This window comes from Dama dama, chromosome 6, assembly GCF_033118175.1.
Source record: "Dama dama isolate Ldn47 chromosome 6, ASM3311817v1, whole genome shotgun sequence".
Classification (NCBI taxonomy): domain Eukaryota; kingdom Metazoa; phylum Chordata; class Mammalia; order Artiodactyla; family Cervidae; genus Dama; species Dama dama.
In genome coordinates this window covers 32,055,917-32,185,063 of record NC_083686.1, presented here as the reverse complement: position 1 = coordinate 32,185,063, position 129,147 = coordinate 32,055,917, and the positions used below count along the sequence as shown (strand labels likewise).

The following is a 129,147-nucleotide window of genomic DNA, read 5'->3' as shown; positions in this document are numbered from 1 at the left end:
TGGAGATGTTTACCCAAGGATCTAAGAGGTCTGTTTGTCCAAAGCACAATGAATCTCATTCTTTATCATCTGTGATGGATTGCGATTTAATACTTCTAGAACAGAACTTTTTCTCTGTTCACACTTGATATCTGGTATGTAAGTCCATATTTTTTTCTTTCCTCAAAATGGTCTTGGCTATTTCAGTCCATTATAGTTCCTTATAAATTTTAACATTGATTGATCAATTTCCAAAAAGAAATCTCTAGACTTTTGTTGGTATAGTATTGAATCTATAGATCAAATGGGGAAGAATTAACTTCTTAATATACTGAAGCTTCCAATCCATGAACTTGGTGATTTCTTCAGTTTATCTTGATTTTTAAAAAATTTCTCTCAATAGTGTTTTATAAGTATCTGAATAGAAGGCTTATACATGTTTCCCTAGGTTCAGTCTCATGTATTTGTTTTTTTCTACTCCAGTGTAAATCGTTGTTGATGGTGGTATTGTTCAGTCACTAAGTCATGTCCTACTCTTTGAGATGCCATGGACTGCTGCACGCAGGACTTCCCTGTCTTTCACTGTCTCCCAGAGTTTGTTCAAACTCATGCCCATTGAGTCAGTGATGCCATCCAACCATCTCATCCTCTGTCATCCCCTTCTCCTTCTGCCCTCAATCTTTCCCAGCATCAGCTTCTTTTCCAATGAGTCAGTTCTTCACATCATGTGGCCAAAGGATTGGAGCTTCAGTCTCAGCATCAATCCTTCCAATGAGCATTCAGGACTGATTTCCTTTAGGATTGACTAGTTTGATTTCCTTGCTGTTCAAGGGACTCTCAAGAGTCTTCTCCAGCACAACAGTTCAAAATCATCAATTCTTTGGCGCTAAGCCTTCTTTATGGTCCAACTCTCATATCCGTACATGACCACTGGAAAATGATACTATTTGTAAATGGTCAGTCAGTTAGTTCAGTTCAGTTGCTCAGTCGTGTCTGACTCTTTGAGACCCCATGAATCGCAGCACGCCAGGCCTCCTTGTCCATCACCAACTCCTGGAGTTTACTCAAACCCATGTCCATTGAGTCGGTGATGCCATCCAGCCATCTCATCCTCTGTCGTCACCTTCTCTTCCTGCCCCCAATCCCTCCCAGCATCAGGGTCTTTTCCAACGAGTCAACTCTTTGCATGAGGTGGCCAAAGTACTGGAGTTTCAGCTTCAGCATCAGTCCTTCCAATGAACACCCAGGACTGATCTTTAGGATGGACTGGTTGGATCTTCTTGCAGTCCAAGGGACTCTCAAGAGTCTTCTCCAACACCACTGTTCAAAAGCATCAATTCTTCGGCGCTCAGCTTTCTTCACAGTCCAACTCTCACATCCATACATGACCACTGGAAAAACCATAACCTTGACTAGATGGACCTTTATTGGCAAAGTAATGTCTCTGCTTTTTAATATGCTATCTAGGTTGGTCATAACTTTCCTTTCAAAGAGTAAGCATCTTTTAATTTCATGACTGCAGTCACCATCTGCAGTGATTTTGGAGCCCAAAAAAATAAAGTCTGACATTGCTTCTACTGTTTCCCCATCTATTTCCCATGAAGTGATAGGACCATGATCTTAGTTGTAAATGGTACTATTCTTTAAATTTTATGCTATATTTATTGTTGACATATATAAGTACAATTGATTAGTATATTGACTTCATATTGAGAAACTTCATTTATCAATTTTATTTTTCTATTTGTATAGTATTTTGGATTTTTAGCATACACCTATATCAGCAAATAAGTGCAATATTATTATTTCCTTTTGATTGCTTATACTTTTATTTTCTTTTAGCTGATTGGTTGATTGATTGCTTTTGCCATACATCATAGAATTCTAGTTACTGTTGAATAGAATGGGTGATAGCTGGCATCCTTCTCTTATTCCTACTTTTAGGGAATGTTTTTGGTATTTTACCATTGAATAGGATATTTACTATCATTTAATCAGATTAAAGAAGTTTCTTTTTGCTTTTAGTTTGCTAATTTTTATAATAAATTAATTTTGAATTTTTTTCCATTTCCATTTCCAAATGCTTTTTTCCATTTATTGAGATAATCATTTTTCTATTTTTGTTTGATCAATATTGTGAATTAAATTGATTGATATTTAAATGTCAAATCACACTTGTATTTCTATTAGAATGACCCCCACTGTATTGCAAATAAAATGTGATATTTTATATTTTACTAGGTTTGATATCTTATTTTCTTTAGGAGTTTTGTATTCATGCTCCTGAGAGAGAATGACATAATTTTATTGTCTTTTAATGTCACTGTTAAGCTTTGTAATCAAGGTAATGTTGCTCTTATAAAACAAGTTGGAAAGCAATTATTTTATTGAAAATAAAATTTTAAATTTATATCAGGTGGAAAAATTCCTAAAAAAAAAATTCAAGTCTCCAAAACTGACATAATCACCACTGTAAGAATTGCTACCTATCCTTCAGGAAAACCACATTTTGGACTTTGCACAAACTTAAACTTTCTCTCTACATACTCACTGAGGTATAGAAAATTATCTGTTGAAACTGCTATTAGAAATATAATCCATAAGTCATATGTATGTTATATGACATTTACTGTCAGATACCTTCTTAAAATAAGACAAAGATTTGAAGCTAATGTATATTATGTATTTATGTTAGATATCAATCATCTCATGTGCAGGCATACATGTCAGTCACTTCAGTCATATTTTACTCTCTACAACTCTATGGACCATAGCCCGACAGGCTCATCTGTTCATGGGATTCTCCAGGCAAGAATGCTTGAGTGGTTTGCCATTTTCTCCTCCAGGGTATCTTCCCAAGCCAGGGATCAAACCCATGTCTCCTGGGTCTCCTGCATTACAGGAGGATTTTTTACCCACTGAGCCACCTGGGAAGCCCCAATCATCTCATATGCATCTCTTTTTTCTTTTGATTTGCTTCTAATATCAAAAATAGCAACTTCAGATGTGTTCCTTCAACTTTCCTTGGATAAACAAGGTTGTTTATGAAACAGTATGAACCTTTCTTCCATCTTAAACAAAGCCTAAAATTTCAGTATTTATGCTCTTTTTCTCCCTTTGGTCCCATAACTACAAAGGGCCTCTCCACTGTAAAGGAAAAATATGTCATATTATATTAATGGCTTTGTTGAATCACCATTCTTTAAATGAGTACATTATAGAATGTGCATGTGTTCCAAAACATTCCCATAGACTGCATGTTCCGGTTTCAATTCAGCTATGAGATCTCAGAGTTTTTAACAAACTCACATAAAAATTAATCAAGTGCTCCATAGCAGCTGGAATTATCCATCTTATGAGAGCACTTTCTCTCCCTGGGTTTATATTTTCCCCAAGTTGTATCATGACATTTGTATCCAAACACATTTCTTTTCAAAATTTTCAAAATCCTTCAAACCCACCTTAAGGTTTTCTATTCTACTGAATCTTCTGAAGATACTCTGGTCCACATTAATTTTATTATTTGCTGTCATAATATTGCACATACCTCAAAACAATTAATTATTATTTATTGTTCTATTTGTGCCATATTTATTTCCCCAAGAAGATGAGAAGATCTTAAAGTGCAGGGTTTACACCTTATACTAATTTTTCATACACTCCAGTTTCTCAATAGGCACTTACAGTCTCATTGTCAGGAACAGGAAGCAAGCACCTCTTCCCCTTTCTTTTTATTGCTTGTTTATTCTTACATAGTGCTCTGCTGTGCCTAGTTGCTCAGTCATCTCTAACTATTTGCGAACCAATGGACTGCAGGCTCCTCTGTTCATGGGGATTCTCCAAGCAAGAATACTGGAGTGGGTTGCTATGCCTTCCTCCAGGGGATCGTCCCAACCTAGAAATCAAACCAGGGTCTCCTGCATTGCAGGCAGATTCTTTATCAGCTGAGCCACCAGGGAATTCCTACATGGTATTTGGCTCTTATTTGTACTATTTTTTTATTTTGCATTTGTAATATTTTGGTTTAGCTTGTCTGGAGAGCTACTAGCAGCCTCTTACATGGCACTGTTTCTTAATAAGCATACTTCTCACAGGACCTAGTTCTCAAAATAGCAAAGCTAGAAGCTCAGTTTTACCAATAGTTCATCATGATCAAGCTCTAGGAATTATTTGATATTTATCAAACTCATGATATTGTTTTTGACCAAGGTGTCATGTAGGGAACTTAGAATGAGAGCTACAATATTCTCTATCTCTAGAATGCATGGTTCCATAACTAGGATATTACTTTCATATTCTCAAGGAATCTGGATAACTTAGTTTATAGGACTGTTACTCAAATGATGTGTGTGTACCAAATCCAAATATTCTGTTACGAGATTGCCTGCCCACTTCCTATAAATTCTCCGGATTAAAACACCATTTTTTTGTGCACTGGTAATTTTTGTTGCTAAAAATATAACTTCATTATATAATCTATCCCTGCTAAAGAAAGGCTGAAGGAAGATTGCCATTCTTTGCCAACCCTTGTAACATAGTGAACTGAAGTCTAGTACTCAATAAAAAAGATGGATTATAAGAGACCAAATTGCTGTTTGATGAGTTTCGGTCTTTTGTAGGATGAATTACATTCCTAAGTACTAAGAGTACTTACAAATGAAACTGTGTGTAGTGTTATAGCTGATGTTTACGAAATTTTGATGAATCATAAAATGAGAGGAGTCCAAGAGTGGAGATAACATAGTTTATTTTTTAACTGAGAAAAGTTATCAGTGAAAATCATTTTCCACTAAATCTGAAAAAAATTTGGGTTAAAAGAAGTGGAGAAGTTACTAAAAGTATGGCTTGGGCAAATCTAAAATTGGAAGCAGTCATTACTTGAAGCCTATGTTGATTCACTTAAAATAAATATTGTCAGATTAACTTTATACCACTTTTAGATTAGGGGATTAGGGCAATGTGGTAGACAGAGTTACTTAGAATTCTTACTGTCTTCATCATCACCTTAAGAATTATTATCATTATTAATATAGCAAAAATAATAGCTATCATTCATTGAAGATACAGTAGGAGCCTTACTTTTTTATTTTCCAATGTCTCTATATCCAGGAAAAGGCAATGGCACCCCACTCCAATACTCTTGCCTGGTAAATCCCATGGACAGAGGAGCCTGGTAGGCTGCAGTCCATGGGGTCACTAAGAGTCAGACACGACTGAGCGACTTCACTTTCATTTTTCACTTTCATGAATTGGAGAAGGAAATGGCAACCCACTCCAGCATTCTTGCCTGGAGAATCCCAGGGATGGGGGAGCCTGGTGGGCTGCTGTCTATGGGGTCGCATAGAGTCGGACATGACTGAAGCGACTTAGCAGCAGCAGCAGTCTCTATATACCTCTTTCATATTAATTTTTTCAACAATTCTATGAGATAAATGGGCTACCTTGGTGGCTCAGTGGTAAAGAATCCACCTGCCAATGCAGGAGACATAGGTTTGATCCCTGGGTTGAGAAGATCCCCTGGAGGAAATGGCAACTCATTCCAGTATTCTTGCCTGGGAAATCCCAAGGACAGAGGAACCTGGGGGGCAGACCATGGTGTCGCAAGAGTTGGACACAATTTAGTGATTAAACATGAGATAAATATTGTCACTCCCGCTTTACAAATAAGGAAATTGAACTTCAAAGAGTTTGCAACTTATCAAGAGACACCTAGATAGTGAGTAGTAAAAAACAAGATTAATTTTTTTTTAAATGCATGGGACTGGTATTTCCTAAGATGATGGACTAAGGAAATGAGACCAACATTCCTGAAAATTATAGTAGGAAAAATGGGTAAAATAGTTAAGAACTCTGTTGACGATATCATAAAGCTAACAAAATAAAAATTCCAGGGCCAAGATCTTGGTGAAGATAAACTCAAAGAAGTTAATTAGCCTGCCATTTGGAGCTGCTATTTCTGAAAAAGGATGCTAAAGCTGAGAAGAGCATCTAATAGTATCAGGGTAACAGCGTCAAAAATTGGAATCCAGGGTCTGCACTGAATAAGGGTGGTTGTTAAACCCACCACGCTTTGAGTTGGGCTCCTGAAAGGCAATTTGTTAAGTGTGACTATATGCCCAATATCTGGATTGGATATCTCTATGAAAGAAAACCAATGAAACTTGATCCCTACATGGCATTCTACTATGGAGGATCATAAATCTTAATGCAAAATAATAAAACTTTTAGAAAATAATTTAGGAAATAATCTTCATGATTGTGAAGATAGCAAAATCTTCACACAATAAAAAGGTATTACCATAGAAGCCATACTTTGTCGTATTCTCATGTAATAAAATATTCTACAGCACTTTAAGTAAAAGAACTTCAGATACATGCATCAACATAAATGATTTTCACAAATGAGAGTCACAATATATACTATACAGTTTCACTTCTGTAATATTCAAACACTGTTAGATGTAGGGTGTTGAGTTATAAGTCCAGGATACTGTTCTCTGGGATGCTGGCAGTGTACTATTTCTTGTCTAGGTGGTAATTACATGGCTGTTTACCTCGTGACAATTTATTGATCTGTATATTTGTCTTCTGTATTCTTTTCTTCACCACAAAACTTCTGAAAAATTAATATATAAGCTATTAGAGAGGGAATTATTTCTGTATGAAAGCAAAATAAAGAGCCTGCCAACAACATGTACAGAAAAGTTACTGCAAGGTGTTGTGAAAGTAGATATAAAAGATATAGAAAAGAATGCATCTGCGATCTATAGAGATTACACATATAAGAGAAATTAAATATATGTGAACCAATACCAGAATATTGTTATAATAACTACATGACTTTTTCCAAGAAAGCTGATGTGTCCAAGAGATACACATTTCAGTGCACTCCATTTTCATAAAAAGAAAGTGAGTACTAATTATTTATGTAGCTAAATGTGTAATCCCCTGGAGTAGCGAATGGCAGCCCGCCCCAGTATTCTTGCCTAGAAAATTCCATGGACAGATGAGCGAGCCTGGTGGGCTATAGTCCACGGGGTTGCAAAGAGCTGGACACAACTGAACATGCATGCACAAACATGTAAAATTTTAAATACATATCTGGTTGTCAAACATCTACTCTCAAATCTTTATAGCCATAAATGTAAATATATTTATTCGATAAATGAGATTTTCAAATTTAGCATTAGCAAATACTTCCTAAATTCTGGGGCAAGAACCGCTAAACTCATAGATACTACATATTTTATTATGGTTTGCAAAATATTTTCAGCTTCCTGAAGATACTAATATTTTTACCACTTCACATGAGGTTTTTGGGAGGGGAGTGCAATCACAAATAGAATAGAATTCTCTTCAGTTATCATGTTTGTTAAATACAAATATCCTAACTGTCCTGGCTGAATTCCTCTACCTGAACCAGCAGATTTTCTCTCCTGACTGAAATTCTGATTTACAGATTAGTAACACCATCTGGAGTTCTATCTACATATGTTTCTGTGGGAAGAAAAGTCCATTCTAAAAATATTTCTATTTTATATTGTACTATAGCTGATTTGCAATGTTGTGTTAGCTTCAGGTGTAGAGAAAAGTGATTCAGCTATACATACACATATATCTATTCCTTTCCCATTTAGATTATTACAGAATACAGAGTTCCCTGTGCTGTATAGTAGGTCCTTGTTGGTTATCTATTTTCAGTATAATAGAGCATATATGCCAATTCCGAACTTCCAGTTTATCCCTCCGCCCCACCTTTCCCCTTTGGTAACCATAAGTTTATTTTCTTAGTCTGTGAGTATGCTTCTGTGTTGAAAATAAGTTCATTTGTATCTTTTTTTTTTTTTTTTTAGATTCTCCATGTACGCAATATCATATGATATTTGTCTTTTTCTGTCTGACTGACTTCCCTTAGTATAATAATTTCCAGGTCCATTCATGTTGCTGCAAATGGCATTATTTGATTCTTTTGAATGGCTGGGTGTCCATTGTATATATGTACATCTTCTTTACCATCATTTGTCTGTGGACATTTAGGTTGCTTCCATGTCTTGGCTATTGTAAACAGTGCTGCAATGAACAGTGTGATGCATACATCCTTTCAAACCATAGTTTTTGTCTGACCATATGCCCAGGAGTGCGATTGCTGGATCATATTGTGGTTCTATTTTTAGTTTTTTAAGGAAGCTTCATACTATTCTCCATAGTGGCTGTACTAATTTACCTTCCACCAACAGTACTTTCAATAGCTTAGGAGTTTCCCTTTTCTCCACACACTCTCCAGCATTTATTGTTTGTTGACATTTTGATGATAGCCATTCTGACTGGTGTGAGGTGCCTCATTGTAGTTTTAATTTGCATTTTTCTAATAATTAGCTATGTTGAGCAACTTTTCACGTGCCTCTTGGCTCTCTGTACGTCTTCTTTGGAGAAATGCCTATTTTGGTCCAAAAGGCCATTTGTAATGGGACATTGCATGCAATTTATTTAATAATGTCTTCACATTTATTTTCAAATATATAATTACTTTTTAGTGTTAATTGTATAGATAATGTTGTACGTTAAACCTAGTACTTATTTATTTTATAACTGGCACTTTGATCTTGTATTTCCCAGCCTTCAGAACCACAAGAAACAAATTTCTGTTATTTTTAAGTCAGCCAATCCATGATATGACTGCTTCTTTTTGCAGAAAGAAATCTGAACATCACCAATATTTGTCAATTTACACCACCAGAAGTGCTAGCACTAATAAGAGAAATATTCTAGACTTACTAAACATCATTGCTGCACTTGCCTTCTGCTAAAATCTATTTCTTTGAAAACATTTTGTGAATTTATTGAAAGTCACAAAATTTGATTATTAAATTCCCTATGTTTACATAAAAGGATATTAACATAATAACCCCATTAAGATATAACCTTATTGTATTTGAATATATTCTTGGCCCAGCAAAGTTTCTAAGTGGCCAGTAAGTGCATAGGATGGTAGAGCAGGAACAGTGGTAAATGTAAAGCTTGTACACAAAGGAAGTTAGGGTTGACAACTGATGTGCGTCTGCATAATACTTTAAGATTGAGAAAAAAATGGAATGGTGCAAACAATGAACAATTATGTTCACACAAAGACCTACACATCCACATACAAATATTGTAGTAGCTTTATTCATAGTAGCCAAAAACTATAAACAATTCAAATGCCCCTCAATGTATGAATGGTTAAACAAATTGCAGTGCACCCATGCTGTGAAACACACACAGCAATAGAGTAAGAATGAACTGTCATGTGTGGGCACAAAACAAGCACTTTGGATTGATCTTAAAGGAATTGTGCTGAGTCAAGAGGCCAACCTCCCAAGTAGACATATTGTATGATCCCAGTTATTAATATATACCATTCTTAGACAAAATTATATAGATGGAGAACAGATTAATGTTTTTCAGGGATTACAGACCGGGAATGGGGATGGGGATGATGCCAGACGGCTGTGCATAGCATGAGGGATCCTTTGACCAAACTATTCTGCATTGTGACTTGGTGATGGCACACAAATCCACACGTGAGATAAAATTACATGGAACTAAATACACACACACAAATAATTGCATGTTTTAAAAACATAAACTCTCATAAGGTTGATCGATTGTCTCATGGTCAACTTCCTGGTTATGATATTGTACTACAGCTAATCAAGATGTTACCATTTTCATGAACTGGATAAAGAATACGTAGGATCTCTCTGTATTATATTTCCGGTCTTCCCAGGTGGCGCTAGTGATAAAGGACACAACTGCCAGTGTAGGAGATATAAAAGATGTGGGTTCCATCCCTGGGTTAGGAAGATCCAGGAAGATCCCCTGGAGAAGGGCATGGCAATCCACTCCAGTATTCTTGCCTGGAGAATCCCACGGACAGAGGAGCCTGGCAGGATACCATCCATGGGATCGCACAGAGTCAGACTGAAGCAACTTAGCATGCATATATTATATTTTACAGCTCTGTGTGAGTCTATGATTATCTGATTATAAAAAATTATTTTAAGTGGTCAGAAATTTCAGGAAAAAGAATGTCTCCACTCGAGAGAGTCGAGGAAGGCCTCATGGAGGAAGCATCATTTGAACTAGACTGTAGATCTTCATATGGTCCAGTAGCTCTATAGTTAAAAAGGTTTATCATTTTAAAAGTTGAAATGAAACATTAGAATAACAAACAACTTGATAATATGTTTTGGAATGATCTCAATAAAAGTTCTTTTGTAGAATTAGAATTAAACAAGAAACCAGCCTATTCTGTTGATCTAATCATCTTTTTATTTTAAAAATACTTATTCAATCTATTAGTAATCAAGTAGCAATCATATAACACTGTAGTTTACAGCAACAGTTATAATAGCATAATTTCTTTAGCACCTGCTATGTTCTAAGAACTTTGTTAAGCACTTTTAAATATCTCATTTTAATCTCTACAGCATTCATTTGAGGTGAATATTATTATCCCTGTTTTATAAGTGAGTATATTGAGGCTTAGTGTGTTTAAATAACTGGTTTATATCACACAGTGTAAAATCTGGGATTACTTCTTAAAATCGATGTGTAAATAGTAACAAAGCTACACGTTCTGCATAATACAAAAACAAAAGGTCAGTTCAACAACATTTCTTGAAAGACTATTATATGCAGAGCACTTTACTAGGTAATGTGGGAAGAGAGAAAATATGGCTGAGAAATGCCTGCCCTCTTGCACAGTTAATAAATATTATTTCAGTCATAACTTCTTAACTTTCTCCAATGAAATGGCTAAAAAAGACAAGTTCAGGAATGCTGAAACCCTTTGTTGTGTTAGTCACTCGGTCATGTCTGACTCTTTGCCACCCGATGGACTGTACTCCAGGCTCCTCTGTCCGTGGGATTCTCCAGGCAGGAATACTAGAGTCGGTTGTCATTTCCTTCTCCGGCAGATCTTCCCGACCCAGGGATTGAACGCTGGTCTCCTGCACTGCAGGCAGTTCCTTTGCCAGTTAGCTACCAGGGAAGGTCTGAAATCCTTTAGAAGTTAACTTTTAAAGAAAATTGTCATTTAAAAATATGATACTATTTTATTTATTTCTCTGTGCACATTAAGTTTGAACTAGCACTTATATATTTGCTATGGCCAAACCTCTAAGATCTTTTGAGAAACATTTCTCTGAGATATATGATGTGACTGTGAATTTAAACTTCTAAAATTTCTTAATTTAAATCTCTTCAAGTTTGCCAAAGAAATTCCTATCACATTGTAGATTTTACTTTAATTTGGAAACTACCTCCAGAAATGTGGAAAATACTAACCTGCTGTCAATTTATATGGATTAATTTTTAAACACCTTCTTAAAGATGAATTGTATTCTTTTGGTTTTACAAGACCCTGACACAGAATGCCTACTACAGCTTTCATCATTACTTGAACACCCTAAGAGCATGTTTACCTTTATTTACCTACAGCCTACTAGAGGCCTAACTGTGATGTATACTCAAACAAGACGAACACTGAGAGAAATGGTAGGAAATGTACTTAAGTCTTCCTTTAAAATTCGTTTTCCTCAATTTTTTCAAAAGAATTCAATACATTAAATATATTTCTACAAAATATTTAACACTGTAAATTCATGTCAGATTTCATATCATATTTTAGCCAAGTGCCTAAATTGTATCAGCTCATATGCCAATGTTACTTAGGTGGATTTTTTTTTCTACTAATGTTTCTTTCAAAGTGGTTATGGTACAATACCGAACTCATATGAGTAGTTATACACAATGAGGAAAGGGTAATGCAAAGATTTAGTGAAATCTCACCACTAACATGAAACCAATCCTAACTTCATAGTGCCTACATCACTTGAATGCTCTATGTCTAACAACTTAATAGTAATTTATCAAAGCTGAAATCAGGAAAGTGGTTGACATTAGGCTTTTTCCATCAATTTTCTATCCAGGCGGTGAGCAATTAAGTGTCATGCCAGATGTAACAGGGAGGCATCTTCCAGGATAAAGTCCCCATAATATCCTCTCATCTGAGCCCAGAGGAGAGTCTGAGACACATGGTGTAAGAACGGACTGGAAATGAAGGCAAGGAGGTGGAGTGGTGAGGCCGGAATCCGCAGTCATCTCAAAATAGAGGTCTGAGCTGTAGCTGCATTTATAGAACTATACACGCTCACAGCTGGACCTTATTTCCCTTCACAGCTATGCAATGTGGAAAAACTTTAAATACAAACACACAAGCTCTTGGTGATAATACCATTTCATTCAATAGTTCATACAGATTCTATTTTTATTTCCTCCCACCCAACCATACAAAAACCTTACCACATAATGTATGCTGCTTGTTCTTAGGTAAAGTTCCACTCTAGCCTCAGATTTGAAAGGAATTCGCAGTAAATTGATGAGTAACGTTTTCTCCATCTTCCGCTTCTTTGTGGATTATCATAATGTCAAGCAAATTGATGATATTTATTTTTTATTATGATATGTTGACATTCTCAGTAGTCCCATGTTAAATAAATGCTATTTGCTTTAACTTAAAACAAATACATTATATAGAGTTTGTATACTTATTATAGGCCACAAAAAAATAGAATCTTCCTCACATTTATCTCTGTCAGTTTGCTGGAAATGCAAATAAATTATATCTTGGTTTCTCTTTATTTCCTTAACTTAGTTCCCATTCTTTCACCATCATGAAGTATTTGGTTTTCTGCTGTCTCTTTACCTGAACTTTCATAATGATTATGATCATTTTCTTCACTGCATTAAGAAAAAACACCTAATGCTTTTCTGTATGTAAAAATGTAGTTTTTTTCTTTTCATATTTTGTTTTACTTTTTGTCCCGCACCTTGAAAGTGGAAATTTACCGAGTTGAGAAAAGCCAGGAAAATGAAGGAAGGGATCACTTCAAACTGCGTACATGCATGAGAGAGATTTATGTCAACAAGTCAAAATTTGATGACAGAAAACTTCTAGAAAAACAAGTGACTGCAAGTTGAGACAGAATCCATCTGGTAGAAGCAAGATGGTGTGTGGAGCAGAGCTAGGAAGGAAATAGCAGGTGGTTTAGTTCAATTGGTCAGATCTAGGTGACCTGCATGATGACTTCTGCAATTCTGTACCTCTAAGAATGACCTGTACACAAAAGTGTGTTCCATCCTGCTAGGCTGTTCTCTCTTAGACACCAGTTTTGGAAGTGATCCAGTCTCGGAAGGCAGTCACTTTAGTATAAACACCAGGCTTATTGGGTTGTCCACATTCATCTCCCCAGCTCACGATTCCAGCAAGGTACCAGATATCTCTAGCATCTGGACTAACCAGAGGTCCTCCAGAGTCGCCCTAAAGGAGAAGGGAGAGATTAGTATTTAATAATGCAGCTTATTATAGAGAAATGTGCTATTTTCTAAAGTGAGTTTAATGAAAGGGGCAGTTTTAAAAAATCTTCAGTGTGTTCAAATGAGAAGTGATGTCCTTTATCCATGCCAGGAATTCACATCAAGGAGGAGCTCCCCTGCTTGGAGAGCTGGTTAGACTCAGGGCTCAGTACTCTGGGATGAAAGACTGCATCTCTTGGCAGAACAGCCCCAAGCTGATACATCTGACAAATAACCGCCCACACTCTATCAGTATGACACATCTCCTAAAAGAAGGGTGAGGAGTTTACTACTGATAAAAGCATGGCCATCAGAGACAGACACCTGGGTTTAAAGCTCAATTCTGGCCCCTCCAAGCTGGCTAAGACCTTTAATTTACTTATTGCTAATGCTCCTAATAATACCTACCTGCAATGATAATTTTGAAGATTATGTAAGACAGTGTACATAACGTGCTTAGCATAGAGCCTGGCACAAAACAGAACTTAGTGAATATGTATATATAACCTCAAAGTCCGATTGCTTATGCCTTGTGAAAACCAGTAGGCTATTTCTTTTATATGGGTCATAAAAACAAGGTGCTGACTGATCTTCCCCCAAAATCCTGGGATCTCTAGTTACTGACCACTCATTACATGTTCAATACTATATGAAGTGCTTAAATAATTAATATATTATTTTATTAACTCGCGTAATTCTGGCAACAAAGCACGGAGTTAGGTTTCATTTTCTCTGTTTTAGCAATGAAGAAGCTGAAACTAACAGAGTTTAGTAATTTTCCTGATATCACATGCTATTCAATATCCAGAGTGATTTCACTAAGTCCATGCTTTTTTTCCCTTACTTTATACTAATTTCTTTCATCTATATAAAAGTATTAACTAATACTAATAATAACTCAATTAGATATAATGTGTTTGTAATTTTTAAATCAATTAACCGATAAGTATATTTCCTTATACTCTCATATGTGGTAGGAGATGTAAAAAGAGTCTGAACACATGAGTGCTCCCCTCAAGGAGTGTACAATCTACTGATAGAAGCAAAGTATACTGTATGAAGCTATCGGATAACAAATCATTTAGATAATTGGCACCCAGGCCTATGTGAAGACATAGCAGATTAGGAAAAAGCAATGGAATATGCCAGAAACTACAAAGCTTAAATCTGTTTAAGAGACAGGAGTGAATGAGTCTGATAATAAAGTAATTAAGGAAAAAAGACGGCAGTGAGTCTAACAGCAATACAAGCTGAAAACTAAGGTGATGTCCAGCAAGTATCAAATGGAGAGATAGTTGGTTCTGTTAACACTAGTTAGCTCACATGTGATTGGTGAATAGGGGAGTTACATCAGTACAAAGTGGAAGTTGTGATGGCTTATAGGTGTTTTGACTTAGGCAAGGGAACCAGAATAATGGGAGTAGAACTGCAATTTCCAGGAAAAAAAGGTCTCAGCTCAGTTACTGCACAGGCAGAAGCCTTGGAGGCTCTAGTTTAAGAAAATGTTGAGTGTCCATGCCCAGGAACCCTTCTCCCTACCCAGAGAGGCACACCCCATCCTCGCTTAATTCTCGGGTCCTGCCAGGCTGTACTTCCTCCTCTGCCCAGAGCTACACTCCCATATGCATTGTCTCACCCTCAACAAGCCAGTATTTCTTTTTGTTTTCAGTATTTCTATTGTTTTTGTGCATTTTTAACTTTTCCCTCAGTCAGCCACCAGCCACCCTGGGCAATCTGCCTACCTACACTGTTATTTTTCAAGGTACAATTATTTTTGCTGTTGATGATGTTGTTAATTCTCTGGTTACAAAGTTGCATAACTTTTGAGGGGTGAGTTGGTCTGTATCTCCTGCTATTTCCCCCTTAAATGCAGTTATTTTTAGTGAGTGGTTTAATGAGAAACAGAACAGGAAGTTTACTCAAGAATATGGGTATGTATAGCTGTTTCACTTTGATGTATAGCAGAAACTAGCACAACATTGTAAATCAACTACTCCACTAAATTTTTTTACAAAAGAATGTACATATCATAACAGAAACTTAAAGCCAGAAGCTAAACAAGAAACCAGTTTTAGTGATTAAGATATGAAGCAATGAAGCAATAGATTAAGTTCTTAACAGAAAGAATGGAGACAAGGAGATAAATATGGTGGAAATAGTAAGGCGAAAATATTCTATGATTTAATTGATTACATGTGAAAGAGATTTAAAACTAAAAGATTTCAAGAATAATGAAAGCCAACCACATAAATGAGAAACTTGAAATGAAAAAAGCACTTCATGGACAGGGAAGCCTGGTATGCTGCAGTCCATGGGGTAGCAAACAGTCAGACATGGCTGAGCGACTGACTGAATGCCTGTTGAGCCTAAGATGGAACATATATAAAAGTTAGTCTTATACTAACAACTTAAAACATATAGATAGAAATGGTTTGGGAGTATGTGGAAATGTGAGACTGAATTTGGGCAAGAGATTAATTTTGGAGATGTGGATTTGGAAGACATTAAAGTGACAGCTAACTTAAAGAAAAGGTCATTTCTTTGAAGGTATATGTAGAGAAAAAATAGATGAGTCTTAAGGAACAACAAGGCTTAGAGACAGGCAGAGAGGGAAATAAAGAGAAACCAAAATAAGGAACCAGAAATGAGTTGTTGGAAAAGGGGGGAGGAAATCAGCATATTTCAGGATTATAGAACCCAAAACAAGATCATATTTTAAGAGGAGGTAGCCACATGCCACTGAGGGGAGGGAGTAAGAGACCCAAGTAAAGGTTTCTGCATATAAAGTTATTCATGATTTTTGAGAGGGGGAAGTTCCAGATTCCTCCTGAAACAGAAAAGCAGCCAAACTTGGTTTCTTGTCTTTAGTTCCCCAAATTTATGAGACATTCACATCTAATACTATCATTAAAAAGGCATTGTATTAATAGAAGAGGTAACATATTTTCAAATGAAATTATAAACAACTGTGATTTACTTCAAAATAGATCTGGAGTTGAGGATGGGAAGAAGAAGGTTGGGGTTAAAATATGGAGGAATGAAATGATTGGTCATGAGTTGATAATGTATAAACTGGGTGCTCTGTACACACTGTGAGTCAGTCACAGAAAAAAAGTGTGGTCCCATCCCAACCCCATCAGCAAGGGCCAAGTGGGGAGACTGGACTTCAACCATTACAGAATATAAGGATTCTGTAAGGCAATCCCCACCTGACTGGTGTCAGAGAGGCTGAGTGGGGAGCCTCTCTTTCATCCCTGCCAGGTGATGATGAAGCCTTCCTATTCCTCCCCTGTGGTAACCAGCTGGGGAGCATGAACTACCCCCCAGTGCCGATGAAGCAGAACTCTCTCCCTCTAGGTTGATGTCAGAACAGACCTAGTGGAGAGCCAAGCGGTGATAAGGGCATTATCCCATGATGTCAGTGGAGGCCACAAGGTGAGCAGTAACAAGTTGCCACCATCCAGAATGGTATTTTTTTTACTTCATCCTCACCATCCCAGACTTTATATGTGAAATCCCCTAAATGGAGGGTGTGAGGGGATTTTCTGTTCCTTCATCAAGAAGGGTGAGGAGGAAAATGGTATATACTTTTTAAAATGGTATATTTTTTTAAAAACTTAAATTTAATAAGTTTCAGGGCTTTTCTGGCAGTCCAGTGCAGGGAGCGCAGGTTGGATCACTGGTCGGGGAACTAAGATCCTGTATACCGGGCACCACATGGCCAAAAAATAAAATAAATTTAATAATTTTCTCCCATCTTAAAAAAAAAAGAAACCCACACTTAGTGAAAGTGGCTCAGTCGTGTCCGACTCTTTATGACTCCATGGACTGTACAGTCCATGGAATTCTCCAGGCCAGAGTACTGGAATGGGTAGCCTTTCCCTTCTCCAGGGGATCTTCTCAACTGAGGGATCAAATCCAGGTCTCCAGCATTGAAGGTGGATTCTTTACCAGCTGAGTCACAAAGGAAACCCTAGTGAAAAGCCTGCAATTCCACCTCCATCCATCAATAACAGAGGTCTCTTTCCCCACCTTGGTGTCAGGGGACAATGAGTGGGGGAAGTGCTACCTCATTCCCCTACCCCCTCCACTGGCATGTCAGAGGAGTCCTGTAAAAACAGAAGATTTAAATAAGATGCCGAAACTCATAACATAATATCCAAAACGTCCAGGATATATCTGAAAATCACCCAATACCAAGAACCAGGAAAATTTTGACTCGAATAAGAAAAGGCAATCAATCAGACACTGACACTGAGATGACAGATGTTGGAATTATCTGACAAAGATTTTAAAGCAGTCATCACAAAAATGTCTTAATGGGCAATTTCCATCATGAAACAAACAAAAAATACAATAATCAAAAAAAAAAGCTCACTAGAAATGTTTAACAGAAAAATGAAGGAGATGATGGAAGTAAAAACAAAATCAATGAAACTGAAGATAGAATGATAGAAATTGCTCAATCTTAACACACAGAAAGAGAAGTGGGAAAAAAATGAACAGATGCTCAGAGATCTCTGAGAGTATAATGAAAGAGCTAACATACCTATTATTGGATTCCAAAATGAAGCTGAAAATTTTTCAAAGAAATAAAGGCTGAAACTTTCCCAAGTTTGTCAAAGGGCATAAACTTGCAGATTAAAAAGCTGAGCAAGCCCTAAGCAGTATAATCAAGAGAAATCCCTGCCAAGATACAAACTCAAACTTCTGAAAACTAAAGACAAAGAAAAAACCTTAACACAGCAAGTTAAAAATGACACTTCATCTACAAGAGAAAAACAATTCTAATAACAGCAAGTTCCTATTATAAATTACAGAGGCCATGATTTAAGCACTAAAAAAAAAAACCAAAACTGTCAAGCATAAATTATATACCTGGCAAAATTATGCTTTACAAATAAATAGGAAATAAAGAATTTTACAAAGAAAATCTAAGGGAATTTGACACTAGCAGACCTACACTAAAAAAAAAATGGCGAAAGGAAGTTTCTGAAACAGAAATGATATAAAAAGAATTTTAAACATACACATTGCCATATGTAAAACAGATAGCTAGTAGGAATTTGCTGTATAATGCAGGGAGGGTGGGAGGTGAGAGGGAGGTTCAAGAAAGAGGGGATATATGTATACCTGTGGTTGATTCATGTTGACATATGGCAGAAACCAACACAATATTGTAAAGCAATTGTCTTCCAATTAAAAATAATTTTTAAAAAATTTTAGAAAACCAGAAGGGAAGAAAGAACAGACGATGAGTAAATAGACTTCCCTTCTCCTCTTAAGTTTTCTAAGTTACATCTGGCACTTGAAGCAAAAACATGTCTGATGTGGCTCTCAGTATTTATAGAGAGGAAATATTTAATATTTATATTTATTAATATTTAATATTATGAATGATGAAAGGTTAAAGAGGCTTAAGGGAAAGTATGCTTTCAATTTCAATCCAACTCAAACTAGTAAAATCTCAACACCAGTAAACTATGGTAAGTCATGTGTATTTAACTTAGAGGAACCACACAATTTTCCTACAAAGAGAGAGTATGGTTAAAAACACTAATAGATAAATCATGGTGCTTTTCAGGTCTACCATATTGCTCTACCTTTCTATTTACTTATTCTATGAATTTTTGAGAGTTTGATATCGAAACTCCAACTAGAAATCTTAATTTATCCACTTAAAAATAGTTGTAATATATAGCAGAACTACAAAAAAATCAAAATGGAATTCTGAAAAAAGGCTACTGTATGATTCTACTCATACAACATTCTTGAAATCACAAAATTATAGAGATGGCAAACAGATTGGTGATTGCCAGGTGTTAGTGATGATAAAGTGATGGGAGAAGGAAATGGATGTTTTTATAAAGGGAGAAAGATCTCTGTGGTGATGGAAGAGTTCCTAACTGCAGTGATGATGACACAAATTTGCACATGTGATAAAAAGCAAGAAGTACACCTTGTACCAAGATCAATTCCTAGCTTTTATATTCTACTCTAGTTATATGAGATGTAACCACTGGAGAATACTTGGTGAAGGTTATAGGGGACCCCTCTGTACTATCTTTGCAACTTCTTGTAGAGCTGTAATTATTTCAAAATAAAAGGTGAACAAAAATTATTCAGCCAATCACTTACCTGGCAAGCATCTCTATTTCCTTTCAAGGAGCCAGCACATAACATTGCAGGAGTTATAGCATTATTGTAAGCTTGGGGTGCATTGCAGCTTTTAGTGTCTATAAGATCTACCTGTACTTGCCGAAGATGATTTTGACTGCTACCTAAAAGGAAAAAAATAGACTTCATATTTATGTATATACATATATTCTATAAACCTGAAGAAAGTCTTTTATAATTAGTTATTGATGAGCTGGCACATAGAATCTTAGAGATGTATTTTTTTCAGATACAGTGGTATTTGGGAAATGAAGTATAACTATTTTAAATGAAGTTAGGTGCCTAGAAAAGAACCCCAAGTTGCTTAAATAATTTCTATGTCATTATTAAGCTTAGAAGTTAATTTCAGTAGGGAAAGATGGTAGTTTTATGATTCTCTGATCTTCACAATTAGGCGTAAGTATTAATGATCCCTAATCTCTTATGTGGTTAATACCCTGGCGGCTCATATAGTAAAGAATCTGCCTGCAATGTGGCAGATCCAGGTTTGACCCCTGGGTGAGGAAGATCCCCTGGAGAAGGGAATGGCAAACCACTCCACTATTCCTGCCTAGAGAATTCCATGGACAGAGAAGCATGGCAGGTTACAGTCCATGGAGTCACAAAGAGTATCAGACACAGGTAAGCAACTAACACTCCCACTTCACAATCTTATGTGGTTATTACCCTACTAAAAATTTCAGACATATTCACTCTTTCAGCCATCTTACCAAGCACCATTACTATAGTTGTAGCGATGTACTTGAAAGTAACTTAAAGCATGAAGAAATTTACATATCTTCTAAATCACTTAGTTCCCAAGTAGGACCTGATTGGCCCAGGTCCATATGACCAAACCACCAACATATTTTGGCATAATGGCGTTCCACTCTTTAAATGCCTTAGCATACCAAATTAGGTTACTATGATTTGACTTTCTCCTCAGATGCTCACCATCATTTTGCAGTGCTCCAAATCCTGTCACAAACATCTCATCACCAGGGCGGAACTCGTGGGATGCATCGGGGAGACAAATTTTGTGTACTGCATTTGTGTAAGGAACAGGCCTGGAAAGCTCTAAGACTGAAATATCATAGTCATGCGATGGATATTTGTATTTTTCATGCACAATTATCCTCCGGAGGGATTGTTTCATTTTTGGAGGATATATTGTGACTCCAAAAGAAGCAGTCCACCTGGCTGGGTCCTTATACCTGAGGATAAAGTATGAGGAACAAATCCCACTTTACTAATATAACTATTTATATTAAATAATTTAGCACACACTTGTCAAAGTAAGTTTTCCCTTTAAAATTATAGTTTCTATGCATAGACACAAATGCTTTCCAATCTAAGGGTCAGTGGTCATATAAGGTGGAAAGGTCACTGTGTCAGGTTTCTTAGGGTTTCCCAGGTGACTCAGTGGTAGAGGCCACTTGTCAATGCAGGGAGACACAGGAGATGCAGGTTCAGTCCCTTGGTCAGGAAGATTCCCTGGAGAGGGAAATGGCAACCCATTCCAGTATTCTTGCCTGGAGAATCCTAAGGACAGAGGATCCTGGAGGACTAAAGTCCACAGGGTTGCAAAGACTTGGACATGATTGAGCAACTGAGCAAACATACATATTTTCTTGGGATGTGCCCTTCATTCTGCATACTGAGTCACCTACTCCAGATCCTAGGGCCTTTTGATATTTCTGGGCATCAGTGACTCCAAGGGACATATGGAAAGCATATCTTGTACAGAATGAAAGAACTATATGCAGTTGTGTGCACCATATTGCCTATCCACAAATTTCTCTGAAAATCAAAACTGCTACACAATAGTTTAACAGAGCATTACTTATCCTGTATACCTCCAGCATTTTGCAATGGGTTAGAAGATTGAAGCAAAATTCCTTGAAATATAACTGATCAATCTATTCAGTTGTATCAATATAATTTGTTACTACCAAATTTCTTCATATTTAATTTTTTCTTAGAATTTCTCCATCAGGATCAAAACTACAATTCACTTAGCATCTATCTCTGGTAGATATGTAGAATCTACGTGAGAAACAGCTCTTGATTTTCACACCAAGCTCAATGTCCAGAGATAATTCTCAAAGTCCTGCTTCCTTTGATAAATTACTGTGTAATTGTCAATGGATAATTTATCTACATGTTCTTTGGTACCATTTCCATTTCTAGACTATAAAACCTCTTACTAACATTTATGTGTTTCCTACTTTCTTGTGTCCGACTCTTTGTGACCCCATGGACCATACAGTCCATGGAATACTTCAGGCCAGAATACTGGAGTGGGTAACCTTTCCTTTCTCCAGGGGATCTTCCCAACCCAGGGACTGAACCCAACTCTCCCTCACTGCAAGCTGATTCTTTTCCAACTAAGCCACCAGGGAAGCCCTTTGTGATAAAACATGCATATACATACATATGTATGTATATAATCTTTAATTTATATTAAACTCATCTCTCATGAGGCATTTCCATCCTACTAAGCACAATGCACTTTGCTTACCCTTAGTCATTCTCATGGAGAAGGAAATAGAAACCCACTCCAGTATTCTTGCCTGGGGAATCTCATGGATAGAGGACCCTGGGAGGGCTAGAGTCCATGGGGTCACAAGAGTCAGACAGGATTTAGCGACTAAACCACCACCACCATCCAATCATTTTCAAGGTTCAATACTTACGTTCTGAAGCAGTGGGCAGCACTCACAAGCCATGTGTCATTAATTAAAGTTGCTCCACAGCGATGGATCCCATCCCATTGCAGACTACTTTGCCATGGCCATTCACCCTCTTGTACCTCTGTTCCACCAACTATCCTGAGACTCTGTCCTGAGGTTTTGTTCCTTCGTGTCCCACAACCTGCAGAAGAGAGGATGCATTTGTTAGCAATTGTTTTTATGTATCAAACTGTGTTGTGCATGCTCAGTCGTGTCCTACTCTTTGCAACCCCATGGGCTGTAGCTCACCAGGCTCCTCTGTCCATGGGGTTTCTTAGGCAAGAATACTGGAGTGGGTTGCCATTTCCTTCTCCAGAGGATCTTCCTGACATGGGAATCAAATCCAAGTCTCCTGAATCTCCTGCATTGGCAGGCGGGTTCTTTATCCCTAAGGCAACTGTGAAGCCTGTGTATGTATATACATATGTATATATTTATCTCTATATACAACAGATTAATATATATTAGTACATATATTATTATATGTATATATATCTAATATTAGTAGTAGAATATTGTTTATAACAAGAGTTTCTCAATCTTGGCATTATTGACATTTTCAGATGGATAATTCTTTGTTGTGGGGGTCCGTCTTGTGCATCACAGGATGTGTAAAAGGATCCTTGGCCTATACATATTAGATACCAGCAGCATCCCTGCCCCCCAACCATCATGATAACCCAAATGCCACAATAGGACATAGTCACTTGGGGGGGTCAAAATTGCCCTTGTTTGAGAACTGCTGCTGCTGCTGCTTCTAAGTCGCTTCAGTTGTGTCTGACTCTCTGCGAGCCCCTGGACAGCAGCCCACTGGGCTCCTCTGTCCACAGGATTCTCTAGGCAAGAATACTGAAGTGGGTTGCCATTTTCTTCTCCACGTTTGAGAACTACTGTCTAGTAATTCTGTGTTCGTGTGTTAGTCTCATATATCTAGTCTCATTGAAGTGTAAGCTGCTTTAAGCAAGGATTAAATCATCAATTTTATGTCCCTATTGACTAACACAGCACTAGTACATAGCTAGTTCCCAGTAAATACTAGTAGTGAAAAGATATGCCATGTAATGGGATTATTCTTTGGTTTTACATTTAGTTAAGCCTGTGAATTAACCAGCATTCTGAGCTGGTGAGTAGTGCATTTCCTTTCATCTTTTAATATAAAGGTTTTGTGTAATTCTGTTAAATATCAAATATATTCTCTAAATCATGGTAGGGTATTCTGCCTTAGGAGGAAGAAACACTGTGCCTTGAGTCAGTACCTTTAAAATACCTTTAAAATATCATTTGGGCCTTCAGTAATTTCATCCACCTATATACCAGTCCCATCACTTCAGTTCAATTCAGTCGCTAGTCATGTCCAACTCTTTGCAATCCCATGGACTGAAGCATGCTAGGCCTCCCTGTCCATCACCAACTCCCGGAGTTTACCCAAACTCATGTCCAACAAGTCAGTGATGCCATCCAACCATATATTCTTCTGTCGACCCCTTCCCCTCCCTCCTTCAATCTTTCCCAGCATTAGGGTCTTTTCAAATGAGTCATCTCTTTCCATCAGGTGGCCAAAGTATTGGAGTTTCAGCTTCAACATCAGTCCTTCCAATGAACATTCAGGACTGATTTCCTTTAGGATGGACTGGTTGGATCTCCTTGCAGTCCAAGAGACTCTCAAGACTCCTCTCCAATACCACTGTTCAAAGCACCAATTCTTCAGCGCTCAGCTTTCTTTATAGTCCAACTCTCACATCCATACATGACTACTGGAAAAACCATAACCTCGACTAGATGGACCTTTGTTGGCAAAGTAATGTCTCTGCTTTTTAATATGCTGTCTAGGTGGGTCATAACTTTCCTTCCAAGGAGTAAGCGTCTTTTAATTTCATGGCTGCAGTCATCATCTACAGTGATTTTGGAGCCCAAAAAAATAAAGTCTGCCCCTGTTTTCCCATCTATTTGCCATGAAGTGATGGGACCAGATGCCGTGATCTTCGTTTTCTGAATGTTGAGCTTTAAGCCAACTTTTTTGCTCTCCTCTTTCACTTTCATCAAGAGGCTCTTTAGTTCTTCTTTGCTTTCTGCCAGAAGGGTGGTGTACCTGCATATCTGAGGTTATTGATATTTCTTCCAGATATCTTGATTCCAGCTTGTGCTTCATCCAGCCCAATGTTTCTCACGTTGTACTCTACATATAAGTTAAATAAGCAGGGTGATAATATATGGTCTTGATGTACTCCTTTTCCTATTTGGAATCAGTCTGTTGTTCCATGTCCAGTTCTAACTGTTGCTTCCTGACTGGCATACAGATTTCTCAAGAGACAGGTCAGGTGATCTGATGTTCCCATTTCTTTCAGAATTTTCCACAGTTTATGGTGATCCACACAGTCAAAGGCTTTGGCATAGTCAATAAACAGAAACAGATGTTTTTCTGAAACTCTCTTGCTTTTTTGATGATCTAGTGGATGTTGGCAATTTGATCTCTGGTTCCTCTGCCTTTTCTAAAACCGGCTAGCTTGAACATCTGGAAGTTCACGGTTCATGTATTGTTGAAGCCTGGCTTGGAGAACCCCAGTCCCATAATTGTCAGCAATTCTTATAATATGAGATTAATAACATCAAGACTTTATTTAGTGTGGAGTAGCACTAAGTTTCTGCCTTTAGCTGAAAAATATCAATATACAAATTACTTTTATACAATCTTTAGAAAATTTTCATGAGGATATATTATAGATATCTGCAATCAGAATGTTAAGAAATATTTTTGCTTTTTCTTTAACAACTGTACCACTCACTTCTACTACAAATCTGCCACAGGCCCCATACATCCATTTCAAAATTCTCCCAGTTTTTATCCTTTTTCAATAAAAGGTAAGATAAACCTTACCTTCAGAGGTAAGATAAATACCATGAGATGTGCACAAATCAAGCTTTATTCTGACCCCATAATACTGATAAAATAAACTTAAATAATCTAAAGTTAACTTTTTTCATTCAGGTAATGCAATTTTAATAAGTGTGTTAAACTTACAATTGTTCAGGAAGTTGTCTGTTTCTGTCTTGTTGATTTCTGAAACACACAGAAATGGTCAATAGAACAGGGTCTGCACATGAGAATTTCATAATGCCTCTGAGTACCTAAAATACTAAAGGTTGCTCAATTCCATTAAAAGATAGTATCTGTATGATGTAAAACTTTCAAAAAGCAACACAGTTTATCATAGACATAGTATATTCATTTTCTTGGGGAGAAGGGAGATTTGAACAGTTTCTTAAACTTTAGTGTGGCTAAAAGTCACCTAAAGAGCATCTTTATACTGTAAATTCCTTTTTCTTTTCCCGGTAATTCTGAGTTTGTCCTGAATCCCAGGAATCTGAGTTTTATAGCAGGAAATAGGATGCAGCTAGTCCATAGCTTTTAGGGGGAAATCCTATTCTAAATCGCAGTATTGATTCCCCAAATGCAATCATATTTTTATTGACCATTATTTTTGTATTATTTGTTTTACCAAACTCATTAGCATAGTTCCATCTGTACAACACACCCTAGTGCATGTTCATAAATTAGTTCTCACTCCCACTGAAAACCAATGCTGTCCATTTCTTGGTCTTCTTTTTGCTAAAGTTTTAGCAAGACAATTTGCCCTCAAATTGTCATTCAACTCTAGCCAGGGGCTCCTTAGCTCAACAATCAGGCCCTAATCTTATCCAAATGCTAAACCAACCAATAGTTACATAAAATTCTCAATACTCAAATTTCCTGATTCAGTAGATTTCTAATGAATGAACCTATTTTTCTTTGAACATGGCAAGATAGGATTTCTAAATGTAAAAAAAAAAAAATGTTAATTTCTTTAGTATTTAACAGTTTTGATTCACAAAAAATCTATTTTCTAGAAAGACTTTTCTGACTTTATTCTGGCTACATTTGGGGAAAATGAAAAAATGAGGAAGAAGTGGCCATTTATTCTCAGTAAATATTTAAAAACACCACCACAAGTCTCCCTATTTCAATATTCTATTCTTTATTTCAAGCTTTTCCTAGAGAAAATCTGGGCTTTGCATGTTGATACTATTAAAAAGATAAATAAAAGACTCAAAATGGAGTCATTGTGCTAAGTCCCACATCAGTAAGCCAAACTTAACATCTAGCCTAATTGCAGTTTCAACCTATTTCAGGAAGGCGACCTTTAATTAGTGAACCTGGAATTACCTAGTCAGCGCTAGTGAAGTAATCTGTCTGCTGACCCCCATTGTTTCCCAAATGAAGTTGCCCTTTCCTGACACAATCCACTTTGCCAGAAAACTTCTTTGTCTTGTCTCCTTCTGGCCATAAAAGTCTTCTATTTTGTACAGCTCCTCAGAGTTCCCATCTGTCCACTAAGGCAGAGTGCTGCCCAATCCATGAATCATTAAATAAAGTCAATTAGATCTTTAAATTTACTTTGTTGAATTTCTTTCTTTCTTTCTTTTTACGTACCACCAACAGAGTTGACTTCATGGATGCATGATTTATGTATCTGCACCAAGTCCTATACTCAGCATGACCTTGCACTTGGTTTAATGCTCACTGTGTTGAAATTTGTAATAATTATATCTCATAATTTGTGTTTGGAAGTGAAGTTTGACAGGATAATTGAGTATGGCATGAGCAGAGGAGATATATGCCATGTGTACATGGATTCATGCTACCCCTTTTGCATGTGTTATTCATGATATTCTTTGAAATAAGAATTCCAATGGCCCCACAATGTTCAGCAAACTCAAAATGAGTACAAGATAGTGTGTGATGTCTACCGCTATATAAACAGAGGTTACTGACAGCCCCAGGAAGCCAAGTTTTCTGTTTGAACCAGAACTTGCTTAGAACACTAAAGAAGTAATGGCATTCAAATAAACATAAATGACTAAGGGACTACCATACCCTTTCTTCTGCCCATTACTTCTTTGTATTAGCCAAAAGCTTTAGCTGAAAATAATGATATAGAAGGTTGTTTTGGTCCTTCCTCACATAAGCTGAAGGTAGAGAGCACTGGTAAAATGTGCCTGTATCTAGAAGGGAAATAAACAATGTTGAGCTAGACCTCTCTAGTGTTTCTTTTGATCTGGTAACCAAGATGTAGGCATGGATAAGCTATGAAATACAGTTGCATAGTTTTCATGATTCCAAATAAAAATTAAATGCTTTCATATTTGCATTTGAAATTGACATTTCACAATATAAAGGTGAACAGCAAGTCTCATGCTACTAATTTAAAATTTTGACTTTTTCACTTACTGCTGCTGCTGATGCTAAGTTGCTTCAGTCGTGTCTGACTCTTTGCGACCCCATAGACGGCAGCCCACCAGCTCCCCCATCCCTGGAATTCTCCAGGCAAGAACACTGGAGTGGGTTGCCACTTCCTTCTCCAATGCATGAAAGTGAAAAGTGAAAGTGAAATCGCTCAGTCATTTCCGACTATTCACGACCCCATGGACTGCAGACTACCAGGCTCCTCCATCCATGGGATTTCCCAGGCAAGAGTACTGGAGTGGGTTGCCATTTCCTTCTCCACTTTTTCATTTAGACCATCATTAATTAATAAATAAAAATACCATGACAAATCAAGAAAAATCATGAAAGAAAAATCATATATCTTAGTACCTTTAATAGCACTGTCTAATTGCTTTTTCAGAGTCTCAGACTTTCACTTCACACTGGCCCCACAAATTACATACTAATAGCTGGCCATGACTAGTGGGCTGCCGTTTCTAAGCAAGTAGAGGGACTAACCACCAGGTTTGGTCTCTAGTTACATTAGGACTTTTATTCCTTCTTTCTACTTGTGCTTTATTCTGTAGTTTCTAGTGCTGCCATATCCAATACTTTATTCACCAGCCACATGTGCCTAGTAAGCTCTTAAAATGTGGCTAAACTGACGTGCATTATAAATATAAACTATACAATCAATTTCAAATCTCATGAAAAATATTTACATGGACTATTTGTCAATATGAATTACATTGTGAATACAATGTATTATAAATTGCATTATTATTTCAACTAGTAGACAGTTAAATGAACTACTCATTGAAATAGTACTACTTTGGATATATTGGGTTAAATGCATAAATTAATTAAACACATTTCACATGTTTACTTTTACTTTTTTAATGTGGCTACCAGAAACTTTAAGAATATACATGTGGCTGGTACACAGTTTCTAGAGACTAACACTGTTCTATAGCATATGACTGAGCTTTTAACCAATTTTATATTTCTCCTGAGGGTCTTGTATGCTTTTCACTTTCTAGTTATGAGGGCCTATCACAGTTTATCTTGTTCCCTTGCCCTGACAAAAACAAAAAATTTAGATTTTTCAAGTTAGTTATAAAATATACCAAAAATAATTTTTCCCAAAAGATACATGATATACATTTCATCAGAAAAGGGCCTAAGAGAAGAAGCTAATAAGGTTTATTAATGACATTTGAATGAAAATAGGTAGATAGCATGAATCTTTCACAAAATCTAAAAATCAGTAGCATATAAGCCATTACACTCAGAACATAAAAAGTAAGCAACAGGAAGAGGGATAAATACACAGAGCCACTTTTTCCATTCATCATTGGATTCTATAGCTAAAGTATAAGGCCCAATATAGAAAAAGAATCCTGTCTCACAAGAAAATGACAGACTTGCAGGGGAGATGTAAGTTAAAGTAGTATTAAAATTTTAAAAACTTCATTTGGATAAATTTAGTCCCAAAGAAGTATTCTGTTGGTGGCAAGACCCCATAATGAAAAACATCCAAAAACTTTTAAAGATTAGTGCCCAAAACCAGTTATTCCATGTAAGAGAATTGAATTAGAAGAAATAAACTTACTTTTAATTTCAACTGATTCAGGATCTAATTTAGGGGGTCCTACAGCATCTTGCAGTTTTTCATGTAGGACATGTTGTATTATTTTATTGATGGTTTCAGGGTCCTCAGTAGAAGGAAATCTAAAAATCAGCAGCATATGAGCCAACACTCTATGTTCCTCTTTACTGTGGACCAAAAAAAGAAAAAAGAAAAAAGAGAGAGAAATACAATTTTAAAAGGTTAATATACAAATAAGATTTATGGCAATATCATACTCTATTTTTTCTTTATAACTCATTTGAAACACAAACACACACAAAAAAATATGTAAATGCAATTTTAAAAGATCTAATTTGTTTTCTTCTATATTCCTGATGCTGGGAAAGACAGAGGGCAGGAGGAGAAAGGGGTGACAGAGGATGAGATGGTTGGATGGCATCATGACTCAGCAGACATGAGTCTAAGCAAACTGTAGGAGATAGTGAAGGACAGGAAAGCCTGGCATGCTACAGTCCATGGAGTCACAAAGAGTCAGATATGATTTAGGAACTGAACAACAACAACAATACTCCTACTGTTTGCCACATTCAAAACTCTCATCTCAGCCTTTCTGACAGTCAACTAGTAGCCTATGATCTTCCTTACCACCACAGGTTCTAGTTAAATACTTGGGTTATTAACATCAAAAGACAATTTTCTTGTCAACCATTCAAAATTATCAAATAGGATTAATTAAATCCAGTGATTTCTCCTAAGTAATCTTCAGGTTCTTCTAAACAACTCCTAATCCTGAAAACATTAGAAAGTTTGACCAAGTTGTCTTGACTTCATGTGATTTTATTTCCACAACAAAGTGTTAATGAGCCTTAGCATTATTTGAATGAATTACCACTTTGGAACCACCCTTGACTACTCTTTCTCATTCTCAGTCTATACTCTACCCCTTCTTTCACAATCACAACCAGTTCCCTTTCAGTCTGGGTGCAATAGGCTGCCACTGTGCTGGGCCCTGAGGAGGGTGAGTCCAAGTGCATGGGCGCTCTAAGAGCCATCTCCTAGATAGATACAATTTTGTAGCTCTCAGCACTTGCGGCTGCTGCTGCTAAGTCGCTTCAGCCGTGTCCGACTCTGTGCGACCCCGTAGACGGCAGCTCACCAGGCTCCCCCGTCCCTGGGATTCTCCAGGCAAGAACACTGGAGTGGGTTGCCATTTCCTTCTCCAATGCATGAAAGTGAAAAGTGAAAGTGAAGTCGCTCAGTCGTGTCCGACTCTTCACAACCACATGGACTGCAGCCTACCAGGCTCCTCCGTCCATGGGATTTCCCAGCAAGAGTACTGGAGTGGGTTGCCATTTTTGTCTCCACTCAGCACTTGACTCCTGTTCATTTTCAGAGTTAGATGTTTTGGAGGCTTGTCTCTAGGTACAGGTCTTAAAAGTTGAGGTGCCTGATTTGGGGTTCAAACTTTTCACTCATCAGGGAGAATCTCTGGGTTTGAGATTTTTTTCCTGGTGTGGCAGAAAAGGATTTATGGCAGGATTGTGTCCCAGCCTCTCCAACCTGCTTCAATGTGACTTTCTTCTCATTTGCCCAATGTGCAGTAGTTACTCAGTCAACCTTTGGGTTTTGTTTTTTTTTTTTTTAAGAGAAAATTGTTTCTTCTGTATCTGTAGATTCAGTGAGTCCATGGGAGGAGGTGATTTTTTCTTCCTGCTTCACCATCTTAAACCAGAACCCCAAAGAATCTTACTTCTCACCCGTATGCTGCATCAACTCCTGTGCTCCTAAATTGTAGATAGGAATACCAACTAGACTCTCATTTTTGCAAGGCGGTTTATCTGTTATAAATTTGATTATCCATCCTCTCTGATGCAGCATTTCTACTTTTAGAAGTTTAATCTTCAAAATACACTCTTTCAGTGCAAGGAGATATGTATACATACAGCATCTTAACTTTATCTTTAAATCAAAAAATATTGTTAACAACCCAAGGGTCCATCAAAAAGGCAATGGCTAAATCAATCTTGACATACACTTGTAGTGAAAAACTATATAGCCAGCTAAATCTATATGCAGTCATTGGGAAAATATTAAAAATAAATTACTAATAAGATGTGTTGGGCGGCTGTGTGCCAGCCAAAGCAGTCCTTCCTCCTGCTGGGAATCTTGGCATCACTGTGACCAGCGAGCTGGACATCTTCATGGGGAACATGACCCTCATCAACGAGGAGAGTATCACCTCTGGCTGGATGGTGATTTGGTGAGTACTTGGTGGCCCTGAGGGTGCGCTTGCTGGGGGATCCTGAAGCAGCCTGGCACCACAGCAGCGATGCTCCAGAGCGACACCATGGACCACTATGGTAATTTCCATGTGCTTGAGCACCTGCTCCACGCACCACCAAAACTGCGGCGCCAGCTCATCTTCCAGATCCTGCCCTCTCAACAGGCACTGTTCATCTAGAGGGACTCTGCCTCTGATCAGGCCTTCGTGCGGGAGGCGCTGGGCAAGAATCTGTCCAAGGGCACCAAGAAAGACCTGGATGACATAGGAACCAAAACCGGCATCACCCTCAAGAGCTACTGGAGACAGTCTGACAACTTTAAGTGAGTCTTAAAGGTGGTAGAGGAAATGAAGGGCTCCCTGGTCGACAACACCCAGCAGCACTTCCTCCTGTTCGAGCGACTGGCCAGGGACTATGCAGCCATTGTCTTCTTCGCCAACAATCGTTTTGAGACAGAGAAGGAAAAAACTGCAGTCTCTGAGCTTCTGGGATTTTGCCTTCTGTGCTGAGTTCATGAGGGTCCCAAACTGGACCCTCAGAGTTGCGGACTCCTAGGTGGATGACATGGATGTTAACTTAGAGGAGGAGAGTCTCCAGGACTTGAAGGAGACCAAACTACCCTCTGGGGAAAGTTCCATGTCTTCTCGAAGATGGAAGCCAGATCCTGGGGGCTGGAGAATGTGGCTTCCAAGCTGACACACAATAAGGATGTCCGAGACCTATTTATGGGCCTTGTGGAGAAGTTCATGGAACCCTGTGGCCCAGACCACCGGCCACTGAATGATTAATCAGTATTGGGCACTGGTCCACTCCCTGGATGACTCCTGGCACCAGGCCCTCTTGGAGGGCTACATGGATACCCTCCCACCCTCCTTGGCTGCCTCCTGTGTCTCTATCATGACTGAGGCCCCTGCCACACACTGACAATAAAGTGGCCATGACTTTGAAAAAAAAAAAAAGATGTGTTATTTCTGGGCATGAAACTATTAAAGAGGGGACTTTTGCTTTCTGTTTTTTGTAATATTATGTTATTTGAATTTTACACAATTTCGTATTGCTTTTGTAATCTGGAAAAATAGAGCTTTAAAGGGATCATTGTTATATATCTCATCCCCCTTTTCATTGCCACAGCACCCCATACTTCCATTACTTACTCTTTTCTTCTTTTCCATAAACTATTCATCTACTGGCTGGCTGATAGACACAAAAACAAAACCTCCCACTACCCCAGCTATATGATTTACCTCACACCTTCATATCACAGAAAACCTTCTTGAATGGGTAAATTACATTCTACCTCACATTTACTTCACTGCAGTCTACTTCCTCCCCTTCTGTTCAACTGAGTCATTTCTCTACTTGAACACTAATGACTTCCTCCTTGACATTTCCCATGGATTCTTTCTAGTCATATTACTTGGTCTCTCAGGAATCTTGTCAATGTTGACCACTCCCTCACTAAAACTTCCTGTTACTAGTTTCAGTGGTGCCTCTCTCGATTCTTTGCTTTACCTGCTCCTTTCCTGTCTATTTCCTAGTTTGCTATTTTTCTTCTGTTTCCTCAAATATGTCATTCCTCAAGTTTTCTTCACCATCCTTTTTTTCTTGCATTACCCCTTTTTTGAGAAATTCTGTTGACACCCACACTTTCTAATACTCTGAGCTGATGTTGAGCAAATTTATGTCTTCAACTCAGTTCCCATTTCCTCCCTTATGTCAGACTCATATTTCAGGCTCATAGGATCACTTAGTATCTCAAATCAATATCTCTAAGGCTGACTTTATCTTTCCAACAAATTTGCACATCTTCATATTATGATAATAGAAGAAAGAATAATGAATAGCAAGATTTCTGGGATGAAGGGGTAAACAAATTAGAAAGTGATTCAGAAGATAGAATTGGTTGTTGTTTTTCAGTTGCTCAGTCATGTCTGACTCTTTGCAACCCCATGGACTGCATCATGCCTGGTTTCCCTGTCCTTCACCAACTCTCAAAGTCTGCTTAAACTTATGTCCATTGAGTTGGTGATGTTATCCAACCATCTCATCCTCTGTCATCCCCTTCTCCTCCTGCCTTCAAGCTTGCCCAGCATCAGAGTCTTTTCCAGTGAGTTGGCTCTTCGCATCAAGTGGCCAAAGTATTGGAGCTTTGGCTTCAGCATCAGTCTTTCCACTGAATAATCAGGGTTGATTTCCTTTAGGATTGGCTGATTTGATCTCCTTGCTGTCCAAAGGGAATCTCAAGATTCTTCTCTACCGCCACAGTTCAAAGGCATCAATTCTTCAGCGCTCAACCTTTTTTATTGTCCAGCTGTCACATCCATACATGACTACTGGAAAAACCATAACATTGACTATATGGACCTTTGTAGGAAAAGTAAGGTCTCTTCTTTTTAATACACTGTCTAGGTTTGTCTTTGCTTTAGTTGCAAGGAGCAATAGTTCTTCTCTGGTAGCATATTGGACACCTACTGACCTGAGGGCTTCATCTTTCACTGTCATGTCTTTTTGCCTATTCATACTGTTCATGGGGTTCTCAAGGTAAAAATGCTGATGTGGTTTGCCATTCCCTTCTCCAGTAGGCCACATTTTATCAGAACTCTCCACCATGACCCATCTGTCTTGGGTGGCCCTACACATCATGACTCATGGTTTCATTGAGTTAGGCAAGGTTGTGATCCATGATTGAGGTCTTCATTCTGTCTTCCCTCTGATGGACAAGATGCTTGTGCAAACTTCCTGGTGGGAGGGACTGGCTGTGGGGAAAACTGGGTCTTGTTCTGGTGGGCAAGGCTATGCTCAGTAAGCCTTTAATCCAAATTTCTGCTGATGGTTGAGGCTGTGTAATGGCAGAAATGAAATTGAAAGAATCTTACACCTTGGAAGAAAAGCTATGACAAACCTAGACAGCATATTAAAAAGCAAAGATATTACCTTGCCGACAAAAGTCTGTAAGGTCAAAGCTATGGTTTTCCCAGTAATCATGTATGGATATGAGAATTGGACAATAAAGAATACTGAGCATCAAAGAATTGATGCTTTTGAACTGTGGTGTTGGAGAAGACTCTTGAGAGTCCCTTGGACTGCAAGGAGATCTAATCAGTCCATCCTAAAGGAAATCAGTCCTGAATATTCATTGGAAGGACTGATTCTGAAGCTGAAACTCCAATCCTTTGGTCACCTGACACAAAGAGCTGATTCTTTGGAAAAGACCCTGATGCTGGGAAAGATTAAAGGTAGGAGGAGAAGTGGACAACAGAGGATGAGATGGTTGGATGGCATCACCGACTCGATGGATGTGAATTTGAGCAAGCTCCAGGAGTGGGTGAAGGACAGGGAAGCCAGGTGTGCTGCAGTCTATGGGGACACAAAGAGTTGAACACAACTGAGCGACTGAACTGAACTGTACAGAATGGCAGTAAGGGTGACCTCCTTCAAAATGACTTACGCCAGCATGCCAGGCCTCCCAGGACTGTTCCCCTGACCCCAGGACAGGCCACTGTTGACCCACACCTTCCCTGCAGACTCCCAAGCATACACAGGCAAGTCTGACTCATTCTCTTATGGTGTCACTGCTCCTTTCTCCTGGGTCCTGGTGCACACAAGGTTTTATTTGTGTTCTCCAAGAGTCTCTGTTTCCCCAGTCCTGTAGAATTGGTAGAACTTAGTTATTTACGAAGTTCAAGGGGCCCAGGAAAGGGAGGAGCATGGATGACTTCCAGGTTTCTTATTAGCATAATTAGGTTTTCCTGAGTTTGAAAATTTTCTGTGAAACACCCACATGAAAGTGTGCATGGGCAAGCATATAGTTCTAGAACCAGGACAAAAATTTAGACTGGAAATAGAAACTTGGATTTCCATAGCATAGAAAACCATAATGTGGGTGAATGAAGTCCCCTTGAAAGATTGAAAATTTGATAACTGGAGAAGCAGATACATATCCAAGAAAAAGTAATATTTTGAACATCAAAGAGTATGGAATTTTCAAGAGAAAGTGGGCAACTAAGTAACAGGCTGATGAGCAACTGGGAGCTTTTTTCATTGAAAAAATGCTGGAAATAGCAGCTATTTTGTTCTGGAAATTACAAATAATTTGTATGAAGATAATACATTATTTTAAGATACTCATATAGTATTTTGCTTTAAATGTTATGCCTTGGATTCTATTTACTGATGGTTGATGAAATTTAAGAAAGTGGAGAAAACTACTAGACTATTCAGGTATGACCTAAATCAAATCTCTTATGACTATACAGCAGAAGTGAGAGATATATTTAAGGGACTAGATCTGATAGACAGAGTGCCTGATTAACTATGGAGGGAGGTTCTTGACATTATACAGGAGATAGGAATCAAGATCTTCCCCAAGAAAAAGAAATGCAAAAAGCAAAATGGCTGTCTGAGGAGGCCTTACAAAGAGCTGTGAAAAGAAGGGAAGTGAAAAGCAAAGGAGAAAATGAAAGATATTCCCATTTGAATGCAGAGTTCCAAAGAATAGCACAGAGAGATAAGAAAGCCTTCCTCAGCCATCAGTGCAAAGAAATAGAGGAAGACAATAGAATAGGAAAGACTAGAGATATCTTCAAGAAAATTAGAGATACCAAGGGAACATTTCATGCAAAGATGGGCTCAATAAAGGACAGAAATGGTATGGCCCTAACAGAACCAGAAGATATTAAGAAGGGGTGGCAAGAATACACAGAAGAACTGTACAAAAAAGATCTTCATGACCCAGATAATCACAATGATGTGATCACTCACCTATGGCCAGACATCCTGAATGTGAATTCAAGTGGGCCTTAGGAAGCATCACTATGAACAAAGCTAGTGGAGGTGATGAAATTCCAGTTGAGCTATTTCAAATCCTGAAAGATGATGCTGTGAAAGTGCTGCACTCAATATGCCAGCAAATTTGGAAAACTCAGCAGTGGCCAAGGGACTGGAAAAGGTCAGTTATCATTCCAATCCCAAAGAAAGGCAATGCCAAAGAATGCTCAAACTACCGCACAATTGCACTCATCTCACACAGTAGTAAAGTGATGCTTAAAATTCTCCAAGCCAGGCTTCAGCAATACGTGAACCGTGAACTTACAGATGTTCAAGCTGGTTTTAGAAAAGGCAGAGGAACCAGAGATCAAATTGCCAACATCCGCTGGATCTTCAAAAAAGCAAGAAAGTTTCAGAAAACATCTATTTCTGCTTTATTGACTATGCCAAACCTTTGACTGTGTGGATCACAATAAACTGTGGAAAATTCTGAAGGAGATGGGAATACCAGACCGCCTGACCTGCCTCCTGAGAAACTTATATGCAGGTCAGGAAGCAACAGTTAGAACTGGACATGGAACAACAGACTGGTTCCAAATAGGAAAAGGAGTATGTCAAGGCTGTATATTGTCACCTTGCTAATTTAACTTATATGCAGAGTACATCATGAGAAATGGTGAGCTGGAGGAAGCACAAGCTGGAATTAAGATTGCCGGGAGAAATATCAATAACCTCAGATATGCAGATGATACCACCCTTATGGTAGAAAGTGAAGAAGAACTAAAGAGCCTCTTGATGAAAGTGAAAGAGGAGAGTGAAAAAGTTGGCTTAAAGCTCAACATTCAGAAAACGAAGATCATATCATCTGGTCCCATCACTTCATGGCAAATGGATGGAGAAACTGTGGAAACAGTGGCTGACTTTATTTTTCTGGGCTCCCAAATCACTGCAGATGGTGATTGCAGCCATGAAATTAAAAGACGCCTATTCCTTGCAAGGAAAGTTATGACCAACCTAGGTAGCATATTAAAAAGCAGAGACACTCCTTTGCCAACAAAGTTCCATCTAGTCAAGGCTATGGTTTTTCCAGTGATCATGTATGGATGTGAGTTGGACTGTGAAGAAAGCTGGGTGCCGAAGAATTGATACTTTTGAACTGTTGTGTTGGAGAAGACTCTTAAGAGCCCCTTGGACTGCAAGGAGATCCAACCAGTCCATCGTAAAGGAGATCAGTCCTGGATATTCATTGGAAGGCCTGATGTTGAAGCTGAAACTCCAATACTTTGGCCACCTGGTGTGAAAAGCTGACTCATTGGAAAAGACCCTGATGCTGGGAAAGATTGAGGGCGGGAGGAAAAGGGGATGACAGAGGATGAGATGGTTGGATGGCATCACCCACTCAATGGACATGGGTTTGGGTGAACTCTGGGAATTGGTGATGGACAGGGAGACCTGGTGTGCTGTGGTATATGGGGTCACAAGGAGTCGGACATGACTGAGTGACTGAATTGAACTAAACTGATGAACAGATCTGAGATCTTAAATCTTATAGCAAAAAAAAGAAAAAAAAAGAAAAAAAAGAAAAAGATGAGTGAAATGAAAGAAAGGAGAGAAAAATGGTAGGAAGGAGAACCAAGAAGAGAAAAAAAAAACCCTGATCTACTACACTATTTTACATAGGACACTTATTTGTTATTAAACCAAGAGGTGTGGCTTAGGTCCCTATTTGTTCTAACTAGTTTCCAAAAAACAAACAAGTCAAAAAACCCAATTCTATAATATAGCCACCGATAACACTTAGAATCTGCCTGCAGTGCAGGAGACCTGGGTTTGATCCCTGGTTTGGGAAGATCCCCTGGAGACAGGAAAGGCTACCCACTCCAGTATTCTGGCCTGGAGAATTCCATGAACTGTACAATCCATGGCGTTGCAGAGTCAGACACGACTGAGAGACTTTCACTTTTATTTTTCCCTCAAAATCATCTTGCAAGTTCTTTCTTTTGGATTTAAAGAATAAGTAAGGTACATTGTAACACACAACTTAACACAGAAGAGATACAAAATTAATCTGTTAAATTATATCACATATGAACAATTCAAACTATTTATTACTGACCAGGCTAACAGCTTTAGCTTCAAATTATAATCAGAAGTCAGTATTTTAGATATACATACCTGAACTTGATAATGTGAGACTTGACAAATTTTCCCCTCAATGAAGATTTATGAAATGCAGTTTTCACCTGTTCCAAAAATATTCAAAATATGTCAGCAAGGATAATTTTCTAAAATTCTGCAAGTTGATTCAAAGCTTAAAACATTTTTTAAAAACTTAAAAGCAAAACACATTGACTGACATTTCACAATTGCTGAACTTGAGGAGTCTCTTTGTACTCTGTTCAGTGATTTCAGCTGAACTCTGCCTTAGGAATGATATGAGCTGGGGAACCATAGGAGGGGGGCTAGGAGTGATGTCTGCTGTGTTACACTCGGAAAGAGATAAAAGAGAGGAAACAGACTGGGTTCTGAAAAGTAAGAGAAGTATTCACTATGAGATGGAGACTTTTACTGTAGGTACACCAAGGAAATGAAAAGAACTCTGGCAGGTGGTAGGTCATAAATTCAGTCCATGGCCACACCATCCTGAACTTGCTGGGTCTCATCTGATCTCAGAAGCAGAGTCAGGCTTGGTTAGTACTTGGAAGAGATAATGAATGTGAGAATGAATGCATAGTGGTGTCACATGGTTCTCAAACCTGGAGAAAAATATTACCAAATATCCTGTCATAACCTACACCCAATTCAGCACTCAAGATGCTCTTAGGAAGGCTCAGATGGACTGGGACACATAGCCTATGGGTGTATGTGTGTTAGTTGCTCAGTTGTGTCCGATTCTTTGCAACACCATAGACTGTAGCCTGCCAGGCTCCTCTGTCCATGGGATTTTCCAGACAAGAATACTGGAATGGGTTGCCATTTCCTTCTCCAGAGGATCTTCCCAATCCAGGGATCAAACCTGGGTCTCCTGTGTTGGCACACAGATTCTTTACCACTAAGCCACCTGGGAACCAAACACAGATACTACAAGCTGGTGACTAATTGACAAACAATGAGCCTTTTTATTCTTTCTTATATTTTGTTTGACCTCTGAGTCTTTGTTCCCAAGGACAATTACTTCAATTATGAACAAATCAGCACAATTCAAATGAGCCCTCTAATGACAGCATTCATTTGGAAATAAATTTAAAGGTTTTTTTTTTTATTGAATAACTTCAAAATTACTTGTTTTAAAGAGTACTAGAGTCCTATATATATTCCTTTATGTTTAAGTCAGTCTGAATCTTATACAAAATTTAGTGACTGGCACAGAAAACAAGAAAAATAGTTGCATTTTTACTTAATATATTTACTTCCATTTCCTTTCCTTTACAATGTATTACATTTTAAGGATATATGTATACACATACATATCTTTAAGCAGATATATATCCTTAAAAAAAAGTTTATTTAATATTTCCCTGATTTGGTGTTTACAAATACAAATTCAACCAGGATTTGATTTTCTCCTCAGCAAAGTATCCAAATCCTTAGGCTTCTAATTTACCAGACAGATTCCAGGTGGACCACTGCCATTCTGTTCTCTCTCAAGATATTGGAAAGCAGTTTGGGAATTTTCTAGTCTAGTGCCTTAATTTTCACATAAGGGAATTTTTCCAGAATGACAAAGAGATGTGCCAAATGGCACATCACTGGCTAATAGATGGTCCTAGAAGTAGGTGTCCCAGCTCCTAGTTTAAGGTAATTTCCATCACTTCATTTCACTAATTACCTCACAGACTATCAGAAAACTTCCAAATTATTCTCTAAGTAGTCTGACAATGATAAGTCTTCACCCAGGTTCTTGCTCTTTTGGCCTATACTGCTAAGGTTTCCCAGGTCGTGCTAGTGGTAAAGAACACGTCTGCCAATGCAGGAGACGTAGGAGATGCAGATTTGATCCCTAGGTTGGGAAGATGCCCTGGAGGGGGTCACAGCAACCCACTCCACTATTCTTGCCTGGAGAATCCCACAGACAATGGGGCCTAGTAGGCTGTGGTCTGCAAGCATCACTAAGAGTCAGACATGACTGAATCAACTTAGTATGCATACTTAGTTTTCCACTATTTAAACTATTTCTTTTATTCCTTAGGATACATGTTGATGACCTAAGGATAAAGATGAATATCCAAGGATTTCCTATAGATTTATGTACTAAAAACTTGTCCAAGGTTGGATACTTTTTAGTACTAAAATACTACTCAAGTATGTGTCTGAATAGTTTCAATCTTGTGTCTTTTGCTAAAGGTCTCTTCTTGAGGAAATCAGTGACACAACCACCATATTTTGGGTCACCCTCACATTCTCAGAATTTCTGGACTCTGCTGATCAATAGTGTATCACTAGCTAAAGAAGTGTAAGTAAGAGGGACAAAAAGAAAATACTAAAGGTCACTAGGTTTAGTCTCGTAAGGAATATTCCTCCAAGTCACGTGTTGTCAATTTTGTTTTATGTCTCTCAGGTAGGGTCTCTCCCCATTTTGCAATGATATACCAGATCAGTTAAATGGATATTTGAGAAGCTAGGATACTAAAAATTTTGGTAAAAAGTGATAGCAAATGCCCTAGAAATGGGGAAAAATGCTTACCATTGATTCAATTTTCTGGCTCATTTCTGTGAAATTTTCAGAAGCCTCTCTTCCAAACTCACCATATACTTTGTTACTTGTAAATGACAATGTGCTGTAGTAATTGTAGGTCTTCTTTTGATCTATAAGAAAAGAGGCAAAAATGTATCATACTTTTTATCTGATGTGTGTAAAGCATCAGGCATTTTCTTGTTTGGTAGTTGAACATTCAGAAAACTAAGATCATGGCTTCTGGTCCCATCACTTCATGGGAAATAGATGGGGAGACAGTGGAAACAGTGTCAGACTTTATTTTTTGGGGCTCCAAAATCACTGCAGATGGTGACTGCAGCCATGAAATTAAAAGATGCTTACTCCTTGGAAGGAAAGTTATGACTAACCTAGATAGCATATTAAAAAGCAAAGACATTATTTTTCCAACAAAGGTCCGTCTGGTCAAGGCTATGGTTTTTCCAGTGGTCATATATGGATGTGACAGTTGGACTGTGAAGAAAGCTGAGTGCTGAAAAATTGATGCTTTTGAACTGTGGTGTTGGAGAAGACTCTTGAGAGTCCCTTGGACTGCAAGGAGATCTAACCAGTCCATCCTAAAGTCGTGGGTGTTCATTGGAGGGACTGATGCTGAGGCTGAAACTCCAATACTTTGGCCACCTGATGTGAAGAGTTGACTCATTGGAAAAGACCCTGATGCTGGGAAGGATTGGGGGCAGGAGGAGAAGGGGATGACAGAGGATGAGATGGCTGGATGGCATCACCGACTTGATAGGCATGAGTTTGAGTAAACTCCGGGAGTTGGTGATGGACAGGGAGGCCAAGCGTGCTGCAATTCATGGGGTCGCAAAGAGTCGGACATGACTGAGCGACTGAACTGACTGAACTGAGACAGACTGAGACAGGAGAAAATGTCCCACCCAAATTATCTCCATCATCCTGCTCTGAGCTTCATAATAAAAGACAACAACATTCATCATTAGAAGATTTACAGTATAAAATCATTATAAGATTTAGAATGTAAAATCCATACAAAATGCTCGGTGTTCCTGTAGGCTAATTAGTTACATGGATATTTCTGAATAAACCACAAGAAGCAGCTAGTCAGGCCATCTGAACACACCAACAGGAATAGATTCAGAAGCTTCCCAAGAGCAAACACATTTTTATATTTTAAAAGTAGATTTCTCTCAATTCCGTAAACTATCCATCAATTCTGGCTGCAAGGATCTAGAATAAGAAAATTTATTCTGGCTAAAGAAGGAGGTGAGGGTAGGGATTAAAATACCAGGAGTTTAGTGTATAGAATTTTAAGGAGCTAGAGTTGCCACCTTGGTAACCCTCCAGGGACAGTACATAGTTTCACCTGGTTCTCTTGGCTCTCCATTTATTTTCTCCCTCCAGCCAGAGGCATTGGCTTTTTTTGTTTCTTTAGCCAATGTCTCCACTCTCTGCATCCAGTTCAAGCAGCCCAAGTTTTTGGTCTGCTGAAGAGTTAATGCAGCATAGCTTTTCTTCTACTCTCCTTTACATGAAGCAGGCACAGAGCTCAGAAGATTCTTTCAATGAAATAATGCTGACTATGTTTTGTGTGAGAGACTGTGCCAAGCATTAGGAATACAATGGTGACCAAGACTGTTGTGTATGGTTATAATAGGAAAATGGAGTGTGCCTCATTCAACCTCAGTTTCTCTCTTGCTTCTCATTCTTTCTCTCACTTAAACACCAGAGGGAAAGGAAATTTACATTAGACACCTATATCCCTAGCATATTCACATGTCTCACCCAGTTTAAAATAACCCTCCTAAGAAAGCAATGTTATCCACATCTAACAATAAGGACTGTAGTCTCAGAAACATACATGTATTTGTCCAACCTCAACATAAGATGGCCAGAAAAGATTAAATTGGGTTTCAAGTTAACGTCTAACTCCCAAAGCACACATTTTCATGATACACTGCTTCTTGGAATGGAAAAAAACAAACTCACTCACTGAAGCTATAGGAGAAATCTCTAGTCATGCATGAGAGCTATCAAAAAAAAAAAAAAAAAAGATTCTACCAGATCATTCTGGTCATCCTGAGGATTTGTTGGGATAGAAAGGGAAGCCAGTGTTGACTTGGACAAGACCTGGGGAGGGAGTAGTGATTTGTAAAGGAGAGTTAGGGTTAGGGTTAGGGTTAGGGTTAGGGTTAGGGTTAGGGTTAGGGTTATGGATGGCGCTGAACGTTCCAGCTCTCCTGAGCATTTGCCGCCTAAGTGAGGGTCTAGGGAGGATTTTCCTTCCTCCTTTCCTGGCCCTGAATGGCCTGTGTGACCTGAAATGCAAACAGACCACAATATACACAATTTGAAGTATGAGTTTTAATGTATTGAAATAGTGACCAATAGTTTACCTTCAGTCTAAGGCTGGGTCCAATACTCTGCATTTCTAACAAGCCCCTAGGTTCTGCTGATGCTGCTGGTACCAAATCACACATTGAATAGTAAGGTTCTAAGGAAGAGGTGAACATTCTCTTCTATATCCTTAGACTTTTTTTTAAAATTATTAGATTGAATTATTTGAAATTGCCATTTATATAGGTTAAAAATGGTCAAATATCAGCAATTTCATATGCTACAACTAAATAAATTACTGTAATCAATATTTTAATTTGCCTGTTAGAGTCAAATAGGTTGCTAGGTGTCAAAACACATTTCCAGTTGACAAAATTATATGGCATGTGTAGTTGATGAAAAATACCATAGAGAGTGTTAACAGAAAAGTAAGAAAAATAAGGATGAACATGAGTTTGCTGATAATTCATTGTAGGTGATTCTATAACCCACAATGATGTTCATAGGAGACATACTGCTGTTATTCAAGTTACTGAAGAGATAGAAACATAGTCCCAAAGGCCACCGGACACAAACTGCACACACAGTTCTTTGTTGCCTGGGTTTTATGCCAAAATGGTGCTTTTCCAAGCCTGATCATCTCCATCTTAATCTGCTTGTTTCTACAATAGATTTGTTTGGCTCACTTTGGTTCTCTAAGCATGACAGCTCGTAAATGCTCATGTGCTTTATCTACTCTGTTTTTATGTTACATCTGTAAACAGAAGATAGGTGACAAATATGACAGCAACACATATCATAACAATCACTATTTATTCAGGTGAATTGTGTGGGCAGTGGAAGTTGTGTTCCATATTACTCAGATGATCATCCCAACAATAGGATATATGGGAACAGGGTACTGAAGAAATATTACCAGGTTTTTATTGTATTATGCATATGAGTAAACTTTGTAAGCTTTATAATACATGACTTGGAAAGAGGCAAAGGAGAAGTACTAAGGAAAATTTTCTCCCACTGAAGTAATGAGATCCCTAACATTATTGGGAATTCCTCATTAAGTCAGACAAGCCTAAATATTTTCAAAGAAAATATCGTAGGTATGATTCATTCATTTTCATCATTCAGCATTCAATAGATGTTAATTATCTAACTTGTGCCAGGAACTTGCTAAGTTCTAGAAATAAAAAAGTGCTTAAAACATAGTCTTAGACATCCATGGAGAGGAATAATGATGCTTGTAGCATAATGAGACTTAGTATATTCAGAACAGAGCTATAGAATTATAAAAATCATTTTAGCTATTCTTTTTATATTAAAAACATGTTTCAGAGAAATTATTGAAACGCAGATACTACAAATTCAAAGATCTGCATGTAGGCAAATTCTATCCCCCCTTCAAAAAAAAATCTTTAAATACTTTTTCTTTAAATTTCCGATAAATAATCCACCTTGTTTAGGAAATTAAGATTGGATTTGTGTCTGTTAGCAGAATATAACCAATTTACAGATCACCATCTTTCTTCACAGGAAAGCAACTTCTGCAAATTCCCAATTAAATTAGAATCAAGTGATTAGCTTTTTTGGTTACAGGGTCTTAAATATCAAAGCATTATCTAGTCACTAAGGGAGATATTAAACCAACAGGTCAAAGTGGAGTCAACTAATTAAAACCTGAGACAGAGTAAGAAGGAAACTTCAGAAGGGTTGTTATGCCCTGGAAAAACAGTTCTGAAGTACCCTGGGGACCTTTCTAATAACAGAGCAGCATTCATGCTTCATCTAACAGGGAGGTACCTGAATACCACAGAGTGAACCTCTTTATAATTAACCTTCTCAGCATATCCTATTTTCTTTAATCACTTGCAATATATCCCAAGATGATTAAAATAATGACAATAGACATTTATTCAACGTATACTGCTATAAGCATTTTTCCAACTTACTAGTACAGAATAGAGCCTACCAGTCTATAATCTCTGATTGTATAGTTTATTGAGCTGTCAGGATTTCAATGAGTTGGAGTTATTTTAAATCAAGATGATTTAAAATCCTATGACTTCAAACCTCTCCAAACATTGGACTCTACCTTTCCTATGGTTTTCCCATAATTAAGACTTGATTATTGCTTGTCAATGAATATGAAAACTAGCATGATATTCCCAGCAGGAAGCATTGCTACATCAAAGATAGAAGAAAGAATCTTCCTTGGCTTGTGCAGATTAAATGAGTAACAAGGCAGGTAAAGATCCTTTTGAACTATCCATGTGAATAAATTATGGTAATGAGTAAGCCTGAGGCAAATCAAAACAGAAATGTAGATCAGGAAATATTTGAGGTAAATCACATGATGCCAGGGCAACCCATACTTACTGTATCTTGCATAATGAACGATGAGTCCAATGCACACTGCCAGGACAATTAAGGAAATAAAGGTGATGAGGCCAATAACCCAGGGCTCCAGACAAGCCCTCTTCCTGGCTCTCACCACAGATGACCTGAAAAAGAAAGCAAACGGGTGGATTATATTATAGTATACACCACACCCACTCCTTAGGTGAAACAGATATTCCTGGGGAATTAATTCAGGACACTCAGAAGGAAGAGCACTGTATTGGTTTAAAACATACCCCAATCCCTGCTGAAGCCATTCCTGGCTCTGGTTGCCTGACCTTAGGCACATAATTTGATTTCTCTGTGCCTCAGTTTCCTTGCTCAAAAAATGAAGATGATAATGATAGCACCAGTCTCAGAGGATTATCATTAAGGATTAAATGAATTACTGTAGGTCAAGTGCCTACAACAGTGCCTAGCATGTAGCAAGTGCAATGTAAGAGTTCGCTATGATTTACTGAGTGGTCACATGCAAGCTACTTTCAGGCACTGTACAAGCTATGAAATGTTTAAAGCCTGTTTCCATCATAGAGTTTTAAATGGCCTATGATACTTATTAGGGCTTCCTTGATGGCTCAGTGAAGTAAAAAATCTGCCTGCAATGCAACAGACACAGGGGATGCAGGTTGAAGCCCTAGGACTGGAAGAGCTGGAGAAGGAAAAGGCAACCCACTCCAGTATTCTCGCCTGGAAAAGAATTCCTCCCATGGACAGAGGAGTCTTGGTGGGCTACAGGCCAAAGGGCTGCAAAGAGTTGGATTCAACTGAGTGACTAAACACACAGACCAGCAGGGAACTCCCTAAATCCTAAACTTTTGGGCTTCACAAGTGGCACTAGTGGTAAAGAACCTCCTTGCCAATACAGGAGACACTCAATCTCTGGGTCAGGAAGATCCCATAGAGTCAAACGCGACTGAAGTGACTTAGCATGCACATGATATATGTTACAGCTTGAACCGTATCAGGTTCCAGGTGAAGCTACTAATTCTATTCTCGTAATATTTTTCTGAAACAAACTTCAAGGATACACATAACTCTGGAGAAGAACCAGAGTTCTTTTCTACAGAGCCAGAGTGTTTGAACTGATGTTTCCTCTAAACTTTAGCAATGCTGCAGGAAATCCCCTCTGCATAAAAGTTTCTCAACCGCTCCCATTTGTTCTGCTTTCAAAAATAAGTTACTGAGAAATGCTGATCAACCTGCTTTTTGTTTGATTAGTGAAGTTAGCATTCCCTTGTGTTACAATAGCTTCTAAACAAACTCAAAAGTTAGAGAAAATGAAAAATGGGGCAAAGAACTAAACAGACATTTCTCCAAAGAAGACATACAGATGGCTAACAAACACATGAAAAGATGCTCAACATCACTCATTATTAGAGAAATGCAAATCAAAACCACAATGAGGTACCATTACACGCCAGTCAGGATGGCTGCTATCCAAAAGTCTACAAGCAATAAATGCTGGAGAGGGTGTGGAGAAAAGGGAACCCTCTTACACTGTTGGTGGGAATGCAAACTAGTACAGCCGCTATGGAAAACAGTGTGGAGATTTCTTAAAAAACTGGAAATAGAACTGCCATATGACCCAGCAATCCCACTTCTGGGCATACACACTGAGGAAACCAGATCTGAAAGAGACACGTGCACCCCAATGTTCATCGCAGCACTGTTTATAATAGCCAGGACATGGAAGCAACCTAGATGCCCATCAGCAGATGAATGGATAAGGAAGCTGTGGTACATATACACCATGGAATATTACTCAGCCATTAAAAAGAATTCATTTGAACCAGTCCTAATGAGATGGATGAAGCTGGAGCCCATTATACAGAGTGAAGTAAGCCAGAAAGATAAAGAACATTACAGCATACTGACACATATATGTGGAATTTAGAAAGGTGATAACGATAACCCTATATGCAAAACAGAAAAAGAGACACAGAAATACAGAACAGACTTTTGAACTTTGTGGGAGAATGTGAGGGTGGGATATTTCAAAAGAACAGCATGTATACTATCTATGGTGAAACAGATCACCAGCCCAGGTGGGATGCATGAGAGAAGTGCTCTGGCCTGGTGCACTGGGAGGACCCAGAGGAATTGGGTGGAGAGGGAGGTGGGAGGGGGGATCGGGATTGAGAATACATGTAAATCCATGGCTGATTCATATCAATGTATGACAAAACCCACTGGAAAAAAAAAAAAAGATATAAATATAAAAAACAACCAAAAAAAAAAAAAAAAAAGATTAAAGTTGAAAGAGGAAAAAAAAAAAAAGAAAAGTCAGAGTGGGCCCAGTTGTTGAATCACGATGCTGTTATTTTCCATTTCTAGGGGTATTTATCATGCTGGTAGAAACAAGGCATGTGTTCTTATCTCCACAAAAGTCTGGTACATGAGAACTGGGGGAAAGAACAGGGTTATCCTGGAGGACCACGTGGGGTGGATTCAGAATAAAGAGAATTCCAAGTCCAACCCTTTCCTTACCATCTTGGACAAGTTATTTAGACCCTGAACTAAGTTCCGCCATCTGGCAATAAGTGACGGGCCACCCACTGTCTAAAGCACATGGTTGATTCTAGGACCCTGAATGAAATCATGAATGTGAAAACTTCTTGAAAATTGTGAAGAATTTTACAGTAAATAATTGTTGCTTACAGAAATCAAGGGGACTCCATTTCCTGGTGATCCAAGACTTGTTGTTTAGTCACTAAGTCATATCCAATTCTTTTGTGACCCCATGGACTGTAGCCTGCCAGGCTCCTCTGTCCATGGGATTTCCCAGGCAAGAATACTGGAATGGGTTGCCTCCTCCAGGGGATCTTCTGGACCCAAGGATTAAACCCACTTCTCTGCTTTAGCAGGTGGATTCTTTACCACTGGGCCACCAGGGAAGCTTGGTACAGGACTAGGAAGTGGTCTGATCATTTTGGTCGCTGGCACACCTTCATCCCATCTTGACTCTGTCTCAATGTCCTGTTCAGTGGGAACACTGTCACAGAAGTCAACAGTGTCATCACTACAGACCTCTGCCCCTGCTGAAGTCACTGGGATGTAGTGAAGCCTCCAGGGATCTACTTGGTCTCCTCCCTTGGTTCTGTGATTTCCCCATGGGGCTATAGCCAAGGAAACTTTATCTTCCTCTCCCCAGTCTCTTCCATCTCCAGTTCTCCTTTAAGTGGGATTCCAAACACCTGTTCCTAGAATGACAATTACTGAAGTATAAAAAGACTTCTCCACTTCTGCATATTTCTTATGTGAAGACGTGCCTGAGACGCTTATAAACTGATTCCTGTCCCTCCATCCCTGAATGCTTGCTATTCACTTGCAGAAGAAAGGAGATGTGCACAGCAGACATAAGCAAAATGTTAGAGGGAATGTGGGGAGGGAAAGGCTTCTTAACTAATTTCAACACATGCCAGATGAAGAATATAATTTGTAATTGTAGGAAACAATTGATATAATCATCAAATGAAAGTATAAAATTGTGAAATATAAGACAGAAGTTATATTCATTCTACAACAACTTTTCATTGAGATAGAAAATTTAAAATTGCAGCCACTAAATTTATGAGGTAGTATTTACCTGTATCAGCATACAAAAGGCCAATAAACTATTTTAATGAAAAAAATGTTGCAGAATAATATGCATCCTATGTTTGGCTTTTGTAAACGTTAATAATAAAAATACATGTGTGTGTGCAGAGAAAAGTATATTAGAAAAACACAAAATTTTTAATAGTAAGAAGTGAAATAAAAGTAAGTGAGCAACTTTTAACTTATATATTTTTTATGTTATGATGGATTCTTTTTAAAAGGAGATATCATGGCTTTCAAATAAATGAGAGAGAGAGAAACTAAGGAGGACAGTTATACATGTCTTTTTAAAAAAATTTGATTATAGTTGCTTTATAATGTGTTAGTTTCTGCTGTATAGCAAAGTGAATCAGCTATATGTGTACACGTATCCCCTCCCTCTTGAACTTTCCTCCCATCTTCCCCACCCAATCCTCTCTGGGTCCTAGCACTGAACTGAGCTTCCTGTGCTATACACCAGCTTCCCATTAGCTAACTATTTTACACGTGATAGTGTATATATATCAATGCTACTCTCTCCATTTGTCCTACCCTTTCCTTCCCCCACCCATGTCTACATGTCCATTCTCTACATCTGCATCTCTATTTATGCCCTGCAAATAGATTCAGCTGTACCCTTTTTCTAGATTCCATATATATGCTTTAATATACGTGTCTTTTCGTGGAATTCCTATCACTAACCTGTTTGAGATACTACTGCATTTTCTGTTCCTCTCTTCCACCTTTCAAAACTATTTTAGAGATGCTCTGTCTTTGGTGGCTTTGAGGGAAATAATAGGGATAACATAGAATAAACCAAGAGAATCCATAAAAAACACTCTGAATAAACAATTAAGAGAGTATGTTTTTTATTCTGACCACCAGCTTATTTATTGTACAGTGTGATACCAGAAGATTCCATTCTCCCCCTTATTTTCTGCATATGAAAGACAAGGATAAGAACTACAGTCCCTTCCTAACTTGATAAGCTCTTAGAGAGAGAAATGATGAAGTATTTTATTACTTTGAGCTGTCAAGCAGAAAATCGTTGTACCAATAGTAAGAATTACTCTTATCATTATTTTAATTATTAATAATAATGGCAGTGGCCATATTCCAGATTTTTTGTCATTGGAAACATCTCTTCCCTTCCCTTCCCATCTTGATTGCCAAGGAGAAAATCATTGTACAAATAGTAAGAATTATTATTATCATTATTTTAATTATTAATAATAGTGGCAGTGACCATATTACTGAGATTTTGTCATTGGAAACGTCTCTTCCTTTCCCTGTATGGCATTGCTTTTCAAACTGATTCACCCTGTTTCTTAATTACTGTTCCGTTTGTTCTCTCAGCAAGTGATTCAGTGTTGAATTGCTCCAAATTAGATGTAGTGGGAATGTGTTCCCAAAAAATGGAGGAATAAATCTATTTTGCGTATCAACAGACATTTGTGTAATTAACCCCTTCCTGCACATAAACCCTTGTCCAATTATGATTGGGATCTGTTGAAAATAATCTGAACCTCCTCGTGTAAAACCACCTTCAGATAGACTAGATAAATTCCAATAACTTCAGTGGTATCAAATTTCTTTCTTTCTAAGATTTTTCTTTTCAACTGAGGACATGTTTAACTAGACAGTGAATGTAACAGGTGAATATAGCAGTTAAAATATACATGTGGCAAAAAAATATGGTTATGTATAGTGGTAAAAAACCCCACCTGCCAATGCAGGAGACTTGAGATTTGGGTTCGATCCCTTGGTCAGGAAGAGACCCTGGAGGAGGAAATGGCAACCCATTCCAGTGATCTTGGAGAATCCCATGGACAGAGGAACCTGGTGGCCTACAGTCCATAGGGTCGCACAGAGTTGGACACGACTGAAGAGACTTAGCCCAGCACGGCATATTTTTATAAGTCCCAAAGTGCCAGAAAACAAGTCCAGAGTTGCATTATCATGATCACTTCTTAATGTGTCATTTTCTAGAATAGTATAAAAAGAAAAGCAGGAGCATTAACAAAAAATGTGAGGGGGAAAAAAGCATTTATAATACTGCAAATAAACCTCATGGCAAGCATTGGAGACCCATACGACAAGTCTCACAGTGCTTCAGAGGAAAGTTTACCAAAACAAATGCCAATGTAAAACTACCACAATGGACTGATTAATAACGGACATTGAACTCGCTCTCCAGTCTCTGTAAGGGTGGTGGTGGTTTAGTCGCTAAGTTGTGTCCGACTCTTGCGACCCCATGGACTGTAGCCTGCCAGGCTCCTCTGTCCATGGGATTTTTCAGGCAAGTGGGTTGCCATTTCCTTCTCCAGGGGATCTTCCTGACCCAGGAATTGAACCTGGATCTCCTGCATTGCAGGCAGATTCTTTACTGACTGAGCTATGAGGGAAGCCCCTTCTGTAAGGGTAAGCAGTGCTAATATTCTTAGCTGGAATGTTTCATCTGCTCAGTCCAGTTGAGCTGTTTTGAATGATCATGTGCACGATGTCTATAAATCTGGTGATCCCAATACATTATTAACTCTTTAAGCCACAGATCAGTGAAGTTTTCGGTGAAGGCCGCATAGTAACTGCAGACCCCTTGTGGTTCAGTGGGTAAAGTATCCTCCTGCAATGTGGGAGACCTGGGTTTGATTCCTGGGTTGGGAAGATCCCTGGAGAAGGGAAAGGCTACCCACTCCAGTATTCTGACCTGGAGAATTCCATGGACTGTATAGTCCATGGGGTCTCAAAGAGTTGACAGGACTGAGCAACTTTCACTTTTACTTTCATAGTAACTTTAACAAATTTCTGTGAAGGTCCCGTAGTAACTGTAGCAGATTTCTGGGTTTCTATTGCAATTAGTCAGCTATGCCATTGTAGTGTAAAAGCAGCTACAGCTAATATATACAAAAATGAACATGGCTGTGTTCCATAAAACTTTATTTCTGCGCACTGAAATTTGAATTTTGTATAATTTTCACTTATAAAATGTTTTTTTTTTTTTTTTAATTCATTTCAACCATTTAAAAGCTATAATTCTTAGCTCAAGCACTGTACAAAAACAGATGGTGGGCCAGGTTTGGCTCTTGGGCCATAGATTACTGATGGCTATTGTAAGCCCTGTCCTACAAGTCAGTGTTAATTGCATTGAGAACTTATAATAATCTTTGCATTTTTTCGTCTCAACTACATGGCAAGTCTAATGTAACATGTCTCTAAACCCATTACCACTGACCTTGTTCTGACAATTCTCACTAAAACTCATCCTACAGCTTATTTCCCTAATCTCTAAATCATTGTCCATTACAGTACACTGTTCTTCTGGAAATGATAGAGCCAATGACTGAAACCACTTGAAATCCAAGTTGGCCTCAGGTGGCCTGGCATTCCCCTTCTTCCCCATGAGCTTTCTGGCTCTTTGTCTTTGCTCCTGCTGCCTCCTATACAGAGTAACTTAGAGTTTGTATTTGCTTTCATCATAGACGCCTCTGTATACATAAGATTCAGTTCAGAAAAGTCCCCTCCACTTCAGTAAGTTTTATTCACCCCTAAGTGTCACATCAGAATATACATTTTGAGTTCCCTTGAGGACAATGTCTGAGTCTTACTTATCTCTCTTCTCTGACCACTCTGCTGCTCAAGATACATTCACAGAGGGAATTGAATAGAAGTTGATTACTCCAAATTGAACTGACCATTTGTCAGTACCACAGTATGGGTTTTAACCTCCTGTCTTTCATAGCACTTCTGGTCTGCCTCAGCCTTACACAACAAACTGGAATATTACACACAGGAAAGGATAAGTCAGTCCTTATGAAGACTATTTACTATTTAAGTAAAGCCTGATTTTCATAAAACACTTTAATGTAATAATTAAACTTTGTGGTTAATATGTTTATTTTACCTGTTTAAAATGTATAATTTTCCAACTGTGATTTTACTATCTACTGTAAAGTATTATTGTAGCACAGAAAAGTGATAAATTAAAATAAGGGGACATTAATTTCAGGAGACATATATTATTTGGGGTCATTAAATGTCTGTACATAATTAGGATATCCAAACAAAAAACAAAAGCATAAGATACCACAATGAAGTAACAGCATAGTCCCTTATGACGTTCTCATCCTCATGTTCAGTTGCTAAGTGGTATCCGACTCTTTGTGACCCCATAGCTGCCTCTCTAGCTCAGTGGTAAAGAATTCACCTGCCAATGCAGGAGACATTGGTTCGGTCCCTTGGTTGGGAAGATCTCCTGGTCAGAAAGATCCCCTGGAGGAGGAAACAGCAACCCACTCCAGTATTCTTGCCTGGAAAATCCCATGGACAAAGGAGCCTGGCAGGCTACAGTCCTACAGTCCATGGGGTCACACAGAGTCGAACACAACTGAGCATGCAACTTTTGACATTACCAGTTCCCTAAGTCAGTGCTTCAGTTTTGAAATATCAATTGAAAAAAAATTGAAAAAAAAGTCAATTGATAAATATTGATTCAGGTTTTATTTTATATTTAGCTCATTTCTCTACATCATAGAGTGTGCCTGCTTGTTTCACCCACACAAATACTTCAGATGCTTTGTCCTTTGTGGAAGACTTGTATCAACAGGTACTGGTGAGATCTCCAATTATGAGATTAGTCTTACTATAAATTAGAAAAAGACTATTAAAATGTCCAAGGTGGAACTAAAATTTTGAATCTATGTTCATGGATCATATGTTTTCATTGCCATGTCTTGTTTTTTTTTTAAGAAATACAATGCATTACTCCTTATAAAGTTACAAATAACGTTTGTGTTGTGTCCACTGTTTTACGACTATACATATAAATTATCTGATAGCATCAGCCAGACCCTTGGACTGAATTATGTGTTCATTTCCTACAATAATAACTATGAATAGTTCTCAAAGAGAAGTTACAGTCATAACAAAGTAGTAATCTAATTTCTAGACAGGTGTTTCCATTTTCTTTCTATAGCACCAAGATAAATGGTGGGAAGCTCATTGTTTCTATTATAAGTGTTTTTATTTATTTTCTACCTTGTTCTAGATTGACTTAAGGTACCCCCATAAAGACACATGGGTGGCTCAGATGATAAAGTATCCGCCTGCAATGCAGGAGACCCGGGCTCAATTCCTGGGTCAAGGAGATCCTCTGGAGAAGGGAATGGTTACCCACTCCAGTAGACATATACTTACATTTATACAATTATTAAAGTATATATAGTATTAATTTACATTTATATATGGTTTTATTTAGAGATGCAGGAAGAAAGTGAAAGCACAAAATGAGAATAGTACTAAAACTGCTTATCATAATTCCCCATCTGGATACTTCCATAAGTCAGACCACAAAATTTGAAGCTTTCTAGCAGCCAACTCAAAAACAAAACAAGGAAAACAAATAAACCCTGTTCAAGTACATTCTTCATAGTACGCATAAGATAAAACCTGAACACTTATTCAGCTGCAGTGCAATTCTTTTAGATTCTAACAGAAAGAATATTCTGTAATGTCATGAACAATATTCTCCATAATATTCTTAGCATAGAAACAAAAATTATAATGCTCTTTTTATTATAAAACTAAGTGTTTTATAATACTCTCAGTATGTTCCTCAATACTGGAAAATAGCACAAATTATTATTCCGTGAAAACAATTTTATGTGGGGGGAGCAATGTGAAATTATTTATACCAAGCTCTAAGATAATTTTTTAAAATATCTAACAACACCTCACTAATTATTGAAATGGCTCTGTGTGGCATTTTCACATTATTTATAAAGAAGCTAAAAGTTATTAAAATCACAGACATAAGAATATCGTTTTACTGAGTGCAGTAGTAAATTTTTAAGAAGCATTGTATTACTTAATTCAATAGTAAGTTTTTAGTAAATGTTGGAAAAGACAGAAAACCCTACCACTAACTGTGGCAAAACCCATAGTTTAACTTAGGCAAAACCCATAGCTTAATGATTCTTGTATTTAACTGACCATAAAACTCAAGTGATAATATCTTTCATCCTGCCTACATTAAAAGGAATTTGTGATTACACATATGATATCATCAGACTTTTTTGGACATGTGTATTATATAAGCATTAATGACAATTCAACAGTAAGGAATGTCTCTGATCTCAACTGTGTTATCAACCATCTCTTTATTAAGTTCCCAGCCAGATATGGTGTAGCACAGGAAACTACAAATTGAGATTTAGGTTGGCACTCTGCCTGACCTCTAGAAATTTATAGTCACAGATAGATGGGGTACAAAAATTTAAAGATCGCATTAAGTAACTAGATATGGGTCTATATTCTTGTAAAATGAGCTAGTTTAGTCCTTAATTGCAGTAAAATATTTGCTTTATTTTCTTCAAACTCTTTCCAGGTCAACATAGTAAGTCAAAATGACCTGAGTAGGCAATTTTAAAAGCAGCAGTTTCACACAGAAATGTTGATGAGACGTCATTGCAGCTAGCCATAGGGAATTGTATGCATTTGAAAATGTGGAAGAAAAATAAGCATCAACAGGGAGTGCATGAGTAATTTTGGCAGGAGTATCAGAAGAAAAAATGATTGAGAAACCTGAGCCAGAGACATTCTTGAAGCTGTTAATGTACAGCACTGACTTTCAGAATTTTTTGTAGCTTTAGATGTTCTCCTACCAAACCTTTCCCATGACTTTGTCTAGATGCCTCTTATAACAGTTCACATGATGTAGCAGAAATAACTCTGAACTGAAAGACCAGTGACCTGTGTCTCCGTATTAGAGCTTTTATTTAAGAACTAAGTCCTTTCATATAAATGCTAAGTTTCTCAGATGAGAAATCTGAGAGCAAATTCAACATCCCAGAAGTTCCAGCAACCCGTAATTTCTAATTTAAATAATGTTGAATATGTTCTCATTTTCTTCATTTGTAGGAAACATTTGGAATTTTAATTGATCTACATATGCTTTAGTTTCCACCAAAGCTAGTGTTCCATACCTCAAATAACCTAAGAAATGTTCAACATTATTACAATTAAAATTCACAATTTGCTAAGCAATCAACTTTAGCATAATTTTTCACATGTATAATTTTTCTGATGGCTGATGCCAGATTATTTGGCATGGTCAAATTACAGGTCTGCAAGTCATTTGAAATAATCTGAGTTTTATATGAGGAAGTCATAAAATTTCTTGACTACTTACATCCTAAGCCAGTTTTAAAAGTCCCAAACTTGTAAAATTGCATCTTGTGCAAATCTTGATGGGCCTTAAAATTGGAATGTGCCAGCTGGAACATGTGCGACTCTTTGGTGTCCTCCTCATTGCTGTTTCCCTGGCAAGCACTGTATGCCATATACAAAGAATCCCTTAGAAAATCTAGAAGTTTATATACATAATAAAACCCATATGAATTATTTTAACAATGAGGAAGAATTGGAAAATGTATGGATTCTGTTAATGTTTATATTATTCTTACAAAAGTCAGATTTTTGGTTAGTGAATTTCCTGCACCAATTGCTAACCTATAATATAATGGATGTATTGAGTTTTAACTTTTGGATGGAACACAAATTTGTAAAATTAATCATTGGATTATATACTCACCTTAACTTAGTTATAATTTAATGTATTGTTATTGTATAGTAGCAGTGAAATATGCTCAGATTCATAAGGTAAAATTAATAGTCCAAATTAATACCATAAAAGTATAAGAAAAGTATCATCTTATCCAAAAGAACTAAATATTTTCAGTCACCAATGTCTGTAGCTTTAATTCACATCTAAATGCTGATGGCTACCAAATCTGTAAATGCAGATCACTTGTCTAAACTTCATACCCATATGTCTATCTGCCTACTGTTCACAACAGGACATACCTCTCATCATTCAAATTTAGCATGTCTTTGCTAGAGACTCATAGGTTCCTATCCCAAATATTTTCCTTAGTTGTAGAATCTTTGACTTCTGGTTGGACATATGGCCCCCTGGAAATTAGAAGAGTGTCCCTTCTTCATGAGTCTCCATACGGATTTAAGTTCTAACCAATGGAGTCTCTATCCCAGTGGGTAGAATCCTAATGTGCTAGTTGGAGTTCAGGCAATCGCACTGAGCCATGATTGGGAGGCTATATGTTCATGCTCCTGGGACAGTACAGCAATGGAAACCTGGATTCCTAAATACTTGGTGAATCTCCCTATCAGCCATTACTTGCCTAACTCCAGACTTGCCTTACATTAAACTGAAATAAAATGATATTTTATATAAGACACTTTAAGTTTCCTACCAGTCATAGCTGAACTGGAACTAATCTATTATGCAAAACATATTAGTTGCAATCAAGGTAAATTGTGATTTTTTAATGTAATTATCTTTGTGACAAGAGGACATTCAAGAAATATGTTTACTAAATTACCTTGAAAGTTTTATATATGAGAGGTACATAAAGTATTTTACTTAGTATTCTCTGGCCACACAATTTTGAGATACAAGTAATAAGTCTGATGCTAATAAAGAAGGAAACCAAGATTCCACTTAGGATTCATTGTAACAAATTCTATGACTTTATGCAAATAACTTCTATTTTCTTGTTTAGTGGATATAGGTCTGGGCTTTGGGGTCAAACAGCTTGGGTTTAGGCCCAGTTCTACTTCTCACTTGCTGCAAGCAAGTTACTCTCTGTAGGTCTACATTTCCCCTACTATAAATAGAGATAACGATAGAACCTAACTGTATGGTTCTTCTAAGTGTTGATGAAATAACGCATATATAGCAATTGGCATCATGACACGTAAACAGTACATGGTCAACAAATGCTGACTTTGTCATTATTCCTCCTTCACAATGAAGAATTAAGTTGCTTTCAAAGCAGGTTGAAACAATCCCTCAAATTTCCTCAGGTGCCTGAGGGGATAAGGAGATGATAGAGCAGGTAAGGCCTCCAAGTCTCAGTCCCACTCCATCCGTAGCAACACTGCTCCATAAAGCAGGGGTTTGCATGAATCTTGTGTGTAAATAGATGGGGAAACAATGGAAACAGTGAGAGACTTTACTTTCCTGGGCTCCAAAATCACTGCAGATAGTGACTGCAGCCATTACATTAAAAGGCGCTTGCTCCTTGGAGGAAAAGCTATGACAAACTTAGACAACATATTAAAAAGCAGAGACATTACTTTGCTGACAAAGGTCTAGTCAAAGCTATGGTTTTTCCAGCAGTCATGTATGGATGTGAGAGTTGGACCATAAAGAAAGCTAAGTGCCAAAAAAAAAAAAGAAAAGAAAAGAAAGAGAGCTAAACGCTGACGAATTGAAGCTTTTGAACTGTGGTGTTGGAGAAGACCTTTGAGAGTCCCTTGGACTGCAAGGAGATCCAACCAGTCAATCCTAAAGAAGATCAGTCCTGAATATTCACTGGAAGGACTGATGCTGAAGCTGAAACTCCAATACTTTGGCCACCTGATGTGAAGAACTGACAAGTTGAAAAAGACCGTAATGCTGAAAAAGACTGAAGGCAGGAGAAGGGGATGACAGAGGATGAGATGACTGGATGGCATCACAAACTTGATAGACATTATTTGAGCAAGCTCTGGGAGTTGGTGATGGACAGGAATGCCTGGCGTGCTGCAGTCTATGGGGTTGCAAAGAGGTGGACATGATTGAGCAACTGAACTGAACTGACCTGTGTGTAAAAAGGATTCAACTGGTAAAGAAAATGTGTAAAAGGACTCATCTTCGGAGCTGTCTAGCTCTAAAAATCTGTAAATCAAGCCAATGGTCAGCCATGAAGTATCCAGTTTAGTGCAAAGCTTTAGAACTTTACTTAAAAAGCCCAAATCTAGTTTTGCTGTTGGGTCCAGTAATATATATCCAAGTGTTTAATTACGACTTGAATGTATTTTAAGGTTTGAAAGGTTGCTTTGAAATATTTTAGATGTATTATTTATTATCTTTGCTATTTTCTGGACTAGGAAAGTTGAGACACTAAGGTTAAGCTAATTATTTAAAGAGCAAGGAAAGTTATCTCTGCTTAACCAAGAGAGTGGGCTTCCTTGGTGGCTCAGATGATAAGAGAATCCACCCACAGTGCAGGTTCGATCCCTGGGTTGGGAAGATTCCTTGGAGGAGGACATGGCAACCCACTCCAATATTTTTGCTTGGAGAATCCCATGGACAGAGGAGCCTGGTGGGCTACAGTCCATGGGGTTGCAAAGAGTCAGACATGACTGAGCGACTAAGCACATAGTACAACCAGGAGAGCAGTTTGAGATTCCAGGGATGTGGTGGTGGCAGCAGGGAGTATTAGAGAGTTCAGGCCCAGAGTTAGAGATGTATGTTCGAACTCCAGTTCTACCAATCACTTAGAGATTTGGAAGTCTCAGTCTTCCTAAGCTTTGGTTTTCCTATCTGTAAAATCATGATCATATTAAAATTGTCTGCTTCACAGTTCTTAATAGGTGTCAAATAAGAATATATGTTAAAAAAAAAAGAGTATGTGTTGAAACTTTTTATAAAAAACATATATACATATATAATACATCCATATATATATGTATATACCTATATATCCTACTATATATACATATATATATATCTTCTGAATTTTACTATGACCTGATAAGCTTTTAATGTGCAATGATCAATTTTTTAAAGTCCATACATTTCTACACAAACTCAAATGGCAATAATAACAACTGCAACAATAATATCTCCTGGGTCAGGTAGACACCTGTGTTAGTTTAACTCTTCTACTTGGTAACACTGGACTCAGTACACAGGTGAACTGGGAGGACAGATTCCATCTTTAGTATTGACTGACTCACTCATTCCTGTGATCACATGCGAATTACCTAATCTTTGACTGTGGTATCCCGTAAATTATAGAACACAGACAGAAATGCTTCCTGTCTACCAGCCTCAGAGGTCTACTTAGAAGACTATCCATTGAATGATAGCACTGTTCCTTGAAAATATAGCTTTTATATCTTTTGATGCATGAGGCAGTTAAATCAGCAGAGCAGTAGCACTACTGAGGTAGATTAGGAGGCATTGTGGGATGGTATAGCATTGTGATTAAGAACCTATGTTTGCAATCAGATAGACCAGAGTTAGGGCTTCCCTGGTAGCTCAGATGATAAAGAATCAGCCTGCAATACCAGATACCCAGGTTTGATCCCTGGGTCGGGAAGATCCCCTGGACAAGGGAATGGCAGCCCACTCCAGTATTCTTGCCTGGAGATTCTCATGGACAGATGAGCCTGGCAGGCTATACAGTCCATGGGGTTGCACAGAGCTGGACATGACTGAGCGACTAACACACTCACACACACACACACACAGACACACAGACCTGGGTTAATTACCAGTTCTGCCATTTATCACCTCTGGGCAAATATTGTTACTTGACTAAGCCTCAGTTTCCTCATCTAGAAAATGGGTATAATAATATAACCATTGTTTTTTTATAAAGATTAAATGCACATGATATTTTAGAACAGTAGGTAGCACACAGTACATGTAAAACAAATGATGGCAATTATTACTTTGTTCTGTACTGACTCATAGCTCAACCTTAAAGAGTACTAAATCCTTCTGTATCTGCTTCTGCAGCTTCAAAAAAGATATCATCTGACATCTTCAGATGAAAGATTGCAAGACACAGTTTAATGGTGACTATATGATACTTTAGGACTTCCCTGGTGGCTCAGACGGTAAAGCGTCCGCCTACAATGCAGAAGACCCGGGTTCGATCCCTGGGTGGGGAAGATCCTCTGGAGAAGGAAATGGCAACCCACTCCAGTACTCTTGCCTGGAAAATCCCATGGGAGAAGCCTGGTAGGCTACAGTCCATGGGGTCGCAAAGAGTCGGACACGACTGAGCGACTTTACTACTTACTACTTACTATGTGATACTTTCGAATCCAAAGTATGTGATTGCAAACCCTGGTCTATCTGACTGCAAACGTAGGTTCTTAATCACAATGCTATACCATCCCCACAATGCCTCCTCTATCTACCTCAGTGGTGCTACTGTTATGCTGATTTAACTGTCTCATGTGTCAAAAGATATAAAAGCTATATTTTCAAGGAACAGTGCTATAATTCAATGGATAGTCTTTTAAGTAGACCTCTGAGGCTGGTAGACAGGAAGCATTTCTCTCTATTTTGTTGTTGACAAATATCATGTTTATTCCTATCATCTTGGAGTTATTATTCTAAAATTCTCAGAAATTTCTCAATCATGCAGGCCATGTATGTACATAGAAGAAGACTGGGCTTGCAGGTTCTGGCATGACGTGGTACCTCTGCAGCCCACTTTTCTCTCTCAACCTCTTAAATTTTTCCTATTCTCTAACCCACTCATTTCAAAGCTTTCAAATTATGCTTGAAACTGTGAGACCATTCTTCAAAATTCTCATCCACCATCTTTGATGAGAGCATGTCCAAAGGAGCGCACTTTGAAACAGACTTAGCAGAATTCCTCTAAACTCTAATCCTGAGAAAGCCACGAAATGCAGACAGAACCCCCATTTCATCACTTGACAGTCTTAGAAGACCTGCTCCACAACTGCCCGGTGTCCCCATCCTCAAGGATGAAAGCATCAGGCATACTTAGAAATCTCAGCGCTGACAAGAAAGCTGTGATGTTGCTTTATTTTTTGAATGTTTCTCTTTATTTGCATATTATTTTGAAACAAGGATATTTTGGAGGAAAGCAGACAAAAATGAGTAATAACAAAGGTTCACTAGACAGTTACAGTTATTACAGACTAATGAATTTCTTCCATGAAATGGTGCACTAGGATGAACTTGATTTTCACACTATAGCTAATGTTGCAGTCTTTTTTAGAAAGCAATGATATAATTGAATGCTGATCACTTTTGAGATGGTACAGAAAAGTTAGTTCATATTATCTTGTTTAAATACAGAGACAATTTTAAGAAAATTAAGTAAGGACAGTCTATGAATTCTTCAAAACATTTCTAAAGATCAATCAATGAAAACAAAATTATACCACCCTCCTTCCTCCTTTGGTATATATGTCCATTCTTTAATATAAACTGATATTAACTTGTTTCTTTGCCTATACAATATATAAATAGGTATTCCTACACATGCATACACATTTTCTCCACACATGTATATGCATATGTGTGTATTTTCCATCTCTCTGTTAGAAAGCAAATTTTCCAAAGACTCTTCTTTTAGCTTCTTACACACAATAGACCATATTATAGTAAAAAGAATACACCACAGAGCCAGAAAGGTCAGGGTCAGTTTCTCGATCCAACACTCACCAGCACTGAGCTGCAATTATTTCGTCTTTTAAAGGAGAGATCATAATAGCAGCTTCCCAAAGGACTGTCAAAATTAAATCAGATAGCATTTTACAAAAGGTGTAATACATAATATAGGTGCGCAACAAATCAGTTTCCTCCACAAAGAACTTGGTACACAATGAGAACTCATGAAAAGTTGTCACGTGGACCAGGGCTGATCTTGGCTGAAAGAGAACTGACAACAGAGCATTCGACACTGGGAGCACCATCATAAAGCATCTCTGGACCCACACCTCACCTTTCATTATCACTCTCTGTTGACTAATTTCAGGGCAGAAAGGAAGATGGTGCTAGATTCATTTTACATTGAGATTTTTCCCTATAAGCAAACAGATTTTTAACCCAAGTACGACCACCCTCTCTGTCAGACACAGATTACCCAAATTATGCCTGTATCCACCCTCCAGTTTCCCATACATCCTGAAATTATCCTCACTTCCTTAATCATCACTATGTTGTGTAAATGACTACTCTTCTCCCTTGGAGGAAAAGGTGACCGGGAAGAGAACACCTCCCATTAAGATATAATTATATCAATTTAAAGAAACCAAAGGGCCACCTCTTTAATAGCTGACCTATTTCCTTTCTACTTTAAGTTCTTTCTGTCTTAAAAGTTCCTTTCTTTTTATGGCTTTACACTGTACCAGTTCTTTACAGTAAATAAGAATGACTCTGTGTAACTTTTAAAAATACAATTCCCATACCTCAACCAGAGATTCATGGGAATTCTTGAATGAGAACTGGACTTTTCTACTTTTAATAAGTACCTAGTGAATTTAATGGAGGGGATCCATGGGTTATAAGTTGAGAGATAATGCTTATCCTACTGAGTAAAAATTAAAGTTGTCCATTTTGTTTCATTTGAATAGTACTGTTTACCTTCATCTGTCTAAACATGTGAAATATTAATGTCTATAAATTCTGTCTGCTGTCAGTGGTTGCTGGTTGTCAGTGCTTGCTGGTGAATATAGTCAGCAGACATGTCCATCAATATTATTATATTATTATATATTTATATATTATATTATTATTTAATAAATATATTCTTCTCTTCCCAAATCTCTTCCCTGTAAACTTACACCTGAAAAAGTTTTCTTTAACCTTCTGTTGTATTTTTTTGTAAAAGTAATGTGTTGATTTCTTCATGTTCAAAGAACAGTATAAAATCAGAATTTAGAGAAAACAATAGTATTTGAAGAATAATGTTTACCTGATCTGAATTTCTTCTAACTTTTAAATTCTAAAATTCAGTTCAATTCAGTTCAGTGGCTCAGTCGTGTCCGACTCTTTGCAACCCCATGAACTGTAGCACGTCAGGCCTCCCTGTCCATCACCAACTCCTGGAGTTCACCCAAACTCATGTCCATTGAGGTGGTGATGCCATCCAACCATCTCATCCTCTGTCATCACCTTCTCCTCCCGCTCTCAATCTTTCCCAGCATCAGGGTCTTTTCAAATGAGTCAGCTCTTTGCATCAGGTGACCAAAATATTGGAGTTTCAGCTTCAATATCAGTCCTCCCAATGAACACCCAGGACTGATCTCCTCTAGGATGGACTGGTTGGATCTCTTTGCAGTCCAAGGGACTCTCAAGGGTCTTCTCCAACACCACAGTTCAAAACATCAATTCTTCAGCACTCAGCTTTCTTTATAGTCCAACTGTCACATCTATACATGACTATTGGAAAAACCATAGCCTTGACTAGATGGACCTTTGTTGACAAATAGTGGTTTTCATTTAGAACAGGTAAAGTAGTGAAGGAGCTATGTAGCTGAAGTAGTGAAGAAGTAGTGAAGAAGCATATCAGAAATATGCTTAAAGAAAAAGTAGCAGAGTTCAATGTTATATGCCACCCTGGATGGGAGTAAGGTTTTGGGGAAATTGGATACATGTATATTTATGGCTAAGTCCCTTCACTGTTCACCTCAACCACAACATTGCTAATCGGTTATACCCCAATACAAAATGTTTTTGGTGTTAAAAAAAAAAAGAGGAAAAAAAAAGAAGCATGTCATTTGATAAATCTTTCCATCTGTTTCTGATTTGCCTTCCCAGTTATGAACCAGTGGCCTTAAAAAGAAATCGCCTGTAGAGAATGGAAATCCTTGGGAATAGTCAATGGAAATGAAGAAGGGAAAAGCTTCAGGAGGGCTGATTTCTTGATCTGAGTGCTTTTGACACAAATATGTTCAGCTTATGAGAATTCACTGAGTTGTAAAAATATTTAATGCACACTTTCCTATATATACATTATATTTCAGTAAAAAATAAAAACCTGCAACAATCACTGTTAAAAAATGAAATTCCCTTTATATTTCAATATGCCTGTTTCTTCAAAGCATTCCAGTTGGCACATTTATTTCAGCAAATGTACATAATAAGTTTAATCCCTTTTCACTCTACCCATTCTCTGAACATCTCCTAGGCTGACTCAAGCATAATTATGCTTCACTTTCTATGCAATTTTTAGATCAGAAAGTTTTTGTTTGTTTTCTGTTGAGACATATCTTTCATCTACAATGAAGCAGAACTGAAAGTATTTTTTGCTTCAAATTAGAGATTATACTCAGAAAAATTCATTCCAATTCCCCCCACATTATAACGCCCCTACACAAAGTCCAGACTCAGATCAATGTAGCCTGAAATCAAATTTAGAATCTTGAGTTTGATAGGATTATATATTTAAAATAAATATATAATATATATTTAAATAAAAGCTATTTTCTATAGTAATATTGTAAAAAGTAAGGCAGACAAAGGATATACATAAAATCATCATGGATTATAGAGAAGTACTTGAAAAAAGCAGGAAGCCTTGAAAAGTCTGATTAAATTTGTGATGTCTCTAGCTCTTAGTTGATTCATGAACAAATATAGAGGGTATTAAAATTCTCATAACTATGTAGGACTCTCTATCAATTACAGAGCCTGCATGTTCTTCATTTTTAAGATCCCATTAGGAGTTCTATACTTTTCAAACTATTTTCTTCTCAAAGCAGAAATTGAAAAAAAATAGCATGCCAATATTTTACTCAGAGAAAATAAATTTTTAGTATGAGGATAAAATTTTCAGAGTCCAAGCTAGTACACTGTAAACTTGTTACTATTTAGTTTCTAACTTTTAAAGAAAACAGCCTCAAAATAATTATGATTTCTCTATTAGAGAAGTTGATTGTGTCTAGGTACATCATTGGATTTATTTTGAAAATCCAACTATAATAATTTCATCCCATTATCTTCTTAAATTTGTCTTGTTCTTTTAAAACATATATAGTTGTTAAAATTTATACTATTTATTTACAGAAAGAAGCATAAGTTTAATCTTTATGGTTGGTTTCAGTTTTTTTCTCATGTATAATTTTAATTAAGCATATGATTTAGTATAATGTACTATAATATATACCATTGTTGCTGTTGTTTAGTCATTCTGTTATGTTCAACCCCATGGACTGTAGCCCACCAGGCTCCTCTGTCCATGGGATCTCCCAGGCAAGAACACTGGAGTGGGTTGTCATTTCCTTCTCCGTAAAATATAACATGACTTGGGACAAATAGAACTCAAGGTAAAAACACATTCTATTTTTCTCGAAACAAAACAAACTAAAAGACAGTTGTAAAACACCATGTATCTTTATCTTTTGTTGAACTGTTTTGAGTGTATATAGAAAAACATTTTGGAATGAGACAGAACAGGACAGGGAGCACTAGTATATAAAGAAGAGAAATCCATTTCTTGACAAAATTTCAGTTTAAATATCAAAAGTGTTTTTCCACATTAAGCAAATAATGAATTGGAGATCTACACATTCCTTGATGTGGTTCATGCCATTTTAAACAAGTTAACTTTAGACAAAGGAAAAGAGAACTCACCGATACATTGCTGACCAGCAGGGAGGATTCCTCTGGAGACCAAGGTCTGCAATCAAGTGTGTGTTTCCAGACTCTATCAGCAACCTTGAGGGCTGGATTAAGGAGAAGAGGGAAGTCACTGATGATCTAACTAGAACCAGTCTGACGAGTCTTGGCTAGTTGATGGAGACTGTGTTACTAGTAAGACAAAGTCAAATTTTATAGAGAGCAAGAAAGCATAAACAATACTGGTACTTTCTAGGAGTGAGAACTAAAAAGCTATTGTCTTCAGATTATAATAATTTAAAAGTGTTACTATAAACCATATAAACTAGATTTTTTCAATAAAAGTCAGATATTTAAATCTAGAAAAACAAAATAAATCATCTTTCTCAACCTCACATTTCCAATAAGAAAGAGGTTTAATTAAGTTAAATTGGTCAAAATCACAGTTAATACCTCTATATAGTAATAACAGCTATTTCTTTAAAGAATATTTTTGCTTATTAATAAAAGGTGTTATGGGGAAATATATATATATAAAGGAAGACATGATGTTTGTTGCTTATAAGGGTGATTATTTTTTTTTAATTGGAGGATAATTCCTTTACAATGTTGTGTTGGATTCTGCTGTGCAACAGGGAAGGAACATAGATGCAGACATAGAGAACAAACTGTGGACACAGCCGGGGAAGGAGAGGGTGGATGAACTGAGAAAGTAGCATTGACACACACACACACACACACACACACACATATACACACACACATATGTATATACAGTATCATGTGTAGAATAGATAACTAGTGGGAAGCTGTTACATAACACCTTTTTTTTTTTTTTTTTATGAAACATGATTTATTCCTTTGGGAGAAGGGATATGGGAGAAATTGATAGACCAATAAATATTGCACAGGGCACTGGTGGAGGCAAGATCCAGGCAGAGGTAGTTTCTGTAGAAAGGGTGAGGGGCCTGGGCAGTGAAGGCACCTGAGTTTTGCTGTTGGGGCCTGATATATAACACCTACTTTTTTTTTTAACTAATCTGACATGCTTTCCACTCTACCACGCATATAATAAAAATTTTACTTTGGTATTTATTGAAAATACAGTAAAGATTAGAAAAGCATTAATATCTCAAAATTACGTGCCACCATTCTTCTAGAAAATTCATATAGTTTGCATATATTAACCCTCAGTTAGGACACTGGTATTTCCTATGGTGGAGACAGGCATATCCGCCAACACAGTCATTATTATCTTATTTCTGAGAAGGCAATAATCTAGTTTTTTAAAATGCGTACTGACACATGTATATGCAAATGTCTATGTATTTGTGTCAGGTAAAATCTTTAAACTGCCTCCTCTAATTCTTGTAAACTAGGTGTTTCTCCTTTATGTTCTCATAGTATCATAACACTTACCATAATGTACTAGAAATTTTTGTTTATTTTATCTCAACCCCACTAAACTATAAATTCTTAACAGACAGTAACTTTATTTCTAAGACATATGGGCTCTCAAAAATATGCATGGAAAGGAGAGAGGGAAGGACGGAGAAAGCAGGTATGTGGAACCAATTCTAAAAATCACTGTAAAGAAGGCAAATAAATATGGTTGAATACTTCTACTCAGCCATTTAACCAATGGCTCATCTGAGCAGCTGTAAAAAATTGGGATCCACAGCGAAGTGTGGGATTAGGCTGCCAAGAACTGGAATCATTCTCTAATGGTAACTCAAGAAACCTCTTCTTTGGGGCATTCTGTACTTGGGATTGGAGAGCAACACCTCATCTTTCTTTATTCTAACTAAGAGATAACACTGAAGAAAAGCATGGATATCTACTCGAAGTTATTCAATATATAGTATCATGTTTCTGTCTGCTCACTTGAAATTACAACTCAGCCAGAAACAAAGAGGAAACAATGATGAAGTAAAAACTTCCAGGTTATGAGATTAATCTTTTCTTGTTTTCTAGCCCTTAAGAAATGAAATCTCCATTAATTAAATGTTAATACTAGCTTCACATACTATATTCTACTTCACATTAAAATTTTATTAAAATTTTGATTATACTTTTTCATTCAAAGGAAGACATTCTCCCCAGAGTGACTTTGGGTTAAGACGTGTTAGACTCATTTTAACAGGACCTCAAGACTTTTTTTCTCTATGAAAATCTACATTCCAAACTCAAAGAAATTCTTTATATGGTCCTATATTCTTATACACTTAGGTTTCCTGGGCTGTGCTGTCCTGTGCTGTACTCAGTCGTGTCCAACTCTTTGCGACCTTATTGACTGTAGCCTGCCAGGCTTCTCTCTCCATGGGATTTCTCAGGCAAGACTACTAGAGTGGGTTGCCATTTCCTACTCCAGGGATCTTCCCAACCTAGGGATCGAACCTGAATCTCTTGCATCTTTTGCAGTGGCAGATGGATTCTTATCCATTGAGCCATTGGCAAAGCCAATACTTAGGTTTATGTATTCCTAAAAATGGAAATAGTGACAGACTTTATTTTGGGGGGCTCCAAAATCACTGCAGATGGTGACTAGAGCCATGAAATTAAAAGAACATTTTCTCCTTGGAAGAAAAGTTATGACCAACCTAGACAGCATATTAAAAGCAGAAACAATACTTTGCCAACAAAGGTCCATCTAGTCAAAGCTATGTTTTTCCCCATAGTCATGTATGGATGTGAAAGTTGGACTATAAATAAAGCTGAGTGCTGAAGAATTGATGCTTTTGAACTGTGGTGTTGGAGAAGACTCTTGAGAGACCCTTGGACTGTAAGGGGATGGTTTTGGTTTTGGTCGCTGCCTCCTGTACAATGTCACAAACCTCCATCTACAGTTCTTCAGACACTGTCTCAATCAGGTCTAATCCTTTGAATCTATTCATCACCTCTACTGTATAATCATAACAGATTTGATTTTGGTCATACCTAAATGGGCTAGTGGTTTTCCCTAGTTTCTTCCATTTAAGCCTGGATTTTGAATAAGGAGCTCATGATCTGAGCCACAGTCAACTCCAGGTCTTGTTTTGCTGACTGTATGGAGCTTCTCCATATTCAGGTGCAAAGAATATAATCAATCTGATTTCGGTGTTAACCATCTGAAGATGTCCATGTGTAGAGTTGTCTCTTGTGTTGTTGGAAGAGGATGTTTGCTATGACCAGCATGTTATCTTGACAAATCTCTGTTAGCCTTTGCTCTGCTTCATGTAGTACTCTAAGGCCAAATTGCCTGTTACTCCAGGTATCTCTTGACTTCTTACTTTTGCATTCCAATCCCCTATGATGAAAAGGACAGCTTTTTTGGTGTCAGTTATAGAAGTTCTTGGAGGTCTTCATAGAACCATTCAACTTCAGCTTCTTTGGCCTTAGTGGTTGGGGCACAGATTTGGATTACTGTGATGTTGAAGGGTTTGCCTTGGAAAAAAACAGATCATTCTGTAATTTTTGAGATTGCACCCAAGTACTAGATTTTGAACTCTTTTGTTGACTATGAGGGCTACTCCATTTCTTTTAAGAGATTCTTGCCCACAGTAGTAAATATAATGGTCATCTGAGTTAAATTCGCCCATCCATTTTATTAATAGTTCACTGATTCCTAAGATGTTAGTGTTCACTCTTGCCATCTCCTGCTTGAAAAGTGAAAGTGTTAATCGTTCAGTCATGTCCAACTCTTTGCGACCCTATAGACTGTAGCCCACCAGACTCTTCTGTCCATGGGATTCTCCAGACAAAAATACTGGAGTGGATTGCCACTTCTTTTTTCAGGGGTTCTTCCCAACCGAGGGATTGAACCCAGGTCTCCCACATTGCAGGCAGATTCTTTACTATCTGACCCACCAAGGAAACCCTATCTCCTGCTTGACCACATCCAATTTACCTTAATTCATGGACCTAACATTCCAGATTCCTATGCAATATTGTTCTTTACAGTGTCAGACGTTACTTCCACCCTCAGACTCAGCCACAACTGAGCATCATTTCCATTTTGGCCCAGCTGCTTCGTTTTTCCCTGGAACTATAAGTAATTGCCCTCCACTCCCCAGTAGCATGTTGGACACGTTCTGATCTGAGGGGCTTATATTCTGGTGTCATATATTTTTGCCTTTTCATACTATTCATGGGGTTCTTGAGGCAAGAATCCTGGAGTGGGTTGCCATTTCCCCCTCTAGTGGACCACATTTTGTCAGAACTCTTCATTATGAGCATCCATCTTGGGTGGCCCATCATGGCATGGCTCATAGCTTCACTGAGTTACACAAGCCCTTTCACTACAACAAGGCAGTGATCCATGCAGGGGACTCTTCTCCCTTGTTCTCTCTTTACACATATGTGGAGATGGGTGCTGATAGTTGTTAGGAAAGCAAATCTTTTGACTTCGTAGGGTGTCTAACCCTGCCGGAGGGCAATGACTGTTGCCAATTTTTGGCATCACTTCGGAGATTTTCATAGGAAGCTGATGCTAAAGCTGAAGCTCCAGTACTTTGGCCACCTGATGTGAAGAGCTGATTCATTGGAAAAGACCCTGATGCTGGGAAAGATTAAAGTCAGGAGAAGGGAGCTACAGAGGATGAGATGGTTAGATAGCATCATTGACTCAATGGACATGAATTTGCAAAATCTCTGGGAGATAGTGAAGGAAAGGAAAGCCTGGTATGCTTCAGTCCATAGGGTCACAAAGAGTCAGACATGTCTTAGTGACTGAACAATAGCAATTCTATATCAAGAGCCACTTTCTTTCTTTCTTTTTTTTTTTGCCATTGCTCCTCTGGGATGCAGGCCCTAGGACTCGGGGACTTCAGTAGTTGTGGCTGTTGGGCCCTAGAGCACAGATTCAGTAGTTGTGATGCATGGGCTCAGTTGCCCCACAGCATGTGGGACCCTCCCAAATGAAACCATGTCTCCTGCATTGGTAGTGGATTCTTTATCCCTAAGCCACCAGGGAAGCTTAATCTGTCATATTATAGTGACAGATTTTTGTGTCTGTTGCATACCTGAAATTGAAGAGAAAAGAGGGCTAACAGTGGAAAAGTAAACGTCCAGATACAAGACAGTCCTTTGCTTACGTAACCTGAGGTCAGGACTCTACATCTGTAGAAGAGCATACGAAGGGTAGGCACAGGGCTTTCTTCACTTGTTTCCTCACTCAGCTCTATTACTCAGCCCTGATTAACTGTGCGTCGTCACCGCCTATCCTTCTATCTTCACCTTAGAGGAGTTCACCATTGCTTGGGTGTGTTTGTTTCTGAATTACTCAATGGGAAATGAGTGTCACATCATATTCACTCAATCAAGATGGTTCCAGAACAAATGTCAATGTCATTACCACTACCCCATTTTTTTTGCAGAGAAACAAGAAAGAAAAATTAAAGTTAAAAGTTTTGACTGATGTAGTCTTTTAATGATAAAGTAATTGAAATAATCAGTTCACTATAAATATTAAATTAAACTTTAATCCAGTTAGCCCATATACTTCTTTTAAAAATGTATTTTAGTTAAATACAGAGTTCTGTGGAGAATGAAATGGCAACCCACTCCAGTATTCTTGCCTGGAGAATCCCATGGACAGAGGAGCCTGGCAGGCTACTGTCCACAGGGTCACAAGAGTCGGACATGACTTAACAACTAAACCACCACCACCATACAGAGTTCTGAGGTTAGCAAGTAGAATGATTAATTGCTTTCTCAACCAGGAAGGCACAGGAGGAGAGGCCAATACCGATGGTTCGAAGTCCCACCTGTTAAGAGATGGGCTTAAGGGAAAAGAAAGAACAGAGCAACTGATTCTATTTGGCAAAGATTTCACAGAAGACCAGTGAAAAAGTGAAAGTGTTAGTTGTTCAGTTGTATCCAACTCTATGCAACCCCATGGGCTGTAGCCCACCAGGCTCCTCAGTCCATGAATTCTCCAGGCAAGGATACTGGAGTCTGTAGCCATTCCCTTCTCCAGGGGAACTTCCTGATCCAGGGATTGAACCTGGGTCTCCTCCATTGTAGGGAGATTCTTCGCCAGCTGAGCCACCACAGAAGGCCAAGGACTCACCAATGATTAAGATGTCACCAAGATAACAAAGAAATTTCATTACTGGAAGAAGAAGCAACACGAGTAAAAAGTACCAAGACTTGAATAAAATTCCCAACACACGTGAAAGATGCTCACCAAAAAAGCTCAGGCTGAAAAGAATACAATTATTTTTCTAATTTCCATCCCAAAGTAATCAAAGTCTTTGTGCTCATTCCTTCTTGTTAAATCAGTGTAATAATGTAAGAAGCAAACACTGGAAACAATTTCCTGCTTTTGACTATCTCTTTGCTCCTAAGAAGCTACTCTGTGTGGTTAAACAAGAGCAAGTTTTCATTCAAATATAGAAAACTACTACCAAGACATCACTTCCTTGTCTCCCAAATCATACTGTATCATGTTGTTGGAACATATTCCTGAACCACCTAAGGAGCCCTGCTCTTAGCTTCACAGGACACAATACTTCATATAACATACACTTCTTAGCTCGTTTTGTAATTGTCTACACATTCCTGGTGTCTCTGATAACAGTGGATTGTGTCCTTTTAACTACACTATTCCCAAAGCCTAGCTAAGTGCCAGACACATAGTTCAGCTCAGTTCAGTTTAGTTCAGTCGCTCAGTCATGTCCAACTCTTTGCAACCCCAAAGACAGCAGCATGCCAGGCTTCCCTGTCCATCACCAACTCTCAGAGCTTCCTCAAATAACATCTATCAAGTTGGTGATGCCATCCAACCATCTCATCCTCTGTCATCCACTTCCTCTGCCTTCAGTCTTGCCCAACATCAGGGTCTTTTCCAATGAGTCATATCTTCACATTAAGTGTCCAAAGTACTGGATTTTCAGCTTCAGCATTGGTCTTTCCAATTAACATTCAGGACTGATTTCCTTTAGGATGGACTGGTTGGATCTCCTTGCAGTCCAAGGAACTCTCAAGCGTCTTCTCCAATACCACAGTTCAAAAGCATCAATTCTTCCATGCTCAGCTTTCTTTGTGGTCCAACTCACATCCACACATGATTACTACAGAAACCATAGCTTTGACTAGATGGACCTTTGTCAGCAAGGTAATGTCTCTGCTTTTTAATATGCTGTCTAGGTTTGTTATAGCTTTTCTTCCAAAGAGCAAGCGTCTTTTAATTTCATGGCTGCAGTCACCATCTGCAGTGATTTTGGAGCCCAAAAAAATAAAGTCTGCCATGGTATCTATTGTTTTCCCATCTATTTGCCATGAAATGATGGGATCAGATGCCATGATCTTAGTTTTTTGAATACTGAGTTTTAAGCCAGCTTTTTCTCTCTCCTCGTTCATTTTCATCAAGAGACTCTTTAGTATCTCTTTGCTTTCTGCCATAAGGATATTGTCACCTTCATATCTGAGGTTATTGATATTTCTCCCAGCAATCATGATTCCAGCTTGTTCTTCATCCAGCCCAGCATTTTGCATAATGTACTCTACATGTAAATTAAATAAGTAGGGTGACAATATACAACCTTGACATATTCCTTTCTCAATTTGTAACTAGTTCATTGTTCCATGTCCAGTTCTAACTGTTGCTTCTTGACCTGCATACAGATTTCTCAGGAGGCAGGTCAGGTGGTCTGCTATCTCTTTAAAAATTTCCCACAGTTTGTCATGATCCACCCAGTCAAAGGCTTTGGCATAGTCAGTAAAGCAGAAGTAGATGCTTTTCTGGAATCCTCTTATTTTTTCTATGATCCAGTGGGTGCTGGCAATTTGATCTCTGGTTCCTCTGCGTTTTCAAAATCCAGCTTGGACATCTGGAAGCTCTTGGTTCATGTACTGTTGAAGCCTGGCTTGGAGAATTTTGAGCATTACCTTGATATGTTAGTGTGTGAGATGGGTGCAGTTGGTGGTAGTTTGAATATTCTTTGCTATTGCCTTTCTTTGGGATTGGAATGAAAACTGACCTTTCCCAGTCCTGTGGCCACTGCTGAATTTTCCAAATTTGCTGGCATATTGAGTGCAGCACTTTCACAGCATCATATTTTAGGATTTGAAATACCTCAGCTGGAATTCTATCACCTTCACTAGCTTTGTTCATAGTGATGCTTCCTAAGGCCCACTTGACTTCACATTCCAAGATATCTGACTTTAGGTGAGTGATCACATCATTCTGGTTATCTGGGTCATTAAGGTATTTTGTGTATAGTTCCGTGTATTCTTGCCACCTGTTCTTAATAGCTTCTGCTTCTGTTAGGTCCACACCGTTTTTTTCCCTCAATTGTGCCCATCTTTGCATGAAATGTTCCCTAAGTATCTCTAATTTTCTTGAAGAGATCTTTAGTCTTTCCCATTCTATTGTTTTTTTTTTTTTTTTTTTTTTTCCTATTTCTTTGCATTTGTCACTTTCTTATCTCTCTTTGTTATTCTTTGGAACTCTGCATTCCAATGCAGACACGTAGTTGGCACTCAGTAAATATCTGTTAGATGAACAAGTATCTTCTCCCTTGTGTTTTTGTACATCTGAAATCTTCTTTTCAGGGTACTGAAAAGAATCAGGGTACTGGGCCAGACCTGGCCAAGCTGAATCAGTAGGTCTGACAACTAAGGATTAGGTCCTAGGGTAGGTCACACCAGCTGAGGTTCCTGTGGAGAAAAGCAAGAGCGTTGACATCAAGTCCAAGTCCTTAAAGAGAATGCACTTTCAAAATCAAGGAAACCGAGGGGAGAATCAGGGTTTTAAATGCAGAGAGAAGCCTAGGCTGTGCCTCTCAAACTGGGGATCTTGTGTTCACAGGCGTATTCATCAGGGTGCCTTGGAAGCCTGGAAGCCATAAGACCAACATGTACCATCTCCCTACAGTATCAAATTTATTCAATGGTGAGTAATTTAGAAATTCCATTTCTATTAAACATAGCCTAAAATACACATCTTCATAGATTTTAACTGTAAAAATAAGATTTCAAAATAACTCTATGCTTTCAAATGAGCCATTTTAATGTGTATGCCAAGTTCCTAGAGTCATGTGCTTTTCCTCTTGATGTTGGGGATGCTGCAGCATGAATTTCTGAGAAGCATAGATAGGGTAAGAAACTAAGCAATACCAAACTCCCAAAATACATTGGGCACAATTTGAGAAGGATCTTGAGCACCCGACAAGAGCAATGCTGGGCTCTCCTTACCAAATCTTACTGATTTGCATAAAGGTGAATTCTATGGATTAGAGAAAATGATAAGTATGTGATTAGATCTTCTTTTTAACTAAAACCAACTTTTTCTTATTACAAAAATAATGTATAATTTCCACATATATGTGTTAGTATGCTGTAATGTTCTTTATCTTTCTGGCTTACTTCACTCTGTATAAGGGGCTCCAGCTTCATCCATCTCATTAGGACTGGTTCAAATGAATTCTTTTTAATGGCTGAGTAATATTCCATGGTGTATATGTACCACAGCTTCCTTATCCATTCATCTGCTGATGGACATCTAGGTTGCTTCCATGTCCTGGCTATTATAAACAGTGCTGCGGAAGACCCAGAGGAATCGGGTGGAGAGGGAGGTGGGAGCGGGGATTGGGATGGGGAAGACGTGTAAATCCATGGCTGATTCATATCAATGTATGACAAAACCCACTGAAATGTTGTGAAGTGATTGGCCTCCAACTAATGAAAAAAAAAAATAATGTATAAAACAAGATTCATCACAAGTTGATAATTGTTGAAGCTAGGTGATGGATGATTGAGGGTTCATTATACTATTTCCTGTATTTTGGGGTTGATTTGAAAGTTTTCCACACTAAAAGGTTAATGAGACAACAACAGCACATACTTAATTATAGAAGACTACAACATACAGGCAAGCAAAAGGAACAAATGTAAAAGAAATGTAATTCCAATGCCCAATACTTTCATAATGTGGGATTAATTTTCTATTCTATTCAAAGACATTAGATAGATAGATATTTTTTTAAATTGTATCGGACTCTCCAAATGCAAGTCATCCTATACTCCATTGAGTACTCTGATTTGGGAAACTGATCTGAGCTTAGTGAGTAAGTCTGAGTATGAAGTCACATTCCTTCTCCCTACGAGTTTAGAAATCTGAACATGATGCAATTCTAACCAATGATAAATTAGGAGGTGGTTGCTAGAGATTTTAGAAAGATTCCTCTTTGGTCTTTACAGTAAGTGATAGTCTGTCATTCTCTCCTCCTTTTGAATGTGAATGAGGAATCAACTTCTTTCAATTATTTTGGGAGCCAGCTGGAGGATAAAGCAGATATTTTGAGTGAGAGAGCAAAGAGAAGTAAACTAGTTCCTTTACAACATTGTTAGCTCACTGAATCAACAACCCGAAAGCCTTCCCTATCTCTGGTCTAGACCAATTGGATAAACACATCTAATAATTGCAATAAATAAATATATCATTTTAAATTCATTTTAGGAACTCTTCTGGTGATCCAATGGCTAAGACTCCATGCTTCCAATTCAAGGGGCCCAGATTCAATCCCTGGTCAGGGAACTAGTCCCACATGCCACAACTAAGAGTTCCCATGACAAAACTAAAGATCTCACATGCTGCAACAAAGATCAAAGATCCTGCTGTCCACAGTGAAGACCTGGTGCAGCCAAACAAATAGATAAATAAAAATACAATATTTAAAAAATAAACAAGTTAATTCATTTTGAGTTGGATGTTCTATTACTTGCTGCCAAAACTATCCTAACTCACACATTCAATTTAGTCTTTGTGTCTACTTAAGGATATATCATGAACATCTTCCCATGTCAATAAATTCAATTCTATAGCATCATTTTGTTTTTGTTTTGTTTTGTTTTTTTGGCCTAGCTCTGTGGCTTGTGGGATCTTAGTTCCCCAACCAGGGATCAAACCCATGTCTCCCTGCAGTGGAAGTTCAGAATCCTAACTACTGGGAATCCCTACAGCATTGTTTTTTTTACTTTAAAAAAAATTAATTTATTTATTTATTTTACTTTACAACATTGTATTGGTTTTGCCATACATTGGCTTGAATCCGCCATGGGTGTACATGTGTTCCCCATCCTGAACCCCCCTCCCACCTCCCTCCCCATCCCATCCCTCTGGGTCACTTATACCTCCCCAACATCTTCAAAGTTTAATTGCAATCTTCTTGTAGTACTATCAGATGCATGAAGTTCTTTACAAGTAAATCCATTAAGGACAAAATCTCAATATCTCTTCTGAAGGCAGGACTACGTCTCCACTGAGTGACCACTATAATTAGACAGCAACTACATTCAAGACCATTGTTACCTAAGTTCAAGATTTGACACCAAGATAGTAATTCTTTCCTGTAAATGCATGGAAAGTTTTACATCGTATTGTCTTCTTTTCCACCCTAAATGAGGGCAAAAGTTACTATAACTTGATACTAGAACCATTTACCACCTCATGTAGGATGCTATGCAAGTTACTTCTCGCTGAGCTGAAGGCAAAGGTAAGGGCTCAGTGGCAAGAGATTTGTGATGACTGTTTTCCTGACATATTCACACATCAGTATGAGTATGAATGGTCCTTTCCATAAACTGATCTGAGAGTTGAGAACCTTTTCTTAGGCTAGTTATCAAAATATTCAAAGCACAACAAATACCAATTCCTGAGAACCCTTTCTGGGAATTCTTTATATGTGTTCTCCATTATTTCATATTGTTTGTTGGTTCTTGATATCATACCTATGAAAAGCTCAGTCTTCTTACTAGTAGGAGACATTTTATCTAGCTAAATGTCACAGACAAGAGAAAGATCACCGACAAGGATTCTCTTGGGAAAGTTTTAACCTAGGAGTTGAGACCAGCAACACAAGTTCTCCATGCCTCAATATGATGAAATCTAGGAAAAGAAGCTAGACCCAGATACTACTGGCAGGATAATCACCTAGAATACCACAAAGGGAGGAGCCAGGCAAGTCAACTCTAGTATATTTCTCTTCCCACTCCTACAAAGTAAATAGTATCAACCTCCTTGTAGGAAGATAAATTTGGACACTTTTTCCGGAGAAAGAGCCCAGCATGCTAGACGGCTGATGACATTGAGAATGAGGAGCATTCCCAACCTAGAAGACCATCAGCAAATCTTTCTGATTGTAACCACCAGGCATAACATCCTTCAGCAGATTTAGAGAGAACATGGTAGAAGAAATATTTCAGAAATGTGATCACTAGCATTGCCCAGAAATTTGCAAAGACATGAAACCTTAAAAGGGCCAGAAAATGTCACACAAAATTAAATACACCAAGACTAGATGGTGAAATGTTAGATAGCAAGTAAAGAGGAAAATCTTGATGGTTCTAGAAAGAAAAGATACATTCCTTCCATGATAATAGAAACAGACTTACAATAAAAATTGCTTGTGCTGAAACAACAGAACAAAACATAGAAGGAAAACAAATTTTGAAACTGAAATTCTACACCTAGTCCAATTATCAAGTAAACACACTCATATTTCAGAGAAAACAGTAACTGAGAATTTGATGGCCTTGTTTTCCAATTCTATATGAGTTTAAGTATGTAAATAAGTTTATGTGTTTCAGATATACGGCTGATCCTACATTGTGACTCCCGCCAATTGCCTACTATGTATGAACGTATTCATTTATTTCTCTGCAACTAAACTGATTCTTTGGGAGCTACATTCAGCTGGCTCATACACGAATTCTCACAGATTCCCCTGTGCCTCCCCACTTCCTTGCAAAGAATAATTCGTGCTTTACATTTTCTTGGCTCATGTCTCTGGCCTGAATCTCCTACCTCTGAAGTCCTTTCTTCTACAACGCTGCGTGTCTGCCAACTTTGAGGTACCGCCTCTCTCAATCTGGCTTACTCAAATACCACTTAAACCTTGGTTAGGACAGATTGAAACTTTTATTTACACACAGGGTTTATATGTTCTTTTAGAGGTTTAGGCTACAGCGTGTCAATAATAAATCAGGGAACTTCCCTAGTGGTCCAGTGACTGGGACTCTGCCCTCCCAATGCAGGGGGCCTGGGTTCGATCCCTGATCCGAGAACTAGATCCCGCATGTGACAAGGATCCTGCATCCCACAACTAGCACCCAAGGACCCAATGCAGCCAAATACATACATACATAAATTTTTAAAAAATATGTAATGAATCAGAAGAAATAAAATAATCATCTTAGTTTCTTCAAATTTAAATCTAAGCCTTACAGTTTACTAATCATGTGACCCAGAGCAAGTTTTACTGAACACACTTAAACTTGTTTTTATAAAATGAGGAGAATATCTTTTTTTTTTACCCCAGGGTTATTATACAGAACAAATGACATAATATATTTAAGGAGCCAAAAACTACTCAGCTGTCGATAAATGTGAATTTTCTTTACTTCTTCCCTCTTAACAGTAGTGCGAATGCTGCCTATAGAGAAATGCAAATTTATTTAACCTTAAAAAATAATTTGAGGAAAAGAAACAAAAATTCATTTTTTTAAGTCCATAAACAAAGAAAAGCTAAAAGTGAATATACAATATGATATTTTAATTTACTCATGTTGCCATCTGTGAATGCCTATTTAAAATCAAATTATCAAATATCTGAGTATGAAACATACATAGAACACTCCCAATATATTTATACATGGAGTTATATATTTATGTAACTGAAGTGTATAACCCGAAAACTTGTTCTTTAATTTATGATGAGAAATATTGTCAACCTGGTTAAGTGGAACATGTTTTTCAATTTTTCCTGGCCAGCACATTCTCTTCTGGGAGCAAATCTTCTGGGAAAATCAAAGTATCAGAATATTCTCTAATGAGCATGAAGTTAGAACAGAAGGCATTAGTGACGTAATTCCAATGTACCCTATATTTCTTCCCTACGAGGGATATCTACACGGCTGGGTTATCCAAAAACAAAGTGGCCTCTCACCTTCTTAGCATCATATTGTTTTTGTACTATGAGTGGTAGACTTTGGAACTCTACTTGTCTATGCTTCTGTTTCTCCATTTGTTTTGCCTTCAGTTGAGGTCCTGAAACTATCCAGTGAAGTATGGACTTTAAATTTTGAAGCAGGAGAAACTTCCAATGAGAAGGCAGCATGCAGTTTTTCCGTATTCTGATGTGGAAATTGGCCCTCACACTTGCACACAAGTAGCTTTTCATTATTCTTGAGGGGAGTCCTGAATGTGGAAACATAACCCCCAGAAAGGGGTCTAACATTGGGCTTAAGTGTATATATATACAAATATAAAAGTGTGTAAAAATATAAATGTGGTTTATTAGCCAGACTGCCATCACAGAACTGAAGACAGTTTCTCCTAAATCTAGATTCAGTCTATACTCTACCTGAAAATTACTACTTTAGTCTTAGAGGCTGTGATCATAACTTTTGTTCAAGAATTTCTTCCCACAGGGGCAAGTGATGAAATTATAGTTCCTGTGCAGTGGCAACTTTGCTTTGCTTTACCTTGAAGGCAATACTGAAAGTAAACTTTATTGAATTTGGGGCAGTGACATCTGGACTATAATGGGGCTCTTTCACACAAAGGTTTAGATGAGAGATATGAGTGTTAGTTGCTCAGTTGTGTCCTACTTTTTGCAGCCCTATGGACTATAACCTGCCAAGCTCCTCTCTCCATGGTATTCTCCAGGCAAGAATACTGGAGTGGGGTGCCATTTCCTACTCCAGGGAATATTCCCAATGCAGGGATCGAACCCACATTCCTCTTATGTCTCCTGCATTACTAGACAGATTCTTTACCTCTAGTGCCACCTGGGAAGCCCAGAGTTGAGATGGAGTTGGGCAAACACTGTGACTGTTTTGAGTAGCTGATAAAACCAGGCTCCATAAAAGGAAAGGATGTGGGTTTTTCCCTGAGAAGAACAGAATTCTCCCATATAGGCACTGTGTGTGCATGTGTGTGTGTGTGCACATGCCACTGGAAGCCTGATGGTTGCAATGCAGGGACCTGGAAGTGTACCTGGGCTTTAGGTTGCAAGAGTAGCTACTTATGATGGCAGCTATTAACAGTGATTCTAAACTAATGGACCACAGTCCCATTGAGGTCTACAAAAGTGTGTGATTTGACCATGGTAGTGTCGGGCTCCAAATCACTGCAGATGGTGACTGCAGCCATGAAATTAAAAGACAGTTGCTGTTTGGAAGAAAAGTTATGACCAATCTAGACAGCATATCAAAAAGCAGAGACATTACTTTGCTGACAAAAGTCTGTCTAGTCAAAGCTATGGTTTTTCCAGTGGTCATGTATGGATGTGAGAGTTGGACCATAAAGAAAGCTGAGCACAGAAGAATTGATGCTTTTGAACTGTGGTGTTGGAGAAGACTCTTGAGAGTCCCTTGGACTGCAAGGAGATCAAACCTGTCCATCCTAAAGGATATCAGTCCTGAATAGTCATTGAAAGGACTGATTCTGAAGCTGAAACTCCAATATTTTGGTCACCCGATGTGAAGAACTGACAAATTGGAAAAGACCCTGATGCTGGGCAAGATTGAAGGCAGAAGGAGAAGGGGACGACAGAGGATAAGATGGTTGGATGGCATCACTGACTTGATGGACATGTGTTTGAACAAACTCCGGGAGTTGGTGATGGACAGGGAAGCCCGGCATGCTGCAGTCCATGGGGTTGCAAACAGCTGGACACGACTGAGTGACTGAACTGAGTGTCATATTAAAATAAAAAGTTAAAAAATTGAGTGCTAACATTGAAAAAGAAAGTTTCACTTAAAATATGAGTTTCAGACTTTTCTCACAAAATCAGACCTGGCAAAACTAAGTCTATTTCCATGGGTCAGCAATCAGTTAGCTCTAAAAACAGCAGCTTCTCTTTTTAAATGGAGTATGTGCGAGCCAGTTCACCACCACTTGCACTGATATCATTCCTGCTATTTCCTGATACTGCAGCCAAATGTCATGGCTGCTTTTCTTACACCAACAGACTTCACATATTTTCATTACCAGCCAGACCTGGGTTGACATTGAGTTGGCAACTGCTACTTCACCCAACTCAAATGTCTACTGATGTCTGGCTGGTAATTCCATGGACAGAGGAGCCTGATGGCTATAGTTCATGGGGTCACAAAGAGTCAGAAACAACTGAGTGACTGAGCACGTATGCATGCACATAACATGCAAGCCTTGCAAATGTCCTGGCAGGATCCCAATTGTCTTATGGAGAATTATAAGAATGGTGTTCCCTCCTAGGAGCTGGCAGTTAGAGGCAGAGGTAGCAAACATCCCTTGGCCAGCAGGATGAGAAGCCTGCAGAGAGAGACCAAACTGCAGCAGAGCTCCTAGTCACAGGCAAGACAGGACCCTGGAAACTCTCCGAACAGTGTGGCAGAGAAGTAAGTTCTAACATCTGGCAAGTGGAGAGACAGTCATTTCCTGTAATTATCTGGACACAAACATAAAAGATAACCTCAGTTTGTAGTGACAGGCTGATAAAGCTGCAGACATATGTAGACAAGTTTGGGGTGGTGAGGGGGGTCTTCTCACAGTCACCTCTTCACATTCACCTTCAACCACTTTCTCACTTGTTTTTCACTCAGTCTTACCTTCTTGAGAAGGTGTGTTGCCAGAGTTTGGCTTTAAATAGAACAGAAATCAAGCAGTTTTCCTTTGGAGCCAGCAAATAAGGGGGAAAAAAAATAAAAATAGTGACTTTTTTTTAAAGACTACAGTGTATCACTGATTCAGATGTGGGTCACACCTTCTCACAGAAAACACATCTTAAAACTTACGCTTTCCTCAGTTGTCATGAATGTTTCATCTGTATGAATATTTTGCACTTGTGCATAATAGAATCGTATAGAAGAGAATTCTGTGTGTTGTGTTTGCTTTGGGGAGGATCTGCTGCCCTACGGTTCAAAACTGAGGATGTTGACAGGAGGTGAACCGTCTGGATTGGATGGAGTGTGGAGTAGAGTCAGTATCTTCTGTTTGGAAGGAACTGCATAAACTCCAGAGGTGAAGCTCCTGCTGAGCATCATTATCCAAGGAGATGTGATATTTTAGCTCTGCTGGAAAGTCACTGAAGCGTCACTGTGAACTCAAGCTGCATGATGTCATGCAGGCTACAAACTGTCAGAAAGGAATAAGCAAAGGATAGCAAGGCTGCTGTGTGTTGGGTTATTTTTAACAAATCCATTCTATTTATGTGAATAGTTTTTAGTTCACTTTGTAATTATGAAAAGTGCCTGTACAAAATGTCCACTGATTATACATTTTGTGTAAACAATTTAGGATATTGTAAATGAAAGTGAAGTAAATGCAGAGAAACAAGAGCTTTTATAAATATAAACAAAAACAGGCAACAGTCGGATAACAAGAAATGTCCATGTGCAACTTTAAAGAATAATGCCAAGTTACTCCCCACTATAGTTTATCAATTTACACTCTCATCAGGAGCATGTGAGAGCGCTTGTGTCCATCCATGGTTATTTCTGCCATTGTGTCTCAAGTACCAAGTACAAGGCAGAGCACATAGTTGGATGCTAAGTGATGTTTGATGAATGAATGAATGAGGACCACGATTTGTTTACCGTTGGGACAGTCCAGAACACAGGTCCAGCACCAGCTCCAACGAAAGGCAAGTAGGGACAGAGTTAGCATTACGCAAAGGTCTGCTCAGAAAAGCAAGGTAGAACATACTATTTGGGAAAAATAGTGGCAAGGAAACAATCAAATCCCAGGTGAGAAAAAATGTAACAGAAGATGATTAAGGCATGACAGGTACACAGTCTGCCAATAGGCAACAAGCAGAGATCCTGGCATCAGTTTACTTCAGCAAATTCTTACCAGTGGGAATCTTAACTCTGAAAGCAAGACCCTAGTCTCTAGAAGGCAGTATCAGAAAAACCACTGGCTTTTAGGGGAGAAAGATAGTAATAGATATAAAGTATTGTAGCAATAGGATATTGAGTAGAAACTAGAGAAATTCCAGAGCTAGAAATCAAAGTGGATCAATCAGACCATCTATGCTTTTATGTTCAGCCGTAGACCCACAGTGTTGACAGATGTCAGTATATTTCTGGCTGTAGTTCATGATCCATTGTGTCAATCCAAAAACAGATTTCTTTTCTATTCATAATTCATTTTACCCTGACCACCTTCTAACTGATAGCTATCATTCATATCTCATTCCTTTCTCCATCTAGTCTTTCTGGCTTCTGCAACTCAGTCTTTTTCTCCTGGCTACCATCCTTTAACACCAAACTGCCATTTCCCTATTTTGGCTTAGGCGTCCCAGGTGGCTCAAGTGGTGAAGAATCCGCCTGACAGTGCAGGGGACACAGAAGACTTGCATTTGATCCTTGGGTCAGGGAAGTTCCCCTGGAGAAGGAAACAGCAACCCACACCAGTAATCTTTCCTGGAGAATTCCACGGACAGAAGAGTCTGGTAGGCCATAATGGTCCATAGGATCTCAAAGAATCAGACACAACTGAGCACCCACTCAATTACATTCAATTTTAGCTCAGTCCATTGATGTGATTATTCCAAGTTAATCTGCTAATATTGACTATCCCCCTCACACACTTTATTGTTTTTTGGTTATTTCTATATCATTTCCTTCTATTACTCTCTTCAGGAAAGATTATTTTCCACTACAATGGAGGGGAAAGGGGAAACCAAAAAATGATCAGATATTGGGAATACAATAATTACTACATGAGGAAATTCTAAATTTATTTAAAGTTCTGAGAGAAAAAATACCTACAGTAGTGGCTCAACTCATTAACTCCAACAGTGCTAAGACTATGTATTCCAAATATATCAGGAAATCAATACACAGTCATGGCATATTATGATGGTCAGTCAGTCAGTTTAATTCAGTTACTCAGTCGTGTCTGATTCTTTGTGACCCCATGGACTGCAGCATGCCAGGCTTCCCTGTCCATCACCAACTCCCAGAGCTTCCTCAAATACATGTCCATCAAGTCAGTGACGCCACCCAACCATCTCATCCTCTGGGGTCCCCTTCTCTTCCTGCCTTCAGTCTTTCCCAGTATCAGGGTCTTTTCTAATGAGACAATTCTTCACATCAGGTGGCCAAAGTATTGGAGCTTCAGCTTCAACATCAGTCCTTTCAATGAACATTCAGGACTGATTTCCTTTAGAATTGACTGATTGGATCTCCTTGCAGTCCAAGGGACTCTCAAGAGTCTTCTCAAACAACACAGTTCAAAAGCATCAATTCTTCCATGGTCAGCTTTCTTTACAGTCCAACTCTCATATTCATACATGACTACTGCAAAAACCATAGCCTTGACTAGACGTAACTTTGTTGGCAAAGTAAGGTCTCTGCTTTTCAATATGCTGTCTAGGTTAGTCATAGCTTTTCTTCCAAGGAGCAAGCATCTTTTAATTTCATGGCTGCTGTCACTGTCTACAGTGATTTTGGAGCCCAAGAAAATAAAGTCTGTCTCTGTTTCCATTGTTTCCCCATACATTTGCCATGAAGTAATGGGGCTGGAAGCCATGATCTTCGTTTTTTGAATGTTGAGCTTTAAGCCAGCTTTTTCACTCTCCTCTTTCACTTTCATCAAGAGGCTCTTTAGTTCTTCTTCACTTTCTGCCATAAGGATGCTGTCATCTGCATATCTGAAGTTATCGATATTTCTCCCAGCATTCTTGATTCCAGCTTGTGTTTCATCTAGCCTTGCATTTTGCATGATATATTCTGCATATAAGTTAAATAAGCAGGGTGACAACATACAGCCTTTTTGTACTCCTTTCCCAATTTGGAACCAGTTCATTGTTCCATGTCCAGTTCTAATTGTTGCTTCTTGACCTGCATACAGATTTCTCAGGAGGCAGGTCAGGTGGTCTGGTGTTCCCATCTCTTTAAGAATTTTCCACAGTTTGCTGTGATCCACACAGTCAAAGGCTTCAGCACAGTCAATAAAGCAGAAGTGGGTATTTTTCTGGAACTCTCTTATTTTTCCTGTGGTCCAAGGAATTTTGGCAATTTGATCTCTGGTTCCTCTGCCTTTTCTAAAACCAGTTTGAACATCTGGAAGTTCTTGGTTCATGTACTGTTGAAGCCTCACTTAGAGAATTTTGAGCATTATTTTGCTAGTGTGTAACAGGAGTGCAGGAGAAGACAATGGCAACCCACTCCAGTACTCTTTCCTGGAAAATCCCATGGACAGAGGAGCCTGGTAGGCTGCAGACCACGGGGTCACTAAGAGTCGGACATGACTGAACTGATTTTGCAGCAGCAGCAACATGAGTGCAATTTTCAGTAGTTTGAACATTCTTTGGCATTGCCTTTCTTTAGGATTGGAATGAAAACTGACCTTTTCAGGTCCTGTGGCCACGGCTGAGTTTTCTAAATTTGCTGGCATATTGAGTGCAGCACTTTCACAGATCATCTTTTAGGATTTGAAATAGCTCAACTGGAATTTCATGACCTCCACTAGCTTTGTTCATAGTGATGCTTTTTAAAGGCTACTTGATTTTGCATTCCAGAATGTCTGGTTCTAGGTGAGTGATCACACCATCACGGTTATCTGGGTCATTAAGATTTTTTTTGTATAGTTCTGTGTATTCTTGCCACCTCTTCTTAAGGTGGTGAACAATGCAAATGATAACATTCCACCATTATGATGCTGGAACAATGCAAATGATAACATTGTCTCCAGTCTTCCATCTTTGTTCTATGCTTCCTATAATAAGGATACTAACATAATAAGGATACTAACCCTAACATAACATTGTTTTTTTGTGATCCCCTAGTGTCCCTATATACTGAAGAGATACGGTTAAATTTTATTCATTAATTGGATCACATTAATTTTTAATTCAGTGGATAAAAAATTCAAAAGATGTGCAATGAATAACCATATTTAATAGACACATAAATATCACTTAATGAAGGAAGAAATTTTCCTTATCTCTGAAAGCATTACTGATTTATCTGAGGGTCTTGAACTTTTCAGCTATACTCAGATACAGACTTCATTGGCCTACTGTAAGACTGGACATTCTGAGTTTTTCATGAGTTTCCCTAAATCAGTAGTGTCTTGAAATATTGACAAATGAAATATTCTCTACCTTCACTCCTTTCGTGGCACTCATAGAGTGTATCTGAAATATTGGACAAGCATTTGTGCCAACAATAAAACATATCTCAAACATTAAGCACATAGAATGCAAAATTAAATTGAGAATTTCTGATCATCCCTATTCTACAAAATCCAAGCTCAGGTCTACTACCATGCAGTAGGCACTGCTTGGGATTCAAGCCTCACAGCTTCATCTTTGTCTGTAGAATCTGTGAGCTGACCATGTGGTCAATAAATATCTCTTTAACAGGCTACGTTATATTTTTCTTTGTCAGGAGTAGAATATTTCGTAACTACATAGCCTTGCCTTTGGGTATGTCGGAAATTACTTGAAGGAAGGAAAAGACGTGTAAAGAGTAGGAAAAAGTGAGAAAAAGAGAGAGGATGATGAGGAGAAAACATTAATCCAATGATATTTTAAAAAGATTCCTTTCTGTTTTTATTTTCTGTACAATCTATATTTTAAACTAATTGATATATATTCTAGTTTTTTTTTAATCTTCTCAAGTTTTTCCAATTACCATGTATAATTTTAGAGAGTATGCAAAAAAGAAAAAAGTGGAAAAACTGAATAAATAAGACAACTTTGAGGTTACCACTTACAACCAGAGCCCAGCTGGGCCTTTAAACACTTGGTGTACAGGCCTGGAACAGCCATCCTCCTTGGCAAACAGTAGTATGCTGATCTTGGAAGCTGTTGCTGCCTGAGGCACAGGCATTATGAGGTAATAACAATTGGCAAAATTAATTGAGAATGATGAGCCAAGTAATAGGTGAGCCAGAAAACCATCCCAGGATAGTTTCAATCTGCTAAAAAAGAAGTAATATGACTGGCAATCATTAATAGTCAATAGCAAGGTATCCTTTGCTCTCAAATCCATCACGGCAAGGAGCCAGACAAATAGTTAATAAGTCTTGTCCAGAGAAAAGAAATAAGCAATTCAAATCTTCCTCAATTGAAAACTCTCTCATTTGTCCTTCACTACTTATTCATTAATTTACATTCTTACCTGGATTTTAAAATAATTTAAGATATCACTTTTATTGCCACTGGAATAGGACATGCATTAGTAATTTATGCTTTGCCCTCCTGTTTCTGAAAAGCAGAATAGCACTGTTTTTGGAGTAGGAAATGGCAACACACTCCAATATTCTTGCCTGGAAAATTCCATGGACAGTGGAGCCTCGAAGATTAGAGTCTATGGGCTTGCAAAGAGTTGGATACTATTAAGCATACACACACAGAGCAGTGTTCTTAATGGAATAGTTGCCAAATGGCCCTGACACATCCACTTGTGTATGCACAAGCTCTCATTATGTGTGACAAATGCAGAATGATATGTAGAAACTAACTCTGGCAAAATCCTAGTGTGTGGCATATGCCCTTACAGGAAACTTGCCTAGCACAGCACATATGCAACTAGAGATCTTGTCTTAAGAAAAGTCCTGTGGGTACATATGTTTTGCTATTTCTCTGGAAAAGTGATTCGAAAATATTCATGTACATCAAAAAACAGAGGCCTGTATCCAGAGAGGTGTGTGAGTGTGTTAAGTCATTTCAGTTGTGTCCAATTCTTTTTGACCCTATGGACTGTAGCCTGCCAGGCTCCTCTGTCCATGGGATTCTCCAGGCAAGAATACTGGAGTGGATTGCCATGCCCTTCTCCAGGGGATCTTCCCTACCCAGGGATTGAATCCATGTCTCTTATGTCTTCTGAATTGGCAGACGTGTTCCTTACCACTTGCGCCATCAGAGAGGTATGTCAAAGTAAGCTGTGCATTAGAAACTTTTGCCAAAAGAATAAATCGCTTTTCTAAGATCAGGCTATGATCTAAATGTTTCCCTCACACATAAAATAAGGATAAATATTAAAAGGTGAAAGGAAATATTTACTTTCTATAATGCCTGCATACTTCCTAGAAGAGAAAGCTGAGACTTTGGGGGATCTTTCTATAACCTTTTTTAATACTGGTTATATAAACACATATGCTTCAACTAAATTATGGCCAATATTCAAGCTCAGAATGAAATAACCAGTAAGATTTGTAGCAAACACTCTCTTTTTTTGCCTTCTAGTCTCAAAATTAATTAAGCTTTCCCTTGACTAGACCTCTCAATTCAATATGTATTTATTGTTTTACTACTGAAAAATGATATACCCAAGACATTATGCTAAAAAGTAACATAGATAATGCAAATATAAAAAATAAACAGATGTCTTTTCTCATAAACTAGCACTTGAAAGTTGAAGTTTCAATAAACATTGCTCACCAGAGTGGCAGACTTTTCTATATTAACATCTCTCATAGGGGAGTGGGAGTGGAGATGAGTGAAAAAGCCTTAGATTTAACCATTTAAGTACTACAAATAAGGCATGCCATAAGCAATACTTCATTTTCTATGGAGACAATGAAACCTGCTTAATCCAGACTATCACTGGAGAGTTTTTTTGGTATTTTTTTAAAGATGTTATTTAAGAATCTGTAACAACAGAAACAGAAAAATAGAATTGACTGATTCCTCTAGAAAAGTTTGTATCTTGCCAAGGTTGCTTTTCTTAAAAGGAAATATATTTTCCCTACCTCTCTAAATAATATTTTAGGAAAAAGGGTTAGCAAAAAAGTCCCCTAAACCATGGAGTTCACAGCCAGCTTTAAGTTTTCCATTTCTAGTGTTAAGTTCTTTGCCGGGAGCCAGCACAAGAGATCCCACCCATGACAAGTTCGTGAGGAGAAGACCTGACAAGCAAGGCAGATCAGGACCTCAGGGATTTCGAAAAGCTGCCCCGGCGCTCACCTTAAAGATGATCTCTGTCTTTCTGATGCTTGCTATATTAGACTACGCCCTAATTTCTGTGACACAGGTAGAAGGCCTTCCCGATCTCTCTCCAAACAGAATCAACTTAGAACTTTAATTAATGTGTCCCCCGGACAGTGGTATCCTATAAGATTATCCAGGATGAAAGGAGTATTTCAATCTAGATTCCTTTACTGGCATTAGAGCCTGCTTGACAAATGCGTACTAATGCACATGACCGCTCACAACATCTTAATCATAAACAGCATAAAGAACCTGATCACACAAATGGTCCTAATAGGCACAGAGCCCTTGGGCGGGGAGGGGAGGCGGGGGCGGTGAGGAAGTCCTATTAGAGAACAAAAAAATTTATTCTAAAAGCGGTTATAGTTAAAGATTTAGAAAAATAAGAGTTTAGAATTGTTAATTTTAACCAGGACTGCTAAACAGGGGCTGCCTTACCGGAGCTGCAGAGTCTTTTTGTGTGGTAAACCTTTTAGATAAATTTAACTGATAACTTCTGCAAAAGGACTGACCTTTGTGTTCAATAAAGAATAGATTATGGAAAACAACTTTTCATTCACCTAGGTCATAAAATGTCAATAGGCCCCAAGGCCAGAAGATAATGTACAAGATCCTCATAAATAAAGAAGTATGCAGAAAACACCCTGGTTTCATGAAGGACAAGCTGATGTAATGTTAAACTATCTTCCCCTTAGAAATGTACTAACTTAGGGTATAAAAGCTATGTTAAAAAATAAAGCATTGCCAGACCTTGCTGCACACCCCCAGTCTGCTCTCTCTCTCTCTCTCTCTTTCTCTGTCGCAAACGCTGTTCATCCTGAGGGTACCCCTGGATCCTGCTGAGGCTGGACCCCGGCAGTTCTTCATTCTAAAAGCAAAACATATTGTTGGTTGAATAATACAAGGCTGAGAGGAAATCCTTCCTCAAATTTTTAAAACGCCTCAATTCTAGAATTATTGCCTCTCCAATGACTCTTTTCTTTTCAATGTAATGTGAAAGCCAAATGCTTTCTTCTCAGAAGCCTCTGTTAATATCCTCATAATTCCAGGGAGAGGTTCCTTTTTATTCAAATCTCAGCTGGTGAGGAAGAAGACAGAATACAGGATGATCCAACTCTGCTGCATTTCAAAAGTAGAAAGAGAGGCAGGTCAAGAAGGAAGACAGCATCCTGCCTTCAGGCGCATCTTGCAATGAAGCAGGGGCGTTGTGCCCACAGAAGAGTGCCTCACCCACATAAACAAAGCTGACAAGTGTTCTCTCAGCAGCCCAGGAGCCTCTGCAGCCAACATCTGCCACGACACCTATGTTTATAGCTATAGCAATTGCACCATGTCAGAAGGGATTATTTCACTGTCATAGTTCATGTAGGGCCAGTCTTGTTATGAAAATATATAAGCTTGCACTTTTTTTCCACCTTGATTGAGGTGTCATATTTATCTTGCATAACTGAAAAATAAGGAACACTTGACAAATTTATATGTTATTCTTGGCAGAGGTCATACTCATCTTCTCTGTGTAGTTCCAATTTCAGTATATTTGCTGTGGAAACAAGCATGAGGCTTGCTTGGATTTTTATTTATGGTGTCTGTATTTTTTAAATTATTACTTTGATATTACTTAGATCTGAAAATCATCAAATACCAAATTAATACACACATATAGAAAAACAAACACAAATGAGAATATAACAGTGACTATCTTTACATGATGTCTAGATTAATTTTTTAACTGATTTTGATTATAAGTATTATCTGAAATTTCAGTAGTGAATAGACTCCCCTGGTGAGTCCTGTGGCTAAATGTGGAGCTCGCAATGCAGGGAACCCAAGTTTGATCCCTGGTCAGGGAACTAGGTCCTGCAAGCTGAAACTAAGATGGGACATAGCCAAATAAATAAATAAAGTTTCTGTAAAAAGCATTTATTTACTATTTATAGATTAAGAACAAACACAAATTTTCTTTTTTATCCAAAAAATCTGATTCTCTCATATCAAGTGATTTCTTTCTATTTTAATGTAGTTTTTCAAATGTTTACAATAAACACATGTCATAGGAAAAAAGTAATAATTATTTTATCTCTAAAGAGACCTCAGTGATGAAATTGTTTATTTAGTCTGAATGCTGGGAGCATATAAAGGTGTAATTTAAACACCAGCACAGTAAAAAGGTTTAAGTATTCTGTTAAAAATGATGAATCAACAAAAGTAGAAGTATTATATCACTGGTATAGATGGATATTCTGGGCCTAACTGAGTAAGCTTTGGTTTAGACCTAGGCAAATTCATCCCTTCTAATAAAGTGAGCTGCTAAACCAAGCCCTGTCTTTCATCTGACCAGAAAGATAGATAGCTAGAAAGGATCTGAAATGGAGATAGCAAGCCCAATTTATTCACAGTGTCAGTACTGCTCTATGAACTGTCTGATCACTTATATAATGCTCATTTGAGTTAGAAATTAAAGTAAAGGGTCCATAAATAACTTAAGGAAATTTGCTAGCCCCACACACCAGAATGTACAAATCATTTCATCTCCTGGACCAAATAGTTTATTCATTAGTGATATCAATATTTCTATTGCCTTTTTCAGTTCTAATAGTCTAATATGTATATTGTTTTGTTATAAATTAATTTATATATCATAATTATATCAATATATTGATTATATATTCATATATATTTATATTTTATATATACAATATAAATATATTAATTATATATTAAAATATTGATATATTCATTATAAATTAATTTATATCTGTGCAGGAAAATCCTGTCCTCTAATTTTACTCTGGGAAATATTTGACTAAACTAAAATCGATAAAGAAAAGAGTTGTTGATGACTAGTTATCATATAAAGACTTGATAAAGCAACTGTGTGTGTATTAGTGGCTCAGTTATGTCCGACTCTTTGCGACCCTATGAACTTTAGCCCATCAGGCTCCTCTGTCCATGGCATTATCCAGGCTAGAATACCGGAGTAGGTTGCTGTTCCCTTCTCCAGGGCATCTTCCTGACCCAGGGATCAAACCAAGTTCTCTTATATTGCCGGCAGATTACCATCTGAGCCACCAGGGAAGCCCTAATAAAGCAGCTAACAAAATGTAATTTTATCTGTGTTTCTTAAAAGGGAAAATTTAATGTCCACCCAAAATACTGCATGATATTCTTTATCAGGAGAAATCCCAAAGTAGGCAGCATACAACTAAGGCAACCCCCTTACAAATCCCTTAATTTTTGTTCTGAAGTGCCAAGTCAGTACTATCATGTTGAAGAAATCTTCAAACTTTGGTGCCTTCCTGACAACATGCAAACATTTTATGGGAATTCCTTTGTGGTCCAGCAGTTAGGAAAACATGCAAACATTTTAACAATGTGCACTTTAATAACTGTGGTCACCAGCATGATTTCTCTAGGAGTTTGCCTACTAATCTTACCACTCACTTAAGCAGTTGTGAAACTGGTGATGTATGTAGTTATTTTTTAAAAGCCCAAAAGAGTAATTATCATATAAGGGTGGGTGGATGCATATAATTTGAGATTTTAGCTCAGAGATCCCTATCTAGAAACTTCCTGACAATGAAATATTGTCAGAAAGACAAATGGTTGTTACATTTACAGGAGAAACCACAATGCCTGGAGAAGACAGGGTGTAGTCACTCCAAAAAGAAGCAGGTGGCACTTTCACTGCAAAGCCCTGGGGCAAAACTGATGCTTCTCTGTAGCTTTCTTCCCTTTGCTTGTAGCCTTCTGAATGCTGGGCAGACTCACTCACAAAAATGTCTGAAATTTGGAAAACTCCTGGGGATAAAATTAAGAAATTAACAGTTTCTCGTTTTCAAAAAGCAAAAACTCTTTTTTTATAGACAAGAGGCAGTCATTTTTCAGTAGATAAACGAATCCTTTCATTCTTTTAATTTTTTTATTGAAGGATAATTGCTTTACAGAATTTTGTTGTTTTAGGTCAAACTTCAACATGAATCGGCCATAGGTATACATATATCCCCTCTCTTTTGAACCTCTCTCCCATCTCCTTCCCCATCCCACCCCTCTAGATTGATACTGACCCCCGTCTGAGTTTCCTGAGCCATACAGCAAATTCCTGTTGGTGATCTATTTTACATATGGTAATGTAAGTTTCCATGTTACTCTTTCCATACATCTCACCCTCTCCTCCCTTCTCCCCATGTCCATAAGTCTGTTCTCTATGTCTGTTTCTCCATTGCTGCCCTGTAAATAAATTCTTCAGTACCATTTTTCTAGATTCTATATATATGCATTAGAATATGATCTTTCTCTTTCTCTTTCTGACTCACTTCAGTCTATATAATAGGTTCTAGGTTCATCAACCTCATCAGAACGGATTCAAATGCATTCCTTTTTATGGCTGAGTAATATTCCATTGTGTATATGTACCACAATTTCTTTATCCATTCATCTGTTAATGGACATCTAGGTTGCTTCCATGTTCTAGATATTATGAATAGTGTTGCAATGAACAGTGGTATACATGTGTCTTTTTCAGTTTTTGTTTCCTCAGAGTGTATGCCTAGTAGTGAGATTGCTGGGTTATACAGTGGTTTTATTCCTAGTTTTTTAAGGAATCTCCATACCATCTTCCATAATGGCTGTTTCAATTTACATTCCCAACAGTGCAAGAGCATTCCTTTTTCTCCACTCCCTCTCCAGCATTTATTGTTTGTAGACTTTTTGATGATGGCCTTTCTGACAAGTGTAAGGTGATATCTCATTGTAGTTTTGATTTGTATTTCCGTAATAATGAGCATTTTTCATGTGTTTGTTAGCCATCTGTATGTCTTTTTTGGAGAAATGTCTGTATAAGTCATTTGTCCAGTTTTTGATTGGGTTGTTTGTTTTTCTGGCATTGGGTTGTATGAGTTGCTTGCATATTTTGGACATTAATCCTTTGTCAGTTTCTTCATTTGCTATTACTTTCTCGCATTCTGAGGGTTGTCTTTTCACCTTGCTTATAGTTTCCTTTGCTATGCAAAATCTTTTAAGTTTAATCAGGTCCCACTTGTTTACTTTTGTTTTTATTTCCATTATTCTAAGAGGTGGGTTATAGAGGATCTTGCTTTGATTTATGTCATCGAGTGCTCTTCCTATGTTTTCCTCTAAGAGTTTTATAGTTTCTGATCTTACATTTAGGTCTTTAATCCATTTTGAGTTTATCTTTGTATGGTGCTAGGAATTGTTCTAATTTCATTCTTTTACATGTAGCTGTCCAGTTTTCCCAGCACCATTTATTGAAGAGGCTGTCTTTGCCCCATTCTATATTCTTGCCTCCTTTGTCAAAAATAAGGTATGCATAGGTGCATGGGTTTTTTTTCTGGGCTTTCTATCTTGTTTCATTGGTCTATATTTCTGTTTTTGTGCCAGTACCATACTGTCTTGATGACTGTAGCTTTGTAGTATAATCTGAAGTTGGGAAGGTTGATTCCTCCAGCTCCATTCTTCTGTCTCAAGACTGCTTTGGCTATTCGGGGTCTTTTGTGTTTCCATATGAATTGTGAAATTTTTTGTTCTAGTTCTGTGAAAAATGCCATTGGTAATTTGATAGGGATCACATTGAATCTGTAGATTGCATTTGGTAGTATAGTCATTTTCACAATATTGATTCTTCCTACCCAGGAACATGGAATATCTCTCTATCTGTTTATGTAGTCTTTGATTTCTTTCATTGGCATCTTATCATTTTCTGTGTACAGTTCTTTTGTCTCCTTAGGTAAGTTTATTCCTAGATATTTAATTCTTTTTGTTGCAATGGTGAATGGGATTGATTCCTTAATTTCTGATTTTTCATTGTTAGTATACAGAAATGCAAGTGATTTCTGTGTATTGATTTTGTATCCTGCAACTTTGCTAAATTCACTGATTAGCTCTAGTTATTTTCTGATACTGTCTTTAGGGTTTTCTATGTACAGTATCATGTCATCTGCAAACAGTGACAGCTTTATTTCTTTTTTTCTGATCTGAATTTCTTTTATTTATTTTTCTCCTCTGGTTGCTGTAGCTAGGACCTTCAGAACGATGCTGAATAATACTGGTGAAAGTGGCCACCCTTGTCTTGTTCCTGATATTAGGGGGCATGCTTTCAGTTCTTCACTTTCGAGAATAATGTTTGCTGTAGACTTATCAAATATGGCCTTTACTATGTTGAGGTAGTTTCCTTCTATGTCCATTTTTTTGAAGAGTTTTAATCATAAATGGGTGCTGAATTTTGTCAAAGGCTTTTCCTGCATCTATTGAAATAATCATATAATTTTTATCTTTCAATTTGTTAATATAGTGTATCACATTGATAGATTTGCATATACTGAAGAATCCTTGCATTTCTGAAATAAAACCAACTTGATCATGGTATATGAGCTTTTTGATGTGTTGCTGACTTCTGTTTGCTAAAATCTTGTTGAGGATTTTTGCATCTATGTTCATCAGTGATTTTGGCATGTAGCTACCTTTTTTGTGTGTTGTCTTTGCCTGGATTTTGGTATCAGGATGGTGGTGGCCTTGTAGAATGAGTTTGGAAGTGTTCCTTCCTCTGTAATTTTTTGGAAGTTTTAAAAAGATAGGCATTAGCTCTTCTCTAAATGTCTGATAAAATTCTCCTGTGAAGCCATCTGGTCCTGAGTTTTTATTTTTTGGGAGTTTTTTTTTTTTTAATCACAGCTTCAATTTCAGGGCTTGTAATTGGGTTGTTCATAATTTCTATTTCTTCATGGTTCAGTCCTGGAAGATTGAACTTTTCTAAGAATTTGTTCATTTCTTCCAGGTTATTAATTTTATTGCCATATAGTTGTTCTTAATAGCTTCTTTTTTTTTCAATTATTTTTATTAGTTGGAGGCTAATTACTTCACAACATTGCAGTGGGTTTTGTCATACATTGACATGAATCAGCCATGGAGTTACATGTATTCCCCATCCCGATCCCCCTTCTCTTCTTCCCCCCAACCCGATTCCCCTGGGTCCTCCCAGTGCTCCTGGCCCGAGCACCTGTCTCATGCATCCCACCTGGGCCGGTGATCTGTTTCACTATAGATAATATACATGCTGTTCTCTCGAAACATCCCACCCTCGCCTTCTCCCACAGAGTCCAAAAGTCTGTTGTGTACATCTGTGTCTCTTTTTCTTTTTTGCATATAGGGTTATCATTACCATCTTTCTAAATTCCATATATATGTGTTAGTATGCTGCAATGATCTTTATCTTTCTGGCTTACTTCACTCTGTGTAATGGGCTCCAGTTTCATCCATCTCATTAGAACTGATTCAAATAAATTCTTTTTAACGGCTGAGTAATATTCCATGGTGTATATGTACCACAGCTTCCTTATCCATTCGTCTGTGGATGGGCATATAGGTTGCTTCCATGTCCTGGCTATTATAAACAGTGCTGTGATGAACATTGGGGTGCACATGTCTCTTTCAGATCTGGTTTCCTCAATGTGTATGCCCTGAGTGGTACTGCTGTTCTATATATGGCAGTTCTATTTCCAGTTTTTTAAGAAATCTCCACACTGTTTTCCATAGTGGCTGTACTAGTTTGCATTCCCACCAACAGTGTAAGAGGGTCCCCTTTTCTCCACACCCTCTCCAGCATTTATTGCTTGTAGATTTTTGGATAGCAGCCATCCTGACTGGCGTGTAATGGTACCTCATTGTAGTTTTGATTTGCATTTCTCTGATAATGAGTGATGTTGAGCATCTTTTCATGTGTTTGTTAGGCATCTGTATGTCTTCTTTGGATAAATGTCTGTTTAGTTCTTTGGCCCATTTTTTGATTGGGTCATTTATTTTTCTGGAATTGAGCTTCAGGAGTTGCTTGTATATTTTTGAGATTAATCCTTTGTCTGTTGCTTCATTTGCTATTATTTTCTCCCAATCTGAGGGCTATCTTTTCACCTTACTTATAGTTTCCTTTGTTGTGCAAAAGCTTTTAAGTTTCATTAGGTCCCATTTGTTTAGTTTTGCTTTTATTTCCAATATTCTGGGAGGTGGGTCATAAAGGATCCTGCTGTGATTCATGTCGGAGAGTGTTTTGCCTATGTTCTCCTCTAGGAGTTTTATAGTTTCTGGTCTTACATTTAGATCTTCAATCCATTTTGAGTTTATTTTTGTGTATGGTGTTAGAAAGTGTTCTAGTTTCATTCTTTTACAAGTGGTTGACCAGTTTTCCCAGCACCACTTGTTGAAGAGGTTGTCTTTTTTCCATTGTATATCCTTGCCTCCTTTGTCAAAGATAAGGCGTCCATAGGTTTGTGGATTTATCTCTGGGCTTTGTATTCTGTTCCATTGGTCTATATTTCTGCTTTTGTGCCAGTACCACACTGTCTTGATGACTGTGGCTTTGTAGTAGAGTCTGAAGTCAGGCAGGTTGATTCCTCCAGTTCCATTCTTCTTTCTCAAGGTTACTTTGGCTATTCGAGGTTTTTTGTATTTCCATACAAATTGTGAAATTATTTGTTCTAGTTCTGTGAAAAATACCGATGGTAGCTTGATAGGGATTGCATTGAATCTATAGACTGCTTTGGGTAGAATAGCCATTTTGACAATATTGATTCTTCCAATCCATGAACATGGTATGTTTCTCCATTTGTTTGTGTCTTCTTTGATTTCTTTCATCAGTGTTTTATAGTTTTCTATGTATAGGTCTTTTGTTTCTTTAGGTAGATGTACTCCTAAGTATTTTATTCTTTTTGTTGAAATGGTGAATGGTATTGTTTCCTTAATTTCTCTTTCTGTTTTTTCATTGTTAGTATATAGGAATGCAAGGGATTTCTGTGTGTTAATTTTATATCCTGCAACTTTACTATATTCATTGATTAGCTCTAGTAATTTTCTGGAAGAGTCTTTAAGGTTTTCTATGTAGAGGATCATGTCATCTGCAAACAGCAAGAGTTTCACTTTTTCTTTTCCTATCTGGATTCATTTTACTTCTTTTTCTGCTCTGATTGCTGTGGCCAAAACTTCCAACACTATGTTGAATAGTAGTGGTGAGAGTGGGCACCCTTGTCTTGTTCCTGATTTCTGGGGAAATGCTTTCAATTTTTCACCATTGAGGGTAATGCTTGCTGTGGGTTTGTCATATATGGCTTTTATTATGTTGAGGTATGTTCCTTCTATTCCTGCTTTCTGGAGAGTTTTCATCATAAATGGATGTTGAATTTTGTCAAAGTCTTTTTCTGCATCTATTGAGATAATCATATGGTTTTTATCTTTCAATTTGTTAATGTGGTGTATTACATTGATTGATTTGCAGATATTAAAGAATCATTGCATTCCTGGGATAAAGCCCACTTAGTCATGGTGTATGATTTTTTTAATATGCTGTTGGATTCTGTTTGCTAGAATTTTGTTAAGAATTTTTGTATCTATGTTCATCAGTGATATTGGCCTGTAGTTTTCTTTTTGTGTGGCATCTTTGTCTGGTTTTGGAATTAGGGTGATGGTGGCCTCATAGAATGAGTTTGGAAGTTTACCTTCTTCTGCAATTTTCTGGAAGAGTTTGAGTAAGATAGGTGTTAGCTCTTCTCTAAATTTTTGGTAGAATTCAGCTGTGAAGCCATCTGGTCCTGGGCTTTTGTTTGCTGGCAGATTTCTAATTATGGTTTCGATTTCCTTGCTTGTGATGGGTCTGTTAAGATCTTCTATTTCTTCCTGGTTCAGTTTTGGAAAGTTATACTTTTCTAAGAATTTGTCCATTTCTTCCAAGTTGTCCATTTTATTGGCATAGAGCTGCTGGTAGTAGTCTCGTATGATCCCTTGTATTTCAGAGTTGTCTCTTGTGATCTCTCCATTTTCATTTCTAATTTTGTTAATTTGGTTCTTCTCCCTTTGTTTCTTAATGAGTCTTGCTAATGGTTTGTCAATTTTGTTTATTTTTTCAAAAAACCAGCTTTTAGCTTTGTTGATTTTTGATATGGTCTCTTTAGTTTCTTTTGCATTTATTTCTGCCCTAATTTTTAAGATTTTTTTTCCTTCTGCTAACCCTGGGATTCTTCATTTCTTCCTTCTCTCATTGCTTTAGGTGTAGAGTTAGGTTATTTATTTGGCTTTTTTCTTGTTTCTTTATGTAAGCCTGTAATGCTATGAACCTTCCCCTTAGCACTGCTTTTACAGTGTCCCATAGGTTTTGGGTTGTTGTGTTTTCATTTTCATTCATTTCTATGCATATTTTGATTTCTTTTTTGATTTCTTCTATGACTTGTTGGTTATTCAGAAGCGTGTTATTTAGCCTCCATATGTTTGAATTTTTAACAATTTTTTTCCTGTAGTTGGGATCTAATCTTACTGCACTGTGATCAGAAAAGATAACTGAAATGATTTCAATTTTTTTGAATTTTCCAAGACCAGATTTGTGGCCCAGGATGTGATCTATTCTGGAGAAGGTTCCGTGTGCACTTGAGGAAAAAGGTGTAGTTGATTGTTTTGTGGTGAAATGTCCTATAAATATCAATTAGGTCTAGCTGGTGCATTGTGTCCTTTAAGGTTTGTGCTTCCTTGTTAATTTTCTGTTTAGTTGATCTACCCATAGTTGTGAGTGGGGTATTAAAGTCTCACACTATTATTGTGTTACTATTAATTTCCTCTTTCATATTCATTAGCATTTGCCGTACATATTGCTGTGCTCCTATGTTGGGTGCATACATATTTATAATTGTTATATCCTCATCTTGGATTGATCCCTTGATCATTATGTAGTGTCCTTTTTTGTCTCTTTTCACATCCTTTATTTGAAAGTCTGTTTTATCTGATACGAGTATTGCGACTCCTGCTTTCTTTTGTTATCCGTTTGCGTGAAATATTTTTTCCAGCCCTTCACTTTTAGTCTGTATGTGTCTCTTGTTTTGAGGTGGTTCTTTTGTAGACAGCATATATAGGGGTCTTGTTTTTGTATCCATTCAGCCAATCTTTGTCTTTTGGTTGGGGCATTCAACCCATTTACATTTAAGGTAATTATTGATAGGTGTGGTCCCGTTGCCATTTACTTTGTTGTTTTGGGTTCACGTTTATACAACCTTTCTGCATTTCCTGTCTAGAGAAGATCCTTTAGCATTTGTTGAAGAGCTGGTTTGGTGGTGCTGAATTCTCTCAGCTTTTGCTTATCTGTAAAGCTTTTGAATTCTCCTTCATATCTGAATGAGATCCTTGCTGGGTACAGTAATCTAGGTTGTAGGTTATTCTCTTTCATTACCTTAAGTATGTCCTGCCATTCCCTTCTGGCCTGGAGGGTTTCTATTGATAGATCAGCTGTTATCCTTATGGGAATCCCTTTGTGTGTTATTTGTTGTTTCTCCCTTGCTGCTTTTAATATTTGTTCTTTGTGTTTGATCTTTGTTAATTTGATTCATATGTGTCTTGGGGTGTTTCGCCTTGGGTTTATCCTGTTTGGAACTCTCTGGGTTTCTTGGACTTGGGTGGCTATTTCCTTCCCCATTTTAGGGAAGTTTTCAGCTATTATCTCCTCGAGTATTTTCTCATGGCCTTTCTTTTTGTCTTCTTCTTCTGGGACTCCTATGATTCAAATGTTGGGGCGTTTCACATTGTCCCAGAGGTCCCTGAGGTTGTCCTCATTTCTTTTGATTCTTTTTTCTTTTTTCCTCTCTGCTTCATTTATTTCCATCATTTTATCTTCTACCTCACTTATCCTATCTTCTGTCTCCGTTATTCTACTCTTGGTTCCCTCCAGAGTGTTTTTTATCTCATTTATTGAATTATTCATTTTTAGTTGACTCTTTTTTATTTCTTCTAGGTCTTTATTAAACATTTCTTGCATCTTTTAAATCTTTGTCTCCAGGCTATTTACTGTAACTCCATTTTGCTTTCAAGATTTTGGATTATTTTTATTATCATTATTCTAAATTCTTTTTCAGGTAGATTCCCTATCTCCTCCTCTTTTGTTTGACTTGGTGGGCTTTTTTCATGTTTCTTTACCTGTTGGGTATTTCTATGCCTTTTCATCTTGTTTAGATTGCTGTGTCTGGTGTGGGCTTTCTTTATTCTGGAGGACTGTGATTCCTCTTTATTGTGGAGGTTTTACCCAGTGGGTGGGTTTGGACGTTTGGCTTGTCAAGGTTTCCTGGTTAGGGAGGCTTGCGTCAGTGTTCTGGTGCGTGGAACTTGATTTCTTCTCTCTGGAGTGCAATGGAGTGCCCAGTGATGAGTTTTGAGATGTGTCTATGTGTTAGGTGTGACCTTGGGCAGCCTGTATGTTGGCGTTCAGGGCTATGTTTCTGCGTTGCTGGAGAATTTGTGTGGTATATCTTGCTCTGGAACTTATTGGCTCTTGGGTGGTGGTTGGTTTCAGTGTAGGTATGGAGGCTTTTGGGCGGTCTCTTATTACTTAAAGTTCCATGTAACCAGGAGTTTTCTGGTGTTCTCGGGTTTGGGGCTTAAGTCTCCTGCTTCTGGGTTTCAGTTTTATTCTTCCAGTAGTCTCAAGACTTCTCCTACGATACAGCACTGCTAATAAAACTTCTAGGTTAACAGGGAAAGATTCTTCCCCATGAGGAACACCCAGAGAGGTTCACAGAGTTACATGAAGAAGAGGAGAGGGAGGAGGGAGATAGAGATAAGCAGGAGGAGAAAAAGGGGGACTCAAGAGGAGAGAGATCGATCTATGCAGTTGTCTGTTCCCAGAGTGTTCTCCGTAGCCTAGACACCCACAAAGATTCACAGAATTGGATTGGGAAGAGAAGGGGAAAGGAGGAAATAGAGGTGTTCTGAGGTAGAAAAAGGAGAGTCAAGATTGGGAGAAAATAATCAACACACTCCTGAATAAAAATGGGCACTGAATACTGGATTCTTAAATGTCCACAATTTATATCATATACTGAAAAACAAAGATTAAAAATCTAGAGTAGAGGTTAGACTCTTAAAAATACTATATTAAAAGCAACAACCAAAACATACACACAAAAATTTTAGAAATATATATGAAGTTCGGTTTAAAAATAGGTCTTCTTTTTTTTTTTGGTAAGGTTATAGTGTAATGAAAATGAAAATTAAGGAGTAGTAGAGGAGTGATAGAGGACTTTAGAAGGAAATAAGAGAAAAAGAAAAATAGAAAATAGAAGAGAAAAAGGAAAAAAAAAAAGAAAGAAAGAAAGAAAAAACAACACAAGAAAAAAAAAATTCTTTTTCCCAATTAAGAAAATCGTAAAAATCTATGAAAATGAATGTTAAGGAGTAATGGGGGAGTAATAGGGAATTTTGAAAGAAAATAAAAGAAAAAACAAAAAAGAAAAAAAATTTTTTTTTTTTTTTTTTTACTCAAAACAACAACAACAACAAAAGTAAAAATATATCTAGGAATTTCTCTGGAGCTGTTGAGTTCAGTGTGGGTTCGGTTCAGTTTCAGATAGCTCCTCGTTCCAGCTTACACTTCTCGATATCTACAGGCCCCTTCTGATGTAGTCGATGTAGTCGGTGTTACCTACAAGGATTTTAATCTGTTGCACCGGTCCCTTCTGAAGCGGTTCCCTTTGTTTATTTGGCTTCTGTTTGCCGGTCTCTTCCGCGCCTAATTTCCACCCTGACACAGGTGGGCGGGGGTGGTCTCTTTTTCAGGTTGCTAGTTCCATCACGCTGCGGGGAGGGGCTGCCGCTGCTTTCCTGTCTACGCTGCTCAGGCTCCCGGCTGCTCTATATGGAGCGTTCCCTGCACTGCGCACGGTTCCAGCCCTCGGGTGTTCCACAAAAGCGCGGAACACAAAGCTGTGTCTGCGTTTTGTGCCTACGCCACCCGAGTGGCTCAGGCAGCCAGGCGCTTGACGGGCGCTCTCTCCCCCCCCACCCCCCCACCCCGGGTGCGGCGCGTCTTCTGCCCTCCGTGTCCCCAGCCCCAGTCCCCGCCCGCGCCGGTCGGGTGCCTGCGCCCTGTGTCACGCTGCGACCCTCCCGGCGGATGTCGACCATCCAGAATCTCAGGAGGTCTTTGATTAGAAAGTGGAGGCCTGTTTGCAGTGCGGCAGGGGATGCGGCCCTTGGGGCCGAGCCTGCCCCTTCCCCTCCCCCCTGCCTCCTGCCTCCGGCGGGGCTGGGCTGGTCCACGGCCTGCGAGCTCTTCTCTGGACTTTCTCGGTCCCTTTGTTCTGCGAACGGCCGGCAGTGTGTTCGGGTCGGTTAATTTTCTCTCTCTCTTTTTTACTGTCCCACAGTTTAAGTTGGTAATTCACCAAAGCTCCCTCCAATTGGCCTCAGGGCACTCAGGCCCGGTCCTTACCCTAAGCAATGCTGCCCGCTCCTCTCCGTTCTGCCTCCACTTGCTGGTGGCAGATGCGGGCATCTGGGGTACTTCTCCGCTGGGAGTTGCTTTTAGGAACGTAATCTGTGAGTTTTATTTATTGTTCCCCTCCCAGTCAGGTTGCCCTCCGAGGTTCAAAAACTTCCCCCAGACCCGCCAGTGCGAGGGTTTCCCGGTGCTTGAAAACTTCCTCTATTAAGAGTCCCTTCCCGGGACGGATCTCCGTCCTTAGCTCCCCTGTTTCCCTTTTTATCTTTTATATTTTGTCCTACCTCCTTTCGAAGACAATGGGTTGCTTTTCTGGGCGCCTAATGACCTCAGCTAGTGATCAGAAGTTGTTTTGTGAAGATTGCTCTGCGTTCAGTTATTCTTTTGATGAATTTGTAGGAGAGAAAGTGTTCTCCCCGTCCTATTCCTCCGCCATCTTCTAGCTTGTTATAATACTTTGTATTTATGCATTGTCTGTTGCAAACTCTCCTTTTTCATTTCTAATTTTGTTGATTTGAGTCTTCTTTTTTTCTTGATGAGTCTGGCTAAAGGCTTGTCAATTTTATTTATCTTCTCAAAGAACAAGCTTTTAGTTTTATTAATCTTTACGATTGTTTCTTTCATTTCTTTTTCAATTATTTCTGCTCAGATTTTTATGATTTCTTTCCTTCTACTAATTTTGAGGGTTTTTTGTTCTTCTTTGTCCAGTTGCTTTAGGTATAAAGTTAGGTTGTCTATTTGATGTGTTTTTTTGTTTCTTGAGGTACTATTTTATTGCTATAAGCTTCTCTCTTAGAACTGCTTTTGCTGCATCTCATAGGCTTTGAGTTGTGTTTTCACTGTCATTTGTTTCTAGAATTTTTTTGATTTCCCTTTTGATCTCTTCTGTAACCTGTTGGTTATTTAGAAACGTGTTGTTTAATCTTCATGTGTTTGTGTTTCTTACAGTTTTTTTCTTGCAATTGATATCTAGTCTCATAGTGTGGTGAGAGAAGATGCTTGATATGATTTCAGTTTTCTTAAATTTACTGAGGTTTGATTTGTGACTCAAGGTGTGGTCTACTGCTGTTAAGTCATTTCAGTCATGTCCGACTCTGTGAGACCCCAGAAACGGCAGTCCACCAGGTTCCACTGTCCCTGGGGTTCTCCAGGCAAGGACACTGGAGTGGGTTGTCATTTCCTTCTCCAACGCGTGAAAGTGAAGTCACTCAGCCATGTCTGACTCTTATCAACCCCATGGACTGTAGCCTACCAGGCTCTGCCATCCATGGGATTTTTCAGGCAAGAGTACTGGAGGGGGCCGCCATTGCCTTCTCCAGATGTGGTCTAACCTGGAGAATATTCAACATGCACTTGAGAGGAAGGTGTATTCTTCTGCATTTGGATGAAATGTCCTGAAGATATCAATGAGATCCATCTCATCTAATGTATCATTTAAGACTTGTGTTTCCTTATTAGTTTTCTCTTTTGATGATCTGTCCATTGGTGTGAGTGGGGTGTTAAAGTCTCTTACTATTATTGTGTTACTGTCAGTTTCTCCTTTTATGTCTGTTAGTGTTTGTCTTGTGTATTGAGTTGCTCCTATGTTGTGTGCATAGGTATTTACAATTGTTATGTCTTCCTCTTGGACCAATCCCTTGGTCATTATAGTGTCCTTCCTTATCTCTTGTAATCTTCTTTATTTTAAAATCTATTTTGTCTGATATGAGGATTGCTACTCCAGCTTTCTTTTGCTTCCCATTTGCATGGAACATATTTTTCCATCCTCTCACTCTCAGTCTGTATGTATCTTTAGGTCTGAAGTGCGTTTCTTGTCAACAGTGTATATATGGGTCTTGTTTTTGTATCCATTCAACCAGTCTGTGTCTTTTGGTTGGAGCATTTAATCCATTTACATTTAAAGTAACTATTGATATACATGTTCCTATTGCCATTTTCTTAATTGTTTGGGGTTAATTTTGTAAATCTTTTTTCTCCTCTTGTATTTCTTGATTATGTAAGTCCCTTTAACATTTGTTGTAAAGCTGGTTTGTTGGTGCTGAATTCTCTTAACTTTTGCTTGTCTGAAGATCTTTTTATCTCTCCATCACTTTTGAATGAGATCCTCGCTGGGTACAGTAATCTTGGTTGTAGATTTTTCCCTTTCAGTACTTTAAATATATCCTGCCATTCCCTTCTGCAGAGTTTCTGCTGAAAGATCAGCTGTTAAGCATATGGGGTTTCCCTTGTATGTTACTTGCTGCTTCTCCTCTGCTGCTTTTAGTATTTTCTTTGTGTTTAGTCTTTGCTAGTTTGATTAGTATGTGTCTTGGCATGTTTCTCCTTGGGTTTATCCTGTATGGGACTCTTTATCCTCTTGGACTTGATTGACTACTTCCTTTTCCATGTTGGGGAAATTTTCAACTATAATCTCTTCAAAAATTTTCTCATGCCCTTTCTTTTTCTCTTCTTCTTCTGGGACCCCTCTAATCTGAATGTTGGTGTGTTTGATATTGTCCCCAAGGTCTCTGAAGCTATCTTCAGTTATTTTCATTCTTTTTACTTATTCCGCTTTTCAGAAGTTATTTCTACCATTTTATCTTCCAGCTTACTGATTTGTTATTTTGCTTCAGATAGTCTGTAATTGACTCCTTCTAGATTGTTTTTAATTTCAGTAATTGTATTGTTTGTCTCTGTATGTTTATTCTTTAATTCTTCTAGGTCTTTGCTAATTGATTCTTTCATTTTCTCCATTTTGTTTTCAAGGTTTTTGAACATCTTTACTATCATTATTCTGAATTGTTTTTCAGGTAGTTTGCCTATTTCCTCTTCATTTATTTGGACTTCTGTGTTTCTAGTTTGTTCTTTCATTTGTGTAGTTTTTCTGCCTTTTCTTTCTTTCTTTTTTTTTTTTTTTTTTTAACTTATTGTGTTTGAGATCTCCTTTTCCCAGGCTTCAAGGAAAGTTGAATTCTTTCTTTGGAGAAGGTTGAATTCTTTCTTCCTTTTGGTTTCTGCCCTCCTGGGTTGGTCCAGGGGTTTGTGTAAGCTTTGTATAGTGTGAGATTTGTGCTGAGTTTTTGTTTGTTTGTTTTTCCTCTGATGGGCAAGATTGAATGAGGTGTTAATCTTGTCTGCTGATGATTGGGTTTGAATTTTTGTTTTGTTTGTTGTTTAGATGAGACATCCTGCACAGGGTGCTACTGATGGTTGGGTGATGCTGGGTCTTGTATTCAGTGGTTTTGTTTGTGTGAATTCTCACTATTTGATACTCCCTAGGGTTAGCTCTTTGGTAGTCTAGGGTCTTGGAATCAATGCTCCCACTCCAAAGGCTCAGGGCTTGATTTCTGCTCAGGACTGAAGATTCCGCAAGTGGTTTGTTATGGTAGTAAGTGAGATTGAAACAAATATCCAAAAACGAGAAAACAAAGATGAACCCCAGACAAATGGAAGTTACAAAATCAGGCAAATAATAATTAAAATAATGGAATATAAACATATACAGATACACTCATGTGCAAAGTCAAAACAGTCCAACAAAAATAAAGTACAGCAAATTGACCCAGAGAACAAAGGAAATAAAAAATTATATTTACCAGTTAAGAACAAAACTAACTAAAGCACAAACTGAAAAACAAAACTAAAGCAAGGTGCCAAGTGGGGGATGAAGCAATGAAAACAAAAATAACAAATACGTTGAGAGGAAAGGAAAGAAAGAAAAGAAAGAAAGAATAGATATGCAACATTAAACAGAGGTGGATGAAGAAGATTTATATACATTAAAGATTAACTGCAAGGGGAAAAGAACAGTAGGAAAGGCAAACAAAGGAATAAATGTAGAAAAATGCAATAAGTTTTTAAAAATTAAAATTATAGGCGGCCGTTTCCGCCCTCGGCCAGCCCCACCTCTGCCGGTCCGCCCTCGGCTCCCCCACCGCGCCGAGGAGCGAGCCCGGGAACCCACACTGGCGTGCCCCGAGCGGGAGCCCCCCATCAGCTGCCGCCGGACGCCTCGATGCCGGAGCAGAGCAGGGTTCCAAGTCTGTGGAAGACATAACCTTGCACCTGCCTGCGCACCCCACTCTCTGACCTTGCTAGTCTCTCAGGATCTGAGACGTTGACCTTCACCGTGCAGCTCAAGGCTCCAAGGACTCCACTTTGTCTAGACCTGTCCAGCTGAAACTCAGGGCATTGTTACACTTGAGGGGAGTGAGGGGAGGGCAGTCAAGGTACAAGAACAAGAGCCCTCTGGGGCCTCAGGCAGAGGAGTGAAACTGGAACCATCAGGGAACATGAGTGAATTTTGGCACAAACTGGGCTGCTGCGTGGTAGAGAAACCCCAGCCGAAGAAGAAGAGGAGACGGATTGACCGGACCATGATTGGGGAACCAATGAATTTTGTCCACCTGACTCACATTGGCTCTGGGGAGATGGGGGCCGGAGATGGACTTGCCATGACAGGTGCAGTTCAGGAGCAGATGAGATCCAAGGGAAACCGAGACAGGCCATGGAGCAATTCTAGGGGCTTATAGCTCCGACAGGAATGGATCTGCTGTGTCCAGCCTCCACTCTGTCCAGCCCAGAAGAGATGCTGCCCCTACCAGTTCTCCCAGAATCAGTGACCCAGGGCCCCTCTTTTCCCTATCTGTCTCATAGTGCCTCAGAAGGCTTGGGGGCTGGACTCCCTTTACTCCCTCTGGTTGCAGCCCCTCCTGGAGATGGGGTCAAGGCAGCAGGACTGACCAAGTGATGACTAATTGGCCAGAGGAGCTCAGCTGAAGCCTTGGACGCTCTCAGATCTGAGATAGGAGATTTCTGGGAACTTGGAATGAGTTCCTGTCTCCTGAATGATGGTCTAGGTGCCGTATGTTTTTAAACTCCTAACCTGGAATTCCTTACATGCGGTGGGTAGGTGAGATGACCTAAGTTGAAGCCAGCTTTGCTGAGAAGCTCCCTACCTCCCTGCGTTTGTCTTTCCTCCTGGAGTGAACTGAATTGGATGTCAGGTTGGGTCTTGGGGGGTGACAACTGGCTAGTCTACTCCTTCTTTTTAGATCGTGGACTTTAAGCTCACAGTCCCTCACTATCTCTCTGCCAGTACCAAGTTCTTTATATCAGAAGGTCTCTAGCCTTATTTCTATAGCATCGCTGACTCCCTCAGATCTTTTCCTCTTTTTTTTTTTTGATTAAAATTTTAATTTAAGATGAGATCTCTTAGTTACCCCATCTTGCTACTACCTCTGTCCTTAACCCCAACCTTGTCATGAGCCTTATTATTTCCCACTGGATAAGAGTTAATGGATGGGTCTTAACCTGGAGACATTCCTTTTTAGTCTTGGGGATCTGCCTTCTGCCAACCACCCTGCTGGCCTAGGTGAGAGGAAGAAGAGGGATCTTGGAGAATAACCCAGAAGGCTGCAAAACTAGTTTATGTCTCAGGGTAGACTTATTGATCGCTGAGGATGGGAGGGGTGGTGAGATAAATAGGTTGAAAACAGTCATCCAAAAATGAGCTTAAGATCCTCACAGCATGGGAGTTGGAAGACCTCTAGAGCAAGTTTTCTCAAAACTAGGCACTGTGACGTCTTGGGCTGGATAATTCTTGGTAGGGAAGGACTGCCTTGAGCATTGTAGCACATTTAGCAGCATCCCTGCCTGCCCTAGTTGTGACAACCAAAAATGTCCTCAGATGTGGCTAAATGTCTCCTAGAGGGCAACCTCCCCGCTGAGAGCCACAGCCTGAGAGTCAAGATATTTTCCTCTTACCTGACTTCCACTTCTTCATCCTAAGCCTGAACCATGGATCAATGAGGGTCCCTTGTAAAATAGGTTCAATAGGGCTGCACCTAATCCCCAAACTCTCCTCAGTGTGTTGCTTGTGCTTGCATGGGTTCATGTCTCTGTATGGACATGTGCTGCAGTGCTCTATCCTTATTCTCTCCAGGGGAGGGGTTCCTGCATTGTGGGGGCCTGAACAGGGTGAAATGGGGTTGTGGAAGGGAGGAAGAGAAACAGTAGAGCTGCAGCCAGCCCAGCTTATCCTCCCCAAATTTAAACTGTATTTCCGTGCCCTCGTCCTAGAACCAGACACAAATAAGACTCAGGGAGTTTTGTCTGAAGACCAGCATCTCACTGCCCACCTGGCTGAAGAGTCTGCCTTAGGTGGGAGAATGTAGGAGCAGGGTCTTTAAGGCACTTTCAGTTTTCTCAGGTGTTTTGTTCTGGCCCCTTCCTTGCAGGGTATTTAGAAGGGCAGAACAGATAAGCTCCTGCCTGCTCAGAGATGAGAAGGCAGGGGTCCCATTAGCTCAGTAACAGGAAGCATCCTGTTTGATGGGAGTGGGAGTCAGGAATGTGAGAAGTAAGGTCCACTCTGCTGATTCCACCATCCATGTGGTTCGCCCCCACCTAGAGTAACTGAGGTTCTAATTTTTTCAAATTTCAGTGTATTTCCTGCAGTTTTTCAGTGTCTAAGCTTGGTTATAGGGATACATTCCCAATGTACTCAGTTCCAGTTTTGCTAATTGCTCTGCAAGTAGCTCAATAGCCTGAGGGTTATACTAGATCTAAAGGGTTATCAGGATAGGGCGGGAAGCTGGGGACCTCCTGGAATCTCTGGACACCCTGATCTTGAGCCCTATTCTACTGCCTGTTCTTTACACACAATCTTCTTTTCTTTGGTGCTCTCTCTCCTTTAGCTACCTTCTCTAATGTGTATGCTACCATCATTTTAACAATATTGAGAGTGATGGGAATGGGTTTGAGAGTCATAATTTATATTAAAAATTGTTGGACTTTTAAATACGTTTTCAAATAAAAAACAGTTGAAGCAAAAAAAAAAAAAAAATTAAAATTATAGAAAAGAAAAAGAATGAAAGAAAAAAGGAAGAAAAAGAAAAAGGAAAACTCCTCAGAACTGCAAAAGCCCAATGTAGAGGCAGAGGTTTATAACAACAATAAAAACTGTGGCTGATTATACACATACACACATACACCCATAAGCGAAATAAAAATAGCTCAACAAAAATAAAGTACAATATATTGACCCGGTGAACAAAGGAAATCAAAATTTATATCTACCAGAACAAAACTAACTAAAGCACAAACTGGAAAACAAAACTAAAGCAAGGTGCCAAGTGGGGAATAAAACAATGAAAATAAAACTAACAAATATGTTGAGAGGAAAGAAAAGAAAGAAAGACTAGATATGCAACATTAAATAGAGGTAGATAAAGAAGATTTATATACATTAAAAATTAACTGAAAGGGGAAAAGAACAGTAGGAAAAGCAAACAAAGGAATAAATGTAGGGAAAATAATAATAGGTTTAAAAAATTAAAAATAAAAAAGAGAAAAGAGAGCGAGAGAGGAAAAAAAGGAAAATTCCACAGAGCTGCAAAAGCCCAACGTAGAGGCAGAGGTTTATAACAACAATAAAAAATGTGACTGAGGAATAAAAAAGCTGAAAAGCTTAATTGAACTTCATACTGCCAATAAAATCAACAACTACAACAGCGGGGGTTGGGGGGGGGGGGGCTGGGAGGGGGGGGCGGAGTCCAAAAGAATCTACAGAACAAGTCAAAACATAAGAATAAGAAATGTTTTTCTTGAATCATTGCTGTCAGAGTCCTTTTCCTATTTGGGAGTCACAGTCCACCTTACCTCCCTAAAATGCCCTCCAACACTGTGCTGATCTCTGGACTGCTGTGGGGACCGCTCAGATTCTAATCTGGTCCTACTCCTGTGTGTCCTCGCCTTCAAAATCTACAGCCATCAGAACTAGCACATTTTCTCTTATGGGAGTTCTCTATGACCTTTTATATATTCCATAGACACAGTCTGCCTAGTTGATCACGTGGATTTAATCTGCAGCTTGTACAGCTGGTGGGAAGGTTTTGGGTCTTCTTCCTTAGCCACACTGCCCCTGGGTTTCACCTGTGGTTTTATTTCCACCTCTAATGTGGGTTGCCCACTGCCCCAGTGAGAGTTGAGCATGAAGGTGGCAGAGCTGCTTTGTTTGCAGGGACCCTGGCAGCACCAAGTGTGCAGGGACACAGACCGCCTCCGTGGCTGGAGTCATAGCCCTATCAGAGTCTTTTTTCGAGCCTCGTGTAGCTGGCGATCAGAAGGCCTCTTTGGCCAGTCTTTCTCCATAGCTCTGCCCATTCTGTCCCTTGCCTGGGGTCCTTCTCTGTTGTTCCGCACACAGGCACATAGAGGGGTCCCCCTGGCTGGGGTCCTACTCTGTAGATTGGTGCATCAGGTACTTAAAGGGGCACCCTGGGTGCGGCCCTATTCTGTAGTTCAGTGAGTTAGGCATTTGATAATCCAGCCTCTATCATTCATCTGCCAGTGCTGGTGGGTGGGGAGAGAGAGGCTATGGTGATGGCTCCACCTACTACATGTGACTCAGCAGTATTGCTGCCTGGGTTTTCTTCCACCAGCATTTCCCACCACGATTTCCTCCCTCACATCCTCTCAATCCATCTCTCCACAGACAACAGCAGCCCTCGCCCTGGGATTGCTCCACAATCCCTAAACTCCAACTCCCAGCCACTGCGCCTTCTAGGGGACCAGCATTCCTGTCTGGGGTATGTATGGCTGCAGTAAGGACGGTCTGATTTTCATTCCCTTTAGGCTGCCACGGATCAGCTGTTTCACTCTCAGCCTTAAATGTTTCTCCTCTGACTCAGGCAATTGCTCCGATGTGGGGATCGGACCCCTGCTTCAGTTCCCCCCACAGGTCCAGTCCTACTAACACTCCTGTTTTCCCCCTGGTTCCTTCATCCTACCGAGTTTTGCGTAGTTTTGTATATATTCTTTTCCACTGGTCAGGTACTCCTGTTCGCTCTCGGCTGGTGTTCTGCATGCACTTCTGTGTCTGAAGGTATATTTCTGATGCATCTGTGGAGAGAGATGTACTCCACATCCGCCTACTCCCCCACCATCTCGTTCTGAATCCTTTCATTCTTCTCTGGAAAAGGCCTCTTAGAAGTTTTTTGATCTTTTAGTCAAACTAGTCAACTGAAAGTTTAGACATTTTTTTTTTTTTTTTCTCCTACCATTGAAGGTAATGCTATTGACACATTTTGTTGCCAACGGAAATGGTATGGCATCATATGCATGTGCATCATATTCCTGGTGCACACGGAGGCCAAATAAACCCAAACATCAGAGTCTGCAGCAGAGAAAGCAGCACACAAGGAGAAGGGGTGGCTTGGTTCACAGACCTGAACTCTCCTGTAATTTTCAGAGAAGAGTTTTTATAGGTAAAATTTGGGTATGGGGCTCTAGGGCATGTGACTTTCTCCTGATTGGTTGATGGTGAGGTAACAGGGCAGAGCTCTGAGAATCTTAATCCTGAGCCTTCTTGTTCCAACCTGGCTGGGGTCTCAGTATGTAGTTGCTATTCTCCACCTGGGTGGGGGGCCATCGTTCCAGTGCATGCTAAGTCGCTTCAGTCTTGTCCAACTCTTTGGGACCCCATGGACTGTAACCTGCCAGGCTCCTCAGTCCATGGATTCTCCCAGCAAGAATACTGGAGTGGGTTGCCATGCCCTTTTCCAATAGGTCCTGTAGAAGAACTCAAAGGTATACTGCAATGTATATTCCTTTGGGGTGGTGTGGGGGGAGGAGTAGGATTCTGCTTTCTTGTTGCATTATTGTTTTTTGACTGCTTTTCCTTTGTTTCTGAATTCTTTCATTTCTCTAATCATAAATGTTTGAAATCTGCCCAAGAAATGGAATGGAGTGGGAGGAACGATGACACAGTAAGTTTTTTATACCTGGGAGAGTCCCACAGGGTCCCGCTCAGCTTCAGTTTCTTAGAGCCACCTCTTTTCTTTTTTTGGCCCTAGAGTAAACCTTTCTTTGCTCCAAACTCGCTTCCATTTGTTTGACCTCCCTGTGCACTGGGCACACAAACTGAGATTCGGTAACATTCTTTTTTTTTTTTAGTTGAAGGTTGATTGCTCTACAATATTGTGTTGTATTGTCTGCCATACATGGCAGACCCCTCTAGGTTGTCACAGAGAACCAGGTGGAGCTCCCTGAATCATATAGCAAATTCCCACTGGCTATCTATTTTACATATGGTAATATAAATGTTCCCATGCTACTATTTCTGTTTGCCACACCCTCTCCTTCATTGCTGTGCCCACAAGTCTTTCCTGTATGTCTGTGTCTCCTGCAAATAGGTTCATCAGTACCATCTTTCTAGATTCCACATATAAGGATTAATAACAGATTCTTCTGTTACAATCACAGTTAATAATACAGTGTTTACTATGTACAGGATTTTGCTCTGGATTCTTTAGATATATTGAATCACTAAAACTTCAATTTCACTCTATGAAGAAGGTTCCGTTATTATCCCTACTAAGCAAATAAATATTAAATATCTCTTCAAATGTCATGTACTCAGTCAATGAAATAACTGGTTTGGAACCCAGGTAATTTGGATTAAAAGTCTATGTTCTAGGGACTTCTCTGCTGATGCAGTAAGACTCCACATTTGCATTGTAGGGGCACAGGTTCAATCCCTGGTTGGGGAATTAAGATCCCATGTGCTGCACAGTACAGCAAAAAAAGAAAGAAAGAAAGAAAATGTCTATGTTCTTAACCACAATGCTAACTGTTTCACTGGATTATAGCAGTATGTAATTATGATATCATGATTTGTCCAGTTAAAAGTCACAACCTAAAAGTTGATAGTTGTGTCTTATTTATTGGAAGAAATGTTTAGGACTTAAACCCAGGAGGCAGCATGTCAAGTAGCCTTGAGACAACTGCTTTGAGGAGACAGGGGAGGGGTTGGAGGTGGGGTGGAAGAGGGTGAGAGTCGGGTTTTACAGAGGTTTGCAACAAGACACAGATAGTCTGAACATCACAAGTATTTTTGTGAAATAAAGAAAACCAGATAGCTCAAGTTCAGGAATTTAGCACTTTTCTATATATGGGAAGATGCAGGAGTGGGGGTTCACTGAAATCACTTCTTTCATATGCATCTCAGCTATCTGAGGCCAGTATCCTGAATTCCTCTAGGCTCAGGGTAGGGAGTGGCTATAGCCTAACAGCTGCTCCATCACAAGTATTGTTCTCCTTCCTGGGCATCCTCAGGGCTCAGACATTCACAACTGGAGGGCCAGAATCACTGAGGGCTGTGACATCTTTGTTTACTGATATGGCAGGACTATTCCATTTCTCAGATTTATAATAGGAAATATGTATCTGGTCTTTGTTAGAATAGGGAAAAGGAGTCCAGAATGGCGGTGACTAAAAGATAAGGAAGAGAAAAGCCCACAAAAATAGAACAAAGGAAGGTCCGAGGACTGGAGTGAGGACCTCAGGTAGAACAAACAACACTCCTGGCTAACCCAATTTACATAAGGCAGGCCCAGGGGGGAAAACATATAAAAAGAGGAGCCAAAGGACTCTCTCTCTCTCCCTCGCTCTGGGGCACTCTTCTTTTCGAATCTTTGGGTCCACACGCCCTCACGCCTTGAGGATGGATTTTCCTGCTATTATCTAAATACAATAGAGCTGTAATATGGAGCTGTAACACTGATTTATCTAAGAGCTATAACATGGTCCCTTTTGAGACCTGAGAGCTATGATACCGTCTTTCCAAGACCTGAGAGCTGTGACACGCCAAGGGCTTTAATGTCGGTCACTCCAAATCTTTGTTGTGATGAGACAGAGCCAAGGAGAATACACTCACCTGACAGTCTTCATTCTCATTTCTGGTACAGAGCTTTTAAAACTCCAGGAATTTCCTAAGTGACTGGAGCCATAAAAGTGGATTTTGTTATGTTCCATGTGCTCAGTAGCTCAGTCATATCTGATTCTTTGTGACCCCATGGACTGTAGCCCACAAGGGACCTCTGTCCATGGGATTTTCCAGGCAAGAATAGTGGCGTGAGTTGTTATCTCCTTCTCCAGGTGGTCTTCCCCTTCCGAAGACTGAACTTGTGTCACTTGCATCTCCTGCATTGGCAGGCGGATTCTTTACCCCTGGTGCCACTTGGGAAGACAAAGTGAAAGTGTTAGTCATTCAGTCGGGTCCAGCTCTTTGCAACCCCGTGGACAGTAGGCCACCAGGCTCCTCTGTTCATAGGATTTGCCAGACAAGAATACCATTCCTTTCTCCAGAGGATCTTCCCTACCCAGGAATCGAACCCAGGTTGAGTGACTATTGGGAAGCTCCTAGATCACCTAAGGATGGGGTTTGGTTGCCAGGGGAACCAACCAAGTGATTAGGTTGGATCTTTGAATTCCACCTCCCTACCTCCAGAGAGGACTGAGAGGTGGGAGATTGAGTTCAACTATCAAAGGCCAGTGATTTAATCATTCAAGCCTCTGCAATGACGCCTCCATAAAAATTTTTTTTTTAAAAAGGGTTCTGAGGGACTTCCCTGGTGGTTCAGTGCTTAAGAATCTGCCTTCCAATGCAAGGGACAGGGGTTCGATCCCTGATCAGGGAATGAAGATCTCACACCGGAGCAACTAAGCTGAGCTCTTGAGCTCCAGAGCCTGTGTGCCACAACTGCCAAGCCCAAGCACCAGAACTAGAAAGTCTGTACTCTGTAACAAAAGGTCCCACATGACACAACGAAGATCCCGCATGCTGCCACTACCCAACACAGCCAAATAAATAAAAATTTTTTGAGAAATGAAAAATTTCTGGGAGCTTTCAGACTGCTGAACCAAATTGCTGATGCAAGGTTGTGTGCCTGAAGGCCAAACAAACTGAAACGGTGGAGTTTGGAGCAGAGAAATGTTCCTTGCAAGGTCATGCAAGGCGATAAGGCAGCTCATACACTAAAAAGCCTTGAGCTCCCCCAAAACTTTTGGCAAAGCACTTCTAAAAGCCAAGTGAGGGAAGTGGAGTGTGGCCCATATAGTCAAAGCTGTGGTTTTTCCAGTAGTCATGTACGAATGTGACAGTTGGACCATAAAGAGAGATGAATGCCCAAGAATTGATGCTTTCAAACTGTGGTGCTGGAGAAGACTCTTGAGAGTCCCTTGGGCAGCAAGGAGATCAAATCAATCAATTCTAAAGGAAATCAACCCTGACTATTCATTGGAAGGATTGTTGCTGAAGCTGAAGTTTTGGCCACCTGATATGAAGAGATAACTCACTGGAAAAGACCCTGATGCTGGGAAAGATTGAAGGCAAAAGGATAAGGGGGTGGCAGAGAATGATATGGTTAGATAGCATCACCAACTCAGTGGAGATGAATTTGAGCAAACTCCATGAGATAGTGGAGGACAGAGGAATCTAGTGTGTTGCAGTCCATGGGCTCATGAAGAGTTGGACATGACTTAGCCACTGAAAAACAACAAAGAGCTTCCCTGCTGTTGAGTCACAAGATTCATGATCAGCTTGATCAAGTTCTCTGGCTGATGTGAGGTAGCAGGGTGGTGTCACACAAGGTGAACATTATCAGTCTTTAGGTTCTAGGAGACCTAGAGCTATGCATTCATGCTTGTCAAGTAGTTAGCATCTTCCATGTGTTGGAGAGAATGAGGCTTTTTTCATCTGCAGAACATTTCAGGAAACGTGCATCAATACTATTATCCAAGCACTTCGGAGAGGAACTAAAGCAGAGGATATGGAGGAGGGCCTGTCCTGGGAAGGCACCAGAGTCCTGCTCAGTTACAATTACATTTCCATGACAATTGTATGCTGTGCAATATTCCAAGGAATCCAATAATTTTCTTTAATAAGATACCCTTTCTTTTCTAACATTCCAACAGATTAAATTCAGATTTGTGCTTATATAATTTCTTCTGGATTGTATCTTTGAATGTGACAACTACTGTCTTTGCCATCTCAAAATCTTAGTGATTTGATGGAGCCACAGTCCACAGTTGGTCTCACACCTCTCTTCCAAATGTTGATTTAAGGAAGTTCCACTCTCAGAATTCTTTGCTTACAGTCTTGGGGAAATAAAGAGAGTGCATAAAATTTTTTGAAGAGACATTTAAGGCACCAGGTCTGGAAGTGGCACAAATGACTTCAGTCCACATCCCAGTTACCAGTCTGCAAACCTAAACAAACCTAGGAAACAATAATCAAACAAAAAATGTTTGTTTGGGATCAAAGGATTGCAATTCTGGGCATACAGATACACAGATACACAGATTCAATCCAAATAGCATCCACTAGGGAGCAGAAGTCAGGAACTTTTAAAGGCAAAGAAGGGAGACTTGCATTACAAAGAATTTTAATTGGAGTTAGAGATAGCAACTAGTCATGATTGAGTGCTAAGGCTATCCTTATGTGCATGCAAAATCACTTCAGTCACGTCTGACTCTGTGCGACCCTGTGGAATGTAGCTTGCCAAGATCCTCTGTCCATGGGATTCTCCATGCAAGATTACTGGAGGAGATTGTAATGTCCTCCTCCAGGGGATCTTCCTGACCCAGAGATTGAACCCAAGTCTCTTATAGCTAACCTGCTTTGGCAGGCAATTTCTTTACCACTAGGAAGAAGGAAAAGTTTATTATTGTGACAAATTGTAGGTATTCTTGCAGAGTTCTTGCAATATTTGTGGATTGGCCCAGTTCAGAATTCCATGGCTCCATTCAATGGGACATGTATAAAGTCCACCTCCTTTATGGCCTTCCAACTTCATTTTAAAACCCCCTGACGTAGGTGACTCTGTTTTGTTTCATATTTCACAAGTTATATTGTAAGTGAAAGTGGGGTCTGGGTGCTCAGTACTCAAAAGCCATTAAAGAGGCCAGGTTGGTGGAAAGGAAGGTTTGCTTTACTTTGGATGTCAGCAATCTCAAGGGAGGGCAGACTCCTGTTCAAAGACCAACTCCCTCCACTGACAGTTGTGAGCTAGAGGCTGAGGGAGGGGCCTATGTGCAGAAACAGCACAGTCAGCTCTAACAGTTATCTTGAAATTGGTCTTTGGTGGTCTGACTAGCATCATCTTGATTGTTTAAGTACAGTTAATCTTCAGTTCCAAGGTCAGTTTGTTTCCAGTTCTTGAGGCCAGTTCTTAGAATTGTAGTGGCTAATGACATGATTACAGTCTGGACATCATGGAGTCAACCTCTCCATCTCGTAGGGGCTTCAGTCTCCATAAGACAGCTCACAGGATATGGCTCAGAATATTACCTATAGACCTTGAGAAGGCACTAAAAGTCCTTGACTATGCTTAATGACTCAACTTTTATTATTTGGTCTCCTTTGAGTGTTTTCTCCTTTGTTTCTGCATGTTCTCACTTCTCTGATTAAACTTATTCTTTGGCTAAAGTTTTTCCACAGACAAAAGGCAGATAGAGGACATGGGGGATGAGGACCATAGAGTCTTGCTCCATTTCATTTTGAAAGCAAATCCTATAGGGCATTCCTAGTTACACTTCTTATTTTTACAAACCAGGGAGTTTGTAACTTACCTGTCTCATAGGGAGGGATCAAAATCAGGAGTGAAGGTGCCAAGTCTCACAAATGCTGCTTTTGGGGGGAACAAATCATGAGGAATGATAATCAGCAACGGGAAGGTAAATGCTGAGGAAAATAAGTAAGATCTTATAGTTCAAACACAGACACCAAGGGTTAGCTTGTTCATCTGTCTTCAGTCATTTTTGCAACTGCAGAATCATTTTGAAATACAGTGTATCTAGACATTCACTTGAAATAACCAGAGAAAATAAGCATAACTATGATGAAAATAAAAAGGAAAGCAGCATCACGTTCATTTATAGAGTGAATATAAATCAATTTACCATAATTATCCGTTATTCTAGGTAATCTTTCTGAACCTATTCCTTCTCAATTCATCTAGTCAAAGAAATAAGTAACTTACCTTTCACTAGTTTGAAGATGAAAAAAAAAAAAAAGATGACAGCTGAATTGTAATCGTCAACTCTGCATAATATAATAACTTTTTCTTTCTCAAATAGTCATGTCTATCATTCCTCACCACACACAAAAAAAAACCCCACACACTCCTCTTTTAAAACTTTTTGAAGCATTTTAATCAGCAGCCGAAGACATTCTTCAGATTCCCTGAGATGTAAAGTTGGCAGTTTTCCACATGACAAACTTTCATTACACCATCAACTAAGAAGCAATCAGTGATGTTAAAACACACCGAATAGAATTAGATGTTCTACAGGGAAGCATAATACCCTCTTAATATTCACATGTAACAGTTAAGAAAATATTATTTCATCTATTTTCTCTAATAGGCTGTTCTATAGACTCCACTACAATCTTTTCCTCTTGTGATTTTTCACAGGAACCAAGACAAAAGAATGTAGCTGCTGCTGCTGCTGCTAAGTCGCTGCGGTCGTGTCCGAATCTGTGTGACCCCATAGACGGCAGCCCACCGGGCTCCCCCGTCCCTGGGATTCTCCAGGCAAGAACACTGGGGTGGGTTGCCATTTCCTTCTCCAATGAAGGAAAGTGAAAAGTGAAAGTGAAGTCTCTCAGTCGTGTCCGACTCTTCCCGACCCCATGGACTGCAGCCTACCAGGCTGCTCTGTCCATGGGATTTTCCAGGCAAGATCACTGGAGTGGAGTGCCATTGCCTTCTCCGAAAAGAATGTAGAGGAGAGGGTAAATCCCAAGACAAAAAATTTTGAGAGGCACTGAGTTCCAAAGATAATCCTCATTCAAGGTCATGAATGATAGTTAAAGAAAGATAAAATGAAAGCTTCAATTGAAGTAATTTCTAATGATAACATATTAAAATCCATGAATGCAATTTAAGGCCCACATTATACCAATTAACAAGATAATTGCAAAAGTATTCCCACTATGAAAAAATCATCATGTTTGTCCCATCGAAATGTGAAGTTTTTGATGAACATGATACATCATGTTCTTTTTAAAAGTATTTTTTTACATTTGTTTCCTGATATATATAGATGTGTCAGAGCTTTATGGCTTATCTTGTTATCATTTGCTAAACTAAAACAGAATTAAAATAGAGCTACTATGATACTTATTATCCTTCACTTATCCCAGGAAGAATATGAGAAGGGGTCTTCAGAAGCCTGAGAATTCAACATGCTCATGCTCAGATAGCACTGGTTTTCCTATGCTCTCAAATTACCCCAGACCCCACACCCCAGCTTCTACAGTGTATTATCCCTTTTTGATGAGCAAGTGCACAAAATTGAATTAATCATCTTCTCCTACTTCATTTTACATTATCAGCAAGTGTCTCTTATTTTTCCTACTTTTGTTTCACTATTTTTCCATTCATATACTATCCTCATCTCTCTTCCATCCTTGTATATAATATTAAAATATATGCTTTTCCATGTTTATTTAGATACACATGTATCCTTAAAAATAAATACAGTTTTGCTTTTTGAGTATGTGCATTTAATCTCCTTGAAAGGTATTCTTTTGTAAATTTCATAGTTTCTTTTATTCTACTTGCCATGATGTTTTAACATCCACCGAGCTATAAACTAATCTAGAACATTAACTGGATACTGTGATACTGCTATATATTGGGGTAGCAAAGAGTCAGACATGACTGAGTGACTGAACTGAACTGCTATTTGTAATATAATACATATACATAATATAACTATATTATGTAACTATCTCTCACTTCTCATTTCACAGGCATCTAGGCTTCTTCCATTCTGATTATCACACACAGTGCTATGAAAAATATTCTTAGGGACATGTGCAAGAGATCTAGGATATAATTGCTACATTCTATAGAGAGTATATGCAATGTGATGTACCAAGGACTTGCAGGTTGCTCTCTGGAATAGTTGCACAAGCTTACTTTCTTTTAAGCTTTATGGGAGAATTCTTGTTTCTCAACATCCTCACTTTTACTTGATCTTAACAGGTTTCTGACTGATGTTTCAATTTGCATCTCTCTTTATTACTTGAAAGGTTAAATAACTCTTCAGTTGCTTATCAGCCATTTGGATTTCCAAGTTTGTTTTTCTGTGCATTTTCTATTTCAATAGCAGAACTTCATGGGTGGTGTTATTTATTGTATCTTTTCCTTTTTTCCTGATTAGTTTTTTAAAATATCTGTTTATTTGGCTCTGCTAGGTATTAGCTTCTGCATGCAGGTTCTTTCACTGTGTCATGTGAATTCTTAGTTTTGGCATGTGAGATCTAGTTCCCTTACCAGGGACTGAACCCAGGCCCCTTGCATTGGGAGCATGGATCTTAGCTACTGAACCACCAGGGAAGTTCCTCCTGATTAGTTTTATCAGAAACTGGTCTAATCAACATTTTACAAGAAAAAAACAAAACAGCAATTTGGATTTTTACAGCAATGCCTAGCACACAGATGTGCAATATATATCATATGAATGATGAATATATTAATAAGTGACAAAGGAATGTCTTTTGCTACATAACAGACAACTGAACAATTCAATGAATAAAAGTTAATTTCTCACTCATGGTTATGCAGACTGGTCTGAAGGAAGTTATGGCTCTGCTCACATCTACTGGGCCTGATACCAGCCTGCAGTCTGTAATGAGAAGAAACTATCCTTAAAGGTTTTTTTTTGTTGTTGTTGTTGTTTTAACTTTGCTTAATAGGTTTCATGTTTTCAACCACCTTTCCTTGAAACATAGGAAGCAAAATGATACATGATATTCATAACCCCCAAAACTTGGTGAAAATCCTTGCAAGATGACTAGTCAGGAAAATATCTTGAGTAATATTTTTTTATTATTCTCTCTACTTTATTACAACTTAATGTCCCCTATGTAATTTTTCTGACTTGCAATGTCAGAAGATAAGACTCTCCAACATGTCAAATTGTTTTACTACAGAGACTGTTTCCACCTCTCAGGAAAATAACATCTACCCAAGGTTTGTTTTAAAAAACAAGCATATTTTAGAAAATTGTGTGGCATCATCAAACTTGAAGGAACACCTGCCAAGGTACACGATCATACTGACTGTTAAAATTTTGAACTATGTGGTATCTGTTGGTAAATAGAAGCTACCCTGAGCCCCATTCCCATGCCTCCCCACTGCCCCAGCCCGCCCCACATGTGCTCCTATTCCCCAGGTGAAGAGCGAGGTAGGAGCCTCCTGGAATCTGCTCCAGCCCTTTGATGCCTGCTCTGAGTGGTCAGTGCTTCATGTTGCACCAAATGCTTGGTTTTCTTTTTTTATTATTTATTTATTTGGCCGGTCCAGGTCTTAGCTGAGGCTTACAGGTTCTTCAGTCTTTGTTGCAGCATGCAGGATCTTTGGTTGCAGTGTGTGGGATCTGCTTCCCTGACCAAGAATGGAACCTGGGCCCTCTGCATTGGAAGTGTGGAGTCTTAGCCACTGGACCACCAGAAAAGTCCCCGTACTGGATGTTATATATTTTAAATATCATTTCTAATTATAGGATATTATACATATTTACATGTACAACCTGTAAATAAATTCAGGGGAGGTTTTTTTTGGCCTCTGTTCCTCCAGCAAAGGCACACATATACAAATGACATGTGTCACACGTATGTATACTCTATAAAATCTTTGGGGTCAAGGAAGCAGTCCAATCTTGTCTGTCCCTGAAGGTGTTTTAAAGACCCTCTGGAGGCTTCTGATCCAAGTGTAAGTGCTTCTCCCATACTTTCCACGTCACCTGCATTACCTCTTGAAGTCATTCTTTTTCTTGTCCAAACACTTCCTCCCACAATGCTTTCAGATAGGATCTTTCTGTGGCAGCCTTCTCAAGTTTTGTGCACCTTACAATAACGTATTTCAGATTCATTCTTAAATATAATTAATTAGATTTAAAAATGCTAACTTGAATTTTTCCTATTTCAGCACTTTCTCTGAGTGCTTTCCACTTAGATAGTAATATCATTCTTAATTTTTGCAAAAATCTGTCAGTATGTCTCAACTTTTTTCTCATTAAAAAAAAATTATTTTATTTATTTTTTGGCTACTGGGTCTTAGTTGTGATATGTAGGATCTTTACTTGTGGCATGGGAACTCTTAGTTTTGGCATGTGGGATGTAGTTCCCTGACCAGGGATCAAACCTGGGCCCCTGGCATTGGGAGTGAGAGTCTCAGCCACGGGACCACCAGGAAAGTCCCTTCTCTCAGTTTTTTAATACCACTTCGTCTTTACCTAATTCCTTCAGAAATATTCATTGACCTGATTTTTCATTTTACTAATTTGTTTCTCAAGTATATTCACTTAGATAAATATTATCCACAAAACAGTAGTAAGGTGTTTCTGATACAGTTCTTACTACACAATTTCATCTGGTAGATTTTTCATATTCAATGTCTCCAATTTGTCCTTCATACCTGATTTTCCTGATTCATGCTTCCAATTTCTTCCTTTAGCTTTCTAGTGTTATCTAGTATTTTTTTTTTTTTTTTTTTAATTTCTTGTTTGGTCTGGTCCATTCATTTGACTTCCACTAAAGATTTCTCGGCGTGTTTACTTTCTTTTCATAGTACTTGCATTCTTCCTACTTTTTTATTTTCTCTTATGTCCCTTAGGATCCGCAGTAATACCTAAATGATTTAATAAGCAGACTGCATGGACTAATCTTAATAGAATGTTGAACACATTTGAGCAGATGGATGCCCACTGCAATGACCCTATATGGGCTCAATACTGAATGTCAGCTTAATTTGAGACTATCAGCTACCTTTGCTAGTTATAAGTACTACTATATCCTGATTAATAGCCCCAGATTACAAAGTTCTTGTACTAAAAATATCCTGCCTAGTGTCCCAATGCTGATTTTAATTTTCTTTAAAATTGCTTGGTAATATATTTTCTAAACCTCCTTACAACAGTTAAAATATAATGTGGCATTTTCTTAAGAACAATAAGATTTTTAAGGTCATAAAATATTTAAGATATTACGAAGAAATGCTTTCAAGATAAGGCGTGTAGTTACGAATATTCTGTTTATCATCCTGCAAGAATTTTCATTTCCAAATTAGATGACTTGACACAATATCAAATTACAATCATGGATTATTTTACATAGCATTTTAATTTATACCAAAATTTAACAGAACAGTGGTCAGGTTTATTTGATGCTGTAAATACTTACTGTTCTCTTTTTAAATAATATTTGGCTTTAGCATTCAAGTGTCAGAATATTTCTTGCTTTCAATTAACCTATCTTGCCACTAGGTGGAGAGTATTACTGCTTATGGACTTGTGGCAAACAGCTTTTGTGTTTAGTCGCTTAGTCATATCTGACTCCATGCAACCCCATGCACTGTAGCTCACCAGGCTCCTCTGTCCATGAGGATTCTCCAGGCAAGAATACTGGAGTAGGTTGCCATGCCCTTCTCCAGGGGATCTTTCTGGCCCAGGAATCGAACCAGGGTCTCGATTATATTGCAGGCAGATTCTTTATCAACTGACCTATCATGGAAGCCCTCAAGCAGCTTTTAAAGATAGCCATTTAATGCCTTTGTACAGAGTCTTGTCTTAATTTGGTGAAAAGTTAACATTCTAGTTTTAAAGGTGAATTTATAGCAAGTTCTTCCCCTTCTAAATCACTAAATATTCATAAAACAAGCCGTATCCTTAATGCCTTCACTAAACATCCCTATGTTTATTTTGGGAAGAAAGGAGAGGCTCTTTAACATCAAGAATAGTAAGAAATCAATCAATAAATCATTCAATTTCTTACCAATAGGGACAGAATAAAGGAACAAAGTGGATGATTAGAGTTAATCCCACTAGGGGATTGTAAGTACAAAAAATATGGGAGACTCTGTAAGTTAATGATTACTCAAGAAAGCAGGTTTGCTTAACTGCAAAACCAAGTAGGCATGCTTAGCAACAAAACCAAGCAACAGAAGCATGAGACATGCCCCCAAACAATAAAACAATAGTGGCATGAGACACACAGCCTGCCCAGTGAGCTCAGTAGGGTTATGATCCCTAGGACATGCTCTCCGCACACATAAAAAACAATAATATGTGGACCTAGTTTGACCACGCAGGGACAAGAAAATTCCCCTGCCCAACCTGGAGGAGGAGCTGATGCTGGAAGCATGATGACTACTCAAGAAAAAGAAGCTCTTCTTCTCTTCCCTGCTTTTCCTTTGATTATAAAACTATAGCCCAGGAAATTCTCAAGGTGTGGCACTCTCTTGCTTGCCCACTTGAAAGCCTCACAAGTGTCCTCTTCTGATAAATCACTTCTTATCTATTGCTTTATCTCTTGCAGAATTCTTTTCTGTGCTGAGACATAAAGGACTCTGGTACCAGGAGCTCTTTGGAGCCCCCGGAAATGACACCAAAATTTTCATTACCATTTCAGAGTGCATGCTGTACACGCTACTTGTTGGAAGAAAATGATGTGGGAACTCGTGTCCTGACAGCCCAAGGGTTCCTGGGGTTCATCAAGCCACATTAAATCACAGAAGGGTAGTGACTCTGTCAGTGGATTCTAGCTGATGGAATGACCTTGGACCTCGCAGACCTCGCTGAGCTATAGAGTGCTTCCTCACAGAGCTTCCCTCCTTCCACAGTTCTTACTGTGAATGGCAAGAGTTTCAGAGCCTGGACGTGTAACTCACAGATTTCATAAAATTCTGAGATATATACATACTCATAATTATACTTATACTCGTATATATACAAATATATATATATACTCATCATATACTTATATTGATAGGGACTTCCCTGGTGGTCTAGTGGTTGAGACCCCATACTCCCAATGCAGGGGGCCCAGCTTCAATCCCTGGTCACAACCTGCAACCAAGAGTTTGCATGCTGCAGCTAAAAGAGCCTGCATGCTGCAACAAAGATCAAATATTCAGCGTGCTACAACTAAGACTCCACTGCCGGGGTCCAGCCTCGGCGTGATCCAGGGGATACCCTCAGGATGAATGGCGTTGGTGAGAGAGAGAGAAGACACGTGAGACTAACCTTGATAGGGCCAAGTCTGCGAGAGGGGGGGAGAGAGAGAGAGAGAGAGAGAGAGAGAGAGAAAGAGAGAGAGAGAGAGAGAGAGAGAGAGAGAGAGAGAGAGAGAGAGAGAGACCAGATGGGGGGTGCAGCTGGCAGAGTCTGACAATCCTTTATTTTTTACCATAGCTTTTATACCCTAAGTTAGTACATTTCTAAGGGGAAGATAGTTTAACATTACGTCAGCTTGTCCTTCACGAAACCAGGGAGTTTTCTGCATACTTCTTTGTTTGTGAGGGTCTTCTACATTATCTTCTGGCCTTGGGGCCTATTAACATTTTATGCAGGTCAGGTGAATGTAAACCTATTTTCTGTTTCTATGGTGACCTTAACTGAAAGGTAGCAGTCTCATGGGGCAACAGTACAGAGTAGAAGTATAAGCTTGTTAACACAAAAATTAACCCTTCTGCAGAAGTTGTCAGTTATGTTTATCTAAGAAGTTTACCCCAGACTGACTCTGTGACTTTGGTGAGGCAGCTTCTGCCTAGCACTCTTGGCTGACAATTAACAACCATCTCATTGTTACCATACTAGGGCTAAGTTCTTATTTCTCTAGATCTTTAGCTATATTAACAATGGTTTCTATAACACAACCTTAGCACATTAAAAGCAAAAACACAGCAAGCAAATGTTAACCCAATAGCTACTTTTAGAATAATCTTTCTTATGTTTTCTAACAGGACTCCTTCACCTCTCAAAAATGCTTTATGTCTATTAGGGCTTTTATATAATCAGGTTCTTTATGCTATTTTATGATTAGGATATTATAAGCAATCATGCATATTAGTACCAAGGGCATAAATGCATTTGGCTAACAAACTACCAGCAAAAGAGTTTAAATTAAAACACTCCTTTCACCCTGGATAATCTCATAAAATACCACCACCTGGGAAACTTATTGATTAAAATTTTAAATTGATTCTTATTTGGGAAGAGATCGGGGAAGGCCTTCTGCCTGTGTCACAGAAATTAAGGAGTAGTCTATTGAGGCAGGCATCAGAAAGACAGATATCATCTTTAAGGTGAGTGCAGGGGCAGCTTTTTGAAATCCCTGAAAACCTGATCTGCCTTGCCCGTCAGGCTTTCTCCCTCATGACCTTTTCATGGGTGGGGTCTCGTGTGCCAGCTCCAGGCACCCCACACAGCCAAATAAATAAATATTAAAGCAAAAAAAAAAATCATATTGATAGAGACTCAGATATTTACAATTCAAGTCTAGTATTTGTACCTAAAGTGGTTGTATCATAATCAAGTTATGATCTACAGGCTTTGTGTGAAAGTCACTCAGTCATGTCCGACTCTTTGCGACCCCATGGACTAATACAGTCCATGGAATTCTTCAGGCCAGAATACTGGAGTGAGTAGCCTGTCCCTTCTCCAGGGGATCTTCTAAACCCAGGGATAGAACCCAGGTCTCCCGCATTGCAAGCGGATTCTTTACCAGATGAACCACAAGGGAAGCCCAAGAATACTGGAGTGGGTAGCCTATCCCACTGAGAAATACTCGGGTAATGGGTAGTCTAAGGATTTCATTGTACTTCACCTACAGTAAGAACTGAGATGTTCAAACTTACTAGCAAAAAAGTTAGAAATTTTAAAATGATGTGTCATTTTCCTTTTTAAAGGAAATTAAATTACATTAATTGCAATTGACAATATGGAATAAGACAGTCGGAAAGAAAATAAACAGGTATAAGTTTTCAAGAGGGGAATTTTGCAATAATTATAAAAACTTGAAAAGTATTTATACCATTTGACTGAGATTCCACCTAGAGGAATTTATTTATTT

The 129,147-nt window shown here is 38.6% G+C and overlaps 2 protein-coding genes, 2 non-coding genes and 1 pseudogene across 4 annotated transcripts; 3 read left to right on the top strand and 2 right to left on the bottom strand.

Annotated features, from left to right (window-relative positions):
* Window positions 1–13,180: 13,180 nt before the first annotated feature.
* On the bottom strand, window positions 13,181–62,692 carry LOC133058706 (transmembrane protease serine 11E-like). Its single transcript, XM_061145576.1, has 10 exons — window positions 62,406–62,692; window positions 45,533–45,657; window positions 40,832–40,953; window positions 38,323–38,390; window positions 29,120–29,283; window positions 25,285–25,323; window positions 22,230–22,407; window positions 20,488–20,747; window positions 19,516–19,658; window positions 13,181–13,342 (listed from the first exon to the last, which is right to left on the bottom strand). The coding sequence occupies exons 1-10, from the start codon at window positions 62,690–62,692 to the stop codon at window positions 13,181–13,183; spliced, it is 1,548 nt and encodes a 515-aa protein (XP_061001559.1).
* LOC133058484 (acidic fibroblast growth factor intracellular-binding protein-like) lies at window positions 30,692–32,285 on the top strand (annotated as a pseudogene).
* TRNAC-ACA (transfer RNA cysteine (anticodon ACA)) lies at window positions 60,800–60,871 on the top strand. Its single transcript has one exon. It is a non-coding gene; the product is annotated as a tRNA-Cys (tRNA).
* Window positions 62,693–91,661: 28,969 nt separating the features above from the next.
* LOC133058956 (U6 spliceosomal RNA) lies at window positions 91,662–91,763 on the bottom strand. The gene has a single exon (XR_009693462.1). It is a non-coding gene; the product is annotated as a U6 spliceosomal RNA (small nuclear RNA).
* A 16,561-nt stretch (window positions 91,764–108,324) lies between these two features.
* LOC133058844 (CDC42 small effector protein 1) lies at window positions 108,325–109,652 on the top strand. Its single transcript, XM_061145859.1, has one exon. It carries the CDS (start codon window positions 108,734–108,736, stop codon window positions 108,971–108,973), a length of 240 nt encoding a protein of 79 aa, XP_061001842.1. The 5' UTR covers window positions 108,325–108,733; the 3' UTR covers window positions 108,974–109,652.
* The last annotated feature ends 19,495 nt before the right edge of the window (window positions 109,653–129,147 follow it).

Coding starts and splice junctions, on each gene's coding strand:
- LOC133058844 (XM_061145859.1), top strand. CDS start 108,734: ATGAGTGAATTTTGGCACAAACTGGGCTGCTGCGTGGTAGAGAAACCC.
- LOC133058706 (XM_061145576.1), bottom strand. CDS start 62,692: ATGAAAGGTGAGGTGTGGGTCCAGAGATGCTTTATGATGGTGCTCCCA. Junction 29,284..38,322: donor TCTCACATTATCAAGTTCAG/GTATGTATATCT, acceptor TTTGGTCCACAG/TAAAGAGGAACATAGAGTGT. Junction 25,324..29,119: donor TGAATCAGTTGAAATTAAAA/GTAAGTTTATTT, acceptor TGTGTGTTTCAG/AAATCAACAAGACAGAAACA.